Source organism: Phoenix dactylifera, chromosome 9 (genome assembly GCF_051530095.1).
Source record: "Phoenix dactylifera cultivar Ajwa chromosome 9, Ajwa_hap1_PhDact_Kaust_v1.1, whole genome shotgun sequence".
Lineage (NCBI taxonomy): Eukaryota > Viridiplantae > Streptophyta > Magnoliopsida > Arecales > Arecaceae > Phoenix > Phoenix dactylifera.
In genome coordinates this window covers 613,069-721,697 of record NC_143198.1, presented here as the reverse complement: position 1 = coordinate 721,697, position 108,629 = coordinate 613,069, and the positions used below count along the sequence as shown (strand labels likewise).

The following is a 108,629-nucleotide window of genomic DNA, read 5'->3' as shown; positions in this document are numbered from 1 at the left end:
CCAAAGATACGGCCATTTCTGGCCAACCAAACCTGGTAAGCTGTACATGCCGCTCTAACGGCCAAACATCGCATCGGTGGGGATCTAGACCAGCCCCGAACCTCCTCCAGAAAGCCGTCCCTCCGGCTCCAGACGCCCTCCGAGAACCCAGACAGCCTCCAAGTCCTCCTCGCCCAGCCACACTGGAAGAGTACATGATCCACTGACTCGTCCACCTCGCAGAGCGTGCACAAGGAGGAAATGCCAACCCCCCGTCGACTCAACTCTGAACTAGTCGGCAGGCGATCCCAGGCCACCTTCCAGAGGAACAGTGCCACCCTCTGGTGTAGGCCAAACCTCCATACCCAACCACAGTCCCTACCCAGCTCAGACTCCTGCAGAAGAACCCGAGAAACATCACCAACACTGACTCTGGTCCTACAAGTGGTACTCCAGACCCTGACATCCGGACCAGCTGACCCCGGGATGGGAAGAGCCCGAACGCGCTCCACTAGGTGCTCCCCAAATAACTGTCCCAGTCTGTCCTCATCCCACTCCCTCTCGCCTGGCACGAGGAGGTCACATACCCGGAGTCCCACAGCTAACTCAACTCCAATCATCGTCGGCCACAAGCTCAGCGGGAGAGCATCCACCCATGGGTCCTCCATAACGTCAATGGACCTGCCATCGCCAGTCAACCACCTGGAGTGTGCCTGGGCCATAGGCAGATACCTCCCAATCTCCCGCCACATAAAGGATCTCCTCCGGCTACCCATCACCTGGCCCACTAAGCCAGCTGGACCATATCTCGCTGACATGACCTGACTCCATAGTCCATGTGGCTCCAGAACAAGCTGCACAGCACGCCTCGCCAAGAGTGCCTCACGCCTAGCCAGGAGAGACTGTACCCCTAGGCCACCCTCACTCAAAGGCGTGCAGACTCTCTCCCAGGCCACTAGATGAACTCCATGGCCCCTCCCCAAGGAGCCCCACAGGAAGCTCCGCATAAGCCGCTCAATCCTTACCAGCACTGTCTTCGGCACAATTGTGTGGGCCATAATGTAAACCGGCATGGAGCATAGCACTGACCTGACCAGCGTCAGCCTGCCCATCATAGAGAGCGATGAGGCCCTCCAACCCTCAAGCCTACTCTGTACTCTCTGCACCAGTGTGGAACACTCCGCCACCCGCAACCTCCTCCCAGTAATGGGGACTCCCAGGTAATCTAGTGCCCCCTCCTGCTCCTGCATCCCCAAAATCATCCTGATCTCCCGTCGCACCCTCCGCTCCGTGCTCGGACTGAAGAATATGGCTGACTTTTGGAGATTAATCCTCTGGCCCGACGCCTCACAGTACTCCGTCAGCACTCTCTGGAAAGTACAGGCATCACTCCTGATTTCTTTCATGGAACATGTGAGAAGCCCTTCTTTTGGGACCATGGAAAAGTGTCGGGTGGATTTTAGCCAAAAAAAAAAAAAAAATGTGTCGGGTGGATATCTTGTATCTTATACTCTTTTTTATCCAACAAAACACTCAATTCAGTATCCGAGTAAACTCACCTTTTTTTTGTAAAAAAACAAAATATTTTTTAAAAAAATATGGTACTCTATTTTTTTCTACTCCTAATTTATTTAATCCTAGAATATTTTACTCATATGAAACATGGAATAAATTTAAATCTTTATATTTTCTTTCTCGTGTTCCATTCAAAAGAAAGTTTTGCCCATCTTAGTGCTCCAATCTGCCTGGGAAAGCAGTTGGTTGGCAATCAATGACTTCAACAACAGGTCTGTCTTTGGGTGATTCGTCGACGGTCATTGATTGTATCGTCAATAATGAAAGCTGTCATCATCCTTCATTGTGTGCAATCCACTTGCTATGTACAAAGCTCTCGTCTTAAACTCACACATACATGGAAGGCAATCAAGTAGCTGGTGTCTTGCTTACTATAGCCTGTGGCCTTTCCAAAGCCACCATTTGGTTTTCTAATTTCCCAGAATTCACCCGCATTTGGGTTTCTAATTTCCCTGCTCCAATTTCTTATCTTGCTTCAGCCGCATGTAAGAGCATTTAGGTAACTTTCCTGTTGAATGGGTATGTAATAAGAATATAAGATTTAAAAGTGGTCGAGGGGACACTGGTGATCAAGCTGATGCGGTCACCAATGTGGCCTGTGAGAAAGGTGCCTGGTATTGCTAGTTCTGAGTTCAGCATACACCAACTGCTTGGCACAAAACATTGAGGTGACATCTAAAACAATTATTCCTGTTTTACGGTCATCTTACCTATGTAGACCATTGAACACAAGAAAGCAGTGGAAATGTCACCTTCGTCCAAGGACAAATATATCCATTGCCATCAGACTTCATGCAGAAAATGGCCTAATACAATCATAATATAAATGATCAGACCATGTCCGAAATTAAAGGGATCCAATCACAAAAAGCTTCACCAACCCACGCTTCAAAGCATTAGATATATAGGTTCATCAAGGGCAAGCTAATAGTCCAGCGGTCATCTTAAGTTCTTAACTAATGGATATGGAAATTCGGCAATCCACAGAAGGGGCTACTGTGTTTACAGCATAAAACTGATTAACACAGGCAGCAATTCATAAAAAAAAGAAAAGAAAATGAAATCAGGTTACTCCAAAATAGTTGGATTTAAGTAACATAAATGGTAAACTTCGAGGTTAAATGAAGAGGAGACCAGCAAATGCAACCATCCAATAGAGATAGGCTTATAAATGAGGTTTCTTACTATGCATATCTAATCCACAATAAGGTTTTCGTGACTATAAATCTTGAGATACAGCAGAATAGTACAAGTTCCTTCCGCAAACCCAAGACTTGACAAAGATATCATACAATGCCCCAGACACACCAACCATCGATGACTGATCTCTAGATTTATCTATTCTGTGACCAGCATACCTGTATCTCTCATAGGATCTGGGAGCTGCATAATTAAATTTCGTGAACCAAGTCAGAAGTCAGCATGTTGCATGATAACTAGAAGATATAAAAATTTAACACTTATTACAACCATTCACTTCATCTAACAGCCAGCAAACAAATTCCGGCAACTGCTTATACAGCTTGTGTCAGTATCATAGACTACACCTCGAAGAAAAGTTTAAATAATGGTCTATTTTCATGGTTTCAGCCGTGATGTATGGGTCTGAGGAAACTGCTGGAAGCCTTCACAACCATCTTTAGTTTGTAAAACTGGATTAAACCTTTCAGAGAAATAAAACGTGGGCAAAACAGAGGACATATCATTGGATAAGGACTTTGACATTCAAATACAGGAAAAACCACTCAAATCTTCATATTCATATGTGCATTCCAAAGCCTCATCCGTGCCATAATTATTCTTATGCTATTTAAAAGAACCCAATATTATGAACTCCCTAGTGGCACATTTACAACTCCAAATCATCTATCTCATTACTTGGGAAGCATATTCAGACATTGTGTCCAGACAAATGGTTTTGTAATATATTGTTTTAAATTTCAATTAATATGCTATGATACAGAGCAATACTAACAAACGTGAGGTCAACGTATAATGGTGCATGGCATTTGAATATAAGCAGGTCTTTTTTTGTATGAATAGGGTCACAATTCAATCTCAAATTCAATACAATATGCTTACTCTTTATAACTCAAAGAAAGATGTTAAGACAGGGTTTTCATCATGTCATAGTCCTCATTTAAGTTGATAACATCCAGTTCAATAAAATTTGCAAACAATATACTCAACATATTCTGGTAACTCCTATCTCATGTAAGTTCTCCCTTCAACCTTATCCTAACTCCTAGATTCACAATTTCTAAACCTTTGCCAAATATATGCAGTTTATGTTAAACGGGTCGAAATTTTCTCCCTCTGCAAACAGTTTTGACATTGTGCAATGTGCTCAATCCCTATGTTTAGATTTTTGAAACTCAGCAACAAACCCTAACAATACAAGCACAATGTCACAAACTATGTTCTCAACGCTTGACAACAAGTTTTACTTCACCACAATGTTTTCAAGGTTTCTTGGTCTCTGTAACCACAGCATCTTATTTAGGAAGGGGGAATCTCTGTACTGAAGTCTTCCCCAACAAGATGTTATGGCTGCCGTAATTGAGATACCAGAAATAATGATAAACATGACAAAAGTACAGAGCCTATAGCTAGACTACTCCCAAGAAAACTGTGTGCATCATCAATTTGCAATATTTCTATGAAAACGAGATATGTAAATTTTTTTTTAAAAAAAAGAAAGATGTGAAAATGTAGTTCCTTTTGGCGGGAACAACAGGGCAAGCCCCCTTACAGAAGTTCAAGTATACAATTAAAATTAACCAAAACCAGTAAGCCATGTGGGAAATACTAATTCAAACTTGCACAAACTGAAGTATTTGGCCAAAAAAAAGTAATTTAGTGCATAATTTTATATTTGGATGAAGACCTTTTTTCTATGAGGTTTGCAAGGAAAAAGGCAGCCTATAGTTGCTTCCGCAAGCCTTGATTAATTGAAGAACAAGATTAGATGCCCGCACCTTTTGTGCTCATGATCATCCAAGTGTCAACCTTCAATTTAAGTACTAGAAAAGAATCGATACAAGTGAAAAGAACTCATCAAGATAGTTTCAGACACATACTTTACCTTAAGACTCACACAGATTTTTCTTTCCTCATTCTAGTCTCAGAATTACACCTCAAGCCAGTAACATATGACCTCCAAAACTTTCCTTATCCTCGCATCCAAACCCTAAAACTAACACCAAACCTCATCCTTACAACCTTAATGACCCTAGCGTAACTAGTTTCCTTATCCTGATACTACATTCAGTTCAATACCAGAACTGTTATAGACGTCAGCAGAAAAGAAAAGTACCTCCAACCACCTTCTTTCACCATTCAAACTCTATTTTCTTCGTCCTCCATTGGTCCTAAACATTAAAACCCACGAATATCCTTTCCCATAGCCTTTTTTCAGTCTTCTTTGTTCAGATCCATCCTATAAGAATTTCTAGACAGCAATTACCACTCCTTTTAAACCATTATTTTTTCCTTGCATCCACTGTGCGACCATCCCCCTCTCCCAATTGTGAAATCTAGCTTAAAATCACAACAGTATGCTTAACATTTGTCCTCTCTCCTTCCAATCAGCAGTCGAGCACTTAATTTTGCAGTCATAGCAAATGTGAAGTGCCCTTGATTATCAATCGGGTTGCATACTAACCAATTCCTTCAACAGCATATGCAGAGCACATGCCTATCACCGTTAGGAATTAACCATAACATAGAAATGCACTGCCATGAAAATAAAAATGAGCATAATTCCTTCGAACAATTACACTGAAAAATTTAATTTCCTAAAAAAGAATAAAAAAATAAAGAGTACCTACAAATTTTCCTCTCTTGTGGAAGGGTTTGTCTTACACTCCTTAATCTAGCTAGAAAACCAAATCTAGACAGCCATTGCACACACTAAACAAAATCCATCCCATGTCAGAATGAAAGAAAGAAAGCATCAATTCGCTATACAGAATCCCAGTTTTGGGTTCCAAAACCTAAAAATCATCAGCAAGAACCAGCATGATCAAATAACATTACCTACCAGCAAATTTTCTTTTCCGTTCTTAAAAACAAGTCACATGGAGAAGAAAATTTTATACCTTAAGTAAACTATCAGCGGCCATCATGGCTCGGTCGGCCAGCACGTTAGCCTCGCAAGAATGGACGGTCTCAAACTGGCCGACGCTGAGCTTCTTGGTGATCCAGCCGACATCGAAATAGATGAAGTCGGAGGGAGGAAGGTCGACCTTGATGGCTTCGACGTCGAACCAGATGAAGAAGCGGCGCACCTGGATTCCCTGGAGGTCCTCGATGCTGCCATACTTGACGACGCCGGTGATCCGGGGCTCGTAGTAAACCAGGTACTCGAACTCCACGTAGCAGGCGCCCTCCAGCTCCACCACGAAGCGGCCGTCGTTGGAAAGTTGGAAAGACGTCACCGTGTCCGGAAGGAGCCCCGGCGGGAGGCCGTACTTCGGCAGCAGCTCGTACACCGTCGTCCCGTTCGACGGCGACGGCGTCGCAGCCTCCAAGACGGCGGCGCAACCGCCGAAGAGGAGGAGAAGGGGGAGGGAGAAGAGGAGGAGACTAGGATTAGGGTTAGTGAAGGATGCCATGGTTGGTTGGGGATTTTGGGAAGAAGAGGAATGGAGGAGAGGTCAAGAATTTGGACGGGATATATAATAAAGAGATCGGTAGGTCGTTTTCTCGCATCCAATGTTCCTACGGATCACGTTTGTATAGAGAGATCCGATACCGCTCCACATCCCGTTCAATTCGAGGCCGGAGTTGATGCTGATAGCTTGTACCCTCGTACATGTGGAATTTGAGAGGAAATGGGAGGAAGAGACCTTTCTTTTTTTCGGAATTTGTCTATGATTGGATCTGGTGTAACATTATTAACAGAAAACAGCATCGTGGGAGGACAAGTGTCAGGTTTGGTGTGCGTAAAGTGACAGCGAGTAATTACGGATTTTTTTAACGCGAAGGGGAGAAAGTGTGATTAGCTTATTTTTGTCGTTGTGTTTACTAAATAGTTTTTTTTAGACTTTTAGTATTGATCGAAAACGTTAAGAAAACAAAAAAAAAAGGGCAAGTTGGGTGGTAGGTGGGAAAAGAGCTCGGATCCGGTAAGTTCACCAGATACATGGTCCCGTCACCGCATCCGCGATAATGAAAGCTGAGAAAAAAATTATCCATACCATTTTAACCAAGCTCGAGTTCTCCCTTCTGCTGCCTCCTCCAGTATAGATTCAAATAAATGACACTGTAGCTAGGCATGTCTGCACAAGAAAGAACATCAGTTCTCCACAGCTATTGGCATCATCTGATTGAAGTAGTTTGGTTTTGAACAGAAAAAAAAAAAGAATAATTATACCTATCCAGAAATAATAGAATTACATACTATTATTTGAAGAGCTAAATTTAGAAAAAATAAAGTATTTTTTGCTGAATGCCATCTTCAACAAATACAAGTTATCAATTGAAGCTTTTGCTCAATGTAGTCTAATAGCATGATCTTACATTAATTAACATCAACACAAGTAGGAGAAAAAATAATATGATGAATATGTTTCAGTACATATTTTGATTCTTCCATAGTGTTATTTTCAGCATTACATGTATTTCTCTCATTTTCATGTACATAGTAAACATCAAAGTTAATCCCATTGACTACTCACCATTTTAACTTTTTCAGCTGATCTCCCATCAGGTCTCAAAAGCCCATGGCAACTTAAATTTGCACCTGCTATTTTGACCCGCTATACATATGTTTATGCAAGATATATTATGAACAACAATAGCACAACTAGCCCATCACCAGAACATACTTCGATCCATGGCACACTATACCAGCCCAAACCGAGCGGTACGGAGTGCATCGTATTGTACCAATTCGGTACTAGAACCCAATATAGATAGCGTACCAATATTCGGTATGTTAAAAAAATTTCATACCGTACTGTATTAATACTGTGTTTGTATGGCACCGGTACGGGATCCGGTACCGAAACAGCGAACCTTGCTTCGATCTTTCATTGGTAGATAATAGAATACTATAAGAGGCATGAGAAAAGGGTAAACAAGTATCAATATTATAAAAAATTAAAACAAACATGCTAATCGAAGATAGTCTCGCAATCGATTCAAATAAATATAAAAAGGGGATATATTTATGTAACAGAAACAAACTGATTCTCTGCTGAAAAAGCAATGATATATGTGTTTCCAACATAATGTTAAAACCATTAATCCTCTCTGGTTCCATAGGTCCATAAGTTAAGCAGTGAAACTATAGCACATGCTATAGCGAGGGTAAACAGAAAAGGCAGATGAAAGGGCCAAACCATTCGGTCACATCCGCTTCATCGCTGCAGAACTGATCGGAATTACACCAGATGCAGAGACAAGAGCATCAACAAGAACATCATGGCAAGTGATAGGAATGACATCATCATCCATAATTTACATAGACTATGCAAGTGCAACTGCCAAAAGTCAAAGGAAAAGAAGAAGAAGAAAGGAAAAAAAGAAAAAAAAAAGGATCTCGCCACTAACTTTCTCAACCAGTACTCCTATCTCACTGGCAAGAAGCCAACCATCGCCGATCTTCAGGACACAGCTCAACGCCCTGAAGAGGACTTTCAAGCCTTTTTCAGTAGATTTAGGGAGGTTCTAATTAAAACCGAGATCCCTCTACCCGAATCTCAAGCTGTCCATAAGATTGATGGGTATCTGAAACTTCCACGGGATGTAACAAACATAAAATGGGGATATATCTTATAGCTTTGGAGCCTACCGGACTTGAATTGCATATCCATTTAACAAAATTCACATATCCACTCGGAGCTGGCCCCAGACAAAAGCCAGCAAAACAGTCTAACTGAGTTTTGAATGGCTATAGCTCAAAATCAACAACTATAGTCAGTGACATATCAGTCTCTCCTAATTCGATAATGTACAGTGCATCAGATTATGTCGGTAATGCATATTTCAGGATATAGGTATGCCAAACAATGCATGATGTGAGATTAACCAAACAACTAGCATAAAAATAGCTGATGGTATATGGATATAAATTTGATATATAAGAAATATGGACATATAAAAATTGATGTACCTAGAAGAGGCTGTTTCCACCTATGCTCCATGGCTAGCTCCTGGTATTTCTTCAGGAATACATCGTAGTAGCTTTTGAGCAGCATCCATTCAAAATAGAAGCAGGGAAAAAAAAGAAAAGAAAAACCACAAAGGCATCATAAAAATATATCGCGAAGGTTTTGAACCTACATGAGATAAATACTTCTTGAAAGTTAATTGTACTTGGTATTGCAGTGAACCTTTGTAAGTAGGATATATTTGATAGCCAAAAAAATTCTTGCTTAATCTTTGTAAATAGGATATATTAGATAACCCAAAAATTTCCTACTTTGAGATTCTCAGATGGGATCAACCACTTGGTAGTCTAAGCTTCTTGTCATTCTAAATGCCTCTAACAGATGGGATGCAAGTGAAGAATTTAAAGGTGTTTAAAGGTTGACAGGGTATTAAAGTTCTATGTCGAAAAAGCAGCTAACTGGGGGTTGAGCTAAAATTCCAGTTGGTGCATTATGCATTTGAAATGCATGGATTTCATCCCATAATTTGGTCATATTATTTCTGACATGATCTAAAAAATATAGAAGAGTAAAAGGTCTGTTTTAGGATGAGTTAACAAGTCATAAAGGTTATTATTACAGTGCTTCAACAGCTGTAATTTAATTAAACAATTAGTGGACCCATAATTTAATAGCAGATTATAAAATGCTTATAAATTTCAGTAATAGTTTTACCACATGGCCATTAACTGGCATTATAGAAAACATGGCATCACTTTACTGGATGTCTGGATGCAACTTTATGCTACATAAGAATTAGATGCTTTGAGCATTTGATCTGAAGGTGGCAGTATAAATTTTCTGGTCAGAATGGGATCCTCCAACACCATCCAAACAATAGGCATTGTCATCAATGCCAACTTGGCTTAACGGACCCTCTTTTTTGTTAAGATTATAGGATATATCTGTCTCTCTAATTTCCCCTATACCTCCTCTGTCCTATTACTGACACCATATACTATCATCCATTTTCTGCTCCAAGAACTACTGCCCTTGTATTTTGTGCTAGATGGACACTAGGAAACAACACAGCAATGAACGATACAATGTGGCACTGCAAAAATGGAGTGTCCCAATGACATTAGCCAGAAGTTTCAGCACTTGTTATGGAACTTTGGAGTGTCATGCCCATTTTGTGCTAGATGGACACTAGGAAACCACGCAGCATGGAATGATACAATATGGCACTGCAAAAATGGAGTATCCTAATGACATCAGCCGGAAGTTTTGGCACTTGACATGGAAAGTGTCATGCCCAATGATACTGCAAGGCAACTGGCGACACTTTAATATATTCATCTATGTGGCACAAGACATTACCATCCCCAAATGTCTTAACTCCTGAAAATCATGGTGAAATGTCATATATTTTCTTTTCTTTTGTGTTTCTAATGTAAATGGCATGAACGAGAGCTTTTTACAAAAAGCATCATTGACTAGCCTACTTGGTCTAGTAGTAAATTTATTTCAAATGTTTGAATGTGGCATATACTTCATTTTTGGATTGTGCAATAGTGTCTCTCCCTCAGGCCTTTCAGAGGTTAAAGTATCAAATACTTTGAGAGATCTACACACATGGCACCAATGGCAAGTGTCTTCATAACACTGCTTGTGACACACAATGGGGTATCCAAGTATCACCTTGAAGGATAGATTAGTGATTATTGTAGCGGGCCAAGCGAATTCAACAAATCCAATACTCAAACAATTCTGCCCAAGGTTATGAGTTGCCTAAGGTTCAAAATGAAAGAGTATTTCAATCAGAAAGTTATGAGACATATAATTCCTCCCCTCCACCACGGCCTAGTCGTCCATGTCTATCAAAGGCAACTCTGCAAGTGTATAACTAAATAGATAAGAATCAATATTCCATTTAGGTTAAGAACGGAAATCAAGGAAGAAGAAATAAACTTGTGAGGTAATAAGATAATGTCAACAGGGTGACTTGCCAGCATAACTGTAAATCGAAACTCTTCAGATTAGAACATCGATTTAGCGACCTATGAAATCACAGTTCATTGATTTTAAAATGGATTTAATACTTAATGATGACAGCAGCAATATATTCACCCTTTATAATACATATGATCTTCATCAGACCTGAGCGAGAATTAGAAAAGCAAAAGGATGGGAATTTGTTTTAGCATGCTCTCATTGATTGAAATTGACTCATATACAACCATGTACATTTTCCCAATTTAAAGATCACAGGTTATATCCATTCCATAAATCAATCACAAGGATCAGAAAAATGGCTCACAATGATTTGGAGGATCAGCAGCAGCGAAAGAAGTTTTCAGAAAGCATAATACAAAAATCTAGCACATGCATATACAGTAACATGATCGATCATGGCCCCTATCAACATGATGAAGACACCTGATACATGTACTTAGATGCTTATGATAATGCCTTTTTTTCCCATATTAGAGCTTGGAATGCATGTGTAGCTTATATCACAATCTAGCTAAGAATGGTTTAATAGTAACATTAAAGTTATGAGATTCTTGAGTAAGCCTCCAGGCCTAATCCAGAAATCGAATTTAACCTTGTTCATACATTGCTTCAAGGTCAAACATATAAACCATATAAACCACTTTCCTTGTCAAGAATGGGTTTTGAATGCTAGTCGAATGACAAGTTTTATGCAATAGTCCACTTGCAACTTCCATTTTTGTCATTGCAAGATAACTATATATTTTTCTGGTGCAACTTAATACTACTTGACTGCTTTAGGAATTGAAGATCCTACCTCCAAAATATCTCATAACCATGAAACCATGAAATGAGAGGAAAAATAAACAAAATGGTATATAATATATATATATATATATATATATATATGCATGCACGTGTGTAAGTATATATGTATGTATGTGTGTGTGTATATATATATATATATATATATATGTATGTATTATGTATATTGTATATGCGTATGTATGTACATAAGCCAGTGATTTCTATGAGTAGAAACTTTACCTTCTTCACGTTGATCTCCATCAGCATCTATTGGGGATGGCAGCAGAAAACAACTTTGCATTTTCTATGAGTAGAACACATAAGAGATATCAACATTCTTATGTTCAAGCATTTGATTGCATATAATATATTCACATAGATAAAGCCCTCGATTATGAATTAATTGCAAAGTTGATTTTTGCGTTTTCCTTGACTACAATGGCAACAGAAAAGATCAGTTCCCTTTGGCATTATTCAATATTAATTTCATGGTATCCGACATCTGTCATTTGACCAGGGGCTACCTTTATAATGCGCTTTCATCAGTGTTCATCCTCCAGAAAAATTCGCCCGTGCGGCCGTGCCACACTCCAAACAAGTGCTCATATGAATAGACAAAAACTTCTCCTTTCTACGACAAATGTACAAACACGTGAATGCCAAGTCACTACCTACCCCTAAACTACAAACTGGGAATAACCGCACCACTTGCCCCAAAAACTTAAGCTGATAGGATGCGGTAGAATTTATTTATATATTTGATATTTTCTTACATTTAGTTTGCACAAGAAGGAAAATTGAAACAAACAAAGAATCGCATTACACTATCGGCATCAGCAAACAACTGCACTCTCAGACAGTACCAACACCCAGCAGATCCAAATCCGAATCGAACATTTTCGGGTAATAGCCTCCATGAAATCTAACAGGCGCGATGAGAGAGGGAGCGAGAGAAGACCTTCTTGAGCTAGCTGGGCGGGCGGAACGGCCTGCAATGCTTTCCGGATCTCGGATCGAATGGCGCGCTTCTGCTTGGAAGACGGAGCAGGGGACGGTGCCGCTAGACTCGGACATGGTGGCGGCGGCGGAGGCGGAGTGGGGCCGTGGGGGAGAGAATGAGAGAGGAGGGCGGGGTGGGTCATCGCCGTCGCCGACCTTGCCTTTTGTAGTAGGCGGCCGAGGGCTCTCCTCGTTCCAACGCCCATGCCCATGCCGAGGACAATTACCTGAGGTGGCACTATTGCTTCCCCCCACCCCCCCCCCCCCCCAAAAAAAAAAAAAAAAATCTGATAAGATTTATATAAAAATCTCGACCCAATTATCTCGGCCATTGCAAATTGATAAAATCTGAGATTTCAAACCACACAATATTTTCACATCAACCAATATTTTTTTTGATCATTTCTCACTTTTTTAATGATAATTTCTTAACTAATAAATTTTGAAATCAATGCTCAAATATAGTTTGTAGTGCCATATTGGGATTTAGTATGCTGCGCGATCTTGTTCTGAAATCTCGGTTTCTTGCCCTTTCGGCAACTCATTGAGGTTAGTAATATATCAAAGTTTAAAATCTTAGTTTGATAATTAGTTCTCACGCACTTAGCAATTTAATTAGTTTTGGGTCCGTAGAGCCCCTGTGGGCCTTAAAAGATTTCATAATGTTTTAGACAAAGGTTTAAGCAAGCAAGATTCACAATTAAATGGATGACTTCTTCTTCTTCTCTCTCCCATCTCTTTTTTTTTTTTTTTTTTTTTGGCTAAAGTAAAAGGGGTAGGGGGGAGGAAGGGACAAGCCCACCCCCGCGTAGCAGCCCCCACTGGGCCCCCGCCCCGCCAGGAGAATGTTCGATGCGGGCAGAAATGGCCGTGTGTTGGGCACCCCGACCGGTTTTACTCATATCCTCCCCACCCGTGGGCCCGGCTCAGCTACTCCTCTGAGCTCTGGCTCGAGTCCCACGTGTGAGTACGTCACACCCGGCACCACCCCGGCTACTAGCGGTTCAAGAGCGGTCCTACACCACAAGTCCAAGCAGTGGCCAAAGTAGTGAGCTCCGGTCCACAATTTAATCGTCGCCGCAGCGATTCGAACTTGAGACCTTGTGGTTAGAATTGCTGCCCAGTACCACTAGGCTACCACCTTGGTGGCCTCTCCCATCTCTTTTGACGAGTGCAAGTTTGCGAACCCCTTGACCATTCCTTGTGCCTATGCTATGACTACTCCACGTTGACTCGGTATAGAGCTGAACGGAAGAAAATTCTAACTTAGTCCACTTAGCACTTGAATAAACAACGGACACAAACTTGTCCATCCAAGTGATCTAAGCCTCTCTATGCATTGATCCCAAGCTAGAGTTTCCCTTATGACCCTTATTTTTTTTCCTCTGAAATATATTGGTTGGAAGGCAATGTTCACCTACCTTGACAATTGATTCACCTACATTGAAATATATCGGACAAAAGCTATTTTAAGGCAGCATGAACTAGAAATTTGATCTCGGTCTTTGTTGTAATGGGCAATACTATGATAACAAGTTGGTGAAAAAAGTGCACAGAAATTTCTTTTTTCTATACATCAAATTTGATGCTTGATCGCCGATGCATGGTTTGACAAATGCTAGTTTGCACCGTCATGGGACTGCCATTTCATGATCTTGAATTATCAATCAAAAAATATGTTGTTATTCTTGATTATAGAGATCATTTATTCTTTACTTACTTCCTCTCCTATGTATATAAAAAAAATATAAAACAAGACAATTGTGTATGAGATATATGCAGGGAACTAATGATTAAAATGAGAAATGGCTGAGTGGTTGATTTTAAAATGGATGTCAAATTAACCTCAGGCCAAAAATCAAATTGACCGATCTCTTTCTAACCAAGGAGATTTTTTTAAAGTATTGTTTTTCAGAGGTTTATCATCCTAATATCATGTCGCTCCCTTTTTATTTTTAAACTGCAAATAGATGGAATTCAAGAATAAATGACAAAGGCCAAAGTTATTGAGATGTTATATATACTTCAGGCATGATATATTTTTCTTATTTGTTGGAAGAATCCAAATATTCTCTATGAAACAACTCTCAAAAAGTTTTGGATGATATATATATTGTAACATGTAAAAAGCTGCAGTTTTTCTTCTCTAAGTCTTCTTTGTATTCCTATTCAGAGAGCATTTATTTGGGAAGGTCTTGGATAGCAGTTATTTATTGAACTCATCAATCATTTAATAGAGGAAAAGAAAAAAAGTCCTCACTCAACATCTTTTTCTTGCTATGAGTAGCATAACTCGACCTCTTCAATAATTTTTTGAAATAAAGTAATAATTGTTGCAATAGATATTGCTTGATTATACTGGACCATAATTAGCAATAGCTTTTAGTAATTACAAGAAAAAAACCCAGTAAAAATTAATTGAAAATAATGGTGTCATTTGATTATATCACCAAGGAGTAAATAAAAATATATTTTTAATTGGATAAAAGGTAAAACCATTGTACAATTATAAGGAAATCATGAATCATAACAAAAGAAAGACGGTGCTCATGACTGGTTTATGAAATTAACATGATTATGAATTAAGTAATAAACTACTAATAATGTTGGTACATACTATGGATTTTGTCGCCAATTCAATGCTTAACTTAGCATAGACCACTTCATTAGATATATTGAAAATTTGATAACTTTGCTTCTTAAGAAAAACTTTCTAGATCTTTCCGTGTGAACGAATGTTATCTTGGATTAATTAAGCTGGGGACCAATCGACTATGGTATGCTTTCACTTCGTTTTAATGATTTGAGGTGATGGAGACCCATTGACTGTAGCTTCATGGTTGGGGAGAGCTGAAAATTCTATAAGTTTGACTATTTCAATGATTCTTTGTCCCCTCCCCATAGATTTTTTCTTCTTTTTAACCCAAAGTTGTCATCTTTCATCATAACATACAGCTGCATCCTAAGCTTATGCAGGATAATGCCGACTCATTCTTATTAAGAAAAGATGGATCTCTTTTGGACCATTTCTTCTAGAGTTCAAAAGAACTTCTAAAATCCTACTGGTGGGATTGTCAATGGTGGTTGAAGGGAGAAAATTGTGAAGATGAGGCCCACAATAAAAGATTCAGAAAATTTGTGATCACCAAGTTAGGCTTGTCCTATAGAAAGGAGTCCTCTTTGATTTTTTCAAACCTAATCTTGTCGTTATACCAAGTAATGCTTCCATAGCTGTGATGTGTTTGCGAAACACCACAATATATATTGATTACAGCTAGCATTGTATTGCACCATAAGAAATTTTTTTGAGCCTGAAATTTGAAATGCTAATTGCTTTTTTGAGTGCATTTTGACAAAGACAAGATAAGCTTAAAAATGATAGTGAGGAAGTGTTCCTTGATTTAGTTTAGATGGAGACATCTTGTTTTTTTTCTTTCTTCTTCTTTTTTTTATATTACTTGGTGCTATTAGTAGCTAATGATAAGCTAGTAATCATATATTTGATCGAACTAATGAGATAAGAAATTTTGATTGTATATACTAGTTAGTATTCAATAATTTAATAATTCTAATACGTGATTGTATGTTTGACCGAGCGAGTTAACGATAAGCTCTTATATCAAATATGTGAATTATTGAATGTATAGAATGCTAGTATATACAAGCAAAATATGGATTATTGCACATAATGCGCGAAATCGCTAGCTAATCAATGAACTATTGGAGCGAAACTAATCAACGACAGGATCCTGTAAATTGGGGAGAGCATAAGAACTTGCTGCCGAGTCACTAAGAGTTGGCATCATAGACAAAGATGTCCTGTAGAATTAAATATATATGGATTGTTTGCTAACTCAAAATTCAGAGCACAAGTGGTTTGTTTAGGAGAGGCAGCTCCCAGCAAGCTGGTTTGAGGTGGATGGGCAAGCTTGGCGTCTTTGACGAGCTAACGAAAGCATATGATTGGTCCACTTGGATTCAAGCCTTTGGTTTCTCCCTTTCCCTCGACTTGACCATCTTCTCCAAGAGAATAATTCCACGTTTGGAGCAGGACTCGAGGCAATTCAAAGCTAGACTTGGGTGAGTGGGTCCAACCGTGGAGATGGTGAAAAAATTGACGCGGCCATTGTGAAAGCAAAGGGAGAGGGAGATTGGAGAGCCTGCTTCTTATGTTTGGCTTGTCCAAAGTCGAGCCAAAGTAGGTTCCCACAATGGATCGATCTTTTGCGTTGTGCAGCTTACACTGTAGAATGTTGTGCAGCACTCGATCATTGTTATCAGAAAATGCATGACAATCAATAGTAATTTGTGTATGGCATGTAATACTTTCTTGTCCGATAGCTGTCCATCTTTTGGTTGATGGCACCGAGTGCTGCACAACACTCTGCAGTACAAACTGCGCACTACAAAGGATTTATGTTCTAGATCAATTTAGGAAGAAATAATGTGTAGTCGTTTCAATCTAGAAAGAGTCACCGACAAAGAAAAGTCCTGCTCGGTTGTCCGGATCCTAAGACTAGCTAGTGAAATTAAGAATAAAGACTTGGTATGCTAGTGAAGGAGTCATGAAGAGTTTGGACTCTTTTGCCGCATGAAAGGTAACACCTGCCATGGCCGACCATAGACATGGCAAGCATTATCTTCTTACGACCGAAAAAAAAAGGAACATTCTGTGTCTCTTTTCTAGTCCACTTGGATCTCAATTTTTTTTTCTTTTTTTTTCTTACAAAAGATACAAATAAATTTATAACAAACTTGTAATGTATGACCTCAGAATCCGAGCACAGAATGTTAAAATGCTGAACAAATTCTAGGCATCATGATGTTACGAAGTTCCATTACTATCTCCCGTCAAAAAGAATAATCCCTCCGAGCTTTTAGTCTTTCATGTCAAAAAGAAGTTCCATTATCTACCTCTTTTTGAAGTCAACAAAAAAAAAAAAGGAATGAGAAGGTGGTATCCAACCGAATCAGGTAAGCTTTAAGTTATACTTTTCCATTTGAGCATGCTGATTTCTAGCAAATCCTCCATGAAAGTGAAACTGAAAAAAAAAAAAAAAAACTTTTTCCCTCATTTACTGAAACATTTGAAGCTTCAACTTTTTGGTTGTTTTTCAAAGAAAAATTCAATTTTTTTGAGGAATGGCATTATGTTTAAGATCCCATGCACTCCATAATGCGTTGTAGAGTTCTAATGGTAGTTTCAGAAGGTCTATTGATGGATATTCTCCACTGAAAAAAAAAGGACCTATTCTTGTTTCCAGTTAACTCCTTTGACTAAATATACACGAAACGCAGAGTGGATGGAATTTAGAGGGTGCTCATTGAGATAAAAATTCCTGGTCATTTTCGCTCTAACTTTGAAGGGTTTGACTGATATAAAGACATCATCTTGAGTAAGCTCCATGAACCGAGCAAGATGCAGGCAATCAAGCTTTGGTGTGACTTGAACCTAACCTAGATGCTACTTGACCCATGATTAATTCCTAAAGCCCTAAAAGCGGACCCTTTTGTTTCGACATCAAAAGAATCTAAGGACAGCTCCATCTCTTGCAAGGCAAATAGAGCTATTTTCAAAACCTATATCCTTATGAAGCCAATCAAATTGGCATTCAAAGTGTGTTCCACTTAAGATCTAAAAACAACTTAAGATCAAATCATCAACAATCCGTTGTAGTATACCAATACTCTGGTTTTAATTCTGAACCTTTTTAAGCTCCCAACCACAAACCTTGGAATAGTCTTTTGGCTCCCATCCACAAAGCATCTCACAAAATAATAGCAGTCTCGTTTCATGAAGGAAATTCTCGATTTAAACTAACCACATTTCAGGTATCTCACATAAACAGGGAAGATAATCAAGTGGCAGATTTTTTTGGCAAATCAAGCGCTCAAAAAGGATTTCATCAATGCATAAGGGTCTACTTTTTCTCCTACCTCGAACTATTTTTATGCAGGTTCTCTGCAAAAGTTGATTCTATTGTGTATGTCTCTACTCTGAACTCTAGCTTTGCTCTATTTATTACCAAAACAAACAGAAAATACGACACCAGAAAACACTTAATAACGATGTCAATTATGGCGTGCACTGTTGATTCCTGAATTGAAAACTCCAAAACCTTATGATTGGTGTATAGAGTTAAAAGAACTATGGAACATGTTTGACCGACTTGCTTCTAAATTAGAATTCCATGCTTGAAAGCACGAGGTTAGACTATTCCAACTTGGAGGTGGTCCACTTATGATGAGCTGGCCAATATGAACTCAATGGTGGAGAAGGAAGAAAGATGAGCTCCATCCATCTATAAGAACGGGCCCCTAGGCTTAAGAAGAAAGCCCAAGGAAACATAGGAAGCGCGCAGGGGTGGGGGACCTCTGTCAGGAGAGATGACACCGGCTTCGATCGGTCTTACAGCTCGAAGCGAGTGTCATCTCTCCGGACAAGGGACCCTCTTAACTCCATTCCATCTCTCCGACCAGATCCCATGTACAAGGAGACATTATAGATGCAGGTAGAGAATGGCTTCAACTTTGCAACCAGCCGTGGAGTTATGAAGGTATGGGGCTTCTTTTGTTGCAGGAAAGTTGGCACCTTCTGTGGGTAACCATAGATATGGATATCGTCACCCTTCTACACCAAACTCTTGGATCTCAATATTCGCCAGGTCGCATGATTGGGTGGGTTCTAAAAGACGATTTAATCGATCAAATGGCTCTCTCTCTCTCTCTCTCTCTCTCTCTCTCTCTTCTCTTTTCCTCTACTACGATGGCTTCGAGCTCCAATACTTGTTGCTCAGAATGGAGCAGCATCAACCAGATCTTTGAGCCTTCGCAGATATTTATGGTTCAAATGCATTAATTCCATCGTGCAGCATGGCAGGAGAATTCTCGTGTGAGCTGTAGGTACAATTACGACCATTCTCCATAAACAGAGCTCGCTTGCTCATTATGCCACTAATTAATGGTGGAATTCAGAGCTCTCTCCATGAGACCATCATTGGAGGTCATTTTCACCCCGACCTTGGCGAGTTTGATTAAACCTCGGTGCATTAACCTGAACGCTGGATGTGACCCAGACCTAACCTTGGTTGATTGGAGCGGGGGAAACCCTTTATATTAAATCCTTGTTTCCTTCACCTCAGTGGCAAAAGGCAACCGAGAATATATAATACTCTGTTCCAGAACAGAGTGCTATAAAAAAAGGACAGTGATGCCGATCCTTTTTCCTTTTTTTTTCTTTTCTTTTTTATTTTGCTGGAGTGAAGCCTATTAAATAGCATTCGGAATGTGTTCGATACTTTAGCGAGCATGCAGAACACGTTCTTGTCGTAAACTGGTCCAAAAAGCCCTGTGATTATTTCCATAATGCAGGACTTCCGGCACCTCTTCGACATCCACCAATAGAATCCACGGGCATGGGAATCTAAAGGAGAAAAAGAAAGAGGTGAGGGGCCTTCGTCATCTCTCCGGACCGGAGATAGATGAGGGACCCTCTTACTCCATATCACCTCTATAATTCCATTTATTTCTGTCAGTAGCTTCCATAAACGTTTCCTTTGTTGCATGGGATCATTTTAACTCGTTTTCACAGGTATGACGAGAATAGGAGAAGGAATCTGATCTTGGATGAAGTTCATGTTTCAACCTGAGTATCCTAACGTCCATATAATACAAGACCATCTAAAGAAGAAGATGCTTTTACAAAATCTATGGAACTTCAGCACCTTAAAGGTAAATTTCCCGAATTGCTAAGCCCGCATGCCGTTTTATCAAAGCTATTGTTCTCTCTCATTAGACTACAGATTGATTTGAAGTTTCTCATGATTATCCTTCCTTCATCAGATTACGGGCAACTCTATCCAATGTTTGAGACTCCCAACCCTTGCAGAGGTAGAGAGAATTCTGAGGGAAGATGCATATCTATTTGCCTCCTTCCTCCGCCATATTGGCTCCGCTCTCTCCGCTGCTTGCTTGCTCCCTCTTTCTCCAATCTCCGGCCGAAGCGGGTATGGAGGAGGGTCGTAGGTGCTTGGATTTGAGGGAAAAAGGCGACATCTTTGAGGAGGTGGGAGAGGTGCGAGTTGCCGAAGAGGAGGTCAACGGATTATTTGATTTTCATTGATTGTAATTAAAAAAAAAAATTATGTTCTTTAAGTTGACTGCCTGAAACGTGACGTTGACTGTTATCACTTGAGTGGAAGAATCTGTTGACCAACATCTGGTATGAACTCATACAGAAGTTGTGAACTCCTTAAAAGTCAGAGGAATTTAACTTCAAAACAAGATCTTCACTCGATGAAGTTTGGTGGAGCTTTGCTCCTCCATTTCTCACAAACAAAAACCAAAAAAAAGGGGAAAAATCAGATTAGTTATAGAATGAAACCAATCAAGTGCTACTGATGAATGAAAACAAAAATCTTCCTTTAAATTTTGCTTGCAATATAAACATTTCTTGTGGAAACCCAAATTGTCAATTTGCACCACTAGCTCCAAGACTGTTGGTAGGATTAATTGGTCAGTTTGACATTGCCATAGAAGAACCAAACTTCATATAGCTAGTAAAGTGGTGGAAGATATTATTATTGCACTTGACCATAACAATCAAATTATCAAAATATTGTGATCTTTACAGCCTATAAATCCAAAAGGAAGCGTATCCACAACAATCAACATTTCTCCAAACCAATATTTCCATACAAAATTGATTTGAACATAGAGGATATATGTGTGCGCATCAATAGGTCAGGCTACGCAAAGTAATACAATTCAAAATGCAGAGAGAGAGAGAGAGCCCTCATCCTCCATTAGTGAGGCATAAGCCAAATGAAAAAATGATTCCCAAGGCCAAAGTGGAGAAAGAATGGTACAATGTGGAGTTTGGGCTGTGCACTGACAACCAACATTTACAGACTCAAACTCCAAGAATAATGATTGAAAGATTTCCTATAGAAGACTGATCATAACCTACTCTAGTGCAAAATGCAACACAAGAAAGAAAAAAAGAAACAAATAAATCATTGCTTATTATACAAGGACCTGTTTACAAGAATAACTGCACACTAAGTACTCCCATGAGATCTAACTGATGACAAAGACTCTGCTGACACAGAGGCAGTCGGGCTGTTGAGTTCACGATCTCCATTGACCAATCTAGCTTTGCCACTTATCCTACTTATAACTTCTTGAGCAATGTCAACGAACCAATCATCGCTAGGTAGCACACTGCATAAAGTTGGATTTAGTTTGCAGAAGATAGAGTTTGCAGGTTAATTAACCGAACCAAAATGAAAAAGAACCAGCCAACAGAAGAATTGCTGAAGCAAATTTAAGTAATAGAAAAAAAAAAATCTAATTTCGAATGTAATATAACAGCACAACAAAACTAGAAGAGGATTCTGCCAAACACTTTTGTCAATGAACATGGTTAGGTGACCAAAACAGACTTGGAGAAAGAGAAAAAATTATCGAGTATAGACAAAATGCAGGTCAAACTTGTCACTAATATCTGATGCAAAAAGAAAGCCTAACATGATGAGGTTGGTCATTATGAGGCAAGATTATGACGACATAACCTTGGCTGCTAGTGTTGAATTTGATACATAATCATCAATATTTTAGCCTTAGTTAATGATTTGATCATTATGGGCCTATAGAATATGAAATGGTATGATTTGTATGATATATTAAAACAAAGTTAAGGAAATTTGTATGATGCTTCATGTCACCCACCATAATGGTCATGCTCGAAAAATTACCTAACTTGGTGCCATGCTATGCATGCTGATCTTTTTCAAATGGAATAAACAAGTAAGGGTACTCTCCCCAACTGAGGAGATTAGTTTCCCAATATTTCTTTGTTTTGAAAAATTTAGCATCTAAAAAATAAAAAAAATAATAATATCTATTGTTTACCACTAAAACTTTAATTTCCAACTGGCAAATCATGAACTGTAGTCAATATTTCTCAATTATACTAGGAAATAGATGATATCTTGCGCAAAACAACAAGAATGCATGGATACTAAGTTCATGTATGAGATCAAAGCGGTAAAAAGGTGTCCGAGGTGTAAGCCTGGTAGTAAGAATTCAGAAAATAGTAAAACTGTCTTCGAGTTCAGGTTCAAAGATGGAAGGATGAGAAGGGACCTTCAGTAGTTGCCAAATACTTGTAAGCTCAAATTAATATTTATTACAATTCAACTAATGTCAAATTTTATAAAACAAACAAGCTTCAAATATAAAATTATGTCGACAAATTATCGAAATAGCAAAGCAAGAAACAAAAACTGGTAAAGAAGTTTTGTTCATTATTACATACAAATGGAATAAGCTTCAACTATAAGAACATATGAAAAAATTACAGAAACAACAATGCAAGAAACAAACATTAGGAGTTAAAGTTCTGCTCATTTACTACATAGCTTACCTGTCTGGATTCATTCCAGACACAGAGAATGCAGCCATAGCTCTTTCAATTATGTCGATAACAACTTGATGCACGTGTCGGGATAAGAACCGGCCTTGTCCAAAAAGCATTACAAACTGCATATCCAAATAAAACTACAGAAAAAAAACAAATAAGCAAATCTTGATTGTCTTTCCAAATATACAAGAATAATATTCAAATCCTCTACCTGCTGAAGACCAAGGGGGCCCAAAGGTCTTGGTCCCTCTTCAATATCCTCCCAGAAGCTCTGATCTTCTGAGAGCCACAATATGACCGTCTCAGTAAGCCTCATCATTAGCAAGGTAGCAAATCTTTCCCTGCCGATAAACATATCTGCAGCTATGCTTGCCATCCGATTCAGTTTTGCATATAGTTCCTGTATACAATTACCGAAAAACTAATGAGAACTTGGCAGTTTGAGGCTCCATAAAGTCAAAACTTTAACCATTAAAACTATCAATTTACAACTCAGTGTGATGGTTTTCGACTTCAAATTTCTGCACATTCCTATCATATTCCCTGACCACCCCTCAATGAGTTGGTGTCAAATTACTAAGCTAACTGTAAATAAGAGAGCAGACCTTCGGTGGGAGGTTACTTTATTAGCCAAAGAGTCCGGGAATATACAACCATAAAAAACCATCCCCTATTCCCAAAAAAATTGAGAACAGTCTCCAAAAGATAAAAACTTAAGAAATAACCTTAAAATATCTGGCAAAAAAACAGGAAAAAATGAAAAAGCTTACAAAACTATCCTGGACTTGAATGGTCAGAATAAGCTTACTTGTTTTAATACAAGCCTTCTTCCTCTAATTTACCATGATCCTTCCTTCCCTTATAATAGATACTGCTCCAAATTTGCATCATTATTATGACATCCCTATTCATTCAATACTACCATAACACCATCAGTCAAACGCATCTGATATGACAATAGTAGGTAGCTAGGCGTTCCTCAATTTTTCTAATCAGTAAACATCTATTTCATTTTGTCTAGGTAAGCCAAATGTGATTACTAAAGTACATCAATGAATCAAAATTACGAGAATATGCTTCGCGTATTCAACTTACAAATAAGAGATTACTTACATTGTGAAAGGCTAATTAGATCAACATAGAGTAGACCAATTAGAATGGCTCTTTAATGACAGACAATATTTTATAACAACTACAATATGCTTACATGTCAAGACAAATTATTTTCAAAGATAGCCACTCTTATGAAGAGAAAATAACACAAGGAAAAGTTGAAATTATCAACACAAAAAAAAGAATTAAAAAAAAATCCTAGTGCTGTAAGTTCAGGATCATTTCAGCCAATAAAGAATGTCTCTGGTTCTTTTCCTTCAGCAGGATGTACCAGTACATAATATCTGGCTTGTGCATTGCATGAGGCACAGGTCAGCAGGGTACAAGACCTGGAGTATGCCAGTAAAATAATATTATAAACAAGACTGCAATTTTGATCATGGATGCTGGATGTAATTTAGATGAATCAGTAAAAAAAAGATATGTTCAGAAACAAAAATTAACTAAAGAAAGAAAAGTTTTTAAGCCAAGTTGGTATGATAAAAGATGGTTTAAATCAAGGTCCGCCGTACCAGTATCGGTCAGCATACCGGTGGCAGCCCGGACCAGTACGTACCGGTTCCGTACCGGTTCCATATCGGCCCTGTACCGTCCCGTATCGGTACGGCAGTCATACCGGCTAGTTTTCTAATAAAAACTTCCGGTACCAAATCCCAGCCCAGACCGGTTCGTACCGGCTAGTACGGGCCAGTATGGCATACCCTAGTTTAAATTATGCAAGATAACCTCCTTGGGTTTCACGACTGGTGAAAAGGTACATCAAAATACCTGAAATATTGGAGAGGGAGCCCACTCTGGCTCCTCAACATTCCCATCCATGCTTATGTACATTTCTGCACTTAGATGCGTGTCACCATCTTCTGTGAAGATAAGATCAAGAGCATGCTGCCTACAGAAACTATCTCTCAGTCTATCAACAGAACGCTGAAGCTTTCTTTTCCATTCTCTTTGTTCTGGAATACGGTTATGTCTATCTGGAGTTCTTCTACGAGAATCATCGACGCCACCAGCCAGGTACATAGAGGAAAGCTTCATGGCTGTTCGAGGTAGCAACTCTTCTGCTAATAAAGATGCATTCGCTAGTAGAGCTAGTTGTTGAGCTTCAGTCTCTGCAATTCTAACAATTTTATTCCCAGAACCCTCCAGATTTGCCTCATCTTCCATGGAACCTGGTAATGCATTTATGAGCATACTAATATAGGAACTGAAGACTTTTAAAAGGCCATCCATTGTGGAACCGCCCAACTGCATAGCTAGGAGGGGGCCAACGTCCTCAAAGAAGTCCTGCAAAAGGGCAGTAAGATTGTAAGTGGAAATGGGCGCAAATTAAAAGATCAAGAATAGAAGATGAAAAACCGATACTAATCATGCATCATAATTTAAACTTTAAGAACCATTTTATAATGACTTAAGCTGCAAAATGTTAACTAGGTGAGGATGCAAACTGCTTATTGGAGGCCATTGAATCATGCTAGTTTAATTCAAACACCTATCAGAAAGCTATGTGAAACATCCCTTTGGAAACTAAAACTTTTAGAAGACCTAAGTATTAGCTGTTCTATGAGAAACTTGAAATTCTTAAGATGATTAAACAAGGAATGAATACTGTAGACTAAATGCATCCAAAGAACCAGCAAGATGTGATGTAAGGACTTAATGGCTGCGAAGGTAAAATTTTGATATTTAAGAAATTTCCTCTGTACACATCATGCTTAAAACACTAAAACATACTTGGTTAGTAGCAACAGTGCTTCCTTGTGGTATTCTCTTCAGCATATATATGAATTATGTGTCCGAGAAGACTATAAAATGACTAAAAACTAAAAGAAAATCATAATTTTGTATTTGTGTGCATATTAAGGATTTAAGCATTGCAAGCTGTGCCCATGCCACCACAGTATGCAAGGCATACCTAATTTTGCAAATACTTGGCAGAGACAGGCAAACTCTGATGTCCAGTCATGTGCAAGGGTATACATAAATCATGCACAGAACACTCATAAATCATCAAATGTGTATCTGTTAATCATCATTTTAATATCTGCACTTATAATTCAAAGTAATTTGACAGACAAATTGGCCTCATACTGTAATTGGTACGCATAGTTCTAATTTTGCACAGTTGCATGCACCAGTAATCATGTTAGTATCTTAAAGCTCTACAAGATTTACAGAAGTAAACAGCCGCAAGTTGACTCTTAAGACAGGAGTCCTAAAATGGTTGTCAAACACAAAGTATCTGACCCTTCTTGCAGCATCCAACAAGAGTTATATGCTCCAAAAGAAGATGCCCTCCACCAGAGAAGTCCATACTCTCCTCCCTCTCCTCACTTTGCTGCAACACCATCCTTAATTTGCTACTGATGTCATGCTTACCAAGGTATTTAAAAGAACATAGTGTTCAGCTGCAAGTGCAGCAAGAAACTAGCTTTGGGCTCATGCTCTGAATAGAATGAGGTTACCTGCCACAGACAACTGGAATACATTCTCCCAAGGCGCTACCATCATTCCCCACCAAAATCCCCCAATCCCCCAACAAGTGCCTCAAGAGGAACAACAACGCACATGTCACGCCCAGCACCTACAGAAATGGTTATGGAGATGTGCCACACATCCACAATTCTCTGCAACTGGAATTTAAGCTTGTTTTGGAACAAACACTTTGGACCAATCAACATGAAAGGCATAGTAACATCATGGTTTCTTATAAAGATTTGTCATGAGACATAATATCGATGAGTTGCCATAATTTTAAATGAAGAGCGAAAAAAGGGTAACTATATGATATTTGCTATTATACCGTTAATATCTCTGATAAAGAAATGCAGCAGCAACAGAAAGATTTCTACTTCAAAAACAAAAATTTGAAAAAAGTGCACTTGTTCATTTGACAAAAGATATTTGTGAAAAGATAAATTTTATTAAAGGCCATAAAAATACTAAAAAAAATATAATGCCCCAAAAAAATTGGATTAAGGAATTAGTAGATAGTGAAAAAACAATAAAGACCAAATACCAATGTTTTAACCAATTTATAAAGGTTTAATCTGTCACTGTCTTAAACATACGCTTCATTTTTTTTTAAACAAAAAAGATTGGTTCAATTTGATCACAAGTATATGAATTTACTGAAAAATCCACTGCTGTATGATTGTTTAACAATTTCAAGTGACATAAAGCATTAAAAAGCCATTTGATTCATCATTTTCTGAGCACTAAAAAGAAGAACCTCATCCTGCCCTTCCTACCTGTTGCTTGATCCTTATTTTAATGTTCCTTTAGCTTCAGTTTCAGACAACTAAAGCGATGTTTAGCAGCAATAGGTGCTTGGAGTTCAATCTGGAGGGCACAGGGTTATCTCAGACCATCCAGACATAAGATAGTTTCGATAGGTTAGTTCAAATATAGTAATATGCATGGTATCACATTGTATAAACTATTTCTAGATGCTTAAGTGCATCAGCCTGCTACAATTTCATAGTCCAATGTAGCTTGAGATAGTCTAATATCATACCCTATGTTTCACTTACCACATTGTCACAACTGCAGCCAAGTACATATCATAAATACAAAAAAAGATACAGTGACACTTCCTTGCAATGGAAAAAATCCTACTGATTTACCCATGAATGAAGCAGACAAGCATTATAATGCTCTAATACCATGAGGAAACACATCATAAACCATTTTTTGATCAAGAGAAAAAAGAGGCAGGAGACTAAGAAAGCAATAAGAGAATACAAGCACTATAGCAATGACTGAAAAGACCATAATTAATTAAGATATACCTATGGACAATTAACTTAAAATGAAACAATTAAGTATTAGCAGTCAATTAGCATATATTTACCACAAGACGAAATCTGTGCAACTCAAGAATATTTAGCAGGTAAATTGGGCACAAAACCAAGCTTCCATCAGTCAAACTATAGATTCAGAAAATATTAGAGAGAAGAATGCTTTTTTTTTCCAGTTCTAATGACAAAAACATAATTTTTACCATCGCCTGAATTCTTAACTGTTTAGAAGCCATCATTTCAATAAACTTAACATGAAAAAAAAAATATTATGCATCTGCACATCATAGTGCAAATGCATATTTCAAAAAAAAATTGCAAAAAAAGTGAAATTAAAGCACATATTTTTGTCTGTGTCCTAAACAGAAATATTTTAGTCACCTGAACCATCGAATTGAAATGATGTGCACTGCTTGAGAGTTTAGGCTGGACACCCACAGTTGCAGCAGATGTTCTACTGGATATACGTGTACCAGATGGCGGAAACATAAGTACCCAGTCATCTGCAGCTGCTAATGCAGCAGTACTTTCTTCGATTCGCTTTAAATTAGCATCCAGTGCTTGCTCAACACTGGGCCTGAAGAGCTTTAGAAGAACAGAAGAAAGTGATAGCCCATGGACCTCCAACAAGGAACAATGACCAATAGCTATCTGAACACATTCTGCAGCAGCTCTTAAGCCTCCAGCAGCTGCAGATGAGGCCAATGCATGCCTTTTAACAAGATGTGCAAAAGCCTCTGCTTGCTTTATACACCATCTTACAAGTTCTGATGCATATGCTGACTCATTGCCAAAGACTTCTAAAGAGTCTCTCACAGCTTGAGCAATGGCAGAGAAAACTTGCTGTGACAGAGCAACAGTATATGCTCCTCCATATGAAGTGCTAGTTGGATGAATAGTTTGCATGTTATATTGAAGCCTTTGATTATGAGCATTTAGCAATAAACTATGAGCACGGGGGCCATCACCAAGCCTTTTGAGAGCCGAAGCAGCTGCACGAAGTTCAACACCATGAGTAGATGATTGGCAGGCAGCTTCAGCAAGCTGATCAGCTAATTTTTGCCGATGATCTGAAATAGCAGTCTGCAGTGACAAGAGCTGAGCAGCACTTAGAGTTTGTTTTTGTTTTGCTTCTGCAGCAATACGTTCAGATTCATCCAGGGCATCCAAAGCTTCATCCACTCTCCTCTCAGCTAGCAAAACATCAAGCATATCAGGAAACTCTGCTGACCATATCTCTATGTCTGTAGGCTCTCGGTCTTCAACATTTGATACATCATCCTCTGCAGAACATTCAGAGCCAGGAGACAAGGAATCAATGTGAACTCCTTCAGCTAACCCGTGAATTAAAGCTGCCTGAGTGGACAGCAGATTTCTGATGGACAGAAGCTCACGCTCTAGATCTGATATTTCCTTGGATGTTCTGTAAGAAAACAGTTAAATATCAAGAGATAAGAGTCACAATAACCAGCCAAAGAAAATAACTCACGACAAGAAGCAGAACAGAACCTAAAAAATGAACTAAGACCTTAATCTTAATGAACAAGGCATGTCCTATCTGTATGGTGTTGCATTTATTGATCAAAATAGATTCTATAAATTCTAAGAACTTCAATATTTGGATCTCAACCTAATCTCAATCCTATATGAGTTGCATTGAATTCCTATAGGTAGTTAGGGTTTAGAGAAGGGAACAGAAACCTGTCAGATAGGCTACAATGAAAGAAACGAAATGAAATTATTACATGAAAAATGCTTATATATGGCATCTCATATTTCTTCCAATGACAATAATAATTAAAAACACTTGTTGTTAGTTTTTTCATAGAAACAATTTAGGTGTTTGAGCTGGCACTTGCAATGTAGTGATCCAAAAAAACCTGTTAACATGGTGTATAGCAGATAAATTATGGTGAGGATGGACACTTCAATTCTTGGCATAAAAAATGGTTGTAAATGATAGATAACAATTGCATGCCTTTTCAGAAAATCATTATAATCTTCTCGAAAGCTACTTAGAATTGAGTGAGTCCACTATCTTGTAGTGCTACTAGATTGGGTTTCCATAAGTCCTCCCACCTCAAACTTCACTCTGCCTGAAATTTTAATCCAGCATACAGCATGAAAATTCTCACAGGTCACCAAGTTATGCCTTTTTATCTGTCACTGTTTCATTGAAGCCTTTTTATCTATCACTGTTTCTTCAAGCAACACCTGTGCTCTTATTCCTTCTTGTTATCAACCCTAATATTTCGAAAATAACACTAAAAGAGGCAACAAGTTGTATACCAACAATAAGATGAAGATGAACAAGTACTATTTTGACATCCAGACAAATAAACAGTCAGAATTTATTTATGGTATAATGTTAATAAATGAGTCATGTGGTTAAAAGAGTAAGAAGCTTCTAATTTAACTGTTTAGCAAGGATGAAATGGTGAAGATAATACCAAAGAACAGATTTTGTGCATAATATAAGAGTTACTCAATGAAAAGTGTTTCTATATCAAAATGATAGAGAGGCTGAATAACTTGTTTACATACCTAATGAATGCTGCATAGTTAGCATAAACACTTCTGCGCATTTCTTCTGCAGAAGCCTTCTTTAAATCTTGCAAATAAGAGCACAGGTGCCTTATTTCCTATATGAAATGAATGAAAGTATAAGTTGTTTACAGCTCTAGCAATTTGCATTTAAACAAGTATCAACTACATATCATACTCATAAAAATTCTAGCATAAAACAAATGCTCAAGCATATACCTGAATGGAAACAAAATTTTAGCTTAAACAAATTTTACAGAGATTATCAGGCACGAAGTCTCTTGTGATAAAGAGTTAGTAGCAAATTAGCAATCTTATGTATAAACACCACCCTTCAGGAAAAGCAGAACAAATATATACATATATATATATATATATATATATATATATATATATATATATATATATATATATATATAGATAGATAGATAGATAGATAGATAGATATAGATATATAGATATATAGATATATAGATAGATAGATATAGATATATAGATATATAGATATATAGATATATATATAGACATATAGATATATAGATATATATATATAGACATATAGATATATAGATATATATATAGACATATAGATATATAGATATATATATAGACAGATAGATATAGATACACATACACACAAACATATGTGCATAGTATGTCTTTATATATGCATGTGTTTATATACAAAGGCATGAATTATGACATGTTAGACAACATATGCAATATAAATGACAATGGAACATGATTCTCTCTTCAATAGAGGTTACATGGCCCTACTTGGCTGTACTACTTAAATATTCGAGGTGCTCCAATAGACAGGCTATAATATGCTAGGATCCAAAGTTTCATCAGAAATAAAAGCTACAATCCATTTTCCTTTCATATCCAGGAACTATTAGTTGCTTTTAGCGGGAAGTAGACATTATGATACAAGTTGATGACATCATTTCTCTTCCTGAAGTGTCCAAGTTTTTAAAGCTTATTTAAATGCAGGATAATTTTACTGAGCTGAAGATTTTACACATCCGAACTATACATTCTTCCCTTAAGCCAAAGAACAAAAAATTTTACCAAGTTGTTTGCAGGATTTTTTTCCAAAGGTATCTCGTTAGGCTAATGCCATCAGAAAAGTTACAAAAATGTGCTTGTACAAAAATATCTCAATTTTTAAGCATCTTTTAGTGACCATTCTCCCTATGAAAAACCTCAGACTGCTTATCAAAAAGCAAGCACGTTCTCATTCTTTGGTTCTTTGAGGTAACGGAACATACTATTTCAGCACCTGCCACTCCCATCACTGTCCCTACAAGTTAATCTAATACTTCCTGCCAGACAATTACAAGTTCGATTTCCTTTAAAAAAATAATAAAAATAATAATTTGTTTCACCAGAGAAAATTCATTGATGGATCTTGCGTTCCATTAAAAAATAAATCCTAAAGATTCATATAGATCCTAAATATTCATATAAAGGTGGTGAAGGAAATTATTCAGAAAAATCATTCATCATTCATCAAAAGCAATATAGGATACGAACCACCATTCAGATTCACAATGGCATCACATCAAAAAAAAAAAGGAAACAATGTCCGCCATCAAAAGCACATTTTTTGGAGTGAAAAACCAAAAGGAACCCATCTTTGGCACAAATTCAATCCAGAAACCCAAGAATCCGAACAATAGAAAAGAAAAGCACGGACCTTCTCGTTCATCGTCTGACATTTGGACTGCACGTAAGCATCAGGATCGAACTTATCGGTCTTGAAAATCTTCAGCTTATCCGCGAGCTGCACCCCGCTCTCCTGGCCGGCGGCCCCATTAGCCGCCTGGTAGAGCCCCGTGGTGGTGACCAGCCCCGAGGGCACCGATGCCCTAGATCGAGACGACTTCGCCGAAGCCATCCAACCCTCGATCCAAACAACAGGCAAAACCTAATCAAACCCCAAAATCCCAGGAGATTCTCCTCTCCGGCAGCCGCCTCCCGTATTCGACCTCGAAGAGGGGAGAAGAGAAGCGAGGGCAACGGGATCGATCCCGCTATGTGGAGCTCCGGCGAGGGGATCGATCCGGGGGAGGGGGCATCGCCGGAGCAGAGATCCGGTGACGGAATCGCGCGTGATCAGATCTCGGTGGCGTTCGTCTGAGTACCGGGTTGGACGCGGTGCCGTCACCTCCCTCTCTTGCTCTTGCTCTCCTTTTACCAGTTTATTATCACTCCCCTTTTTCAAAGAAAAAAGAAGAATAAATAGAATGAAAAATTCGGAACAGCGAACTTGGTAAATTTTGTTTTCTTAGCGTAGAAGCAGGCGAAGTGGAAGGGAGGGGAAGATGGAAGTCGATTTGCCAATGCTGAAACGAGGTGGGAAACGGGGACTCAGGTAGTTGAAATAACAGCGTATCTTGGAAAGGAATCAATTTTTTTCCTTTTCGAAAAAAAAAAATCTTGGAAAGGAATCAATTGTTTTCCTTTTTAAAAAACAATATCTTTTTGGTATTCCGAGGTTATCGTATCATCAAATTATACTTCAAAAGTTTCCGAGGTAAAAAAGATACCCAATTCACTAAGAGCACGGTTAGATCATAGATTTCAGAAAGCGTGCGGTTTCCACCTGCCATGCACGTCGAATTAATCATGCAGGAAACCTGCCATAAATGTCAGATTGAGTATCTAGTATTTGGGGCACCCTTGGAAACTTGCAAAACTAGAAACTTAGTTTCCACCTACCACTAGAAAGGAATAAATTCTATAATAGCTTCAAAAATAAACCATGATAGATTACTCATGCATACTATAGATATGAACATACTGAAGAAATACATAAGTATTTCTGGCATTTTTTTAAAAAATTGATAGTCTTGAAACTTGTGCATGAGCTACTTGTAAACCTACTATGAGATTTTGCAGTTAAGAGTTCTCCCATAGTTTCTAAACAATAACAGTTTCAGTCTAGTTAGAACTTAGAAGCACAATTTGTATTCCCCACACCCAAACCCACGACACCAAAAAGAAAAAAAAGAAAAAAAAAAAAAAGGATGTTGGAAGCCTAATGCGAATGTTTATTAATCATTTAGTATAATGATAAAATTAGAGAAACAGCTTGCCAGTTACATAAGCTCAGCTTATGCATTCAAGAAGAAACCATCCAAAATTCGTAAATATTTAGAAAGAGATTAAATAATAGGGAAGACTGCAAGATTAGACATAGAAGATTGAACTTAATAACCTTGAATCATGAATCACAAGTCAAGTATGCAATTCAAAACACACTTCATTGCATGGCCAATCCAAGAATATAGAATTGTCTATCTAGAACTATCATGAATGTTTCTATTACAAGCAAAACTTTACATGTGATGATGTTCTAGAGCTGTTGATCTGACATGCCATGAAGGTGGTCTATGGGCATACTGAGTGGTCATAGAGTTAAGGACAATTTAAGTAGTAAAAGATCAGGATGAACTAAATTTACTTCGTCTATGTATGAAATAATACTTATGAAACTTGGGTTAGATTTTGGACTCAAACCTACATTAAACCTTCTTACTCTCAGTCATGATTATATGTTTCAAACATAACACAAATCTACTAAAAGTTGAACTAGACAAAGCAAATCTAACATGCTGCTGCTGCTTTTTCTTATTATTATTTCGGAGCAAAATTGCTACTTTATTCATGTTCCTATAGCCATTTACAAGCAAACTGTTGAGCACATTCTTAGCTATTTTCAGCATTACATTGTGATATGGTATGTCATTACATATCATTACTGTTATATTTTGTTGGTCAATGGAGAAACATTGAGGCAGAATGTGTCAGAGCCCAAATGAAACGAGTGCAGGATGCTCTCTTTTTGAGCTGATTCATTGACTTGGACTTCATAAAACCCCAACATTAACATCTAGCTCTATTGCTAAATCATATAATCATGTTTCGTCTGTAGCCTCCTTTTTTTCTTTTTCTTTTTTTTGCTAAAACGGGCATTTCATGCATCACGGGTACGAATACACCCAATAAAGTCAGAAAACAAAAAGTCCCGAAGTGCTCCGGGCAGCTCTCTCTCTCCCCATGGCCTCCTTTTTAGCCGTCATGGTTTGACCTTTTGCATCCTAGCAAATTTGGTTAGGCAACGGGGAATGACATCGCCATGAAAAATCTTAGCGGTGTAGCGGGTTGTAAGATGGACAAAGACGATAGCAACATCTCTTATCATTCGAAGGAGCTACAGCCTATCTAAGCCGTAGCATAACAAAGTTTCTAAAACCATAAACGAAGAAAAAAAAAAACCAAATAGAATTCCAAGGGCCTCCCGTTTTCATAACCATGAACCATAAAAATGGTTCATCTTTGACGCAAAAAAAAAGAAAAAAAGATAAATGTCTCTTCGTGCGGCGAATCCACCGTTGGATCATTTGCTGATTGCTCTGAGATCCATGCAGATACATGAATGGCAGAGTTGGGGTTTTCAGTAAGTGATCCAAGGGCTGATTCATGTGGAGGAAGGTGAATCATTCTTTTTGTCGCCTGAAAGATGCAGCCAATGGTTGGACTTGGATGTTGGAAGTAGGCAGAGACAGGAAGAATCAATTCGTGACCAAAGCCAAGCAGTCCATTTTTTGTCCTTTTTTTTAATAATTCCCTAAGCTAGCCTAGCCGCCCAGGACTCGGAGTGCAACGAGTAAAGTGGATGCGGACAGGCCACCAGCCTTCCCCACTTCCAACCATTTCCTTCCCCTACTAAAACTATGGTTATTACTTCTACCACCGCTGCTTGCTCGTGCGTTCGTGGCCTCACCGCCCGTTGTGGTGGCCTCTGCTGCAACAACAACCTCAAACAGCTTCTCTGCTTGGCTTTGAAAGAAAGCAAGCAATAAATAGTGCGTGGTAACCAAAACGGTGGGCAACCGGCATATAAGCTCGAGACAAAGATCTACCACACTCACACATTAGATTAGCAATCCTCGATGAATTGAAGGAGAAGAATTCATCAGGACTCTTCATCTGCCAGAGAACTACTTATTAATAGCAACACCTTGATGGGCATGTCAGTGGGATTTTTTAGACAATGTCAAATAAGCCATGTTATGGAATTAGAGGGGGAAAAAAATTACTAGCACGTAAAGTTGAGTAGATGATTTTTAAACTCTTCCGGTCGTCCTCTCACTAACAGCAAATATCCGATACGGTGCACGCTGCCCGCGAGAGGAGGAATATGATAGTTACACATTAATTGCGTATAACTTGTCTGTGTTCATGTATCATTGATCCATTAAGTTGTATCGGTCTCAGTAATGCTAAATGAATATTACAGGTCAATGTAACTTGCCCAGAACAAAACAAAACAAAACAAAAAAAAATAGAGATTGCGAGCTGAGCTCTAAATTAGCTTCCTGCTACTGATTGGTTCTATTGACTTATCAGGGTCCATGCTCTAAAAGTTTGTCCCATTTATGGGCTTTGGCCAGTAAATAGTATAAGATCAATATCAAATTCAGCTAGGTTATCATCCCTTGGTCCTTGGTGACGGGTAGCTAATTGCAAAAATTGCCCGAGCCTGCTACCTAGACGGCTTCAAGAATTTCTTTCTTTTTTAAAAAAATATATATAATAGCTATAATCAAGTATCGAACCTAATATCGATGCCCCACTAGCATTGTCAGTCCGGTACGATATAAATTTTTTTTAACATACCAAATATCGATAGTATCAAACCCTATAACTCTGAGCATTCCTGCACATCGTGACTGACAAACGCACGACATTCCGCTTTGCGGACAAAGAAATAAAGTGTAACACATTCAGAACTTGTAGCGGGAAGCCTCACTTAAATAAAAAAAGATTATACTAGACAATGGCTAGAAAAAAGATCAACCCTGAACTTTTTTCTGAAAAGAAAATAGATTAAGCAGTTTTCTATGAGACACCGACAATGATACAAGTAGATCAATAATAAGCCCACAAGAATGGAAACATCGTGAGAGAGCACAATGAACATTATCTACCTTGTTAGAGAGGGCTACCAGATGGACTTCCTTTATCATCCTCCTCAACTTCTCCATACAAACAGTGACAAACAGGTCGGAGAAAAAGACCTGCAGAGCAGAGTCAATTTAAAAAGAGAGGAAAAAAAAGAATAGTGTCAGGAGAGGAAAGTGCAAAGTCGGTGAATTCTGCAAATTTACAAGTGTCAATCAAATTCCACCAGCAAGATGAAGAGAAAAACATTGGGTATAGCATCATGACAACCATTGCTACCCGATAGACTTTTCCCACAGAAAAAAAGGTATAAGACAACTTAATTCAACGGGCAATTATACCAATTAATATTCTCAAGTCTGCAGCAAAAAACAAATCAAAATTCTCGAGTTGACTATTCATTTATGAGAAGGTTAACTGTAATTCATAAAATATTATGACAGGGGAGCATTTGGCAGTACAATCATAGGGAAAAGAAAGAATTAAGCCTACTCGAAAACAAAACTCCCCCTTGTTTGGCAGGCTTTACAACAACACAAGTCCGTGAGAAATTTTCACACAAAACATGCCAAAAGCTAGCGTTCCTGTCCTGTAAAATATTTGCACTCCAAGTAGAAACCTGACAAAAGCGGAAAGAGGGAAAAATGACACCATCCTTCATTTCCTAACCTAAATCTGCAAGCACTGCAAATACTTTCCATGCACCATTTTTATGCCCCACAAAATACTAAATTCCCTTCATTTCAAGTTCCAAAATTCCATTTAAAGTAGTACGTTAGCAAAACATTTCAATGTAGTATCAGTTAAACCAACCAACATTGTTCTTTTCGTTATTGAGAACTTGCTTTATATTACGCCAAGAAACAAGACCATTTTCAGTATATGCATGAATGGTAGGGTGTGCCATCATAACAATAACTAACAAACTCTAGCGGCCTTAAAATCATTAGTCACCCTAACTCTGTTTCAAAATTGTCGGGCAATGTTAAAGCAAGAAAAAAAATCGCAGATGATCCTTTCAGACGTAATTTCTGGTTACTTCTGAATCCAATCTATGGCAGTCACAGGCAGGAGCAAGCAACATTTTATCCTTGGTTTGGCTTGCAAGGCCACAGAATCAATTAATCAAATTATAAGTCCATTATACTCAATACAGTCCTAGAAGAGCTTAAGATTGGTTAAAGCTCAGATTGATGTTACTCTATTAGAAATCGAATGAACAAGGGCGTTGTATTTGAGGATTGATCATTCACCAAGAGAGAACGATTTTTTGTGTCAAGTAATTAACACCGCCCATCCCAGGTTCTAAATTACTTAGTGTCAACATCATTCTCGATTCATGTTAATCATAATGGAGCCTCCTATGCAACCTCCACAGAACCATTAGTGCAAATTTGATCAGAAAATGAAACTAGAATATTGCAACTTCTAATCTGTACTTCACGCAACCAACTTAGTTGTTTTAATTATCTCCATCACATGCTTTATTCAATTTAGAACTTTATGAAAAACTCATGAAGTTGCACTCTTAGCATTTTCTACCTTTTCTTCCATATTAGAGCTAACTCAAACCAAACATTTTTTTATCAGAAAAAATCAAGCCAATCATTTTAATGAGGAGTTTAAAGGTCTATGAAAAAGAAAGACAATGAACCATTTATTTTATTCGACCGATACTATGTGCATACCCACAACTATCCCACGAAAATAGTATAGTTGCATGCCAGATCGCATTGTTGTCATGATGATGATTAAAAGATAAATCATCCTTATAAACACAAGATATACAACCAATGGGGCAACCAGTGCAACAGTGGTTTGCACGGTTACATCATGTTGTAGAAACAAATGGTCAGCATATCTACCCCATTTCATTGGAGAAAGAAACTTTTCCCCATCTCAACTTAGGAGCTTACGAATCTCACAAATGTGATTTAGAGTCTAGGTTTGGCCACTTTAATAGTTGTCTTAAAATCGTCGCAAGTTCAAGGCCAGGCTTCATCACAAAGAAGGGTTTGATAATAAGAAAAAAGGGAAATGGAAAGAATCTCGGATTAATTACGTGAATACAAGAAAAAATATGGTTTATCACTGCTTCAGAATCTAATTCCAGCTAGCACAGGGGAAAAACCCAGTTATGGTCCCAGCATTCCAGGGTCCTAAGAGGGGAAAACTGGGGACAGGCCTAACCTTTAGTATTTTTTGCACAAAGTGGCTGCCCCAGGATACTTCCAGCTAGCAATCACATAAGGCAATCGTTGAGATTGTGTTTTTCGAATTTACATCCTAGGTCATTATAAGTTAGCTTCAAAGTGGGAGTTTAAATTGTTGTTTTATTGGTTATAGCGAGCAAGGCCTGTACAGCCACAATTATTATACGGAGTTTATATCTCTTCCAAAATCATCTCTGACATTTTTTTAATTTATCCTATAAATACACATGTTTTAAAACCATCAGATATGCATGAGATCTCAAGGCAAGATTAGAAATAAGTTATATATATTCATGTCCTGTACAGATCAAGAAAAAAAATGGAATGAGAAGAAATAGAAAAGTGAACTTTTTATGCACCTCTAATTTCAACGTCTGACTCTAGGCTTGCACCGGAATTCTGCTAAAAGTGCTAGATGATCCGATGACCACTCAGCAGAAGGAAGAGCTGTGTCTTTGCGCAAGCTTTCCTCATCCAAGAGTTCCAATAGTGATTCCACTGTCAAAGAGTCAGCTGAAATCGCAAGATGCAACACCACTAAGAGCAAAGCGGGAAACCAAAAACAAAAGGATGCAACCTCACTAAATTATAATAATAACTACAACAGTTGCCCACCTGTGTAAAATATGTAATCAACAGTGCCAATAAAATCCCTAGTACAATTTGTGAACAAAGGTTCATTTGTTGTGGGATCCATTCTCTTCCTTTGTTGCTCTAAACTGTGACCAACCACCATCATTCTTGCAAAAGAAGAGTATGCACTAACCTGTAATGCATGCTACAAGTAAATAATGGGTACTCAGAGAGATCCAGGTCAGGCAACGCACGTATAAATAATACCAGTGGAAGCTGGTGAGTTAACTTGCTAGGAGGGCGCAGAATCCCAAGGGGGTCTACAGCCAAGTCCAGATGCAGTTGATCTACCTTGCCAATTGCAAGAAGCGCATGAGGAGCACTACATCCACAACATTCTCCTCAGATATTTTAAGACTACCTATACAAGAAAAAATGAAAAAACTCTCAAAGAATCTAAGAATAAAGCTGCACACCTTCCTGGAACTGAATTAAAATCTCCACACACCAACATTGGAATGTCTGCACTGACAGCAATTTTCTCCAATCCTTTTAAAAGAGTATGCACCTGAGAAGATTGCATTCATGACAACATTCAAGAAAAATTGGAAAGAAATACAAACAAAAAATAAACACATGATTATTAGAATGTGATAGGATTAGAACCTGCCAGAGTTTAACATCTTTGTGATCCTGATGGACGTTTACATGTGTATTTGCCTGCAAAGGTAGACCAGAGCAGAAACAACTGGTTACAAGAGCCCCCGATTAACGCATAATAAAACATGAAAGAACACCTACAGTTTTACACAACGCACAACCCAATTATAAAAAATGCAAGCAGAACTACACATGAAAACATGTAATCGTAAAACATATCTGCACAAGGCACAGCAACCAATGTCCCTTTTTTCTTTTAAATTAAACAAAAGCAAGGAAAGAATAAATTTCATTTTATTCATTTTAGCTTTGCGATATAGAATAAAAGCTACTCTTTAAGACTTGCAATTATGCCTACGTAGCCAATGACTCATTTACTAATGAAAAACAGGCAACCAGTAGGTTGCATAAACTTGGCCTCATTCCCAAGCAAATGTCAGACAGCACAGTCCCACTCAACGAACCCATTGGTGCAATACAAGGTACAGCTATGACCAGAGATATTAATATAATGTAAAGTCCAGTAATATTTTCATCATACAAACAACTTCCCAACGGGCTTCAGAAAGTGTTTTTGGGAAGAAGCTCCAAATTGAAGCTTTTGCCCCTTAGAGATTTTTCAGCTTCCAGATGGACCACTGGTTTTTTCCCAAACACCCATATTGCCCAACAGTGCTTTTAGGGCTCCAGAAAACACTTTTGGCCCCTCCAAAAGCAATCCTAAACGGGGTCTAAGTATTCACTTGAGTAGACAATGATCGATTTTCCAAGCCTCCATAGAGAAGGTGAATATAAGCACCAGCTTTCAAAGGTTTGCTCAGTTATATGACACTCAAGCCATTTTCTCCATGTTAAGACTAAAGGTCATTGTGGTTTATCCAAGAAAACTAGGTATCCTAGTTAGTTTCTGTATGGATCACGAAGATATCATATCGGTTAGTCTTTAAACAAGTACCATGAAATACAGTGCATGGAAGTAATATTGCTCGGATTGTAAAAGTTACATTTTGTGTCATCAAATACAAACATCTTGAATGCATCATCAAGAATATCCACCTTTCCAAACAAGAAAAACTAGTACCCAGAAGAAGTTAGCATGAGCCAGAAAAAGAAGGAAGCTGGTTGACCTACCACACAAAGCAGCTGTCTTTTTCCAGGATTATCAGCACCATGGTTACTGAATTTTGCTTCAAGTACCACAATAAGAGCAATATTATCCTGTACGAAGGAAGATAGTTAAACAGGGTAACAGAACAAAAGTTAGAAAACAAAAAGCTCAAGAAATCTAAAATGACGTCAAAGCCAGCAACCTTAATCAATCGACTCAAAGCCACTTTCTTCTGACCAGGTTGAATAACAGCATCTGTCAAAGACTGTGCAGCTTTATTGAATTCAACCTGCAAAATGAAAGGAATTCATCAACTAAATGACATAACAGTAGTCAATGACTAATCCCAAAAGTATATCTACCTCATATTTTTTGACATGTGAAAACTTGTCCCTGCGAAAAAATGTTGCACAGCCATCAATTGCATTTGGATTTCCACTATAAACCTGAACCAACCACCAATTGTTAACCAAATTTACAGCTGAAAGCAATGGAAAGTTAAAGTTTCAGAAGCAACTGAGCATGTGCGAGTTAACCTCTGATGTTTTTTTCTTGTAAAGTGCTTGATATCCATGCTTATCTAGTTCAGGTGCAAAAAACTCCTCAAAATGGTCACTTTGAACCTGCAAAATTATAGCATTGCCATTTTTAGCTTGCAAAATTCTGTTCAAAATCTGAACATGGTAATAGTTTCTTTCAAACATCAGACCAGTCATTTGAAGATTCATGACTGCAATGCAACACAAGCTAAGAATTAGGAGACAAAAACCTCTAAGACACACAATCACCAAGAAAAAAAATTTCATCACCAGAGAATTTTGAATTTTGAGATTGTCAATGAAATTGATCTGAGATTTAACAGCATTGTTTGGAACATGGTAATCATCTGTGTATTATTTATGCTGTGGAAAGCTAAGAATTAGGGATCCAAAAACCTCTGAGACACACAAGCACCAAGAAAAAAATAATTCATCACCAGAGAATTTTGAATTTTAAGATTGCCAATGAAATTGATCTGAGATTTAACAGCATTTTTTTATATTACGAAGTCATAAACAAAATGTGAGGGATTCAAATTTATATTCTCCCTTGAGGTCTGAAGCTCTATCAGCTTGTTTGTGATATCTGGGAACTTCTACTTAACAGAAATTTAGTTATCAAGGTCCATTAAAGTTGTGAAGGAACCAGAAAACAACTGATAAATGATCCAGAAATTGAATACTTTATATGATTCTCTCCATTATAAAAAATGATATAAATCAGAATTATGTACCTCTTGAAGGCAAAGGATGTCAGCATGGTAACCAACAATTTCCCTTAACAAATTCTGCCTACGGTATGGCCATGAAAGAGCCCAAGAGGGGCAATAACTATATGATTCACTGGTCGCATATGCATCAGAAAGAATGTTGTATGAGAGCACTGAGAAGGTTCCAGAAGATGCAATTCGGCTATCAGGATCCATATGGCCCAAGACATCATTCACTTGAATCATGCGTCGTGGAGTTGGAGTTGGAGCTGGTATCACACGTGACATCATAATGGCATTTGCATTTCCTACAGGTATTCTTGTCTCTGCATCTATTGCTACACATTCAAACTTCAGAGCATAACCAATATCATCAGATGTGGGCGTATATGTTCTACACCGTCCAACTTCAAACAAGCTATCACCGCTCCTTTCTGCAAAAGCTGTGGGATATATAGGTGTGGAAGCATTGCTCATGCTAGGGCCCTGTCCAATATTGGATGTTGAACCAGAAATCCCTGCATTTGTAACTCCAGACCCAATACTACTAAAGCGTCCAAACATTTCTTCCTCCTCTGTTCCATTTTCATTTGAAATGTTACTTGCTCGCTCATGTAAAGCCCGATGGTGCTGCCAAGCATCTGAAAAACACTTAGGCGTGCAATGGAAACTCTTGGCAATAGGTACTTTTGCCTTGACACAAACCAGGCATTGTAGTGTTGCCTGTTCAGTTGGATGTACACTGCATACAGCAACTTTTCTATCACTTTGTACACGATACCTGCAGAACAAATAAGAAGACATTTTGGAGCACTAAGTTATACCAATAGAAACAGCAAAACTTTTACTAAGTATCAACCTGTAATGGCTATCATATCTGCAACAGTATATGTCAAAAGATTTAGTTTTCAAATAATATTTCATCAACTTACTTGCACGAGGGGTAGCAGGAATTTTGTCAAAGAAACAGAAATTTATTCAATTTTACTTGCATTAAGGTTATCACGTGATAATTTCTTAAAGATCAGACCTAATTACTAGCAATAAAGTGAATGAATAACATAAAGGTGACACTTTTATTAAAACATAGTATTTCAAATGCGCAATAGAAGGCGCTGGCTCATATTATGTTGATTCTATGAAATCCTTGTCCTTTATGGCATTACACAATGCTTTCTCTAGTAAGTTTGAATAATAAAACCTCTTCACAGACAACATAATCCATCAGCAAACCTACAATACCCAACTTCACAAAACAATGACCTTTATTTGGGCAATGCAAAAAATCATACCACACTTTTCTGTAATAAATTTCATTCAAACAATTGTTAAACTCACAGAAGTGTCCAAAGAAGTAAGCACACGAGAAAGTACGGCATCAAGATGAAATCCTACCATTAAGCCCCAGCACCAGTCCATAAGTTAAAAAAGAAAATACATGAACAAGTTCAAGAAACCATTATTTCCAGGCATTAATATTATCGAACCCAACTAGCGACAGAAGATAAGCAGTACTATCACAATATTAAAATTTAAGCCGCCATCCCCTGAGGGAGGGAGGATTGCAATAATAGAGAAATTAACAAACCAAGCATAATGGTAACGAAAGGAGAGCAATATCTGAAGCAAAAAATAAATCTTGGCAGAGAAGAACCACAGTCGAATCAAGAAACATATGAAACCAAGATCAAGAAAGGAATATGGAGTGTGAGAGAGGTAAAACTCACCACTTATACCTCATGCAGTAGCCGTTGATGGGGGCGGACTCGGGGACATCCTCGTTGGAGATGGAGTTGTCCGGGCGCCTCAAGAGCACATAGGGCGTGATCTCGCAGCCAACGACGGGGATCTCCGAAGGCAGATGGACTCGCAGCACGCTCAGCATGCTTTCCAATCCTCAAATCCCTCGCTCCTAAGCCCAAACCCTAACCCTAGCCCAAGAGCCTCCTCCGACGCCGACTCCACGAATCCAAGATTATCACCAGACCGGGGGCGGAAGCGGCGTGGATCCGCCATCACCCGACCGTGGAATCCGCCAGGGTTGACCTCCCCAATATAAACCCTAGAATCAAACGGCTCGAATGCGAAGAAAACCAAGAAAAAATAAAACTCCCACTTTGGATAAACCCCAGCACAGAAGACCTCTATCTCGTATTCCCCCGCGATCGATCGCTCGATCGAAACCCTTGGAGAAGCAATAGAGAGAGGCCGGGAGACGGGATTCGAGGATTGGGATGAGGAATGGGGAGGAGAAGATCGGAGAAAGGTTAGGGTTTTGAAGAAGAGAGGGGCGCGGTGCGATTCGATTCCGAAGGTCGGAGAAGCCGAGAAGGGGCGCCGCTGGGAGAGTTTCTTCTTCTGGGTTTGGGACTGACGAGAGTCGCTCGCTCGCTCACTCTCTCCTCTATTTATAGAATAACTATGAGCTGTTACTTGTTTTTCCGTTTTTTCTTAGCTTATTTTCCTAATTGTGAAAGAAGATATGGGTTCATGGGTTCATCTAGTTCAAGAAGAATGATGGATATTGTAGCCAAGGTTCAAGACCAAGAACAACCCTTGATTAAGGAAGATGTGATGAACCTTATTCTTGCTCTTCGCATTTTGTACAAGAAAATTATTTCAACTTGCACCTAAGGAAAATTTCCAATTTTGTTCTTCATAATTTGCAATAATAATAGAGAAAGTTATTATGATGATCACTATGCAATGCATGATATATTGATTTTGAGTTAAGGCTTTTATATATCAACATCCTTATATGAGGCTAAACCTCTAGTAGGTAAGTGGTGTAGCTTGCTTTACTCACTAATTGGAGAGCGTTGCCAATAATGTGGATGAAGAGTTTGTCTTTTACTCTCTTTTTTTTTTTTTTTTTTTGATAGAATGTCGTTTTGCTTTTTGTCGTTAAGAGCAAATTGATTGGTTTAGTAAGAAAATTTCAAAAGAAAATTAATGGAACAAAAATGATAACTTTTGCAGTTGAAATGCATATGATTAACATCAAACATATAGTTTCGCACAAGAGCACCGTGTTGTACTTCTAAGTTATAATAATTGTATCTTTGTTCTAATTTAGAGTTTTTACCATCACATCCCTTATGTTTGGAATTGGTTCATGGTTAGTATTAGAGATAGATGGTTACTGGTGCTTATTGGAGAGCATTGTCAAGGTACAGGTAAGGTTGGTCATTTTACAATTTTTGTCAATAGGAAAGAATCTTGAATAAGGATTGAAATTTAAAACAAAATTAATGAGAAAATGGTAACTTTTATTGGACAAAACTAGAAATAAAATTTGACAAAAATTATTTCACAATCACATGCAAGTATGTTAAGTCTAAAAATTAAAAGAATAAACTTTATTAAAATGCAATAACAAATTATTCGCATAGTAATAAAAGGAATTAGCCTTTTTTTTTTCTTGTATTTGATCAATATCCTCATCTATTTAACGATTTCTCAAGAAAGATCTCGGCTAAATCCCCTCTTGCAGTAACACGATTTTCACATGAATCTTGGAAACTGTAATGCATAGAATCCAAATACATTTCCTGACATTGAAAATATGCGTTGAATATCGTAAAGAATTCTACACCAGAATATCATAAAGAATTACAAAATAAAAGAAGATGGATGAATTTTATGGGACAGGTGAATGATATTCTAAGCTTCCAATACCACCACCTCATTCATGAAATCTTTGCTGCAGGCGCACTACTTGATAGTGAGCTTGCATTTTTCAGCAACAGATGTGGTGGGAGGAAAGATGGAATAACCAATGCCAGCACCAAACAGAGGAGACCTGCAATTCCTACCCACCAAGCATCGCGCGGAATCCCAAGCATCAACTCATCACATACTGTGAAAAGAAAAGAATAATATAACAACAATAAAAACAAGAAAATGCATGGTTATAAATGGTGATTTCTCAATGCTGATACCCTAAAAAAAAAAAAAGAGCAATCCTGCAATTAGTACAGAGACATCAAGAGAGGTGAACTTATGGATAAAAAAAACAGTTAAGGTCATATTTCCTAGATTCCAATGGCTCTCTATCTGCATTCAGCCAGGAAATATTGCTCTTTGTTCTAATTGCAGAAAAGGCGCGTCTCCGGTGCCCTTTGCCTGCTATACCCACGAGTCAATATCCAGAACAGACTTAACACCCACCTAAATTGGCATTGCGTAAATGGTGGCTCAGCGTATAGTGAGTTAGTAACTAATTTTTTTACACTAAAAAACATTTGGAAACAGTTGTCTGCTGGAACTGTGTGTTCGCCCCCAACTGTAGGAAAGACCTTTTCAAAGATCAAGAAAAGATTGTTCTACTGTTTTAACAACAGAAAGAACTTATTGAGCCAACTGCATCTTCTGATGACGTCTACGATCATCAGAGTCTTATTTGTCTCGTGCTCCCTGTAGATGCACACACACTAGTGTGCATTCTCTTTTCTTCCAAAAGCACATAATTTTATAACCAGAATTTGATCTGCATCCCATTGGAGTTTCTTGATTCCTCTTAATTGCTATCCACTTTCTCCTTTGCTAATAAGTTAATGAAATCAACCAAGAACACCTTGTTTATTGGAAATTACATACACACCAAGCAATGAAGGCCAAAGTATCACTGGACATCACCAGCTTCATCTGCACTACATGAGTGATTTGAGAATGATATCTTTGCTGGAAAGCCTGGAATAGCTGAAAAAAATGAAAGACTATTTTAAATACCATACCCTTCTCAGCTGTTATAAACTAATATAAATTATGAAGCATTGCTGTTCCTTCCAATTATTGTTGCTGTTTATCATCATTTATATGGATGGGTTACAAAAATACTTTGAAGTTCAGTTCCTCTTGATCGTCCTATCATTTTACACATTGAACAAACTTCACAGGATTCTTAATCAGTCAAGTTACTTTGCCACTGAAGACTGCAAGACTTGTGGCTTTAGCGACATAACCCTTGATGAGATTGATTACAAGCCTATACACTAGTCTCTTCATAAAAGTATCAGCAATATTTTCAGATTCAATTAACTCTAAAGAACATTTGTGCTAGTTTTGTTATCATTTTAACCTTAGGCATGTGCCTTAAGCTTTACATCATGTTATTCATTCATGAACCTATATGTCGTAGCTCAGTTGCTTATAAACAGATATAGCTGGCATTGGCATGTCCAATAAATAATAGTTTATGATTACTGAGCAAATCAGGTGGCCCTTGAGCCACCTTCGAAGCACCTAGGTTTTCCTCCATCACGTAGAGTAAGAAAGTTTTTCTTCAAACACAAGCCTGCTGATTGCTTTGGTTTCATCACTATCTTGGTTCAAATCTGTACTACTTTACCCTTGAAGCTCAGTAAAGCATGTCCCTTCTTTTCTGAGTATCTCATTAGAGAATTCAAGTGACAACAGTCAGACCGATTATTGTAAATATTGAAGTCTTCCAAATAGGACAGTATTTGGTAGATTGAATATTATAGAGTGCATCGGATGTTCCATAATTTGAGAGTCATGCAGTAGTGCTGCATTGATTTTCACTATTTTGATACTAGGATCTTTCATGGTACGATCAAGTTACAGATTATTTTAATAGCCTTCTCTTTGCGGCCTGATTTCTTGGATGTTATTCTTCAAATTGATTATTAGTATCACACATACTATAATCAAATCTTTCATGTTAAAATGACTTTAGATTCCTTACTGGTATATTCCTTTGTGTTTGCCCCAGTTTTACAGGATTATATAAATATAAACAAAGAACCATAGTTTCACAATTCAGAACCTAACTGTATATGAAGGATATAAGATTCATCCACAAGACATCCATGAGACAGTACTACTTGTTCAAATTTCTTAAGCCATTGTTTGAGTGTTTGCTTAAGTATGTGTAGGAATTTCATTAATCTATATACTTTATATTCCTGGCCGAGTATTAGAAAAAAAAAACTTTTGGCTAATGTAGCTTTCTTCAACCTACTCTCTAGGAAATGCAGTCCTTTCATCCATTTTATGGATCCTGAGGTGATAGATGGGGGTGAACATAATTAACACATAAATAGTGGTTCTCCTGATAACAGGACAATAAGTATCATAAGGGTTAATGCTTTCGTACTCCCTAAACCCCTCAGTAGGTGATCAAGCCATGTAATTTTCATCAAACCCAATGTTCTCAATATTTTACAATATCTATTTTCACCCCTTAGTCATATACAGGAGGTAAATCCAATGAAACTTCTTTTAAAATATGCAACTCCTTTGGTGGCGACCTTCCAAAAGTTGGTGTCCTCAGAGGACTCAAGGATTCAACATCCATGTAAATTATGGGTCCATTTCCAATCAAATAGTTGGAAAAACCGGAAGAGTATTTTTCATTTGAAGTACTTTATCCATCTTAACCATCATATCATATCAAAGAATATTGCACCTCTTGATACTAATGTCATATTGATCTATCTTACATTTTACAAGCTGAAATATTTTAGGCAAAGCATAAAATACGCATATACGGTTGAGGACTTGATTCTTACTTTTGGCTGGTGGAACATCAATCTGGATCAGACTGCTCCTTAAGAAGCTTAGATTGAGTTTCCTCTACTTTCTGAATTTATTGTCTGACATGGTTTGTTCTGTCCCAAAAATGTGATTTCCCTCTCAGCAACCATGTTAGATTAGGGTGCATAAATAAGCTATAGTTTCACAGGTCATGCTAAAGTCCTTACAAAGGATGGCGTTTATTGACATGCATTCCCCTATTAGAATAGAAACTCATGATATTTCTACTTTGCTAGTCCATACTCAAGCCTTTTAGATTGGAAATTGTCTAAAGTCTCATTCTTACTATGAATTAAATATATAGCAAATTTTATTGCAATTATGTACTGACAAAATGTTGAAAACTTCCTCTACTTGTCGTGTTTTCCATGTGACAAATATCACCATTTTATCATTTCAACATTTTTTTAAATTCCTCCTATGATTAGTACAAAAGGAATTTGAGTTTTGATGCTTTGATTTGTGAGTTCTTAATCTTCATCATGCATTCGTGTTCACACATTCTATAGTCTCATGCCAAACTCACCTTGTTTCTGTACTGGAGAAGAGCAATAAAGAAAATAATGACACTATTATTTGAAGACTGATAGACAATAACAGAGTTTAAGCTAACTAGCAACCTACATAATATATAATTCACCCTTCTTACCAGAAATAAACATCTATGTAAATATATTATCCTGGAAATAAGACCGTCTTGATCACAAAAACCACATTGGACAAAATAAAACTGTTGAAACTGCATTGGACAAAATAAAAATGTTCATATACTTGTTCAAGAACAAAATCAATTTTCACCATTTCATAATTAAAATGCCCCTTCTGCAGTATACCTCATTTTTATCTTTTCTTCTTCTTTTTTTTTTTGCCCACAATTCTTTTATTCAGTCAGTAATACATTGTATGTCAAAAAGGTTCATCAGCTTTATGCTTAGGATCTCATATTGACCAAGAAAAATTTCATTGTACAAAATTTTCATGTTGAGTCAACACTTTGAACTAGATTTATTTTCCTTTCTTTTGAAGGGATTCTGATAATTAGACATAATCACCTGGAAGGGGTTAGCCAATAATGCAAGCTTTGCAACTATTTTTTAAATATAACCCCATGAATTTCAAGGAAATTGCAAAGCCTTCATTTCCAAGGTCAATGCCATACAGCCTTTGTAAGAATTAGAAACATGCGAAATAAAGGAAGTGAGTTAAACATCTTTTTCCCCTGAATGCTCTAAAGATTGCCCTCTTAGATTGTTGCATGAAAATTGATGTCTAGGCATGTTATATTATAAGAAAAAGCAAGAAAAGCAGTAATATCAATAGTCGGCGAAAGCATAGAAGGAAAAGATGCATGCTTGCATTACCAGCTTTTCCAACGACACACTATTGGTGCTAGAGACATGGTGATCACTAGACATGGAAAAGCAAGAGAGAACTTTGAGATTTAAGTCTCTAAAAGTTCATTTATTCTGACAAAAAGGGGAGACAAGAAAACATACAAAACAGATCAAGTAGATCCTAAAGGGCTGTCCAAAGTTCAAAAAACCAAAACATTCACTAGCATTCTCTGACACTACAAAGAACCAAGATCCAGCTCTCCCTCAGAAAGGTTCTCTAATTTAAATTAGTTAGGTATCTCCGATAAGTCTCTACAAGATAACTGACATTGACAACATCTTGCTCATCTCTCAAAATCCATAGGACAGGAGGTTCTTTTGAAAACTCTCATCTCATTTAAATTAGCCCGAGCACTTTTATCTTTCATCGAAGTAAGAGAACACATGTAACGATACGAATAACAAGAATCACATACAGGTCGAGAATATTTTTTATGATCATTGCCTTGTCAGGTCTGAGATCACGCGCACACTCATATTTTCGACAATAAAGCAAAAGAAAGCAAGCAAGCAAGCAGGAACAAACACGTACATGCACAAAAACAGGAGCAATCCACCACTTACCAATGTTGAACACCACCAGTTCCCTCTCCTTCACATTTGGCTTCGCGACAACCCCCTCAGCCTCCACAGTCACAACAACATACACCTAAACAGAAATCATAAACACTCCAATCATTCCACCACAAACCAGACACATCAAATCATCTACAAAAACCGAACACCGACCGGCTTACGCTTGCCGGGCTTGAAAATTATCTTCTCGGTATTGAGCAATCTCCGATTCTTGCTCAGCCAAACCTCCGGCGCAGCCGTCTCCAGATGAATAGAGAATCTAGCAGGTATCTATCATCACCAGTTTTACCACAACGTCAATATCGTTCAAGACACTGAAAAATGGGAACTAAGAAGTCTTTGGGGAAAAGGATCATACAGAAGCCGGGTAAGATATCTTGGCTTCATACCAAGCGGATTCTTTGAGTCCCTGTAGCTCGTAAATGCGCTGGCCCATGTTTAGAGGCAGAGATTCCTCCTTTATCTCGTCTCCGACGGTCAATGCCTTAATGTCTGCACTGAATTCGACAAGGAACGGAGTCAGTGAGAGATAAATAGATGAAGGGTTCTGGGTGAGTATTAATGGGGTGGTGGGAAGCGGACCCGAGACGGTGACAGAGAGAACTGCCGAAGAAGAAGCAGTGGAGGACGAGGAGAGTGAACCATAGCGGATAAGCCATTGAGAAGGGAGCCGAGAGAGAGAAAGATCGGCGAGAGATGCGACTGCGTACTGCACAAATGGCGAGTAGAGCTTGTGGTGATACGAGAAGTTATTATCCGTGTGCCACGTGGCCATATACGGAGCCAATCATGATTGTGACTTTTATAGGTCTTACTTATCCAGCGTTCATCTTAATGCATCGTTAACGATTGTGATCGGCTGCATGCGTGATAACGTTGGTGCTGATGCGAGCAGCGCAGGCAATTATTTACTGTGCCCATATAGAGACAGCGCTGGACATGTATCTCTTAAATTTTGCGTCCAAGTAGTTATGGCACAAAGAGGATGCTTCATAAAAAATATATGAGTAACCATCAAGTATAAAGGGTCATAATGTGAGTATAACTTAACAGGATGAGGATTGATCTCAGGTTTTAACATAAAATATAAAATATCATGGAATAAGGATGTGTCATAAGATATTTAACTTTTTGTGTAAATAGATATTACTTAGAATACCATGAATGATGATCCATATCAAGATTTACAAGCTTTATTAAAGTAATCATAAACAATTTGCCTATCAAAAAAAAGTAGCACCCCACATATGATTTTTATTTATTATTTTTTTAAATTAGGTTAAGATCATTGAATCAATAACAAAGAAATTACACAAACAAGCATAACTCTATGAGAAAAAAGAGTATATTTATTTATTTATTTAAAAGACATATTGCATGATACCATTAACAACTACCGTGAATTATCTGTTTAGGAGTGTCTTATTAAAATGCAATGTTTTTAAATAAGGATGTCACAGATCAAGATCTCAATCTAAAGATGCATGGATTAAAAAAAAGGAGAAGAAATCTGAGGTGCCAGCTAATATTCTAGAAATTAAGATAAATATTCAAGATATTCTGATTTATATTAGTTAAATAATATTAGCAAAAATGTTCATTATATTGTATTAATAAATGCTTAAGATAAATATTTTGACCAGGATGAAAATCTTGCTACCAATTTATTTTTTGCAACCTATAACAGAAGGGTATAAACGGAAACGGGCGATGGTGGCCACAAAAGGCCGACAGCCTTTGAAAAAGTTTTGGCGGCCACCTCCACCCACCACCTCCCCTATATTTATAAGCGGGCCACTCACAAACGCACGAAAGGAAATCCCATAACTGATGATAAGGATGTTGCCTGCGTTAACGACATATTTGGTTGAAAAAAGTTAAATTTTGAAATAGAAATATAAAAAAATTTCATCCCTATTTTGAGAAAAAAATAAAAAATATCTTAATTTTTTAAAACCCAATTTCTATTTTTACATTATTTAAATTTTATTTTAATTATAGTTTTTATTTCGATTTCGATTTTAATTTCAATTTATTTGGATCGGCTCCTGAACAATACATCATGAACTTCCCACATCTCTTGCATGCCATTTGTTCCTCTTCCGATTAATTAATTATCTAATTATCTAGTTAGAATAATCCATCCTCAATATCTGTTTCTCTCAATCCCCTAAAAATATTTTTTAAGTTATTAATTTATTATAAGATTTTTTTACCTAAATACTCTTTTAAAAGATTTAAATTTATTTTTCTATTCTCATAAAATGCTATTTTTGCACAAATGCCTACGATTCTTCTAATACGACTAATAAAAACTATATTTATTTTAATTAAAAATAAAATAAAATTTTAAATTTATTTTTTAACGATATTAGATGGCATAGGTCCAATTTTTTTATAGTCGAAATAAAGTTTATTGTATTTTGATCTGTTTCATCAATTCTTTCTCAATTTGTTTTATCATTGTAAATTGATTTTGTGATATTTTTTATTGATTCAAAGAAAAATTGTGCATTGATCCTAAAAATATTTATATAATTTTTTTACGAATACAAATATCAATTTTTAAAAAATATTTATATAAAATTTAATATTTTAAAAAATAGTTACACAAAAAAAACCCCTTATTATAACTCCAAAGATGTCCCTTTTGATGTCCATCGGATAAATCCATTATATGCCTCAACTCGTCCTCAATGCACGGTGACTGGTTTTCCAAGGTGCCACTCGAAGCTCTTTCCGTTACGTGCCCAACGTGTACATGATAAACTCTGACTATCTTAATAACAAATTTTATAATTAAATAATCGTAGGTGGGCACGTGTCATAAGTTTTAAGAGGCTTGATTGGAAAATAAATACCGTCCAGTGCTGGCCGGCAGATGGTGTGATCCAACGGTCGGTGTCGTCTCCGTTCATGTCTTCGTTTTCGTCTGCCAAGCGCCCGGCAAGACTCTTCTTCCTTGGTTTCCTTCATCGTCGAATTTATTCACTTCAAAATATTTATTATAAATAAGAAATAAGTTTAAAAGGCCGACTTTTTAAACCGGCTGGCTTTCTTTTCCCCCCTCTCCGCTTCGTTGATCTTTGGAAATCTCTCGTCTCGTCTCCCCTCGATTATCTCATTCGCTGAATTCGTTCGGAATTTGGTCAGGCTTAGGGTTTGGGATCGGCTGGGGGCTCCGACTTCTTCCCCCCGATCCCGGATTGTTTGATCCGAGGGGGAAGGAGCGGGAGCGGGGACGATGAGGAGATCGAAGCTGGACGTGGTGCTCTCCCTCAGCCGGCAGCGATCGCTCCAAGCCTTCCTCGCCCTGGCGCTTGTCTATGTTTCTTTCGTCTTCTTGTTTGAGTTCCCCTTCCTCACCCGCCGGATCGCCTTCTCCGGCGGCGGCGGCGGCGGAGTTGTCATGGGCGTTGGGGACGCTATGACGCGTGTTCTCCACCTCGACAGCGAGGAGGCGACGGAGAAGAGGTTCGCACCCGCAAGACCGTCCAAGGGCCCCTTCAGGCTCCCCCAGTCCTCCTCCGTTCCCCATCCGCCCCACAATCTCCGGCGGCGCCGCCGGACTCTTATCGTCTCAAGCCTCAACTTCGTGGAACCCAACGCCACCGGCCGTGGCCCTATCTCGGAGCTGCACAAGTCTGCGAGGGGCGCATGGGAGCTCGGGTGGAAGCTGTTGAATGAGCTAAAGTCGGCGCCTTTGTTAGCGCCGCTAGCGTCGCCGGAGGAGAATCGGACGGAAGAGAGCTGCTCGCACTCGATCATACTGACAGGGGCCGAGTTCCGGGAGAGGGGGAGGGTGATGCTGCTCCCCTGTGGGCTGACGCTGGGATCCCAAATCACTCTGGTGGCGAAGCCGCGTCCGGCCCACCCGGATTATGACCCCAAGATAACGATGCTGAAGGAAGGAGATCAAGCGATCATGGTGTCGCAGTTCATGATGGAGCTGCAGGGGCTGAAAACGGTCGACGGCGAGGAACCGCCGAGTATCCTCCACTTCAACCCCCGGTTGAAGGGGGACTGGAGCGGGAAGCCGGTGATAGAGCAGAACACTTGCTACCGCATGCAGTGGGGTGCGGCTCAGCGCTGCGAGGGGTGGAAGCCCAGGGACGATGAGGAGACTGGTACGTTAGCGAACCTTCATTTTTAGCTACTTTTAGAGTCCAATTGTTGAATGCTACTTTATATCACACACTGAAGATTCTAATTTCTATGTACCAAAAAAAAAAGATTCTAATTTCTAGAAAAAAAAATCCAAATCTTTGTTCAATCTAAACTTCCATATTTGCTTTTTGAAGAAGAAAGTGATCATTTTTCTTCAGTCAGAGTGGCAATTTTAAGTTTCAAAATTTTTGAAGATGGCTTGAAATATTTCCCTAGCGAATTTCTGAAATGCCCACTTTTATTTCCACCTTTATATATATATATATATATATATTTGAGTTCAATGTGGGGACTGTCACTGCAAGCAGTATCAAGTTTCATTATCTTGTTGAATGATTTGCGAAGAAAAATCTACTTGAGTAAATCCCTGATTTGGTTTCTTGAAGAAAAACGAATCCCTTTCTTCTGGAGAATAGGGAGTTTTGATTTTGCAATTATCATGGGATGTCATATACATTTCCTATCAAAACATTGGAAACATCTAAGTTGCTGTCTTTACAGTTGATGGACTGGTGAAGTGTGAAAAGTGGATCCGCGATGGTGATGACCGGTCAGAGGAGTCGATGAAAACATGGTGGTTAAACCGTTTGATTGGTCGGACAAAGATGGTTTCCATGGATTGGCCGTACCCATTTGTAGAAGATAAGTTGTTTGTTCTTACTCTTAGTGCTGGTTTTGAAGGTTTTCATGTCAATGTTGATGGGAGGCATGTAACTTCTTTCCCTTATCGCACCGTAAGTTGTGCTTTCAAAATCCACTGCATTTGATGTTATTTTGCTTTAACAAGGTGCAATAGTTGTTATTTTGTGTTCTATGCTATTGGACACAGGGGTTCGTTCTTGAAGATGCAACTGGTCTGTCATTGAGTGGCGACCTCAGCATTGAATCTGTATTTGCTGGTGCATTGCCTACATTGCGTCCTATTGATGCTCCGCCAAGGCATTTGGAGTGGTTGGCTGAATGGCGGGCCCTTCCACTTCCCGAGGGACCTGTTGAACTGTTTATTGGCATCCTTTCAGCAGGCAATCATTTTGCAGAGCGTATGGCTGTGAGGAAGTCATGGATGTCTGCCATTAGAAAATCATCAAACATGGTTGCTCGATTTTTTGTTGCTCTGGTAAATTAAAAACCTGTCAGTTATGCAATATTTTTCACTAATCTGTTTCTGTTTTAGAAACACTAATTAGTTGGAACTTTTTCTGACAGAACGGAAGAAGGGACGTGAATATGGAGTTGAAGAAAGAGGCAGAGTTTTTTCGTGACATTGTTATAGTGCCTTATATGGATAGCTATGATCTTGTCGTTTTGAAGACTGTTGCCATATGCCATTATGGGGTATTTATTATTGAAACTTTCTTTCTTAAATGAGTGCTCAGTTAGGTTATTAGCTGATCTTCCACACCCCCCACACCCCCCCCCCCCCCAACACACATGCAGGTTCATGCAGTTTCTGCAAAGTACATAATGAAGTGCGATGATGATACCTTTATTAGAGTTAATGCAGTGATGGATGTAGTCAAGAAAATCCCAAGTGGCAGAAGCCTGTATATGGGGAATATAAATTACCACCACAAGCCTCTGCGAAAAGGGAAGTGGGCTGTGACATATGAGGTATGTGTTCCGTACTAACTGTTATAAATACGTTGATCGGTCTACTTAAGAATCCCTTAGGTATCCTGATAAGTTTATATAAAGGTTCTGCATAACTGCTAATGGAAAAGCAATATGATCTCATTCTTGTTTTTCCTGTATCTGGTAATTACTTGTCTTTGCTTAGTCTCAGTTATAGGTTTTTCAACACTTTTCATACAAAACTATGCTGACTGGAATCTGCTTCTTTAAGTTTAATGTCTCTTCTGTTTTGGCATATTATTGGGATGTGTTATTTGTGAGTAGCCAATAGATCATACATGTTTCTTTCCATTATATGGTTCCTACAATGCTTAGATGTTGGTGTAAGTATCTCTGTATTGATGTCCCTTGCTGTCATGCACCTCTCGATGAAAATGAAACTTATAAATTGGAATTCATGAATATGCTTTTTAATTTTTGAACTTATCCAAGTGTGCCCAGAAAACTCATTGACTTTGTACATGGTGGATTAACAGTTGATTCTTAACTAAAAAATTGTTATATTAGTTAAAAAAAATTACAAGTTGTCTGGTTTTAAGTATTCACTTCACCAACAAGATGTTAACCTGTCATTACTTGACTACTAGTTAATAATATCCATAGGGCTGCTAATGTATTATATGCAGGTAGTCATGACGCACAACTTCTTTTAGCTAAATGTGTTTACAACTTTGATTTGGTTTTTGTGTCTTTGTATGCGTACTATCATATGAAGTTGTAACAATATATTTGCTAATTATTATGTTATGGTGGAGGTGTACTTGTGCTTGTCACCATGATAGGACGTGAAACAATAAAAAACTGCAAAAACAAATATGTCGATGCAGGGAAGGGAGTATTTTTATATGTTATTGCTAGTGCAAAGCATGCAAGTTTGCTAATAATTATGTTATGATGGAGATGGACCTTAACATCACCACCATGTTGTGTATGGCAACATTGCAAAACCCGAAAACTGACAAAGTTGAGATGGGGAAAGAGTGTAATTCTATATGCTGCTGCATCTGTATGAGCAAACTTTTCTGTGGTAAGTATGTTAACTGCTCATGTAGGAGAGATTTGCAACATGAATTTGTAAGTTAGTAGGCTGTAAAATTCTTTATCTGGGCACGCAGCAAGATAAATGGCAGCATTGCCAACATTGCAAGATGCTTGATATGGATCCTGGCCATACCACTCTAAGAATTATTTTCTAGTTTCTGGCTGTTGGATCTGAATAGTTGCATGGCTGTACTTATGTATTTCATGACTCATTATCACTTTTGGCTTAAGTGTTGCTTCATCACCATTTAGCATATGGATATGGGTGTTTACCACATGCTTCAAACACTGTGTTAAATCTCAGATGCTATTAATTGGGTTATTTTAACAATGAGGTCTCGCACAATGGTTGAAGCTGTGACTTAAGATTTTGCTGATATTTATGTGATTTGTCCTCCATCAATAACCATAACCATCAACCTTTTACTACTATTTGAGGTTAACTTTATGCATCCTCATTTTATAGCTTATAAAAATAAAGCAAGCTACGATGTTCTAGGAAGATGCTTATTGTGCATCCGTAAGTCGAAAAAGTTATGGGCTAGTAGGAGTCTTCATTGATTCACTAATGGTCATAGATATAGAAAATGAAACCAAGATATCAAATCTCAAAGTATTGTACGTAGCTGATGGTTGGTTTGTATGGTAGAATCCTTGATGTAGCTCCGTATGCCTTGATACAGCTTGATATGGCATGATCTGGCATGATGCAGTCTTGGTTCGCCTAACAAGTTTGCCTGCCCCTATTGTACTGGCTCATGAATGGTACACGGTTGGTATGCAAGATTAGCACCTGTGAATGGAACAAAATTCAAGAAATGTCTCCATATGGATGCAGACAATTGGGCTCTTATGGCCATTAATATGTTTGAACCAGGGAATGAAAAGAACAAAGTCAAGTTTTATGTTGCCCCTACATAGCATATGGGCTGTGACATTCATCCATGTGGTCTCTAGAACTTGTGTTCTATCTTTAACTTTCCATTATTTTTTTTAATTTGAAAATCTAAAAAAAAATATTACTTTCTTATTTACTTATGTCAGCACATAAACTGTCTGTGCGTACAATGTAAACTTGCATTCCTTGTTCTAACTGGACCATAATGTTATAACATTGCATCAGATGGAGGCTGTAAATGCTGTCAATACTTTTGAATCAGAAGAAAAGTCGAGTCTATTAAAATGTGACCCCTACATAGCATGTATTTGTGAAATCTCGTTCATGGTTATATCTAGAACTTGGTTGATGGTTCCCATTACTTGTTCTTTTACTTTGAAAGTAAAAAAATTGTAATTATATTTGCCAGTACATGCATTTTTGTTTGCTTATGATGTAAAGTTACATCATTTTATTTTATTTTATTTCATTTTTGTTCTTTTGGACCATGATGTTTAGCTTTTAAATCCATGTTGCTAGTGTTCAGCTAATGGAGATGCATCCAATAAACTGCAATGCACGTTTTTCGAATAGCTTTGATTAAATTATTCATTCACATCCATTTCTAACTGAATTATATTAATCTCTTTATCTCATACTGAGATTTTTCTTGCACATTTGTAGCCTTTTGTGGCAACATCTTCTTCAGAGGTCATTAACTAATCCATTTTCCATGCATTTGTTGTTTCTTCATTTAGCAACACCCTGCAGTTTGTTCTAAAACTGATTTGATACAGCCTGAAGAATGACACCTTTTGTGATTTTTATTAATTTTTATGTTTTTTCTTAGAAGCAGACATGTGAAGAAGGCATTCTACTAACTTTCAGTTGTCAGCTAGTCTAATCGTATTGGTGCAACTTCTCGATGTTCTTAAAATTTATATAACTTTATCATTGATGCTACTAGATAAATGTATTTGTCATCAGCTCCTGAATGACTTTGGTGCCTCCCTTTTCAGGAATGGCCTGAAGAAGATTATCCACCATATGCAAATGGTCCTGGCTATGTTGTGTCTTCTGATATTTCAAGCTTTATTGTATCAGAATTTGAGAAACAAAAATTGAGGGTACGCCTTTTTCTTTTTTTTAATCTTCTTATGCTTTGAACATTCTGGAACAGTTAATTTCTTTAGACAGGCTTAGGACTGCTTGAAACCAAATCTTGCGTGCGTGCATGATGTTTTTCATCTTTGAAATGATCTTTGTGATGGCTGTCTGAAATCAAAAGACAGTCTCCCATTTTTTTGTGGATTTCTTTACTATTTAATCTGTTAAACGTGCATTCTTGCCTAGGAATGTGGGTTTCTGTACTCACTGGACAGATGTTTTTTTTTAAAATAAAAAAAAGGTTTTAAAACCTTTCTGGTTTCAATAATTGGTTTCCTTGACATGCCTTTGAAAAGGAACAAAAATAAAACGGAATTGTGTCTATGAAGAGCACAAAATCTTCCTATAGCAATGCTTTGGTTTCTTTTGTCATTTGCATAAACTGACACCAAATTTAGTTCTCCCGAAATCTGTTATGGATATTTTTGCAAATGTTACTATTATATACGATGGTGATGAGTTTTTTGACAAGAGATTGCATATGATGCAGCTGTTTAAAATGGAAGATGTGAGCATGGGCATGTGGGTTGAGAAGTTCAACATGACAAGGCCTGTGGAATATGTCCATGATCTTAAGTTTTGTCAGTTTGGCTGCATAGACAATTACTACACAGCACACTACCAGTCCCCGAGGCAGATGATTTGCATGTGGGACAAGTTGCAGACAGGGAAACCTCAGTGCTGCAACATGAGATGATACCAATGGGAGATAGCAGAATACAGGCAAAAATTTTGCAGTTTTAGCAGTTATACATTTGGTGGATGACACTGGGAGACATGGGGCTAGTTCAAGGATGCCTTTCCAAATTCATTTAATTATTTCTTCTTTTTTTAATTCATTTTGGTGGAGAATGGTTGGTGGGTGATCGAAGAGCTGCTCAGCTGCTTCTGTATACATGCAAATAACAAATAATGCAACTCTTGTTACTTCCAATGCCTCCGGTGGTGGTTGCAAGTTGCAATGACTATGGACAACCGATCAGGTACAGGAGGGCAGTATGGCATCTCTTGTATCTCAAATTTTGCAATGTAATTTCTCAACAACATAGGCTAGTATGCCATACCGTATAACAACTCTTTGTTCTAGTCCTCAATTCAGTACGTTAGATAGGATACAGAACTGTTAAAATTTAAGATCAAATCCACATTTTTCTTGTAACTGAGTTAAGACTGTGCCTCCCTTTGTATTTGGAAACATCCAGGTCACTCATATCATTTGTAACTAGCAACTTATGAGATCATTTAGCTGCATTAGGATTGTTCTAAATGGTCTCCTAAGTGTCCAAAGTAAATCGGAACACATTTATCTGGATTCCTTTCCAGGTGAAGACCTGATTGCAAGTATTTCAGAGTTAAGAGTCCTGTAGCCATTCTCCATGATCTTGAAAAAGAGTAATTTCTTGTCCCAGACATGGCCAGCAGGTGAGCTTTGCCCCTTGCGCTCAGCTGTGACCCTGTGACCAGGATTGGAAGTTTTTGGTATTTCATTGAGTTGAATACTGAGTTTGTATTCTGTAAAGAGAGATGTCTTTCTTTCTTTAATCCTTTCTGTCTAAAGAGTAACAGAACATGACTTACTTGAAAATTATTTTTTTTAGAAAAATACTGAAGATCAACCGCCAGATCACCGCTCTGTTCACCAGTCTGATATGGATCGGTGATTAGCTGAGCTGTAGGGGGTAACTGCACCAATTCCTGACCATCGCATCAGCCAGTGAACTTAGCAGTGATCTGATGGATGATCGGTAGCAGTACTCTGTTTAATCTTTAAATTCTTGATCTTTTTGTATGGTTGATGGCCGGAGGATGTGGACCTCTGAATTGCAGTTTTATCTTCTCAAATTTGATAATGTAAGAACCTCTTTATTTGCTCAGGTTCTCCTTTCCAGTTGTATGATTTGAAGTATTTAATATTGAATTTCAGTCTATATTCATAAATTATTATTCTACAAGCATTTCAACTCTTTGTTGAGTCCTGAGGCTTAGTCAATTAAGCTGGCTATCAAGGAAAACTTTAAGCTGCAGTGCAAGACAAGTTCTGTTAGTTTGTAACCAGTGATGAGGAGTGGTGACCCTCCAAACCAAGATCTAGAAGGCTATATGCTAACCCCTGGCCCCACACGACCTACATTTGCCCTGTGAGGACACCTTAGTCATTTTTGCAGTGATCAACAATTTGCAATCCTCTGTATGTGTTTTAGCTTGTTTTCTTCCTTTCCTTTGTCTTTTAATGTTCTTTTTTCTCCATTCATTCAGTATTTCTGAACTTAGATCTTCTTGGTGTTCTTGTATGAAATTTCCATGTATTTTACTCTCAAAGTCGCAATCTTCTTGGAGGTCTATATCTTCCTGTTTCTACAGTTGGTAGATCCAATAATTAGTCAAAAATACAGGGTTGCACTCAAGATCGATGGAGAGTCCATGCATGGTATGAGGAATTACGGAAATGATGACGACTTTGAAAAATACTGCAAGTCCAGAGGGAATTGTGCGCTCAAAATTTGTCTGTTCTTTCCTGGTCTCTGATGCCCTGGTCGGTCTGGGATCAGACATGGAAGCAGTTGGATAACTTTGGGAAATTTTGTTTTGCATGGCTAAAAGGGACCATCAAACAGTCCAATCTAACGGTCGTGAGGGCCCACAATCAGAACACCAGCACTTTTATATATAGTACAGTAAATTCATTATTTTCACTAATATTAGCATCGCTATTTTGGAAACTTCTTCACCAATCACAAAGTTAATCTTGCATCTTTCAATAGGCAAAAGTAAATTGGTTCCATGCAATCAGAGACCTTGTCTTTCTTTCTTTTTTTCATAAAGAAATGGAGAACTACTTAGATACCCCCTTCAACTTAGAGCCAGTCTCACTTGACACCCTCAAGTTTTAAAAAATTTTAAGTGGTTCAGGGATCATGTTGATGGATTTCAATGGATTGCAGTCCTCTTGAAAGGATCCTTGGTCGATCTTTAGGAGCAATGTTTACTAGGTATCTTAAATAGTTTTTAATTCTGCTTAGTTATCTTTACTTTGTTTCTTTACGGTAACCATAATCCTATGTTTGGTATGGGATGGATGGGGTTGGAATGATGAATAACCCCTATCCTCCTAATAATGAAAAGAAGGGATTGCCCATTCATCGAAAAGATAGATGGAGCATATAAGCAGTAAGTTTTTATGTCGACAAAGTTATCGCTCATTAAATTTTTTGACAAAAGACAAGAGATTTTTGTCTTTTTTTATCAAAGAATATTTTAGTAAAAATATCATACAGATATCACCCTTCCTTCTATTCCAAATAGAAAAGAAAAATATTTTTAGGTAAACATACGAAAGGATAGATGAAAGATCCATCCAACTTCTTCATCGCGCTTTATCCGTCCAACTTCCAATTCATCCTTGATACTAAACATAGGGTTAAGTTTGGCCCCACCTGAGCCTAGCCCATTTCTGTTGCCAGAAAACTAGATGATCGCAGGTGAAATGACAAATTTTAATCCGCTTTTTGACACGATTCAGGCTGTGACATGCTCCTTGGCCGACCAAGTGAATCGAAGTTGGCTCCACTTAAAATCTGAAGCTGGTTTTGGTGGACCCACGTAAGTTTCAGCTTTGGAGTCGGACCCAACAGCCCTGTACGTGTGTTCCCGTTTATCCGATAACCTTCATTCAACAAAAGAGAAAACTAGCTGTCTTGGTCTCTTAGAAAAGTATTTGGGACCATCTGTTACGAACCTACAATACCCTGGCCGGGTTAAAGATGGTGACACAAGAGCTGGAGCTCTGAGGGTGGAAACAACTCCTGTCCGGGTATTTGTTGCTTTAGACCTGGTCTTTGCACCTCGGTCCGGTCCGTTCAAAATAGTGCAAGAAAAGAAGCAAAAAAGAGAAAGAAACAAAAGGAAAAGCCAGGTAGAAGCCATACCCACTTTGGCCCTTCTCTTTTTGCTTTGCATTATTCGGTTGTTTGCTTGTAAGACGATTACTACGAGACTACAAGCGTCCCCATGCATGTTTTAAGCAAGTTTGAATGGACCTTGGACCGGTCGGTCCTACCTACCTAGCGTTCCAAAACAGTACTTTCACAGAGAGAGAGAGAGAGATGAAAGCAGAAGATAAAGCGAGATTATAACAAATCAAAAGGCTCTTTAATAGGTGGGATTGCTTTACTTGGAGGGCACCAGTCACAAAAGAAGCCAAAAACCACGGCAAGGATAGCCCAACTGACAACATTTGTCACACGCCTTGTGGGTGTGGCTGGCTGCTAGAACATTTCTTGGTCTTTGCTCCATCTACTTCTATAGCAAACCAATCCGTTTGCTTGGATGCTATATGCGGAAGATCCCCATATACTTCACCAGCCCCTTCCTCCTCCCCTCTCTATCTCTCTCTCTCTCTCTCTCTCACTCTCAAAGTAAAGGAAGGTGACTACTAAAGTGACTGAAAAAAGCTCTTCCCATCTTTGTCAAGAATCTCTAATGTGTATTTTGTGCGAGGGAAGCTTAGACTCTTGAGAACCCCCCACCACCAACACCACCTCATAAAGCAGAGCACTTTGGCAAAGCAAAGATTTTTTGGCTAATTTCCTAGGAGTGTTTAAAGATAGCCCAACTCATAGTTACATGCATGCATCCAAGATGACACCCCCCCTCCCAATCCATCTTCTGCGCAAACGAAGCTGCTTCAATGCCTCGGTGCACTACTATGCTCTGCCCGGCGGCCGCCCCAACTTCCCTGCTCTCCTGAGAAACACATCCATAGAATGGTGGTCAGACATGGAGCAACAACAACAACAGGCCGCAACATGGTCTCGCAAATTCTTTAAGCTCAGGTGACCCTATCAAACCATCAGACTTTTGATTTAAGTAATAATAATTAGTAAGTGAGCTCATATGCACTCTGTTTCATGGGACCCAAGTAGATTTTGTTGTGATGCGCGACGCTTTACATGCATGAGCTTGATTTTGTTGTGATGCGTGACGTTCATAAGTGGCTTGCATAAATAATTCTCAGTTCGCAATATCCGATTGCTTTTGTTGCAACGGTTTGTGAGGATGAGCATGATTAAGGAATGTGGACATGATGAATAAAGTGCGGAGAGACCACCACCTTTTCTTTTCTCTTCTTTTTATTTTGAACTCACAGGCTTAAAACAAAGTTAATTGGTCCTCGACAACTAAGAATGGCAGTCGTGCTCGGGCTCCTTGGAGAAACACAAACGACAAAAAAGATGGACCAAATCATTTAAAATAATGATTCATGAGATGAGATCTATGATGTTATCTAGTGGAAGCTTCTATACAAGAAGAACAGGATGCTCCTCTAGCCAAATTTTGTTGGCTCTTAAGCTGACAACACCACTCTACATATCGAGGCATCAAGCATTGATGTCGAAGTGAAACAAGTAGAAAGGTCGGCTAACAAGATGATAGCATTCGTTCACCATGGTCAAAGAAAGAGAAAAGGTCTCGAGCCCTGTAATCCCAAAACATCTGATTAACAATGGCAATCTCTAACTCTCATGGAAGCTGATGAATACCTTCTTTTGCTTAATAAATATACAATGGTTGTAAATAAATTCATGCATACCAATCATACATAGACAATGGAAATTATGCAAATTAAAATACGATAAAAAAAGGTTACATACACCTAGAAGGAAAAATAAAATACGAGGAACCATATAAAACTTCAGATATAGATAGAAGTACCTGTTGTGAATGGGATCAGGCCCATTCGGCACCCTTCGCTTGCCGGAGAAGAAAGGGTCGGAATTCATTCGATCTCTCGACGAGGCCTCCAAGCTGCGCCCCAAGGGAGCAGCAGCCATTAATGGTGGCGTAGCCATTGTTCTTCCTCCACTTTCTATAGCCACAGAAAGCAAAATCGCCATACAGAATAAGCATGCTATCCCACTAACCAAGGCCCTCATGGACCTAGCAGACTTGACCATCCCTTGGTCTTTCTTCTGCCTTCTCCTTCTCCTTCTCCTCTTGTCCCTCCCTCTCTTCTCCCACCAGCTCTCTTCTATCTCGGTCCCAGAGTCCGTCCGTCCACTCTCCTCTTCTTCTCAAAGCAGGAGGCGGCTTCCATCGTAGAAGAAGGATATAGGATAAAGAGGTGCATTGGTATATAATGTCATGAAGGAGGAGGAAGAGCTAGCCAAGCGAAGGAGAAGAGAGAAGGGGAGGGAAGGTGGGGTCTAAGGCAAAGACTGGTAATGTGTGTGTGGAGCTAGAGGGGGATAGTTTCTGAGTATTTTTATATGCTGCCGTGCCGTTGGATGGGTGGTATATTTCTTTTTCTTTTGAATCTTTCTTTATCTTTGGAGTTGGAAGCGATTCTGCTGCGCTTTTGTGGGACCTTGAAGCGGAGGGAGGCAAAAGCAAGCTGGTTCCCAACGTGAAATGTTGATTCGGGGCGCCCTTCCTGTGGAACCGGCCGGTCCCACGGCCTTAGGCCTTCTCCCTTTCCTCGCTTTCTTGGCCCTTGGAGTCGGGGATTTTGATGCAGCGGCTGCGTCGCCCCATAAGGAGCATCGCTGTCTCCTCGCTAAACACCCCAAGGGAGCCTAGTTCTCGTGTGACAGCCTCATTAGTTCAGTACTTTTAGACGATCTTAGGCCTCTTTCTATCCCTTAAAGAGAATTTTGCATGCAACTTCCTGTACCTAAACCTTTTTTTTAGTACAGACTTGGGGCAGGGCCGCCCTATGGGCTCCCAAAAAGAACTTCCATTTTAGGCACCGGCTCGACCATCCTTATGTTGGTCACGTGGGACCATCTCATTGCCTCATGCATAGCGCTGCACGTGCGACGCCATTAATGGAGGATGATGCTTTCTTCGCAGAGAAATTTATGCAGACAATAAATATAGTATCATCCACTTTGCCTTCAAACTCATTCCATCTGCATATGATTGCTATCACACTTGAGGGTGGTGACACAACAAGAACACACAGGAATGGATGGCTTTAAGGTCAAGGCTAATGATACATTCGGCACCAACACACACACACACACACACACACAAAAGAAAAAGCAAATAAAGATTTCTTCGGACATTAATTTAGTAGCTTTGTGCATACTTTTATTATATGATTTTGATCTTTATTCATTATAGCCATTTAAAGGTGGCTGCAATTTCTCAGGCTCATTATTTGGTCCTTCTTTCTTTGAGACAAGTAGCTCAGAGCTTATTATGGTTAGGTCGCACAGCATACGAGCCAAACAAGGACATAGCTTCCATACTAGGCTCGGGCTTAGCCCGGCCCCGGAGCACCAAGAATCACCTTAGAATGAACACGGTTGGCCCAAAATCTATCATGGACTCTGCAAAGAACAATATTTTAACGACGATATTTGGTGCCAGTCTCTTCTAATTCTTGATAAATATAATTGCCAGATACGTAAAGTGTCCATAGAATGAACATCTAGAAGGCCAGGGCCTGGGGAGGTTAAAGCTAATTGCTTTGTGCGAGGAAACTTGAAGCATCTATAAGTCCTTCATGGGAAGGGCTGTAAGAACAGAGGCCGAGTCCGAGCACCGCCAGGATCGCTTCTGTAGGGAGGCCAATGAACCTGGGGACTAGGTGGCTTTTTTTTTTTTGTGGCAGATAACTTTGGAAATTCTTTGGACTGGTAAAGAAGAGTTGCTTAAGATTCGTGACCTGTTATATTTCGACTTTTTTAAATATATTCATAAGAGATTTATATGACTCGTATGGTACAGCAAAAAAAAAATCAGGACAAATCTCCACCTGTACAGCAGCACAAGCATTACATTCGTTTAAAGATATACTCCCTCCTCTTAAGTCGTTTTTATCTACAGACGGAAACAAAAGAAGCTGGTAGATAAAACGCATTGCGCTATCCAAGTGCTGGTAACTTAGAGACAAGCTTTAGCAATCATGTCACTCTTTGAATGTCTGTAGTACGACATTTATGTTGCTTTCAAGACTAATGCTGGTTTTTGACAAGATATTAGAAGGATGACATGTCGAGTTGAAGGTGTTCATGGAACATGATGAACAGCAAGCTCAAGCTATCCACATTGCATGTGCAAGACTAGTGTAATGTTGCATTGGTTTTGGGTGCGACGAATTGGCACAAGGAGAACGCATAATGATTCAAACTTGTGAAATTGGATTATTGATCATAGTCCTTATAGACCTCAAAGCTCCCAAAAAGAGGGTGTTATTTTGTATGACTAATAAAACCATTAAAAGAAATTGCTTCATTTGATGCTTATTAGATCTAGAATTGATTTTCTTCTAGAAAAACATCTCGTTGATAATTTATTGACATCTTGAATCATGGTACAAAAGGAGCTTAAGCCTAGGTCTCTTATTTTCATACCAAGAGACTTTATCAGCTTAACTAAATGGAATCCTTACAGAAAATATTATTGTAGTCATATCTTTTTTTCCAAACTTAGACACCAGCAATTCAACTCAAGAGTACCAGACCAAGTATCGAACCTCTCCCTACCTTAACATCAAATTATTATTTAGTGGCATGAACATATGTTATGAATAATACAAATTCCTTTTATGTGCATTTAGTTGGGCTACCTACAACTCTAGTTATGGAAGGGTTGGGTCTAACATTCATCCGATAATTTGATAATTTGAACCAGCATTGACCTTTTGATCTGTATTGAGATCCATCTAGAGTTTAGTTTTTCAATACCTTGCTCAGTGCATTGCATGTGATCTATGCTTTATACGGATCTTGATGTGGATTTAAAGGCCAATGCAAATGGTTGGATGAGCATTAGACCTAACCTACTTCCCATATTTATTCCCCCAACAGCATTTCTGGCATCTTATTGTTGTAACAGCATGTTTAATTTGAAAAATCCCAAATGCTGCAACCAAACTAGAGTTCAGATGCCCTGCGGTGCAACTTTTCACCACAGAGTCACAATTATAGATGGCCGCCATATCATCCATTTTGAAGAGGGATGGGAGAGATGGCTCTCATTTATTTCGAAAAATGTCCATGCATTTTTTCCATACGGTATACAGCATCTCAAAGAGTTAAAGAAAAGCTGCATATCTCCGAGATAGATGATGTGGTGGCCATCCACAATGATCCCGTATTCTGCAGTGCAAAAGTAGCGCCACAGAGAATCTAAACTACCTTATATAGAAACATTTTTTATTTTTATTTTTTGGCGTGGGGAGTGTTTGCTAGAGCTACAGTTCTCCAACATACCAACTTTTTGCAACTGCTATTTGATATTTTCATCGTTCATTAGTTTTTTCAGGGATTATTTAATCTCTGAAAATGAGAAACAGCAGTCTTGGAATACAAAGATATTATAGAAAATACAAACAGATGCAGTGTGTCTGAATAGTTCAGACATACTGGACTCAGATCTTTTCAGACACACTGGACTCGATGTTATTTATTTATGTTTATTGGATATAACCATTCAGTTTGGCTTGCTTTGATCAATCGGGTCGGGTTTGTGGCTAGTTCTATTGCACTGGGATCGTTTTTTGTTCGATATGGTTTGATAAAACCATCCTACTTTATTGTAGGTATATATTTTAATCTAAGGCTAATAGAAAAATCAGAAGCCACAATGTACTTCGGCGTAACTGATAATGCTTGATCAAAGAATTTAATGAAACATCATAAAACAAAAGAGAGAATGAGATTCCATAGCAGAGAATGTATGACCGGCTCCGAGGACCGAAATGTTCCAAAATCCAAGGTCCCCAGTAAGTAGTGTGATTTTTTCTACACAATGAAACAAATTATAGTTAGTTGCTATAAGTCCAAAGATCAGAGATGCATACAAGAATCCTTGTCTCTATATGGGTTTAATATATGAGAATCCTCCAGCCTGGGCAACATGAACACCATACTCATGAATGACAACTTCCCAACGATTACGAATATACAAATCAGACAAGGATTCATTAGGAGGGCAGTGAAAATTTTGATGAGGTTAATTTCTGTGTTGAAGCTGTATACCGAAGATCCGACAGCGACTTCCAGTTAAGCCTTTGTCGTAATAGATCCTCTCGCAGAAAGAGAGAGTCCTTGCAACATTTGCAGCTTTGTTATATTTCCAGGAGCTTGACACAATCTTCAAGTCATGCCCCTTTTGTAGAATTGTTTTTCAGTATGTATATGCGTAAAATTTTAATCATCAGGATCCATCTCTTCATCCTGTTCAGATCTGTTTGCATCAATTCCCCTTCCATTTTCAGAGTCCCCCTCCACATCGCTGTCATCCTCAGATAACTCGCCCTCCTCAACTTCCTCATCTGTTGCACCGGTAGCCCTTGCAGAAACCATTGCAAGGCCATGAACCATCCAGTCTGGGCACCTGTCCTCACCACCATATAGCAGTTCACCATTTTTGTCCTTCACAGGCTTAGAATTGTCGGGCAATTTGGATGTTCTACAGGAACATTCTGGCAATGGATGAGAAAGGAATGATGCAGGTTTTGATAATTGGGCCTCCGCTACGAAGCCATCCACACCTAAACTCTTGTTAAGGTGATCCCGCACAAGAACTGTCCAGTTGCGTTTTGGATGATATAGATTGTCACGAGTAGTTTCAAAAAGCTCGACAATAGTTTTCCTGGCACAAGGTAAGAAGTCAATTACTGCAGAACATAGATACATATAATACTGGAATTGATAGGAATCTGAACTTCTAAAATGGAATGGATGTATGCTTCTAGAACCTGTGACTTGTCAAACGGTTTTAAGTAACCAGATTTGCTATAAGCTCGGGAATCATACCAACTCATACAGCATATTTAGATAGCAAAAAATTTACTCTTTGACTTAGTGGTCAGTAAATATATAAATAAATTAAGAGAGAATAATCTTTATAAAGATGCTTGATTTAAAAGCTCTCAATTCCAGATATTATAGCTAGTTCATTTAGGAAATTCTGCAAGATAAAGTAGGAAATCACTAACCAAACTGCTTCCAAAGACCTATCATGTTCTACAGTCCGTAATCTACCAGTTTTCGATTCTGCAGTGCCGTTTAATGTCAATATGTAAATATTTGGTCGAACTTGGAATTTTATTAGGAAACTTTATTGTTATGGCTTTACAGTAAGAACTTTACAGAAACAAACATCAGAGGTTATAATTAGGTCGAATATTGTTATAGCATATTAAAAATTTAATATGTACGAGCTTAAGTAGCACATAGATCAAATATGAACTCAATATATCAAAAATATAATATATACAAGCTTAGTAAGAACTTTATTGTTATGACTTACATATTATATGCATCCAAAAGCCACTCTGATACCTAACTAACGCAGTTGATGCATGAATGATGAGATATCTCGTATGATCAATAGCAACCATAAGTCATTCTAGCCACTAGATCAACTGTATAGTTCAACAGCAACACAGTAGCACATAGGATTTTACCTGTCAGGACGATATGTTATGCCAGAAGCTGTTTGGTATAGTCGGTGCCCCATGATCAAGCTTGAAAAATCTGGCCACCCACTCCCATCATTGTTGAAGCCGGGAAAGAATGCATCAGCTTCTACAGAAACATAATAATCAAGAGCATCCCAGAGCAACATGTGTGCTTGCATCCTCAAATCCAAAGGCAAAGGGTCTGGCTCTTTGTCAGTCTCGGCAACCCAACCATACCAACCTTCCTTCTCATGCTGATAAAAAGGCCTAGCAGGAGGTGGAGGAAGCGGTCGTGGACGAGGCCCAGCTCTTTTCCACTCTTCAATAAGTTGTTTCTCACTTTTCACAGGTGGGGGTTGACGCAGATTTGAAGGAAGAGGATATTCTGGTCCGAACAAACTGGACAGCTCTTTCTTACTGCACAAAGAAGTACGATCCACTAAGTTTGTGTACATGGCTCGCAAAGGAATTAAAATCCTCTGCCCACCAAATGTTTCAGCACCAGCCACATATATTATTGTATTTGGAGGATATCCCATTGCCCTAAGGAGAAGCCCCACCTGCATGGTAAGTTTTTGTCAAAACAAACTAGTGGTAAAAAACTATACAAATAATGCAACAGAAGGCTACAACAACCACCAGCTTATGGTTGAAAAAATGATCAAGATATTCATACCTTCCAAAAAAGATATAATGATACAAGAGATAAAATGTTATATTATTAAGAGAAACATAAACTATGAAAACCCCAAAGGTTGATGTTGCAAAATAGAAAGAATATTTGCCTTTTATTTATGTCACAGCAGATGAATAAAATGATTACGGAATCCTAGATCAAGAAAAATACTGGAGAGAAAGGAACATATCAGTAGAAAGGAAGGGTTCTGCAGATAAGCGATGATAAACATAAGGACGCATAAATACAATGTGAAAGAAAAGGAGCTTCTTCAGCTTGTTCTATAGTGCACATATCCACCACTGCAAACAGGATAAGAAGATCCCCAAGGAATTCTAACAGGTATCACCTGTTCTGCTTTGTTATATGAAACCTACTAAGAGGAAAATGATTACCTAAGATGTTCTTCAGCAACAATTGGCTAAACATTAACAAATTAACCAGAAAAATAAGAAAGGCACTCTTAGCATCATTTAACAGAAATAATTTGGCCAGAAGCTGATGCAATTATACTGGCCATGGAAAACGTAATAACTAAAATATGACATGATTAGAACTGCACAGCAACAATTCTGATTGCTGCTACACTTTATAACAGCTGCCGTGATAACACTTAACTTTTGCCAGTAATCACAGGGACTCTCAAGTTATATAAAACCACAAAATCACAGGGACTCTCAAGGTATATAAAACCACAAATTTCAAAGAAACAAAGCATTATACATAATCTGAGTTACAACCCTCTCATGAAGTTGGCAATAAGTACACATCAAGAAGTATGTTTGGTTTCAGACTCAACATTGCTATATTGTATCACAAAAACAAAATTTGCAACATATAAGCTAATATTAGAACTTAGCTAGTGATACAGTGAGAAAACAAAAATATAGTTTTATCCAACTTTTACATTATAGTTTGGCATGACGGAAATGAATAAGCAAAGTCACCTCTTCAGGCATGAGAGGACATGAGCCATTTTTCTTTCGAGCCACTGAATCAACACTAAGTCCTTCATGAACTATTCCACGTTTGATCATCTGTTTCCTTCTGTACTGTATTAGTTCAGCATGAACATCCTAGGCAGCATAAAGTAGAAAGCCCATCAAGAAAGGAATAAGTGAGGCATGGGAATAAGATGTAACAATGTAATAGAACCATTGAAAGCACAACCAAACTATCTCAAATCCTATAATTGTCCAATGGAAGGTGTGTCAAAAGAAAATTTACCAAAAAATGAAGAATGACCGAAGGAAAAACAGCATACAGACTAGTGGTACTATTCAAAATTCATCTACAAGAGATCAGTTATCATATCAACCTGGAAAAGCTCGGCACAGCCATGAAATGCTAGGGCGTCTCTCACAAGACCAGGGTGATATGCTAGATATGGACGACCAAATGCTCGTAAGCTGCAAAGAAACATAAACTGAGATTAATCTGAAATCTACCCATTATGGCAGGAGACATACATAAAAAAACAAAAACTAACACGCAATTCCTGCAAGTTGAGAAATGTGCAAAGAACTGAGGCAGAGGAAGGATTCTGACAGTAAAACATAGAGATCATATAATTACATAAAAAAAACTGAGTGAGCACTGTCAAACTAAATAATTTATATGTGCCAGAGAAGGTTCATATAATAGGGAAAGTGGTTTATTTAATCATTATAATTGTTGATCATAGTAATGGAGTGATCAAGCTAAGCAGTCGTACCTCTCTACAATTTGGTTCCCAAGCACCTGAATTTCTGGACGGAACTGAAGGGCATGGAAAGCAGCACGGCACCTGAGTCTCTGATACTCTGCCATACTTTCTGGAAGGACAGACTATACAAATGATAAGAGTGTCATTAGATTATCTGAACAGAACTAAAAGATTCTCTTTATAGGTGGAACATTACTTGAAAGTACGCAATTTTAAGTAAAGTCAAACATATCACAACTGAAAAAAATTCAAACATTAATTTTTGCGGAAAAAGGATAATAGTTCTTGGTAAGGCAAAGTTTCTGCTTCCACTTATTGCATTCCCACATCTTACCTCCTAATGCATCCTTTGATACGTCAATGACTTATGATTTTGAAATCTCATATAATCCTTTTTAACAGGAATCTAGTGATAGACAAAAAGGATTGAACAGAGTCACGTATGTTATTATTCTTACTATTATCTTGTGGATTTTCAGATAAGCTCATCCCAATTCCAGTATCATGGAAAGCATTAAGCTTCAAAGACAAATGAAGGATTTGAACAAGACAAGACAAGAACAAATGTTTCGACAAGAAAATGATTTGATTGCATTTCATTTCAATATTCTCAAAGTAAATTGATAGTGTCATATACCATCAAATAGCCAGAATGGAGGATCATAAGTTTTGTAATTTCTTAGTCAAGTGAAAAAAATTAACCCCTTTCCAATTGCACATAAATTTTGAAAAGTATTTTCAGCACATTGACTGGGATATTTGGAAGAAATATTGATCCTTTGGCTCTTCTTTCTCTGTTTTCTTTCCATTTAAGCTGTGTTTCATCGAGCCACGAATAATTAATAAAAAAGTAATGGCCAAGAGAGTCTATGGAAGAAGGGAATGGTTCTATTTTCTTTTAACTGGTTCAGCTTTTAGTTACTTGTATCAAAAGCAGTGGCAAGAGTGGGAACCCAGAAATTGCAAAAATTAGACAAAGTATTCAGGGAGAATCAGGACAACATAATAATAAATATTATGCAATGACTGTAATTGACTCATTTAATTGATGCATTATAAATTATTTAGTAAAAAATTCTAGTATTGTTTTGTTCTCACACTTTGAAGTAATAGTGGGAACTTACAGAACCTTAAGTAAAAAATTTTAACTAATAAGCTTTAGTTAAGCATAAATAGGAACACAACTCCAACTATGATCCCAATTTTGGAGGACTTCTTCAAGGATTCCTTCTTGGCTTGTTACCTGGCTGCAATAATGACTACCCATTTCTTTTCTGAGGAGTTCACAGAAAAGATTCTGTTTTAAGGACAGATGGTTAGGCACTGATCGAAACCCTTAAGCCTTATCACTTTGTAGAATCGTTACTGTACGACGCCTAGTATATGTCAAAACATGGCCTATAGATGGCATGGCCATCCCTTCTAACATTTCTTTCCAAGGTTTTAGACACAACTCGAGTGTATGGGCAGCAGGGATATCTCGTAGCAAGTAGGCCTTATGTGGCCTCATAGGCAGTTTGTATTGGAAAAAACACAAGATAAATAAATTTCATAAAAACACATAAAAAGATAAATATGGAATTAAATAATTAAGAGAAGGCAAGGAGCGGGGAGGAGAAAAGGCATAGGAGGAGGAGTACAAGCAAAGGCAAAGGAGATTACAAGAGAAAATGTACCAAATCTGTTGTTGCCTCCCTTATATGCCATCTCTACCTCTCTCAACCTCACAGGATGGTCAGGGATTAAAATTTGTCTGCCTTTTAACCCTCAAAGTGATGTGTGGAACATTATACCCAAGCTTAATCTGCACACAACCCACATCACCCGATGCAACCACCTAGGCCACATATGCAGGTGCCTGGGCTTACATGGTCCGCTTAGGTACCTTCTTTGCAGCCCATGTAACCGTCGATATACAAGGGCCTGCACACATGCATATTTGACTACAAATACTGCTCTCTCAAACAATATTTCTTTCTTTTCTCATTTAGATTCCTTACAAAGGACAATCACGTAGGAAATATATGATGAACCATAAGTAGGAAAGTCTCATGGTTCAGCCACAATAGGTAACCAATACAAGAGGGTGCTAACTTCCAACTGGATGAGTTGGTAAAGTCTCGTCTTGATGCAAGAAACCTGGCCTTGATTTCCACTCTCTAATGATTAAAAAAGGTGTGGTTTCCTCCCACATAACAAAGAAAAGCCCAAATAAACATACAGTTGGACCAGCTATCATATGTACAAATAATAGAAAACTTTCTTCTACTTTTTTGTCATGGTGTAGTTCATCTACAAAGGAGCGAACTTGCAGCTAGCTATGATGCCTAGGATTCACAATAGTGTGATGCAGCTAGTTTTTTTGATCTTCTAAAGGTCCAATCAGCACTTACCTTTAACTTTGATACTCTCATGTTAAATAATATTCTAGCTTTGCATTCCATCTTTCCATCTTTCAATCGTATTACTTAATCACTAAGACCCCCTATGTCTTCCTGCAGAACTATATCATATTCAAGTTCTTTCCAGACAAACATAATCATAATTTCAAGTTTATTGTTGAATTTAAGCAAGCCTGCAGTTTTTTTGATATTAGTCCATAAAACCTTCAAAGCTTCAAATTAAGCTTCTCTAACCTTAGGGACCAAGTCTTGCCTGTGAAATTAAGATCTCCTTAAAATTCTAATTGTTGCAGTATTTCAGGTCTAAACAAGAATTCTAGTAAATCCAATTTTAGGTTTTAAAGAAACCCTATTCAATCAAAGATCCTTTGCCCTGCATCATTATAGCTTTTAGTTCTAGCCATACACCATGTAAAAGTAAATCTGATGTGCAAGAAGCTTAAGCAAATTTTCTTTTCTTACCATGATTATCTGTGTGCATAAAAAAAAATAATATTTATGTATGTGATGCACTTGTTTTATTTATCAAAAAAAGAAAACAAAAAATAAGGCAAGCAATAAAACAATGTTCATATCCAAATATCAGTTGGAAGCCTGAAACTAGTCAACATTCAGTTCTTGTATATTTGAGGAAACAACAAAGTTAGATCCATGGCACCTCCATATTCTGCATACATAGCAAAAGTTTTGGACACGCAAAATGCCCATGCTCCATATGCTAGCTGTCAAGAGATGCTAGCTGTCAAGAGAAAAGACTGATAAAAGCAGCCGTTTGTTTTACTGTTGCACTCCCTAGAACATGCTTGTTTCCTTGCAGACTACTCAACAATTGATAAAATGTATGGCTACTTGAAAAGCAGTATATTCATCAGTCAAGGATGGTAGAATGAGTGTATTGCCCTTGATGGGCAAGTTGGAGTTGCAGGAATCACAATCAGTTGTATGGCATATAATGAATATATACATCAACAACAATCTAAAAAACCATTTTTGAAGAAAAACACAATTATAGCTGGAAGCCATAAATAAAGAAAGTCTGATAACAATCACACCTGAAGGCATCCACCATCATTGATTATTAATCCAACAACTTTTGATCGTTTAAGTTTAGGTAACACTTCCGTGAGATAGAAACTTGGTGGGGCCGAGTTTCTAGGGGAAACTGTAGGAAACTTGGTCTTTTTTCTAGCCTCCTTCAAATCATTTGGCAAGCTCTTCACAACAATGACATCATTAGAAAGTGCGGCAATGAACTGCTCCTCATTGTAAAGATAAGAGAAACTCTTGAATTTGGTACTGGGGAGTACAAGAACAACCGAAACACATTAACTTCAGCTTACAACAAAAAGTTAGACAACTAAAATGTATTTTAAGAATCAATGGGAATTTTACCAAAAAAAGAATCAATGGGAAAAACCTGATGCCTTTCAAGCGAAGACTTTCTTGAATCTCCGGAATGACTAAAGTGGCATTCAAAAGCCTGGCGACGGCAACAAGATCACAGATCTAGCAAATGAAGAACCACATTATATATTTATATTGGAAAACACACACACACACTTCCCAGATGAAAAGGACCTACCGAAGATCTTATCTTATCAAAGCCACCATATATCTTTGCATATATGAAACCATTCTGCTCTTTCAGAACTGCTAAAAAAAGGCCACATGATTGATATATCACAAAAGCACAAGCACTTATACTAGAAGAAAGAAAAAATGCATTGAATTCAAGTAGATAGTAATCTTGGCAGATAACTAATCACACTAAAACCTCTGCTAATAGCAGTCAATTTTAAATTTATTTTCCTTTTGCCTATTCAACAAAAAGATGGTTCCTTTTATTTTTGATATCTTTCAGTTTGAAGTATCTGGAGGCAAATAAAAATTAGAGGAGCCAAAACATCTCACCCCAGTAAGGGGCCTAACACATTCATAAACCTTGTCTATAAGGAAGGGAACTGACATGCTATCTCGCATGCAGAATACAGCCATTCCAAGCGTCAAGAGATCACATGCCTGGCACATAAGTAGGCTTTGGTTGTGAGTTTTGTCCATGGGATTCCTTTCGCTTTCAAGCTCACATGAGCAGGGGCAAAATACAGTGCCCTCTGCCATGCAGGAGTTGACTTTAGGATGCTATAGGTGTATATTGGTGTTTCTATCTGACAGTGTGCTTGGGCGACAAGAAGAAGTCCCTGCACGAGCTAGGTTCATTTTCAAGCTAGGCACATAAATAGCAGCAGCACATAACTGGGCTTTATGTTGGGAACTGTACGTAGAATTCTTATCTGCTTTCAAGCTCACATGTGCAGGGGCAAAATAGAGTGCCCTCTGCCATGCAGGAGTTGAGTTAAGAATGCTCAAGGTGTATATTGGTGTTTCTGTTTGATAATGTGCTCCGGCGACACAAAGAAGTTCCTGCACAAGCTAGCTTCATTTTCCCAGAGGTACAATTATTGACAATCCTCAAAACTAAAGTTACTATTCTCAGCCCAATTTAAGCTGCCCCAGATCAGTTTACAACTGGTTTAAGCTGATCTCTAATTGATCATGAGTGACTCTGAACATATTTAAATGAGAAAAGGATGGTTCTAGGTTTTACAAAGTCAGAAGTAGTTTGGGTGCAATCACGCACTTCATATAGCTACCTGTGGCAAGATGGTGGTCTACCTATTTAACTAAAATATATTCATGAGTTATGAAGAAGTTCTGGGAGTTACGAAGGAAGCTTCGGACTCATATTGTTCATGGGTTGAGAATGGGAGTTGAACTCTATGGGCAGTGTCCCTTGCTCGGTTCCCATTGGCCCTTTTTCGGTAACTGCTAATGCCTACTCCTCCCACTGTCCGTTGATACGTACATAGCAATATCAGACTATCCCACTAGTTACTTTCTGCACAATCTCTTACGAGCTGGTAGCAACGCTTCTGACTTCCTAGTTGTGGGAATAAGGGGATTGCTTCTCTTTCTCCAGCGCCTGCTAGCTAAATCATCCAAAAATGTAAAACAAGTTCATGCTGGTTCAGGTGTTTACCTTTTGGATGGATAAACTGTTTTAAGGAATCCATATGATCATGTAAGTCACTAATAGTTTACTTATGGCTCATTTAACCAGAACATATTTATGCGCTATTACACAAGATAAGTAGTTATATCAGGGCAAAAGATCCATTTAAGATGTTGTATAGAATTCACTATAGCCTGTGTCTTACTCCTCTTTTTTCTCACTTGTTATCTCAATCCTCCCAACTCCAGCCATGAACTACAAGTTATATGGCTCTGTTCTTATTTTCCATCTTTGATTTTTTTTTTTTTTTGGCGAGGACTTATTGCTGTTTAACTTGTATTGAGTGAATATATGACACAAAATTATGTAATGGAAAAGAAATTAAAGCAGCACATTCATCAAGGAGCTTGAACTAGTCGTACCAGGATAGAAGTTTCTAGGATTAGCATATGGCTGCAAGGCTTCCAAAGAGCTTACGGGTCCCCACAGCTTTTGATAGCGAAACTTCTGTAACATCATTTTAGCAGCAATCATCACATAATTCTGACCCCAAAAAAAAATGCACATGGTGTTTGCTAATATAGCATTTAGGAAGAATACTGTCAGTGCATGTACAATCCTGCTATCAAAAACATTTGAGATTCAGCACAGCCACTACGTAAAATCGAACACAGTATTATAATGATTAAGGCAATCATTATGGTGGTGATGAACATACTTGTCCAATTGGATAGAAATCATCCTCTCGTAACTTGTACTGTATAAAGTCCCCAGTTGAATAATTAGCAAGAAGAAGGTGCACCAGCAAAGACACCACCGATAAGGCAATACCCACAAGTGCAGCCAACTTGAACTTGCTCTTGTGAAGCATTGTAATCTATTACTTGCATTTCAAACCCTAAATTGTATCCAGGTAATATATTAGCAAGAAATACACATAAATATAAAAACAGTTTTTGATGCATAGGTCGATACAGTACAAACTAAGTCAACCAAAGGAATAAGAAAAACACAAAATCACATATAGCAGATAAAAAAAAAGAAAAAGAATATCTTCAAGTAGCTGGAAACTGAACTAAACTTTCTCATAGGAAAAGACAGCAAGACATCTCGCATCATATCAATAAACAAAACTGATTCAAAGAAAAGGGGAAGAAAGTAAGCATTGATTCACACGCTGGATCGCTGAAGAAGCTAATGTTATTAAAGTAATCAGTACTTGAAGTAATCATAGTGGATAGCTAAGAAAAACAGTGGTTAACTGCCAAAGATCTACAAAGAGTCCTGGCCGGCAAAACTAATCTAAGCATCAAAATTCGAACACAGAAGATGCTTCAGAAGCACCACAAACAATCCGAGATCCAGGGATCCAAAACTGTGAATGAACTGAAATTGCTGAATTTTACTCTACCATCGTTTACTTCTAAAAAAACAAATAACAGAAACATCCAACTCCTTCTCCTCTACCCTCTGGTGCTCTCCTACCGAGATTTCAACCAAACCGGTTCCATGGAGTTCATAATCCGATTATAATCCCAAAAAGTTCCCAACTCGATCACAGAAACACATCCTCTAAATCTCTACCTAAAAACCCGCCAAACGGATCAAATACAACACCACAAGGAAAATCAATACCCTTGTAAATAGAAGGATTTAAAACGAAGAAACAAAAAAAGAAAAGAAGACTCCTTTTCCACTCGGGGAGTTGAGATCTCCGAGACGAACCAGAACCGATCGGGAAGCATCGAATGGCCGAAAAAACGAGGGCTCGATCAGTTCTCGTACGTTCCTTAGATCTCCAATCTTCGACTACGAAGCCAGGAGACGGGGACGAAGAAAAAACCCAGAAATTTTAGAAAGAAAGAAAAGGAGAGTGGGGTTTGGATGGATATTTTAGCAGCTCGGAATGGAAACCTCTGAGGAGGAAGAGGAGGACGAGTGTGATGGTAGTAGAAGTCCTTTATTTAATTTCTTTAATTAGCTTAGTTTCTTAAGTAAAAAATTAAAAAAATGTTAATTTTCTTTTAGAATGGGAAAGACGCGGAAACGACCTAGAATTCTGGACCGGCGAGCCGGACCGGGCATCCCGATCCAGATCCATCTTAAGCACGTGCAGCGCACGTGGTCTAATCCAAACTATGGAATATTTGGTGGACGGCTATGATCCCTTCAGTTCAGATGGATTATATCAAAGTTATAAATATTTTTTTTAATTTTACTTTATATTCAAATGGGTCGGATCAGATCGGATCCAAAGTGACCCCGACCCGATCCGGTTTTTTGTTCGGATCCTAATTTTGGACCCAGACCTGACCTTGTTGAAAATCGGGTTGGGTCGGGTTCATGCCTACAAATTTTGACCCGACGGGTCATTCGGGTCGGGTCGGATCCATATCTATGTATTTTTATATTCAAAGTTTCACTATATAATAGTAAAAAGCTGATCCAAAAAAAATGGATCAAGTCAGGTCCGGGACCGAGTCAAAATTGGGTGGATCCGATCCAACCCGAAAAATAGAACGGGTCCAAATTTAGGATCCGATCCGGCCCCGTAGGTCCTAAATTTAGGATCGGATCGGGTCGGGTCACAGGTCGACCCGACCCATTTGCAGCCCTAAGTGCAGCTAGAAACCAATAGATTTATTTATGATAGTTCTACGATAGTTAAACTTTTTTGTGGAATGACATGCAATCTTTCTTTATAATACCAATTACATCTTCTAAGAGTATTGCTCATCTTGATGACAAATTCCTATCAGACATCTTGGTAGCATAATTAATTCCTATCTCTCCAATACACGACAGGCCTAAGTTTCACCTCATTAGTGTGCTTGCCGCTGCTAACATGCTATTTATAGCATGTTATGTGCAAGACCGCTGAGAATAGACAAGGGTTGTGCATGCAGAAGTGATGTATATAAATATGCAAAGGATGGGCCCCCAGCCAAAGCATGCAAGCCCTTTGGGAGGATTTGGAAGGAAGGAACCCAACATGGGAAAGCAACTTCCAAGTGCCTGGCTAAAGATGTTAGTCTGGTTACTTTAGGCATGGTTTGTGGAAATTGACTTGCGAGTTAGGATTTGATGATATAATTTATAATTCATGCTCGTGCGATCCAATTAATTATGTTAGGAGTCATCGAGGTGAGGGTGCGATTCAACCCATGTCTAAGAACTTTACCAACTATACTAGTCGACAACCTCGTGTATTTGTTATTTTTAGTCATTCAATTGAGAAGACACTCTAAGTTGGAGGACAAAATTGTAGGACTAAACCTATGGTGCTGGCTTATGGAATATCAAGGTTCGTCTTTCCAAGAGTGCAAATGTTTTTCTTCTATAGTCGTAAAACGTTCTGCAGAAGCAAGAAGAACAAGATAATTTGATGCGAAATTGTGGGGTTTGTAGGGTCCAAGAGGTGGCATTCGACTGTTTTTAAAAAATTAGAATCGAACACATCAAATGCTTGGAACATTTCCAAAATTGCAGGTGGTTACATTGGCTTGAGGGACTAAAAATTTATAAAGAAAAAAGTAATTAAGATGTGAGCTTGAATTGGCAGAGACTTTCTTGCTTGCTTACCATTTATTGAACCCACTGCCTAGAGATATTAGAGCCATGGGCCGTGATGGGCTGGTGATCCAGGCGAAGTATGTGTTTAGAAAGATCAATGAAGTTGCGAATTGGGTGGCTTCGTTTGTTGCCAACCATTTGGAAGACCACTTATAGGTAGGAGAGACGGAGTTACCTAGCGCGCTTCGGGATATTTTGCCTTTTAATTTTTTTTAGTTATATCGGTTCGTCGTGTATGATATTTTTGTTAAAAAAGAAAAGAAGAAGTAGGAGAAGAGGGAGGGGAAGGGGAGGGAGAGAGAGAGAGAGAGAGAGAGAGAGAGAGAGAGAGAGAGGAAATTCATCCATTTCCCAATATGGCTTTGCTACTTCAAGAATCTAAAGGCTGGCCTTAATTTGAAATGACATTACTTGATTCTCTGGGACATAGTAATCATGAAATATGTAGGTAATTATCTCCATCAAGGGTGCTAATGATTAATATATATATTGATGCAGTTGAAAATTCAGTCATGGCACAAGTTGCAATTTGGCAGAGTTTAAAATGATAAAACTTTAGTATAGGACCGTTGACTTGGAACCCATATTTATCAATAATATATGTTAGGCGCACTTCATTCTAGTTATCTGAAACTTTTGCATTGAATATTTTCTCATTGACATTTATGAGGAAAAGTCTTCCTACTTTTCATAAAAGGCAATGTGGGGAAGAAAACAGAGCAAAGGCTAAATCTTCCTCAATTTAATTCCGGTTGCAATTTAACCCTTCCATCCATCCTCGGTAAACAGACTTCGTAAAACAAGCGACCATCCCATGAGTCCTAAGATTATTAAAATTCCTAATATACCCTTGTCCTAAGAGAGAGAAGCCCCGCATATGCGGCATCGGTTCGGATTCACGCGAATGGTTACGCAGAGCGGCTCAATGCTGCGGCGGCGGCGCTCCTAGTGGACACGCTTCCGAAGGAGCTTCTTGATCATGTAATTGAGGTTGTGGAGGCAGTGCTATCATTCTGGATCTTGGCAACCTTGAGAGAGCTCGAGTTGAAGGTAGGGTGTTGCCTCTCGATCGAATTCCGTATCTTCTTCCTGAGAAGGCTAGAGATGATGTTGGCCATGGACTCCGCGTCGCCTCTCACCTGCTCATCTACGGTCTACCACAACAGTTGGGGAGGAGGCGACAGTGCACAGGAAGAGAGAAGATCAATATATGATTCGATATTGGATGTGATGGTGCGATTTGGGGGGGAAGTGGGATGGGGATCAGCAAGGAGTAGGTGAAGGGGTGGATGGTGGTGAGGGTGAAGAGTTGCTTTCGATCATCGGCAAGCAACAAGAAGGCGCAGCCAAGGGAGCAGAGGAGGTGTGCTACGGTCCAAGGCCAAAGTGGGATTTCAAGGAGAGTGAAAAAAAATGGGAGGAAGGGTAGTTTGGTCATTTACTAACCACCATGAACGGAGTCGTAGAGCTGACGAGGTGGAGGGGTGAGACCGACTCAAATTAGAAGTTAAAGGGTTTGATTGAAAGTTTTTAAAGAAGAGAGGGTGTCTGTGCAAATGGCTAAACGTTGTGCAAATATATGGCTAATACCCAGTGCAGTTCGGAGATGGCTCGCCATGTCTCAGTGATTTCAATAACTTTATCAACCAGAGAGTTGAACAAGAACTCTCCCGGGTAATCCATTTTAATAGTGTTATATGCATTTCTAACTTGAAAGCAAGGGGTTTTTTTATGGAGCAACTGGTCGACACAGGATATTACATTGCCAATATTTCACCTGCGAGTTGTTTGTAGGTATCAAGCTCCATTACTTGTAGAGCAGACGAGGCAACAGCAAAGGATGCAGCAGCTACAGCAGTATGAACAGCAGCAGCAGCATCAACCCAGACAAACACAAAGTCAAATTTCTGAAGGTATTGGTTTTTGCAATTCATTTTCTGCAATTTCTGTTGAATGAAACCCTTCAATAATTACCGTGTTGCTTCCTAAAGAATCATATGGTCGAGGACGTGGTCGAGGTCGAGGAACTGGATGGAACTGGAATTGGGGTCGAGGTGGATCGAGCTTGAGGTAGAGGAGGTTGGGATTATCGTGGTAAGCTCAGCATCCTCGAGTAAATATTTGCAACATTTTGTACTTTTGATGATCTTATCCAAGCACCTTCCACTTCCTTAAAAAAAAAAAAAGAACAACGGATGTCTTCAAATTTCAAGTGTGACCTATGAACTTCAGCTTCCTGGTCATAGATTTACAAGTGATCCTAAATTAATAACAGCTTTAACTTTCTTTCATTGTTGTTATTTGTATGCTATTGCTTTCGAAAACTTTAGGTATCGAGGTTTTGGATTAAACATTAATTCTCCATGTCACTAAAGTGCTGATGTAACCTTAAAAATGCGCTTCATTTATCTCTCTTTTTTCCTGTTATCTGTCGAGCGTTTGCTCGCAAATACTGAGAAGTCAAAGTTACTGATCTGTGATTACCAAAACTAGCTACTCTTTTGGGATCCAAAAGCAACTACTGCCAGTTTCGTCTTTTAGAGATTTGCATGCGCTGCATCTTCATATATGTTTTAACATACATAATAATGGCAATGCATCTTCAGGGATTTTTTGGTTGTAATCTTGTTTTTTTTTTTTTTTCGAATTTTGCGTATGTGCAAACAGGGATGTTCACAATAAATGACACCAACATACACATGCACACATCATCTTGTGTACTAGAGTCAGGTTGTTGGAATGCACACAACGTACACCAGCTGCCATATTGGTTTCTCTTGGGTACATGATGCTTTACTACAGCAAATATTAGCTACCAAAGCATCCACCTTTGACTTGTAAACAGAAACTTCGAGGTCGACCCGGCCACAATAATTGATCGACATGAAAGGCAGATTAGAGAACAGATGGAAGTCCTCTATTAATTCTATCATATCTATTAGATGCTGAGAAATTGTAGTATTTTTAGATAGTGTATGTGTTCTGAAAGACGAACAAAACTGCAGACTGGATCGCTTTCTATGCTGCGCAGCACTTCGGAGAGGCTCGTTGGTCGAGCAACCTTCTCGCAATTGTACCAGATTGTAGCCTTTAATTTTATTGACTGTACCTATATTATAATAGAATGAGCAGCTATTGTACCCAAAAAAAAAAAAAAAAAAAATCCGCTGCAGGAATGTTTAACCTCTATGGATGCCAGAGATCAGAGATTTTCGCCTGGGGATGATTGGTATATTTACATGTTGATGGGTGTGGCATGCATATGCAACTTAAAATATATGACCGTATGCCTGAACCGGTGGCTGAATGTGCCCTTGTTTTAATGCATGCTTGGGTTTTTACTGTCAGGGAAAAGGTAAAATATATCATAGTACTTGCTTGGGCCATGAAATGCGAGATGTGGTGGTTGTCTGGCTTAAATTATCGATAAGCTAAGCTGTCTTTGCTGTTTCTCTATATGTGCATGCATCCTTGTCAGTCCTTGTGCATCTTCGCCCTTTCCCATGGCTGCTACATGTACCTAAAGCATGCAGCTCCATCAGTCTGTATCCTCCCATTTGCTATACCCCATGTACCTATGAGCTCTCTTTTTCCCCCTTTTTTCTGTACCTTTCCTTTTACCTGCATTCTTGTTTATATTTGGTAATATTCAGGTTGTTTCTATTTTTTTTTCTTCACAAAGAATCATGCTTATATTCTCAAAGATTTGTTTGAGGTTATAACCTGCGAAATCTAAACAAATTTTGGATGTCAGTATGTTTCTGATAACCATAGATATAAGATTTCATCAGAGTTAACCTGGTTGTTGAAGCATTATAAGGCCATCCTCCTGTAGTTGATAATCCACTCCTTTACCCATTGCCAGGTTTTTATACAATTTCAGCTCTAGCTGGTGATTTCAAAAACCTGCAATGTGTTAAGAAAATAACTGATAATTTATTATTGCTAACTCAACCAAGTAGGAAGTAGAGTGATCCGACAGATTACCCCATGTGGTGTGAAAGGTGTGGCCTGTGCATGGATGGGTTCAAGTGATGTTAAGATCACTGTGCACTTGCAATATTGGTGACCTATTAATTGTTAGTTGTGGAAGTTTGGACTTGTATTAATTAGCATTGATTGATCATTGATCTATACATTAGTTGTTGGTTGTCGTAGTTTGGACTTGTGGCGTTGATGGATCTTTTCATGGTGTACTCCAGTCCTGTATCTAGCCGGTTGAGGCTGATGTTTGGTGGATGCCTGGATGGTCTTATCAAATTGAGAGAGGAAATTATATTAACAACAACGATAGACCATCATGGGTAAGGTTGGTAATTAAAGAACGATCTTAAAACCAGGGTAATGCTTGATGGTTTTGGTTATGATTATAACTTAAAAGACTTTAGGTGGAGCAGTAACCTTGCATTAAAGAAGAAACCGTTGAACGAGAAGCTCTTATTTCGTCTCTCTCTCTCTCTCTCTCTCTCTCTCTCTCTCTCTCTCTCTCTCTGCGTGGAACTCGTAGCGAAACCCACATTTTGTTCTTTCTCGTCATTTGTTTTCTAAACAGTGAATACGACTGTCTGGATTATTATTTTTGTAATCCAAGTAGAGAGGATTAGCATTTAACAACCACCCCAGATAAGCGTGGTTAGTTAGTTTTTTAACATATTTAAAACAATAATGTAACTCATGACCGAAGAGCGTAAGCATGAATCTTGCCCAAGTTCAAGCAACAATGCATCGTGGCATCTTCGCGGTAGGTCAAAAATCAATCAGTCTCTCTCCTTGTCCCAAAAATATTACGTCAGCCTGACGTGCAATGATCTTGCTCTTGATAAGATTCCTCCCACCGGCGGGTAGTAATGGTTATATAAAAAAATGGTGATCGAGGAGGAGCCGTCCAACGGACGGCGCGTTGCAAAACGTTGGATTTCGCTCCGCACAGCGCTGACAGCATTCTGAACGCCTCCATCCATCGTCTGCATTAGATAGATCTCGAAGTAGTCATTACGGATCCAACGGTAGATTCGCGCGAAGAAAGGTAAATCCTTCCTTCGCGCGAAAGATACACTCCCCGTCTATGGACGACACGTCACGTCATGCCACTTCTATTTTCAGACGGATGTGAACTTGCATCGCCTGTGGGCCCCGTCTCAGGAACTTAGACGCCTTCCCGTCCACCTTCGTCCCACCCCGTTCCCTCTCCCGTCGGATATTATGCAGTCCTCTCCAACCTCGTCCAGCTTTTCTTGCACGAAGATAGAGAGAGAAAGGAGAGACAGATATGGAAGGAGGGAAGAGGAGAGTAGGAGGAGAGAAGAAGGATTTGTTCCATGTGATTCATAAGGTGCCGGCGGGGGATAGCCCTTATGGTCGAGCCAAGCACATCCAGGTACCTTTTCTTAATCCGCTAATTAATTTGAAGTTCTTCATAAGATTTTCTCGGGAGTGATTTCTTGTCGGTTTTTAAGTTAGATCTGGTGGGTTTTTTTTTTAAAAAAAATAGTGGATATCTTCTCCTTTGTTTTATTAATTATGGCTTTTATACATGTTTGAGTTTATATATTTTCTCATTACTAGCTTCCCATAAGTATCATTCTTGTGCAATTTAGGTTTTTTTTTTTTTTCCTTTTGGTATTACTGGGATGAGCTACAAAGCTTCTTTCAGACCAAGTTTTGATTTCATGATTTAGATTTGCCTTTTTTTTTTTTTTGTTCGATCTTTTTATGCGCGAGACGTTCTTGGGAGTTTGCATTTGGAGGAACGTGGATATGACTGGTAGTTTGGTTAGAATCAAAGGGATAGAGTGATGAGTACTTTCAAGATGTGGTCCATATTTTTCATATCTTTTCATTATAGGGCAGATCTACTTTTCTAGAAGCCATTAGCCTTGTGACTGTTGTACCCTAGTGATTGGATCAGAATAAATAGAAGTTCGATAGTGCTTGTTTCTCATACACACAGATTAATTTGTTGCACCACATTCGTTGTTGGCTTGTCGTTATCTCTTAGATGAATCAAAAAAAAATCTTTTCTTAATACATGGGCCATTTTATTGGTCAAATAATTTTGCTAATCGCTCCTGTTTTCCGATAAATCTTGAATTTTATGAAATCTCCATGAATTGCTGAAGAATTGGTGCTTTGTTGCTGCTGCTGCAGCAACAACAAAATGAAAAGCTTTCGGTTCTCTGGATAATCTTTCGAGATGCTGCGGATCTTATGGAATCTTATTTGTAATTTTTCAAAGTTTGTAAATGAGAAGCTTGTGAATGTGCTCAGATTCAGCATCTTATTTCACATTGCATCGCTGTTGGGAACTAAACTAAATGAGATCCAACTTCAGCATTTGCAGGATGTCTGGCCTGAATTAATCAGTGGTATCCGGACCAGATTACATGAACACACAACATTATCCATAACTAACTCAAGGAATATTTCATAAAAAAATAAAGCAATTGCTAATTAGTAATGAAACTATATATACGGTTTTGTATTAGATTTCTGATCCTCTCTCCACAACATGATGCCATCCTACCTTTCTTCTTATATTTCAGTAGGCATCATCATGTGACCCCTTGAATCCAGATAGCCTTCTGAAGTAATGTTTCATGATCCATCAACACACTATTAAGCATGATTTTTGAAACCGGAAATCCTAACTAATGGGAGAATATACGATCTAATGTATCAGCTTGTGGAGAAGGATCCAGAGACGGCGATCGTATGGTTTTGGAAGGCAATAAATGCTGGGGACCGGGTGGATAGTGCACTGAAGGACATGGCAGTGGTAATGAAGCAGCAGGACCGTGCAGAGGAAGCGGTCGAAGCCATCAAATCCTTCAGGCACCTCTGCCCTAAGCAGGCGCAGGAATCCTTGGACAATCTCCTCATTGACCTTTACAAGGTATCAGCCTAGCTATTTCCTACCAACTACCAAGTATATAATATATATGTATATGTATATATGTATATTAATGGTCGTATCCAAGTCGGAGGAAAAAGAAAGAAAGAATCCAGATGATCGAGTTTGTCGATAACGATCCATGATAATGAAACGTTTTGATGGTCAGAAATGTGGAAGGATAGAGGAGCAGATAGAGCTTCTAAAGCAAAAGCTGCGGATGATATGCCTTGGCGAAACCTTCAATGGGAAGAGCACCAAGACAGCACGCTCCCATGGCAAAAAGTTCCAGATCTCAATTCAGAAAGAAACTTCGCGCATCCTGGTAATCTTTATTTGTTGTTATTGTTGTTGTTGCTGCTCCCAGTTATTGTTGCCGGTAACCTATAACTGTGATAGAAATAGATATAGACATGCACACACAGCACTCCATAGTCATAACATTTCAGCTTAAGAATCTCTGGAAGAAATCCATGCACCTTTTGCCATGCGTCATGCGATCATATTCATTAAACCTTAATCAAGGTGATGAAAGCTTTCTAGTCTCTGATTTCTTCCAAACTGTTCGACAGGGCAATCTGGGTTGGGCCTACATGCAGCACAACAACTATGACGCGGCTGAGGCAGTATATCGCAAAGCTCAAATGGTCGAGCCTGATGCGAACAAGGCGTGCAATCTCAGCCTCTGCCTCATTAAAAAGGGACGGTTCGACGAGGCCCGGGCAGTGCTCGAGGAAGTCCTGCACCGTAGATACCCAGGCTCTGATGACGGCAAGACGATTGGCCGGGCGGAAGAGTTGCTGCGTGAGATCGAACTGCAGCCGGCTGTTTCTCCATTGGATGTGGGCTTGAGCACAAGAGATGAGATCATGGAGAGACTGGACCTTGTGATGAACGAGTGGGCCCCATTCCGATCCAAGAGGTTACCAATATTTGAGGAGATTTCCACCTGCAGAGACCAGATAGCTTGTTGATTCTTTTAGCTTTGTCTGTTTTCGCCTTTTTGTAATGTTAGGATAGAAATGTGCATATATTTATATATATAGTCTGATGGGAGTGTAACGACACTTCGTCATTAGTCTTAACATTAAATTTGTTAATGCAGAATAAAACAGCTTTTAAATAAGGGCAAGGATCGATGCTTTAAGGATCCGCAAACTCCCTCTTGTCAGATGAAACAAGTTGTATGGAACTTTTCAGGTCGTCGGTTAAGTTTTTTTGCGGTATCCTAGGGCTAGGGAGATATGGAGTAGGTTAGCTAATTTTCTGCCCCATTCGGTGGAGTCGGCACAGGATTTGATTCATTGGTTGAAAGTCTCCATGCGGAGTTCTAGTATTGTTGAGATGGAGATCTTATGGGCATACTTGATTTATTATATATGGTACGATAGGAATGCAAACTTATTTGAGGGCAGAAAGTTACTCCCGAGGATGGTGGTAGATAAAGCTATGCTCCATGCGGGGGCGGTCACCACAGTTGCCGCTATGTTCTCTTTCGGAATGGCCAGGGATATCTGGGATACTTCTTCTGCTGTCACAATGTCCAGGTTTGCCCTTATTTCTTGCATGTCTCCACCTTTTGGTCATATCAAAGTGAACTTCGATGGTAGTATGTCGGTGGATGGGACGTCTGAAGGTATTGGATTTGTGATCAGAGAACACCTCGGCAGGATGATAGCATCTAGTGGTCGTCGTACGTCTGGACTCACTGTGGTTGGGGCTGAGCTTCGGGCAGCCTACAAGGGTATCTCCTATGCAAGGCGGGCTTGATGCTGAGCGTATATGCCTCAAGGGGTGATCAATTGGATTCGGGAAGTGGACAATTATGGCGATGGTCATCATGTTATCCGTGATACCCGTAGACTGGCTCAGAAGTTGAGCTATTTTCAGGCATTACGTGTTCAAGAGGCAAGCAACGCAACAGACTGAATCACTTTCTTTGTTGCCCGGCAGTTCGGAAAGATCATCTGAACATCCGTAGGAGATACACCTCCTCCCTTGTATTTATTTTTTCTTAATTTGATAGGATATACTCACGCTACAGCTATATAAATTATCGTTAAAAAAAAAAGAAAAAGAAAGGAGAAGACGTATCGTGTACCGTTAGCAAGTTGTAGTCCAAAAGGGACGATTAGCTGGTCCAAGTAGATGTCCCAAGATGGTGATATGATGGCGATGGCTATTATTTGCCCAAAGATTGACTGTTGTAAAGGAAATAATGGCTATTATTTGCCCATGAAACTATTCTAGGCGTTCCTCCGTCAATTTTGGTTCGCAATCATGGCAAGCTCGGTATTCTTGAAAATATAAATATTTCGAAGAGAGAGAAGAGAGACGTATGTACGTTCATGTACGTACATACGTACGTAGATACAGAGGTACGTACACGTATGTAAATACTAGCTTCACCCTTATTGCCTCGGGCTCTGCACCCTTAATTATTTCATTCCCTCGTTATTCCTGGCAAATTCCGTGCAAGAGACCCGTCGACAACCGAGCCTGCAACAGCCTACGTAACCGGAAACCTCCCTCTGTTAGTCATTTACATTCCCTTCATTGTACGAGACAAAAAAATAAAAAAAACTAACTAGTCATTTTCAGTTATTTTTGAGTTCTAATCTTATAATATGGTATAATTTAGTTACAAATATTAATGTAAACTCCTTTTGCCCTTTTAAGGGAGAAGCCCCCCATCGCTCGCTATAATAGCATCAGCTTGGAACAGACCGGTGCCTCTTCAGCTTTCTTGGGCTATCAAAAAATGGGTATTTATACATAAAGTGCAACTGTTTAACAGGGTGACAAACTACTCGTACAGGAATCACAAGACAAATCGCTCCAAAGCATACACGACCGTCCAACGATTATCAGACCATTGCTACACTACAATTTCATGGCCCAGATCCAACAAACATCGGCCATTACTCCGAATCATATCACAAAAAGTACACAGGGGGGGGGGGGGGGGGGGGGGGGGGGGGGGGGGTTCAAATGCTCAGGAATTAATTCAAAGTGGACAGATAAGAGTCAAAGAGGAGACAAAGCGAAGGAGAAGAGACAAACTGGAGGAGATGTAAAGAGACTGCTCCACATCTTTTCCATCAATCTACTCTGTTCCAGTTTGACTTACTCAATGATCATGTCCGTCGGAGTCTGGCTTTCATATGCCAGTAACCGACAACCAAGAGATAGCAGCAAATCGTCCATCCCATCAGATCAATACATCATCAATTCACGGGCATCAACAAAATGTCCATACCAAGAAAATAGGGCATAGAAAGAGAACGACTACTCGATATATTAAGAAAGAATAGCACTCAAGGCTATACAGGAATGATATCCAAATTACGAAGTCAATCCGATCCCAGTTCCCAAACAGGCAAGAAAATATTAGAATGAAAATACTCATTCACTAGGGGGAACACTTAACCACAATTCATCAACCAAGCACTAGTTTTTTATGTAGTAGCAAATGATATCACTATACTCAAAAGCACCAGTTTGAGTGGGAGAGGGAGGTGCAGTGATCTCATATCCGCTCATACTAGCATTTGAAGCCATGGCAAATGGACAAAATTATGATGAGGATTAATGCAATGATGATGCCCAAGACGATCAGTTTTATCTTCATGTTCTGAAACCACATCTTCCTTCTCATCTTTGTTCCTTGCTGCCTGAAATCTTGAGCCTGCAAACCCCAAACACAAGAAAACAATTTAATGTTGAACAGCCTTGAGGGAAAAAATAATCACCAAAAAACGAAATTGAATGCAAACCATCCCTGTCCACGAATGGTACTGCCAGAAGCAAATCCAAGAAAACATCCAGATGCCTACTAAGGGTTGGTGAACGTAAGTTACAGACCTGATAGCGAAGGTTTTCAGTTTTGTCGACAAGCAACTCGATTTTCTCCCCACGATCAAGAACCTGAAAAGATGTTCTCAAGGAATTAATTATGCTACTTGTCAAGGAAAAGGAAATTACTGGCAACATTCCATAATTAAGGACAACAAAATCATTAAAATAATCACAAGTTAAACCATTAAAAGAGATACCATGATGTACCTTTTCAATATTTTCCATCATAACTCCTTTAACTTCTGAGACCTGCGCTTTCACTTTCGCCAGTTTGCTTATTTCCTCAGGGTGATCCACACAATACTGCATGTGCTCTTTCAGTTTTGGCCTGAAATTTTAGTGAATATTTTTTTAACGTTAGTCAATGATTTTGCCATCAAAAGAAACATAAAATCACAGCAGTATCTTTGAATGGTTAGGAAGGAAAAAATATACCCAAACTCTCGGTTGAGGCCGTTAGCTGCAGCAGTTGCAGCTTTTCCTCCTCCATATCTTTTGATGAAATCATCCTTAATCCTCTCCAGGAAGGCAATGGGAATTTGTCTGCCGGCTGACTCAACTGCAACTACACAATATGCTGCAATATCCCAGATGGATTTTACCCACTAATAATGAGTGCATAATGGTAAAGAACTTTTATATTCATGTTCTCAGTTTAAATATGCAAAATTCTCCTGACAGATTATCCAGCATAATTAAATAGCACTGTGCTTTTTCGATTTAAAGAAACTATTAAAGCATGAACCGAGACCACAATATATCCTTCATGTAAGGTATGGAAGGACGATAAACCAGCCCATAATACCAAAAGACTATTGTCCACCCACCAAATTTGGATCCATCTATTTGACCAGCCTCAAGAATCACAGCTATTTGGAAGACAAACATTACAAAGCACAAAGAAGCTAAACAGACATAAAGCTAATGCTAAACATGACGCCCAGCAAAGACAAGGTTGAAAGCTATCAAAAGATGGGTCTAAGAGTAGCATCAAGGGTCCTGGAAGCACAAAATCAGATAGCCACAAAATACAATTCAGAAGGGATTTAATCACTTGTAGTACCAAACGGTTAGGCTTACCATTGCTTCTCAGAGTTTACAACCAAAATTCTGCTTAGACTTTCAATGTGCTAAAAGAAATAGTATCATATGCCTCTGCTTCCAAATACCACAGTACCTATAATAAGAAATCATTTACTATTATCACTCTTTCAATAACAGCCTAACCATGTGACTATGCACAGCTTAACCTCAGACCACACACTGTTGCCAATTCTATTGAACAACAAAATTTCCCATACCCTCAACTGAGTGTATCCGACTGTTCTCACTGTCATTACACATCTTGCACTGCAAAAAATAAAATACCACTCAAGACCTACTCTAGTACAACTATGGTTTCTTTATACCGTTATCATTTCCAAAGATTGACCCTTGTTTTGCCAATTTATTTGAAGCAGACTTGTTCATTGTAGTACTAGTTTATGTTCTCCAGGAACCAATCAATCAAACATCACAACTATAAACTTCTAATCCACCCAATCCAGGAAAATACCTAAATGATTTAAAGCCCCAATTGAAGTAATGTACAGTATAAGATACTGAAGTTATTTGAATCTGTAACGGAACAACATGAGCCACAATTATTCTCCAGAAGCACTTCCCAAAGCAATAATTCTTATCATGCCTTGCATAACAAAAAAACAATTGAGATGATTAGAAAAGGAGACCTCCATATACCCAAACTTTTATCAACAACCTTCAAGATCTCAATCACCTACCATGGACATCCAATCATAAAACTCGATACTACCCACAGCTGGCACTGCTAGGCAAACATTACCTATATGAAATAAGGTCATGATACTAAATTTGCTCAATTGTCAACTACCAAACCATTATAAAGGTGTCCTAATCATAAAACCTGATACTACCTGCAGCTGGCACTACCAGGCAAACTTTACCCATACCAAATAAGATCATGATGCTAAATCTGCTCAATTGTCAGCCACCAAGCTAAAGGTGTCCTACTGGTCTCCAGTTTAACTTCCAAATACCGAGAGAAAAGTTGCTCTTGACAACAAAGAATTATTCCTAAATGGCATCAGTTTAGAACTTGGTGCACAGACATCAATACATATCAATTTGTGGAGGGAACAACAACTGATTATTCTTTTTCTGCACAAAAATATCATGACATTGGGCATACCATGTAATACACGCTAGAAGATATGGGCAAGAAAATATAAGGGCCAGCATATTCTTCTGGGTGATGGCTTTGTCATATTTGCTCTCTTTGATGGATATAATGATTTTTCTTTAATCATGTTAGTGTTTTGGAGTGAAAATAAAATGCAACTATCATCTTTTAAATTACACAACATATACTCCCCCAAGAAAGTAGAATAAAGGCCCAACATCAATTACAGAATTTATGATCTGCTAGGAAGAAGGCAATATAAGAAACTATACAAGAAAGACCACTGATAACAATGAAGAAGAAAAAGCTTACTGACCATTTTATACAGAAAAATGCACATGCATGATATGATGTGAAACAAAAGAGAATATAAGGTCAACTGGAAACACAACAGTGTAATTTACAACTGAACTCATCTTCCAGCAAAAAAACCAGTCATACTTCATCCGACCAAACTATAATGCTTATTAAAGAGAGAAATTTACAGGGCTTAAATGATGTAGCACAGAATTAAACAGTTCTATTTCTAAGATGACAACATGATCCAGGAAAATAACCCAATGCAGGTGCTGAATATAGTGAACATAGCATATGCAATAATATACAGATATTAACTACCTCCACGTGCAAAAAGAAATGCGTATAGATAACATGATAACATTAGCAGCTCAGGAATTAACCATTAAGTCATGAAAGACATTCTAAAAAGTCCCAAGCAATTGACTATGACCTCTTCGTATGTCATAACAGGAAGATCGTCCAAATCTTGCATTTCATGCTTTTGCAGCATGGATTCAGCCAAAAAAATATCATAAACAATATAAAAACTGATGTCTACATTTTTCAAAAAATCCAGAGCCTTCAGCTCAGTATGTGTAAGTACATCCATGGACCTATAATTTTTCCAGCATTGTGCCAGCTAGTTTGTAAATGAAATCAATGAACTCTTCATCCATAACAGTGGAGTTGCTTGATTGGCAGGAAGATTTTTAAAAAATGCACATGCAAGAACTGCAGTCTTTCAGCCATCAAAAATAGAAAGCTTTTAACCATGATCTTATTCCTTCGAGTAAGCTGTTTCATAAAGTACAAGAAAACTCCCCAACAGGAACTGTGTCGTGCTTTTCGTTTAAAAGACATGCTTTTGCCTTAGCTTGCAAACCTTCTAACAATGTATATAAACTCAAACATGTGATTGGCGATATGGATAGATCAAAATCTTCTAGTACTTCAATTTTTAGGTGAGCCTCAAACTGATGTCAACAATATGAATTGGCGGTGAATCTCTATCCAAGGCAACATCTTTCATTAGAGTACTAACATTTAATGTACAGGATCCAGCCAAAGGATAGGAGCTTCAAAAATTAGAAAAGATGAAGGGGAAGAAAAACTCCAGCAAGAATCTCCATCACAGGCCAACACAAATCTCTGCACAGAAGGAATCTGGGCTTCTTACTGCAGTTTCGAATTTCAAATTTGAAGCAAAGAAATTGGTGGATGGGGACTAAGCCACCCAAAACCCTGCATAGTTCAACCCTCACGACCACATATGAAATCCGCACACTGAATTAGCAAACTTATCGCCAAAGTGCACCGATAAGTTTAAGAATTATTTACTGATTCACAGTAACACAAAGTGACAGAACCAAGTATTGACTAGATCTTCGAAAAATAAAAGTACGCACTCAGAAAATTATATACAATTATGGCCAAAAACTACCAGAATGAAAATTCTTCTCATATAAAATGGCATGACCAAATCAAGTAGGATGCAGTAAAAGTTCCATCCAAGCTTCTTTCTTTCAACTATCTAGATCTTCCAACTCCTTGCAATTAAATCTGCACTACTGTTACTTTATCAATACCGAGAAGAAAGAGATAAGGTGGTAAGCATAAATTATACTTACCACTTCTCTCCCAATCAGGCAAATTTTTAGATCCAGCAAAACCATAAGAACAATCTAAAACACGCAAACATAACTAGAAAAGCCACATGCTGGTTCTTCTCCTCTTTATGCTCAGCCAGAATAACAGGAATCAAAACAAATCATCTCGACATTGATCATGAAGCAAGGATTCTAGAGAACAGATAGAGCAACCAAATCTAGCCATAGTTACCAACACATACCTAAAAGAAAACCTAGCATCGCCAAACCCAAAACCTACCATCGCCAAACCCTAGAATCGAACACGAATCAACTAAACAACCAAAATATCACTACAACACCACGAATCGGAAGCAAATCAGAAAGAATTCCACCAAGAAAGTAATCAATAAAGGCGAAATCGAAGGAAGGCGATCGGGGGCTCACTGTATCCTTCCTCGACGAGGTAGTTGAAGGTGTGGCCGTCACAGTTGTAGGTGAACTTGTTGTTGCTCGCCGGGAGCTTCTGTAGGCATTGGGAGGCGATGCTGGTGAAGTTCCCCGTGAATTCCGTGTACTCCGCCAGGATCACCGTCCCCCGGGCCACGAAGCCATAGATCAGCGACTGCTGCCCCATCTCCCCCCTCCTAAAACACTAGCCCTAACCCTAGATCTATCGGCGCCGAGGAGGATAAAAGTAGAACGAAAGCGATGGGAGGCTTCCTCTCGGAGAGAAAGAGAGGGGGGTTTCTCCTCTTTTTCTCCTCTCTCTCTCTCTCTCTCACGGGAAATGATAGGGGGAACAACGAGCGCTAGAACTGGCTTTATTTATATATTTTATTATCTTATTTCATACGTTTTGACGCGTTTTACGTAAAACGGAAAAGTACACCGTCGAAACGGGGGTAGTTCTATATACACCCCCCCTATTGCTCAGGACACCCCCAAAAACCAAAAAGAAAATACCCAAACTAACCTTTAGTGTAATTACCATATTGCCCTTAAAATTTTCTCATACACCCCCCTTCCTCCTCCTCCGTTTCGTTTTGAAAAGAAAAAAAAAAACACCCCTCAAACCCCCCTTAAACCCCTCGATCCATTTACATCGTTTAGGCGATCTTTGAAGGAGATTTAAGCCCCATTCGAAGCATGGACAAGCAACTAGTGATTTGGGACGAAGAATCGGCCGCAAAGGTACGTGTTCCACCTTGTTTTGAAATTTTTTTTTTTTCACGGTTCGTGCTCCGTTCGGCACTGGATCGCCGAACAAAAGGCTTCTGTTCGGCTGAACAGTGCCGAACAGAAGCCTTCTGTTCGGCAACCCTCAACCGAACAGATCTGTTCGGCTGCACAGTGCCGAACAGAAGGCTTCTGTCCGGCACTGTTCAGCCGAACAGAAGCCTTTTGTTCGGCGATCCAGTGCCGAACGGAGCACGAACCGTGAAAAAAAAAATTTCGGGAGAAGCCGGCAAGGTGGTTCCGGGAGAAGCCGGCGAGGTGGTCGGAGATCGGGAGAATGCCGGCGACGAAAGGGAGAAGGGGGAACGGGGGGGTTTTGGGCGTTGGCGAGGTGTTTTGGAGGGGAAGAGCGGGGTGGGGGGGGTTTGGGGGGTGTAGAGAGCAATTTAGGTGAGGGGGTGGGGAGGGTGGGGGGTAATTTAGGAATTTTTAATTTTTTAGGGGTGTCCTTAGCAAATGGGGGGGGTGTAGAGAGTATTTAATTTTTTTTTAATTTTTGGGGGGTGTCCTGAGCAATAGGGGGGGTGTATATATAACCACCCTCGAAACGGAAGCGAGATCTGTTTCGATTTACATGAACGCCCCTGCCCTTTATCATAATTCCGAAATTGCCATTGCCTGCTCTCACGCTGATTACCCGAGTGCCCTCTTATGTCTGTTAATTGACGAAATTGCCGCTGTGCTCTGGATATCAAGGCGGCAGATTAAATTCGAATGGAAAAATCGCGATTGCTCGCTTGGTCTGGTGGGTGGCAATATTGTAGTTATAATGCAAATGAGTGGCTTCTGTTTAGGGAAGGTATGGGTCTTAGTTTTGATCGGTGGCATGCAAACACGGCCGACTGTTTGTCGCGTTTGTACAAAGACACGTCGCCGCCGTCGCCGCCGTACCTTTCCAAGTAATGCTATGTGGAAGCCTTTGCGATACACCCGATGGGGCTCTGCCACGTGGCAAGAAGGACTTTGAAATTTGTACTAATGAGCGGATGAACGGTGATTTATGATTTGCCGAACAAGCATCATAACAGACGGACCCAGATACAGGGAAACTTCGTGTGCGCCATCAGGTGCCCCCAATAAGTTCTTCATCACTTTTCCTTTCTTTCCTTTTTTTATTTTCTTTGATTCCTAAAAAGAATAGACACCTAATTTCCGATCTCCTCCTTCGTCGCTAAGAATGCGATATTCGTTTTCGAAATTCCAAATTAGTGCTCTCATTCGCCGGGCCAATATTATGTCTGGACCGTTCACCTAATCGTGTGACGTGGTCGCAAACAGCAAACACTTTTTTCGGGCTAATAGTCATTTGCCACATAGCTGCATGGTCGAAGCGGAAGCAGGTGGGGAGGAGTTGTCCGTGCCGTGTGGGAGTGGGTCCCACAACCCCGGATAAGGACGTTGGACCAGCGGCGTTACGTTTTACCGTCGGACGACACGCTATCTTTATCCCTTGCTTCTCCTGGACGGGGGAGATGAGAACGAGCCAAAACCAAGTAATTCCGGGGCGGTTTGACAAACCGGTCTGGTCAAATTGCACGAGCCATAACTCAATTTATTTGATTTCGTAAACCATTCGGCCATCCATTGGAATTGGAATGGGTCTTAACCAATAGATGATACGGTCAAAGTGAGGAATAATGGTTGAATTCCCTGGTGCTTTCCATGGTTGGTCCCATCTTGGCTGGCGTTTTGAGAATGGTAAGGTGCCCACATCGAAGAGTTTGAAGGCTTGCTTACTTTGGTGGCTAACTCCACATGATGAAGGGAACTGTTCCTTTTTATTATTTGTTAAAAAAATCAAGATTGAATTATTCTTGACAAGGTCTATTTTCTCTTGGTGCCGAACTAAACAACAATTTCATCCTCCATTGATATGTAATTTGCTTTTTACCCCTCGTTCATCAAATCGATAACCTTGCAAAAGTAAATACTAAAATAAGCAATCTAATGGCGTATTCACAATCACTGGCCAAATTTAGCTTCTTTTCGTGTTGCTTTTATACCTTCCTGCATATTTATCAACAACGTTGGGAAACAAAGCCTGCAGCGTGCAACTACGAACACAAATTAATCTACCTCTATTATATTTTACTGCATAATGTAGTCCAAAGGATGTTATTGTTTTAACTAGGAGCACCACCTTCTTTACTTGGTTCATCTCCAATAATCGATCTATTGATCCTTGCCACTGTTGTTTGTTGATTTTTTGATGGAATAATACTCAATATGTTCTCAACAACGGTAGAACTCAAACTTACCCCCTTTCATCAGCACACTGATTTCATGTACGTGAATTAAAAATGGTTTCACATTTAGGTATTGTTGAGAAAACAATATATTGAATGCTACTTGGCAGATGATAGAAACTCCATTTGCATCGTATTATAGTATAAAGTTGTGTTATATTTTTTCAACAATCATTGTGAAGGCTTGGGCTCGGTTCACTTGACCAGCCCAAGCTCAGCCCAAAAAGGGTTGACTGTGTGTTTACAGTGCGTGGCCAGCCAATGATAGGAGTCTTCCTCCTCTCTGGCGATTTTGGCCGAATATAGGAGTCATAGGGTCATCGGGTACCCTATGGCTCCTCCATAAAAGGTACCCCCTCTCTTCTATAGCCCTTCACCAATGATGATCGCATCTCCTTCTCTCTCTTTTCTCCCTCCGAAATTGCAGCATCCTATTACTATGCCCATAGAAAATCCTATCATCATGAAAGAACCCCTAATTTGGCACAACATTCACTATCCTCATTCTAGAAAAATGCATATATTAAATAACTGTCTCAAAGAAAACAACTCAGAAACAAGAAACGAAAAGGAATTCATACCCCCCCTTGATGCTGCTGCCACCGTCCTCCTCCGTGGATGACATGGAAACATTGGCCCCAATTGAGTCCATGTCCTATAATTTATTGATCGAGTCACTTAGACTTGACCCATCTGGAACCGATGTGCGCCCAGTCAAGTCTTCTCTTATTATTTTAATTCTATCAAAATCATCAAATAAAAATTAATTTTATTTTTAATATTTTTAAATAGGGTTAACAGATTTGCCTAGTAACATTTGAAGATCTAAGGTGAAAGAGGTAAGTAAATCTTGCACTCTTTATTAATTTTGAAATTATCATATTTTTTATTTATATGGTTTGCTAATGAAGATATTATTTTCTTTTAAAAAATTATGGATTAGCACATGTATTATGAAAATCATGCTTTATTATGAAAAATAGTTTCATAAATATTTTTAATAAAAATAGCTTATTTATAAGATATAAATTTAATCATGCTATTTAGTGTTTATCATCTATTTATGCGTATACTTTAAGAATATATATATATATACACATTCTTAAAGCTCTTAGATCACTATGTAAAACTTTTTAGACTTGGGGAAGATCGACACTCGGAACTAGCATCCATATGAAACACGACCCTGCCAATCTAATTTGCCTTTCAACCGGAACAGTAAAAGTTTTTTTGTTTGAATAATTTTTCTAAATTAGAAGTTTTTTTAGTATAGGAAATATACTATTAACAAATTATGAATTGTGGATACATATATACCCAAACTCGTCGCCCTCTCTAGGGCAACCTCTGCCTGCCTCCTAAAATGAGCTGTACCGAGAGAGAGGATGTGTATCCAGTTCTTTTTTGTGAGCCTTATTCCTCTAGGCCAATCACAAGCAGAGGTACCAAAACTCTGAATACAGCCCCTTTTCTAGGAGACCTCCTCTGCTTGCTAGAATGCAGCGGATATAAAGTTGGCATACGAAACATGAAGCTTTGTCGATTATGAAATATTACCCTATTACAGGTATAAACTGATCGTAGCATAAAAATCTATGAGTAATATTTTGAACTATAATATAGCTAAATGGCGGAAAAATGATTATGAATTTATTTGTAAAATAAACTTAAAACCATATTTAAGAAATATTGATGATTTGTTCGTGCATTATTTACTTTATGACTTGCTTTAATATATTATATTATAAAATATTTTATTTTTACAATATTTGGTATTTTCTTTAAATGATGTATTGACATAAAAACTTATGCTTGTTTCAGTAAGGTAGTGTAAGATTTATTTACTAAACTATGTCACTCACATATCTGTATTTTTATTTTTTTTTGATGAATAGGATCAATAAGGATGAAGTATGGTCCAAGCTTGAAGTTTGCACAGTCAAGCTTGGCGATTTGTAGAATTTTAGTTCTTTAGTTGGTTATGAATTTGTAGCTTAATAATTTTCTAAATTTCGAGAATTATGGGTTTGGTATTTATATTTGGATTTAGTCACTTTGAACTAGTATTTTTTAGTTTTATTTAATGGATGGTGAAATTGGACTTTTATTTATTATATTTTGTTTGAAATGGATTTGAAAGCTAAATGTAGTGGTTGACTTTGTGTTATCGTAGGTTGTATTCCTCGGTATCATGGACGTATTATGCCTCGAATTTGGGACGTGACATTCATTCACGAAAATACCATAATGCAACAAGATGTTTGCATATGAAAAAATTATGGCGCGGGCCCCAGCATGACCATGCATGCCACTAATGCCCAAGGTGTCTTGTTGTGGGCTAATCACTGAGACAAGCACAGAATGAATGGAACCCATGCTAACACGTCATAGTGATTGGTAGCATGCACCAGCGTGGCCGTGCATGCACCGGCGTGCAATAATTTCTCTTATGCACCAGCTCTGTATTTCAACTTTATAAAAATATGTTTTTTAAAAAAGTACAATCTTCTCAACTCTTTCCCTCACATTCACACAAGGATAAAATTCAATACAACACATCCTTGCAACGTTTCTAACCCTCCAAAATCCCAATAAATTGGCATTTTATCAACGACTTAATTGACATATTTTTATTTTTAGTTGCAAAAGGAGAAACAAGATAAGCAAATGTACTAAAAAAATTCAAATGCATTCTCAAAATACTTGAATTACAAATCCTAAAAGGTAAAATCATTTAGACAAATAGTTCATCAAAAAATACTTCTTTCTGTTAGTTAATTACCTTTGTTGCACCATCCAGAATACTTTTCATAATTATTATTCTTCTTCTATTTTTGCCAGTGGAGTGGCGGTATCCGGACCCCCGTGTGAACATGTACAATGCATGCACATTTTTTTTTATTAAAAATACGCCCACGCTCCAATCCGGTTCATCGCCATGCGTTTTCCAAATCCGACCGCATGCGTGCAAATCGTGCAACGCGGATCTTCACCTCGGATTCCGCGGTCGGTGAAATCCTCCGCGCCCCATTGAATTCTCTTTTTTATATATATATATATATATATATATATCGTTTTTCCCTTGCTCCCCCTCGCCATGGAAAGAGGGGAAAAAAGAGCAAACTATACGAACTCAAAACGGCGAGCCGGAAGACTCAACCCCACCGTCCCGACACCGTCCCGACACTGCCGACTTCTATCCGCTCGCCCTCCCAAGCCGGCGCTCGCGCTGAACCATTTATTTATTCACCCACTTTAACGCACCACGCGGAAGTCATCCAAAGATAACGGCAATAATTAGTAATAAAAAGAAACCAAGACAAAACCCCACTCACTCTCTCTCTCTCGAGTTAGCGAGCAGTGTCACTCCTCTTGGCTTTGTGGGGGCACAGATCTGAGCCCATTTTTTCCCTGGAATGCTCCTATAGAGGTGAATTTCGGGCGATGTGAAGCGGGATCGAGAGGGTTACGGGGGATTGTAGCCATGGATCCGCCTTCGCTAGTGTCGCAGGCGCCGCTGCCGGAGGTTTGGCAGTTCCCGAAGGTCGGAGTACCGCCGGGGGGGCCGAGGGTTGGACGAATGGTGCCGGGACCGGAGGCCTCTGCGGTGGGGAACCGGGATGGGTCGCTGGATGATTCGACGGTCACCGAGCAGAGCGGCGGGAGCCGGGGGAGGAGGAAGCGGAGGGATTCCGCTTCCGAGGATGAGTCGTCCAAGCTCGTCTCCACCAGCAGCGGCAATGACCTGGTAATTATATGTTTCTGTTTGGTTCTTGGAGTAATTGACGTGTTCTGGAGGTTACGAATTGCTGGGGAGTTAAATAGCTTGAATTGATTCTGTGATCTGTAAGCCATTCATAAGAATTTGAGATCCGGAATGGCTGTTGAGGGGATATTTTTTTTTTTGGGAGTAATGTCGGGGTAGGGGACCGCAACGTTGGATTTTTAGAGGGTTATGAGTGCCATTCTCCCCTCCCCACACCCCCCCCCCCCCCTCTTTTTTTTCTTTTCTAAATTGAACATTTTATGGTATCGTGCGGCTATGACTGATTGATCTGTGTTGGATAGTGATAATTTTCTTATTTATTTAATGATTTCATAGATAAAATTTCTTGGCTGTTCTTGTTGGATTATGACATTTGGTGGTGTGGTACCTGAACTTTATTTTGAATCAGGCTGCACCAGTCTTTCTCATTGTACAAATTAACACTTATTTTTATCTTGTTGACAGCTAATACAGTTATCTTCTGTATTCGGATGTTTCCTTGGCTTTGAAGGTGCCTTTATTTAAAGACCTCATTGTTATTGCTCTGATATATAGATTCATCATTCTTTTTGAAGAATCTATGACATATAATCCCATGACTAATTCAGCCAATGTAATTGGGTATACTGTAAAAGGAAATGAACATAAAATCATATTATTCTAGTTATTCTAGTTAGCATCTCTGACGTCTGATCATTTTGACATCTGTGTGACGTGTTTTTTGTTTTCCTTCATATTGAAAATGGAGGTTACGTAACTCCCTTTTTTTTTTGTTCTGTGAGTAGAAAGTACAAAAATGCATTCCATATGATTGTTTAGTTTAAATGACTCCAAATGGTGCTAAATAATACCAAAAGATGAAAGTATGCAGCATAGAGTGTTTTTTTGTATGTGTTATCACTAGCGAGATTATCTAGTATATGTTATCTGTGAATACATATATCTACGAGGTTTTGTTTTATCTATTGAGGTCCTATATGGCATTTATAAGCCTAACTGCAGACTCATACTTCTAGTGGCAGACAGTGGCCACTCATGGAAGTTCTGAATCTAGTGCAAGTGAGATGCAGTTAGTGAAGGAACTCCTCTTGGTAAAGCCATCCCAGGGCGGAAGATTAGACACAACACTTGCAAGAGATGACCCTTCAAATTAGAGAAAACCTTATTGATATTACTGTCAATGGTTGTATTTTTTATCATGGGTCCTGAGGAGAAACCCTTAACCTAAACCTGACCTAAACTCGGTCAAGTTCCAATGAGCAGAGGTGAACCCAAGTTGATGACTAAATACCTCTACCCGCACCAATTATTTCAAGCAGGTTTATCATGGGTCATATTGTCAGTCCTGTGATTGGCCTAAGGCAAGCCAATTAACTTATCCTCATCTATGCCTTTAGCAACCTTATTTATTAAGTGGAACAATTATTATATATGCTTTCGTGATTGGTTGCATCAACAAACTCAGTATAGTGTACTTAAATAATAGTACACTAGGAAGCTAGCCAGGTCTATCCATCTAAAATGTAGACCTCTCTCATCCCAATGCCTCCTAAATTTGTGTCTAAGTTCTCATATGTGGGTTTGGACAATTAAATTATTTGTTTTTAGGGATTTCGGGACTATGTTATATATTTGCAATACTTGGAGACTACAACTATTTGGGAAATGAACATCAGAAGTAGTGTTTCCTAGGGCTGAATATATTTCTGGCATAATGGGTGATTTGGGTTGAGTTGTCAGTTTGGTCAGCTCTGTGCTTTTGATGTTAATTTAATTCTTAATATGGTACAGACTGATTCTGAAGTTAAACGTCCCGAGATCATGAAATCTACTAATGAAACTGGCAATTTAAAAATGGAGGCTGAGGCAAGTTCAGGCATATGCAAGAAGACTGTGGATCAAAATCCTCCACCCCCTGAGCCATCCAAACAAGATTATATCCATGTGAGAGCAAGAAGGGGTCAAGCAACTGATAGCCACAGCCTTGCAGAGAGAGTAAGCATGTCTCTAATTATTATAAACTTACAAACTTTTTTTTCTTCTTTTTGCTAAATTTTTACATTTTGACTAGCATACCTATTCAAAGTTTAATCTACTCTTTAACAGGATTATAGGAATCATAGAGAGATGATACAATTCACTCACCATACTATTTCTATATGTTCATGCATACTCTATCAAACATTGCTCACATGATAATAAATATAGGACTCTTAGGTGTTAGTTGCCATTAGATCAGGACGTGAGCCATCTTACTAATTGAAATCTGTTTATTATCCCAGGCAAGGAGAGAAAAAATAAGTGAAAGAATGAAGATCCTCCAAGATCTGGTCCCTGGATGTAATAAGGTGGTTACTAATGTCATAATTCCATATTATGGTGCTCAAGTATATGTTACAGGGTTGTATGTGGTTATGTTGTGGAAATTGTTCCTGACTACAACATATTCATGACTTTAGTTTTCTCTCTCTATCAGAGTTAGCTTTTGCTAATGTTAACTTGTGCTTATAGAATTGTTCCTGCAAGCAGGTAATTGGCAAAGCATCAGTCCTTGATGAGATTATTAATTACATCCAGGCATTACAGCGTCAGGTTGAGGTATGCATCTTTCCATCATTTGACATTCTTGGTTCCTGTACACTTTCCATTATTTTTTAAGTAAGGAGCTACATATATACTGGATTTTGCAGTTTCTATCAATGAAGCTTGAAGCTGTTAATTCCCGCTTGAACACTGGCATTGAAGGGTTCCCCGCTAAAGATGTAAGTTCCGGGCAAATATATATCAGGCAATTTCATCTTACTATCCGTATATGTATCAAGAATATATCTTTCTGGCAGTTTGAGAATCATATCGGGATAATCTTGGGTTGTAGAAATTGCACCAACAATTACTTATGCTTTCATCAGGCAAATATCTAATAGTTCTATTCACTTTTCTTGGTTATACTATTAAGGCGTTGATTATAGGTATTTTCATTTGTTACTAACAATATTATGTATTTTCTTAAAGAAATGGATCCGAATGCATATGCTTCTTTTGATTTCTGTCCTTCCTATGCATAAACAATGCAGCCCTTTACTCTCTGAATAGTCTGGGTACAGTCTTGGAGGACCGTCACTCTTTGGCTAGGGATGTACATGAGATTTGTGCCAGATGGATCTCTGCAATGGGCCTGCTTATTGGCTGGCTATCGACTTCCTGTAATATTTTCACATGGGACATGGGCGGGGCATGGTGCTGTGTATGCAGGTTCTAGACTGCCAAGACTGTGTCTCAAAGGCCATGTGTACTATACCAATGTCCAGAATGTTTTTCCCCTTGCTGTGCGGTGATGCCACAGCCTTTAATAGACCACATACCCTGCAAAAATGGAATTATTCTACAGCATATTTATTAGATTTTTTATATTTTGAATTTAGGGGTGAAGTTACTGATATATCACCGAAGCATTACATACAAAAAATTGTTGATTCCTTGTCATGTTGTCCTTTTAGCTTAAATACAAATGAAATTCCTTTTGATTTGCAACATTGCATTGGTTTGAAATCATGAGATGAGGCTGACATGCTGCTTTTATTTAACAGTTTGGTGCTCAGACATATGATACAACTTCTAGTTTGGCATTCAACACACAGCCAGCAAGAGAGTATGGGCAGGGTTCAGCAACAGAATGGCTTCATATGCAGGTTGGTGGTGCGTTTGAAAGAGTGACGTAATTGCAACAAATCCTCTTTCACGGGTAATAAAAGCACATTACCAGGATGGATCCAGGCTGTTATTGTAGGCAATTTATCTTCAGATCAACTAAGTTATCAAGTATGTTCCAAATTTTATTTTATTTCCTGTTTGGAGCCGTTCTGTTGATAGGGTCATGAACAGGAAAAAAAAAAGTTGGATAGTCTCCATTTTCTAGCATTGGGCAAGATCAAGTTATTTCCTTTCACGTGTTCTATGGGACTTTGTGTGTTCCAGTGTATCAGTGAACATATCAGACTAAAACTGTGTTGCTATACTTCATGACATAGCTAAGGAATTAATGTTGTTCCAGAATTTCTTAGTTAGATTCCTGTAGTGTTAGTATGGTATGCTTTCAAGACGCAATACCAAGACATTAGGGCAAAGTATACAGCCTCAATCTTCATGCTTCTTTGCCCCCACAACTTTGCATGAAATATTTCCATGCTTTGAGATGACAACTTATTGTTTACACTTTAAGCAGAATGGATTACTTTAAGTCATATTGTATGGCTACATATTTTTGTTGGTA

At 38.7% G+C, this 108,629-nt stretch overlaps 9 protein-coding genes and 1 long non-coding RNA gene across 25 annotated transcripts; 4 read left to right on the top strand and 6 right to left on the bottom strand.

Annotated features, from left to right (window-relative positions):
• Window positions 1-2,719: 2,719 nt before the first annotated feature.
• Window positions 2,720-12,662, bottom strand: LOC103712069 (uncharacterized). 2 transcript variants are annotated; one of them, XM_008798455.6, is made up of 5 exons: window positions 12,412-12,662; window positions 11,694-11,757; window positions 8,675-8,745; window positions 5,655-6,836; window positions 2,720-2,937 (listed from the first exon to the last, which is right to left on the bottom strand). In XM_008798455.6, exons 4-5 carry the CDS (start codon window positions 6,168-6,170, stop codon window positions 2,893-2,895), a joined length of 561 nt encoding a protein of 186 aa, XP_008796677.3. In that variant the 5' UTR covers window positions 6,171-6,836; window positions 8,675-8,745; window positions 11,694-11,757; window positions 12,412-12,662; the 3' UTR covers window positions 2,720-2,892. The 2 variants fall into 2 exon arrangements, with proteins under 2 accessions (XP_008796677.3, XP_088559997.2); XM_088703871.2 differs by lacking the exons at window positions 2,720-2,937; window positions 8,675-8,745; window positions 11,694-11,757; window positions 12,412-12,662 and adding an exon at window positions 2,962-3,217 and having other exon boundaries at window positions 5,655-6,796.
• Window positions 12,663-21,224: 8,562 nt separating this feature from the next.
• On the bottom strand, window positions 21,225-32,684 carry LOC103712066 (exocyst complex component EXO84B-like). Of its 2 annotated transcripts, XM_008798454.6 has the most exons (7): window positions 32,029-32,684; window positions 30,330-30,427; window positions 28,167-29,208; window positions 24,757-25,272; window positions 23,087-23,275; window positions 22,879-23,012; window positions 21,225-21,674 (listed from the first exon to the last, which is right to left on the bottom strand). In XM_008798454.6, the coding sequence occupies exons 1-7, from the start codon at window positions 32,227-32,229 to the stop codon at window positions 21,512-21,514; spliced, it is 2,343 nt and encodes a 780-aa protein (XP_008796676.4). In that variant the 5' UTR covers window positions 32,230-32,684; the 3' UTR covers window positions 21,225-21,511. The 2 variants fall into 2 exon arrangements, with proteins under 2 accessions (XP_008796676.4, XP_089781302.1); XM_089925176.1 differs by lacking the exons at window positions 21,225-21,674; window positions 22,879-23,012; window positions 23,087-23,275 and adding an exon at window positions 23,992-24,317.
• Window positions 32,685-36,131: 3,447 nt separating this feature from the next.
• On the bottom strand, window positions 36,132-44,575 carry LOC103712065 (carbon catabolite repressor protein 4 homolog 1-like). 6 transcript variants are annotated; one of them, XR_015968541.2, is made up of 12 exons: window positions 43,833-44,487; window positions 42,130-42,886; window positions 41,393-41,479; window positions 41,219-41,302; window positions 41,059-41,145; window positions 40,880-40,966; window positions 39,755-39,808; window positions 39,565-39,656; window positions 39,378-39,470; window positions 39,131-39,281; window positions 38,875-39,028; window positions 36,132-36,418 (listed from the first exon to the last, which is right to left on the bottom strand). XR_015968541.2 is itself a non-coding variant. In XM_008798452.5 (12 exons), the coding sequence occupies exons 1-11, from the start codon at window positions 43,988-43,990 to the stop codon at window positions 38,883-38,885; spliced, it is 1,818 nt and encodes a 605-aa protein (XP_008796674.3). In that variant the 5' UTR covers window positions 43,991-44,575; the 3' UTR covers window positions 36,132-36,418; window positions 38,875-38,882. The 6 variants fall into 6 exon arrangements, 4 of the variants coding, with proteins under 4 accessions (XP_008796674.3, XP_008796675.3, XP_017699527.3 ...); XR_015968542.2 differs by having other exon boundaries at window positions 43,842-44,487; XM_008798452.5 differs by having other exon boundaries at window positions 39,356-39,470; window positions 43,833-44,575.
• Window positions 44,576-45,606: 1,031 nt separating this feature from the next.
• On the bottom strand, window positions 45,607-51,374 carry LOC103712064 (uncharacterized). Its single transcript, XM_089925177.1, has 6 exons — window positions 51,216-51,374; window positions 50,992-51,130; window positions 50,787-50,903; window positions 50,622-50,706; window positions 46,709-46,806; window positions 45,607-45,964 (listed from the first exon to the last, which is right to left on the bottom strand). The coding sequence occupies exons 1-5, from the start codon at window positions 51,290-51,292 to the stop codon at window positions 46,730-46,732; spliced, it is 495 nt and encodes a 164-aa protein (XP_089781303.1). The 5' UTR covers window positions 51,293-51,374; the 3' UTR covers window positions 45,607-45,964; window positions 46,709-46,729.
• A 2,016-nt stretch (window positions 51,375-53,390) lies between these two features.
• Window positions 53,391-60,611, top strand: LOC103712089 (hydroxyproline O-galactosyltransferase GALT6-like). Of its 3 annotated transcripts, XM_088703863.2 has the most exons (8): window positions 53,496-53,579; window positions 53,787-54,760; window positions 55,302-55,534; window positions 55,630-55,917; window positions 56,007-56,135; window positions 56,238-56,411; window positions 59,370-59,477; window positions 60,008-60,611. In XM_088703863.2, exons 2-8 carry the CDS (start codon window positions 53,878-53,880, stop codon window positions 60,212-60,214), a joined length of 2,022 nt encoding a protein of 673 aa, XP_088559989.2. In that variant the 5' UTR covers window positions 53,496-53,579; window positions 53,787-53,877; the 3' UTR covers window positions 60,215-60,611. The 3 variants fall into 3 exon arrangements, with proteins under 3 accessions (XP_038973250.2, XP_088559989.2, XP_088559990.2); XM_039117322.3 differs by having other exon boundaries at window positions 53,391-54,760; XM_088703864.2 differs by lacking the exons at window positions 59,370-59,477; window positions 60,008-60,611 and adding an exon at window positions 58,157-58,320 and having other exon boundaries at window positions 53,520-54,760.
• Window positions 60,612-69,161: 8,550 nt separating this feature from the next.
• LOC103712063 (protein EMBRYO SAC DEVELOPMENT ARREST 30-like) lies at window positions 69,162-80,689 on the bottom strand. 6 transcript variants are annotated; one of them, XM_088703867.2, is made up of 11 exons: window positions 80,449-80,689; window positions 79,442-79,621; window positions 79,146-79,342; window positions 77,296-77,366; window positions 77,131-77,219; window positions 76,766-77,009; window positions 73,321-73,433; window positions 72,925-73,015; window positions 72,554-72,682; window positions 70,937-71,490; window positions 69,162-70,119 (listed from the first exon to the last, which is right to left on the bottom strand). In XM_088703867.2, exons 2-11 carry the CDS (start codon window positions 79,462-79,464, stop codon window positions 69,675-69,677), a joined length of 1,956 nt encoding a protein of 651 aa, XP_088559993.2. In that variant the 5' UTR covers window positions 79,465-79,621; window positions 80,449-80,689; the 3' UTR covers window positions 69,162-69,674. The 6 variants fall into 6 exon arrangements, with proteins under 6 accessions (XP_088559993.2, XP_088559994.2, XP_008796670.3 ...); XM_088703868.2 differs by having other exon boundaries at window positions 77,296-77,363; XM_008798448.6 differs by having other exon boundaries at window positions 79,146-79,230.
• Window positions 80,690-83,755: 3,066 nt separating this feature from the next.
• On the top strand, window positions 83,756-86,027 carry LOC148702373 (uncharacterized). Of its 2 annotated transcripts, XR_015968539.2 has the most exons (4): window positions 83,756-83,970; window positions 84,091-84,209; window positions 84,288-84,390; window positions 84,964-86,027. It is a non-coding gene; the product is annotated as an uncharacterized LOC148702373 (long non-coding RNA). The 2 variants fall into 2 exon arrangements; XR_016396342.1 differs by having other exon boundaries at window positions 83,760-83,970; window positions 84,288-86,027.
• A 1,466-nt stretch (window positions 86,028-87,493) lies between these two features.
• LOC103712062 (protein SULFUR DEFICIENCY-INDUCED 1-like) lies at window positions 87,494-90,311 on the top strand. Its single transcript, XM_008798447.6, has 4 exons — window positions 87,494-87,673; window positions 88,976-89,188; window positions 89,355-89,510; window positions 89,758-90,311. The coding sequence occupies exons 1-4, from the start codon at window positions 87,566-87,568 to the stop codon at window positions 90,157-90,159; spliced, it is 879 nt and encodes a 292-aa protein (XP_008796669.4). The 5' UTR covers window positions 87,494-87,565; the 3' UTR covers window positions 90,160-90,311.
• A 2,148-nt stretch (window positions 90,312-92,459) lies between these two features.
• LOC103712088 (putative vesicle-associated membrane protein 726) lies at window positions 92,460-97,912 on the bottom strand. Its single transcript, XM_088703861.2, has 5 exons — window positions 97,556-97,912; window positions 93,479-93,620; window positions 93,251-93,371; window positions 93,050-93,112; window positions 92,460-92,873 (listed from the first exon to the last, which is right to left on the bottom strand). The coding sequence occupies exons 1-5, from the start codon at window positions 97,743-97,745 to the stop codon at window positions 92,730-92,732; spliced, it is 660 nt and encodes a 219-aa protein (XP_088559987.2). The 5' UTR covers window positions 97,746-97,912; the 3' UTR covers window positions 92,460-92,729.
• A 5,950-nt stretch (window positions 97,913-103,862) lies between these two features.
• On the top strand, window positions 103,863-108,412 carry LOC103712087 (transcription factor BHLH089). The gene is made up of 6 exons (XM_039117320.3): window positions 103,863-104,341; window positions 106,151-106,354; window positions 106,642-106,707; window positions 106,889-106,957; window positions 107,050-107,121; window positions 107,947-108,412. The coding sequence occupies exons 1-6, from the start codon at window positions 104,078-104,080 to the stop codon at window positions 108,076-108,078; spliced, it is 807 nt and encodes a 268-aa protein (XP_038973248.3). The 5' UTR covers window positions 103,863-104,077; the 3' UTR covers window positions 108,079-108,412.
• Window positions 108,413-108,629: the final 217 nt, after the last annotated feature.

What these genes read in the sequence shown, in the direction of transcription:
- LOC103712066 (XM_008798454.6), bottom strand. Translation starts at nt 32,229, where the DNA reads ATGGCTTCGGCGAAGTCGTCTCGATCTAGGGCATCGGTGCCCTCGGGG. An exon ending in GTCAGACGATGAACGAGAAG is followed by an intron (nt 30,428 to 32,028) that starts GTCCGTGCTTTT and finishes CATTTCATATAG; the next exon opens with GAAATAAGGCACCTGTGCTC. An exon ending in GCCCCCTTGGTCTTCAGCAG is followed by an intron (nt 23,013 to 23,086) that starts GTAGAGGATTTG and finishes TTTTTTCTGTAG; the next exon opens with TTTTATTTGGATATGCAGTT.
- LOC103712064 (XM_089925177.1), bottom strand. Translation starts at nt 51,292, where the DNA reads ATGGCTTATCCGCTATGGTTCACTCTCCTCGTCCTCCACTGCTTCTTC. An exon ending in TCTCTCTGTCACCGTCTCGG is followed by an intron (nt 51,131 to 51,215) that starts GTCCGCTTCCCA and finishes TGTCGAATTCAG; the next exon opens with TGCAGACATTAAGGCATTGA. An exon ending in ACTGGTGGTGTTCAACATTG is followed by an intron (nt 46,807 to 50,621) that starts GTAAGTGGTGGA and finishes CATTTTTTTCAG; the next exon opens with CTATTCCAGGCTTTCCAGCA.
- LOC103712088 (XM_088703861.2), bottom strand. Translation starts at nt 97,745, where the DNA reads ATGGGGCAGCAGTCGCTGATCTATGGCTTCGTGGCCCGGGGGACGGTG. An exon ending in GGCCTCAACCGAGAGTTTGG is followed by an intron (nt 93,372 to 93,478) that starts GTATATTTTTTC and finishes CTAAAATTTCAG; the next exon opens with GCCAAAACTGAAAGAGCACA. An exon ending in TGATGGAAAATATTGAAAAG is followed by an intron (nt 93,113 to 93,250) that starts GTACATCATGGT and finishes ACATCTTTTCAG; the next exon opens with GTTCTTGATCGTGGGGAGAA.
- LOC103712063 (XM_008798448.6), bottom strand. Translation starts at nt 79,594, where the DNA reads ATGCTTCACAAGAGCAAGTTCAAGTTGGCTGCACTTGTGGGTATTGCC. An exon ending in TTGATAAGATAAGATCTTCG is followed by an intron (nt 77,220 to 77,295) that starts GTAGGTCCTTTT and finishes TTCATTTGCTAG; the next exon opens with ATCTGTGATCTTGTTGCCGT. An exon ending in GCTGTGCCGAGCTTTTCCAG is followed by an intron (nt 72,683 to 72,924) that starts GTTGATATGATA and finishes TATGCTGCCTAG; the next exon opens with GATGTTCATGCTGAACTAAT.
- LOC103712062 (XM_008798447.6), top strand. Translation starts at nt 87,566, where the DNA reads ATGGAAGGAGGGAAGAGGAGAGTAGGAGGAGAGAAGAAGGATTTGTTC. An exon ending in TCCTCATTGACCTTTACAAG is followed by an intron (nt 89,189 to 89,354) that starts GTATCAGCCTAG and finishes TTTGATGGTCAG; the next exon opens with AAATGTGGAAGGATAGAGGA. An exon ending in AAGAAACTTCGCGCATCCTG is followed by an intron (nt 89,511 to 89,757) that starts GTAATCTTTATT and finishes ACTGTTCGACAG; the next exon opens with GGCAATCTGGGTTGGGCCTA.
- LOC103712089 (XM_039117322.3), top strand. Translation starts at nt 53,878, where the DNA reads ATGAGGAGATCGAAGCTGGACGTGGTGCTCTCCCTCAGCCGGCAGCGA. An exon ending in CTTCTTTCCCTTATCGCACC is followed by an intron (nt 55,535 to 55,629) that starts GTAAGTTGTGCT and finishes TATTGGACACAG; the next exon opens with GGGTTCGTTCTTGAAGATGC. An exon ending in CTCGATTTTTTGTTGCTCTG is followed by an intron (nt 55,918 to 56,006) that starts GTAAATTAAAAA and finishes TTTTTCTGACAG; the next exon opens with AACGGAAGAAGGGACGTGAA.
- LOC103712069 (XM_008798455.6), bottom strand. Translation starts at nt 6,170, where the DNA reads ATGGCATCCTTCACTAACCCTAATCCTAGTCTCCTCCTCTTCTCCCTC. An exon ending in CCGCTGATAGTTTACTTAAG is followed by an intron (nt 2,938 to 5,654) that starts GTATAAAATTTT and finishes TTAATTATGCAG; the next exon opens with CTCCCAGATCCTATGAGAGA.
- LOC103712087 (XM_039117320.3), top strand. Translation starts at nt 104,078, where the DNA reads ATGGATCCGCCTTCGCTAGTGTCGCAGGCGCCGCTGCCGGAGGTTTGG. An exon ending in CCAGCAGCGGCAATGACCTG is followed by an intron (nt 104,342 to 106,150) that starts GTAATTATATGT and finishes AATATGGTACAG; the next exon opens with ACTGATTCTGAAGTTAAACG. An exon ending in AAGGGTTCCCCGCTAAAGAT is followed by an intron (nt 107,122 to 107,946) that starts GTAAGTTCCGGG and finishes TTTATTTAACAG; the next exon opens with TTTGGTGCTCAGACATATGA.
- LOC103712065 (XM_008798452.5), bottom strand. Translation starts at nt 43,990, where the DNA reads ATGCTGAGCGTGCTGCGAGTCCATCTGCCTTCGGAGATCCCCGTCGTT. An exon ending in ACATCCTTTGCCTTCAAGAG is followed by an intron (nt 41,480 to 42,129) that starts GTACATAATTCT and finishes ATAATTTTGCAG; the next exon opens with GTTCAAAGTGACCATTTTGA. An exon ending in TGATTACATATTTTACACAG is followed by an intron (nt 39,029 to 39,130) that starts GTGGGCAACTGT and finishes TTGCGATTTCAG; the next exon opens with CTGACTCTTTGACAGTGGAA.